The sequence below is a fragment of the Dryobates pubescens genome, chromosome 2 (genome assembly GCF_014839835.1).
Source record: "Dryobates pubescens isolate bDryPub1 chromosome 2, bDryPub1.pri, whole genome shotgun sequence".
NCBI lineage: Eukaryota > Metazoa > Chordata > Aves > Piciformes > Picidae > Dryobates > Dryobates pubescens.
Window position 1 is genome coordinate 26010746 of NC_071613.1, and position 140217 is coordinate 26150962.

The 140217-nt window shown below is 45.7% G+C and overlaps 5 protein-coding genes and 18 non-coding genes across 23 annotated transcripts in view; 7 read left to right on the plus strand and 16 right to left on the minus strand.

The window, feature by feature from the left end:
- Window positions 1-563: 563 nt before the first annotated feature.
- On the minus strand, window positions 564-6918 carry FTCD (formimidoyltransferase cyclodeaminase). The gene is made up of 14 exons (XM_009900447.2): window positions 6757-6918; window positions 5781-5964; window positions 5303-5431; window positions 5024-5112; window positions 4606-4785; window positions 4380-4517; window positions 3938-4069; window positions 3290-3351; window positions 2457-2586; window positions 2180-2341; window positions 1904-1947; window positions 1685-1823; window positions 1188-1283; window positions 564-992 (listed from the first exon to the last, which is right to left on the minus strand). The coding sequence occupies exons 1-14, from the start codon at window positions 6808-6810 to the stop codon at window positions 906-908; spliced, it is 1626 nt and encodes a 541-aa protein (XP_009898749.2). The 5' UTR covers window positions 6811-6918; the 3' UTR covers window positions 564-905.
- Window positions 6919-7290: 372 nt separating this feature from the next.
- Window positions 7291-7372, minus strand: TRNAS-CGA (transfer RNA serine (anticodon CGA)). The gene has a single exon. It is a non-coding gene; the product is annotated as a tRNA-Ser (tRNA).
- A 772-nt stretch (window positions 7373-8144) lies between these two features.
- Window positions 8145-8216, minus strand: TRNAP-AGG (transfer RNA proline (anticodon AGG)). The gene has a single exon. It is a non-coding gene; the product is annotated as a tRNA-Pro (tRNA).
- A 4831-nt stretch (window positions 8217-13047) lies between these two features.
- Window positions 13048-13119, minus strand: TRNAP-UGG (transfer RNA proline (anticodon UGG)). The gene has a single exon. It is a non-coding gene; the product is annotated as a tRNA-Pro (tRNA).
- Window positions 13120-13615: 496 nt separating this feature from the next.
- On the plus strand, window positions 13616-13687 carry TRNAP-AGG (transfer RNA proline (anticodon AGG)). The gene has a single exon. It is a non-coding gene; the product is annotated as a tRNA-Pro (tRNA).
- Window positions 13688-14329: 642 nt separating this feature from the next.
- On the minus strand, window positions 14330-14401 carry TRNAA-UGC (transfer RNA alanine (anticodon UGC)). The gene has a single exon. It is a non-coding gene; the product is annotated as a tRNA-Ala (tRNA).
- Window positions 14402-15123: 722 nt separating this feature from the next.
- Window positions 15124-15195, minus strand: TRNAP-CGG (transfer RNA proline (anticodon CGG)). The gene has a single exon. It is a non-coding gene; the product is annotated as a tRNA-Pro (tRNA).
- Window positions 15196-29420: 14225 nt separating this feature from the next.
- On the minus strand, window positions 29421-29502 carry TRNAS-GCU (transfer RNA serine (anticodon GCU)). Its single transcript has one exon. It is a non-coding gene; the product is annotated as a tRNA-Ser (tRNA).
- A 641-nt stretch (window positions 29503-30143) lies between these two features.
- Window positions 30144-30217, minus strand: TRNAT-AGU (transfer RNA threonine (anticodon AGU)). The gene has a single exon. It is a non-coding gene; the product is annotated as a tRNA-Thr (tRNA).
- Window positions 30218-32994: 2777 nt separating this feature from the next.
- Window positions 32995-33066, minus strand: TRNAP-AGG (transfer RNA proline (anticodon AGG)). Its single transcript has one exon. It is a non-coding gene; the product is annotated as a tRNA-Pro (tRNA).
- A 584-nt stretch (window positions 33067-33650) lies between these two features.
- Window positions 33651-33722, minus strand: TRNAA-UGC (transfer RNA alanine (anticodon UGC)). The gene has a single exon. It is a non-coding gene; the product is annotated as a tRNA-Ala (tRNA).
- A 260-nt stretch (window positions 33723-33982) lies between these two features.
- On the minus strand, window positions 33983-34054 carry TRNAP-AGG (transfer RNA proline (anticodon AGG)). Its single transcript has one exon. It is a non-coding gene; the product is annotated as a tRNA-Pro (tRNA).
- A 259-nt stretch (window positions 34055-34313) lies between these two features.
- On the plus strand, window positions 34314-34385 carry TRNAA-CGC (transfer RNA alanine (anticodon CGC)). The gene has a single exon. It is a non-coding gene; the product is annotated as a tRNA-Ala (tRNA).
- A 486-nt stretch (window positions 34386-34871) lies between these two features.
- Window positions 34872-34953, minus strand: TRNAS-UGA (transfer RNA serine (anticodon UGA)). Its single transcript has one exon. It is a non-coding gene; the product is annotated as a tRNA-Ser (tRNA).
- Window positions 34954-35376: 423 nt separating this feature from the next.
- TRNAA-UGC (transfer RNA alanine (anticodon UGC)) lies at window positions 35377-35448 on the plus strand. The gene has a single exon. It is a non-coding gene; the product is annotated as a tRNA-Ala (tRNA).
- Window positions 35449-36965: 1517 nt separating this feature from the next.
- Window positions 36966-37047, minus strand: TRNAS-GCU (transfer RNA serine (anticodon GCU)). Its single transcript has one exon. It is a non-coding gene; the product is annotated as a tRNA-Ser (tRNA).
- Window positions 37048-37142: 95 nt separating this feature from the next.
- TRNAM-CAU (transfer RNA methionine (anticodon CAU)) lies at window positions 37143-37215 on the plus strand. The gene has a single exon. It is a non-coding gene; the product is annotated as a tRNA-Met (tRNA).
- A 234-nt stretch (window positions 37216-37449) lies between these two features.
- Window positions 37450-37522, minus strand: TRNAM-CAU (transfer RNA methionine (anticodon CAU)). The gene has a single exon. It is a non-coding gene; the product is annotated as a tRNA-Met (tRNA).
- A 223-nt stretch (window positions 37523-37745) lies between these two features.
- Window positions 37746-37827, plus strand: TRNAS-GCU (transfer RNA serine (anticodon GCU)). The gene has a single exon. It is a non-coding gene; the product is annotated as a tRNA-Ser (tRNA).
- A 1566-nt stretch (window positions 37828-39393) lies between these two features.
- Window positions 39394-64202, minus strand: MCM3AP (minichromosome maintenance complex component 3 associated protein). Its single transcript, XM_054172473.1, has 28 exons — window positions 63385-64202; window positions 63075-63298; window positions 62317-62395; window positions 60144-60291; window positions 59087-59271; window positions 58049-58188; window positions 57320-57517; window positions 56840-57108; window positions 56030-56192; window positions 55315-55475; window positions 53904-54148; window positions 52815-53005; window positions 51833-51933; window positions 51064-51195; window positions 50410-50523; window positions 49764-49916; window positions 48142-48339; window positions 47766-47834; window positions 47029-47160; window positions 46463-46616; window positions 45748-46006; window positions 45016-45113; window positions 43276-43666; window positions 42874-43131; window positions 42066-42195; window positions 40956-41162; window positions 40149-40299; window positions 39394-39671 (listed from the first exon to the last, which is right to left on the minus strand). The coding sequence occupies exons 1-28, from the start codon at window positions 64181-64183 to the stop codon at window positions 39513-39515; spliced, it is 5508 nt and encodes a 1835-aa protein (XP_054028448.1). The 5' UTR covers window positions 64184-64202; the 3' UTR covers window positions 39394-39512.
- Window positions 64203-64277: 75 nt separating this feature from the next.
- On the plus strand, window positions 64278-66090 carry YBEY (ybeY metalloendoribonuclease). Its single transcript, XM_009900462.2, has 3 exons — window positions 64278-64631; window positions 65741-65809; window positions 65982-66090. The coding sequence occupies exons 1-3, from the start codon at window positions 64293-64295 to the stop codon at window positions 66066-66068; spliced, it is 495 nt and encodes a 164-aa protein (XP_009898764.2). The 5' UTR covers window positions 64278-64292; the 3' UTR covers window positions 66069-66090.
- A 70-nt stretch (window positions 66091-66160) lies between these two features.
- POFUT2 (protein O-fucosyltransferase 2) lies at window positions 66161-79698 on the plus strand. The gene is made up of 10 exons (XM_054172498.1): window positions 66161-66327; window positions 66884-67134; window positions 67767-67911; window positions 68238-68348; window positions 70889-70955; window positions 74060-74185; window positions 74749-74929; window positions 75742-75865; window positions 76126-76310; window positions 78553-79698. Exons 1-9 carry the CDS (start codon window positions 66161-66163, stop codon window positions 76277-76279), a joined length of 1326 nt encoding a protein of 441 aa, XP_054028473.1. The 3' UTR covers window positions 76280-76310; window positions 78553-79698.
- A 6314-nt stretch (window positions 79699-86012) lies between these two features.
- Window positions 86013-140217, minus strand: part of ADARB1 (adenosine deaminase RNA specific B1) — a 72333-nt gene continuing 18128 nt past the window's right edge. The window contains exons 2-11 of the mRNA XM_054172505.1: window positions 134137-134173; window positions 124054-124128; window positions 116257-117188; window positions 108035-108149; window positions 105215-105383; window positions 104428-104576; window positions 103664-103832; window positions 97078-97259; window positions 91147-91325; window positions 86013-90483 (exon numbers count right to left, since the gene is read on the minus strand). Coding sequence (XP_054028480.1) covers window positions 90307-90483; window positions 91147-91325; window positions 97078-97259; window positions 103664-103832; window positions 104428-104576; window positions 105215-105383; window positions 108035-108149; window positions 116257-117188; window positions 124054-124081 — 2100 coding nt within the window. The 5' untranslated portion in view covers window positions 124082-124128; window positions 134137-134173 and the 3' untranslated portion in view covers window positions 86013-90306. The remainder of the gene's footprint in view (window positions 90484-91146; window positions 91326-97077; window positions 97260-103663; window positions 103833-104427; window positions 104577-105214; window positions 105384-108034; window positions 108150-116256; window positions 117189-124053; window positions 124129-134136; window positions 134174-140217) is intronic.

Sequence of the window (140217 nt, forward strand, 5' to 3'; positions counted from 1 at the left end):
GCCTCTCAGTTCAAGAAATTCCACATAAACATCTGGTATAGGTGATCCTTCTTTGGCAGAGGGGTTGGACTAGATCTTTTGAGGTCCTTTCCAGTTCCTAATGTTCTGCAATCTTGAATCCTGGCTCAGTGCTCATAGCATGGGTGCAGTGTTGGGGGATAAGCTTTCACAGGATGGGTATCACCTTCCCTCAGGCACCGCTGTGGGACAGTGAGGCTCAGGGTCCAGGTGATGACACCCTGTGACACTGCTCAGGGTGCTGCTGTCATATATGGGTGGAGGAGGTAATATCTGCCTATCACACTCAGTCAGCAAGCAGGGCTGGTTGCCTTGAGGCTTAGGTCTTCCTTTCAGAAGGTCTGAGGAGCGGGCAGATCTCTTCCTGTCCCATCCCCATCATCCTGCTAATAGTCTTGATGCTGCCCCACATATGGGAGTACTCCCTTCCTGGGCCAGTGGACAATGCAGTGGGCTGGTTTCATCATGCACCATCAAAAAGAGACCTCACAGAAAGGCAGTGTACCAGGTCTTGCCCCATGTCTACAGAGAGGAAGGTGTCTAAAGTGATTTGCTGGACATGAAAACACACAGGGGTGTGCAGAGTCAGGAGGTGCCCATGCATGGTCATGTCCTCCAGGGCCATTCCCTCTCTTGGGAGCTCTGTGGCTCCAGACACTGCAATGCAGACACCACCTTCTGCCCCAGGGATGGACACTGGGGTCCAAGCCCTAGAGAGCAAAATTCACCCTTGGCCATGGAAAGGTCAGCAGGGGACATAATACTGGAGTCTGCCTGAGCAGGGCAGCTCTCCTGAGATGGGTACCAAAGGAGCTCAGGCAACAGACAAGCATAGTTCCCAGCTGTATTTGCTGCTGCAGAGCCTCAAGCCCATCCTCAAGCCCCTCTCAGGCCAGCCGCTTATCCAGCAGTGCCAACACAAGTGTCGAGCCTTGCTTCGCCTCCTCCAGCAGCCCAGAGATCTTCTGTGACATCTGCACAGAGAGGGAAAAGATGCATCATTCTCCACTTGGCAGGGCAGAAGAGTCACCTCCCATTCACCCCATGCCTCCAGAGGGTGGCAAAGGGAGGGTGTACCTGGGCATAAGGAGTCCCAGAGGCTTCATCTCCACCTCTGTCTCATCTCATCCTTACCACCAGGGCTGGGCACATGCACAGCCCCTGCTTACCGCAAGCTTGAACTTCTCATCTGTTATGTCTTTGAGGTTGATCATGACATTGAAATAAGCTCCAAACACAGCTGTTTCCAGCATTTTGGCTCCCACCTAGGAAAAGAAGCTTGCTCTTCTGCTGAACCAGAGCACTATATGGTCCTGCAGTAGGGCAAACCCCTATGCTTCAGGACTCCCACCCTATTTGACCCAGCAGCACACAACATTTTCCAGCCCAGTATTTTCAGGATGTGGCTCCAGTAGTGCAAACCATTCGTGGCCTTGCCACACAGATGGGAAAACTCAGGCATAATGCTGGTGGAAGTCAACTCTCTTAAAAGGGTTGCAAGCTGCCAATAATTTAGTGGACCAGCATCACTGGCCAGTCTGGGAATCACAGCTGAAGAGATGCATCCCAGAGGTCAGGACATAATCCAGCACCTTACAGGGAAAAACAGTAAGCCCAGCAGCCTCCAAAGACCCACTGAAGGCAATACATGAGCCCAGGGCTGTACCTGGATGTCAGATTTGCAGGCCAGGTTGCAGTGACGTGCCAGGTCCTTCAGAGCAGGCCAGAGCCCACTCACCTTCTCTGCCAGGGCACAGGGAACCTTCACTGCTGTCTTCAGCCCCTGTTGCATGGCAACTGTGCGTCTGGGAGGAGGAAGAACCTTGGCATGAATGCTGGGTGGTCTTGCTCCCCCAGTTTGTAAGTCTCCAACAACCCACCTCACCTCTCCCGCTCTTCAGGGGTGCCTTTTGGCAACTTCATAGCTTCCTGCAGGCAAAGAAAAGCAGATTTGTTGTTATTTACTCCAAGGGCCCAGGACAGACTTGATACCTCCCACACCCTTGCAAACCTCTTTTAGGTGATGTCACTTCCCTTGGCCCTGGCTTGGACCAAGATCACAACCCTGCTCCTAAGAATGCCAGGGCACAGCAATAGCTCCCTTCCCAGTTGGAAAGCTCCCCACTTCCCCACAGGATGTCTGTCACCTGTGGGACCTCACCATGTAACTGCTGAAGGCACGGGAGTCAGCATCCACCATTGCCACCAGCTCATCCATAGCCTGGTGGAACGGAGGGATCAGCTTCCTCATGATGGGGTCCAGCTCCTCAAACTGCCGCTTCCCATAGCTCATCAGTCCCACCATGCTGCCCAGTGCTGCTCCCTGCGAGAGTACCAGGGTATATTCTCCATCAGGGCAGAGCACCCACCACTACCACTGTGCTGGTTCCTCTTGGGGGCTCAGCACACCCTGAGGACACCCAGCATGGAGCACGTACCAGGGCAGCTGCAGCTGCAGACACAGAGCCTCCTCCCGGTGCTGCAGATCTGCCACCAACTGCTCGCACAAAGGCACCCAATGGCTTGGACACCAGCCCCTCATCCACCTCTCCTGCCTGCACCAGGTACCTGTGGCACAGCAGTCCTGGGCTTCTACACATGCCAAGCACAAGGAGCACCCTGTCCCTTTTCACCCAACATTGTACTCTACAACAGGTTTTCTTCCACATCTTAGCTCTGCAGGGGGCTAGTCCCAGAAAACCAGAGAGAGTGTCAAGGAGAAGACAAGGAGCCCAGTAGGGACAGACAGACATCCAGGGAGCACGTCCTGGTGGTATGGGGGTTTGTTCTGCACTAGAAAGGCTGAACTTGTGCAAACAGTATTTGATGGGATAGAAATAAGCCTGCAGCCACATCAAGGATGGGACAACAAAGACTTCGAGAGCGTGTTCTGATTTCATAGGTGGATTCCCTTTCTTCCCACACCATAGACATGCATTTTGCACCAGGCACTGCAGCACAGCATCTCTCCTTGGAGGGTAGTATGTGAGCTGGAGGCAGTGAAATTTGGGCTGGGTGTGAAGTGGATCATGTACACACTCAACTTTGGACACAAAGCCTGCTCCTGCTGCCTGTCTAAGTGACCCACAGTCCCCTCACCCCATTTTCACAACCATCAGCATTTTGAAGCAGGGACCACACCATGCCAGCACAACACCCAGCACAGATGTTCTGGGTGCAGATGCCACCTCTAAAACAAGCTGAGTGCAAGACATAAGCAGCAGGGCCCTCCTGTCTAGGCAGGGATGGGCACCGGGACTGGGGTCCTTACTCGATGATGCGCTCCTGGGGGTGAAATGGAGACAAGGAATCCAGGCCCAGCCGGCTGACCACCTGCAAGGAGCAGCACCGCTGCATCAGCTCTGTCACAATAAGCACTGCTGCATCCTCATTCTTTGCTCTTAATTAACCATGGGTGATTCAGTCCTAGGACAGAGTTGTCTGGGCCAACACCCAGGGAAAGGACAACCAACGTCACCAATTCATTCCATCCCAGACTCGGCAGTGGCATGGAACCACCTACAAATGACTAGAAAGTGCACTGATAAATAATTAGCTTGCTCTTATCTAGCGTGTTCCCCATAGGGTGGAAAAGTCCCTCCCTCCTGCAAGCTGAAAAGCAGAGCCTATCTCATTTCCAGCTTATGCTGGTCCTAGGGCCATAACAACACACACTGCCCTTGAGCTCTCAGGACATCTCCTTCCCCTCCTGGCCTCCATACTGGCAAGCTGGGCAGCTGTTGCCAGCATTCTGTCTCCACAGGATAAGTTTTCTGCTCCCTCAGCATCTCAGAGTCCTCAGAACAATAAATCAGCTTTGCTGTTGATTTCTGCTCAGTGCCACTTTGGCAGGCTGGGAAGGTGAGAGTTCTCTCTCCTGATCCCACCCTTGTTCTGGTACCAGGGAGTGCCATGTTACCAGCCTAATCTTCTGTTCCTCCTCCAGAATGAAAAGTTTTTCCTTCTTTATGTAAAATTCAGCCGCATCCAGTATGGCCTTCTTGGGGACAAGCCCCACCAGCTGGGATCCCACCACAGGGAGGTTCAGTGCCTGTGAAGAACATCAGAAACATGACCGTCCCCAGAGCCACCCGCCCTGCCATTGCTACTACCCCAGCCTGGTGCTTCACATCCTTTCCCAGGACCTGGGGAGCTCATGGAAAAGCTTTCAGTGGGAGGAGCTGGGAGCTAGCAGCAAGTTGCTGAGTTCTAGGGTTTTCGTGCCATCCAGCACTCTGACCTTGGCTGAGCTAAGTGTGAGATAAATTAGAGTATGACCTGGGGATCAGGATCAAAACTTGTAGAAGAGACACCCTCTGCATAGCTGAAACAAGCGTAGCATGCTGCCCCATGCCACCCACCTCTGCGTCTCGGCAAACTTCCTCATAGACGGCGTGAAGCGGAGTGGTCTCAAAGTCCAGCAGGTTTGTTGAAACTTGGGCTATATTCTCTTCCTCCAAATACCAGCCAATGCCCTGCACCTTCTTCAAGCGCCCAGGCTGTCAACAACCACCACAGTCAAGGCATGGCCCAGGAGATGACGGGGCAAGCAGGTCTCCTCCCAGTATGGCACTGGCATGGGGCTACCTGGTCAGCACCACGACCCTGTTCACGGAGGTTGAGGGCGATGCGATGAGCCAGCTCCTTGGTACACAGCAGGTTGATGTTGTACGCAATAAGGAAGGTCCGGGCACCTGTCACTGTGGCCCCCCACCGGGGGACAAATGTTGGAGGCCCAAAATCAGGAGCCCACTCTGGTTTTGCAAGCTAGTAAGGAGACAGAAGAGTGCTTGGGCTGGCACTACTGAGCAGCATGAGACACTGTCTCAGAGACACCATCTCTCTCTCCAGCTATCATCTGCCACAACCACTTCCAAGTTCAGCAGCACCCAAAGCCTTTCATCAGCTCCTCTTGCTGCGAAGGAACTATGTCAGCCCTTGGCATGCTCCCTGAAGCTGGGGAGGTGTAGTTCAGCTCTGCCCAGCCAGGTGCCGCCAGGCTCACCTTCTCAGGAAGTGCCTCATACTCCCCAGTGCGGATGGCAGGCAGAGCTTTCCTGCTTTCCTTCCGTGCTGCCTCTCCATACAGGTAAACTGCAAGACAGAGCCAGTGGTGAGCACCACTGGGCAGGGCCTGGTGGCACATCATCTAGCAGGGTCTGGTTTTGCCCACTGGGGAGCAAAACCCATTTGATTAAGCTTTTGCAAAAGGCAGGCACATTCTCCACAGTTGAAAGCATACAAAGTAGAATGGTACCGGCAGAGGGTCCTGACGCTCACTCACCAGGCACCCCTAGCTCTGCTGCCAAGCGCTGTCCGAAGACGTTGGCACAGGTGACACACTCCTCCATGCTGACATTCCTCACTGGCACAAAGGGGCAGACATCCAGAGCCCCCATGCGAGGGTGTTCACCTGGTGACAGGGAAGATATAAGATGGGGACTTGGGAAAGCAAGCTGACAAGGAGGGAGGACAGCCCTTTGCAAGCCTCTTACAGACTGGGTGCTGCCATCTTGAGCAAAGCTGAGTCAGAAGCAGTAATTTCTACCCCAGCTGATGGACAGGAGGGATTCAGCCTCTCTGGATGAGGAGGGTGAACAAGAGCTTTGCACAGTCCTACCACCATCCATCCCAGCAATGCTGTTTGGCTACCAGCAGCTGATTTTAGCTCCAACCATGCAAGTGGCACCCAAAGCTAACCACCCACCAGAGTCAAGGGATGTTCCACACCAGACCAGCTCCTGCACCACTCCCAAGCTCACCCGTGTGCCGGCTCATGTCAATCAGCTGTCCAGCCACTCGTGCCGCACTCAGTGCCCCTTCAATGACAGCTTCAGGGGACCCCACAAAGGTGTACACAGTGCGGTTGGTGGAGGCACCAGCATCCACATCCAGCAACACACAGCCTGGTGTCCGAGAGATGGCCTGCCCTACCGCATCAATCACCTACCAGGCAATGGAGAGGGGTGAGATCGCTCAGCCAGCCAGGCTCCCACCACAGCCCCAGCTTTGTAAGGTGGTGGACAACTTTCGTCATCTCTCCCACTTCCTGCTGGGTTTGGAGATGTTGCTGTGATCACTGGGGATGCAGTCCTGTGCCACAAAGGATGCAGAATCCAAAGGTGCAAGCATCCAACTCGTACTTCAGGGAGTTAGGGGCACCTCTGCCTCCCAGTGAGCCCCAAACCCACTGCAGAGTAAAGGAGATATGTCCAGCTGCTGCTGCACATCAGAGAGCACCACCACAAATTAATGTTTCTGAAGATACTGTTCCCTGCCAGTTTCAAGATACATTTGGCTCTGCAGAGCCTGTTCCCTGAGGGAAGCAGTGGTTTTACTTTGCTGAATTTTTCTGTCCCTGGCAGGGCCAAAGTTCACCCTGGGGCTGATGTCCAGCACAGATCTCATTAACTTGGATGGAATGTTTTGTCACAACTGCAAAAGATGTTTCTTTAAGGGGGTATGCCAGCCCACCCCAAGCTCATGCACTCCAGCATCCTGCAGGCAGTAGGGAAAAGGGGGTCTGAGACCCAGCTTCTCATAAAGATGCCAAAGGGAGCAGGGGCTGCCTTTGGGCATTTTTTGCATTATCCAGGCAGGGAAAGGTGCACAGCACTTCAAAGGAGACAAGGCAGAGTCTGGCAGTAGATGCTGCCTGCATAGCCTCTCCATCAGCAAAGCCCACCCATTTGCACCCTGGTATCACCCACCACCTAGCCCCTCCGCACACTCCCTCACCTCCTTGTTATTTCCCTCTGAGAAGTTGGGTACGCACTCCACCAGCTTGGCCATGGTCCCAGGATCGGCCTGCACCCCACGCTGCCACACTCGGCTCCTCACACCCTGTGCGTTTGCCTGTCTGTTCCTGTCCCAGCACCCAGTCTGTTGCCTCTTCCACGAACCAAGGTTTCTCATTAACTGCATTGATCTGTGGACGGGAGTCAGAAAGGGTCCTGGATAAACAATGTGGTACTGACCCTTCTACATCTGGAGCAGCTCCAGGCACAAGGGCACTGCCTATTTGCCAGGGCCAGCCTTCCACACTAATTGCCCACCAGGGCCCATTAATTTCTGGGAGAAGAAAAATATCTGCTATGCCCAGCACCACGCTGTGGCTACTGGATGGGACAGTCTGCTCCTGCCCAAAGCACAAGCAAGCGGACCACCAGCACTCTGCAATAGTAGCGACACAGCTGCTTCCAGATCCCCCCAGGATGGGCACACTCCAGGAAGCCTGGCATGGACACCTGGGCAGCAGCAGGTAAAATCTCTCGCTGTGAGCAGGATTCGAACCTGCGCAGGGAAACCCTATTGGATTTCGAGTCCAACGCCTTCACCCCTCGGCCATCACAGCCCCACACTCAGCAGCCCCCAGGTCCCTTTTGGACACACCGTTTTCCTGGGAAGCAGGGAAGTCTCAGGTAGTTGGCACATCTCCACACACACTCTCAGTCCCACTCTGCTCCTGAGGGACTGGCAGCAAGCTCTGTCCTCAGAAAGCAGCACTCAGTGTCCCTGTACAGCAGTGTCTCCTCCAGCAGCCCAGTGCCCAGGACAGGGTGGGGTGCTTGGGCAGCTGTGCACCCTGGTTCATTCATATAGGGACATAATTCCCAATCCCACACCTTGCAGTGCCCAAGCAGGGCAGGGAGAGGACTGTGGGCACTTCTTCATAGCCTTTGGATGCTGGGAATCAGCCCCAGACCAGCCATACCCATAGGAAGTCCCAGAGCTTTTCTACAGGATTTCAAGGGCTCTGGCAGCAGCACACCCAGCAGAAAGGGGCTCTGGGAAGATACAAGGACACAGAGATGCTGGGGGTTAAACTCAGTAGCTCTTACATGCAAAAGCAAGCACTTCCACTGAGATACATCCTCCTGAAAACACCTCTGACCTGGCTTTCTTGCCACTCCCAGAAAATCCTTGTTACTGCCTCAAGTCCTCTGAAGCTGCTGACTGAAAGGGTTCTTGGGTTTGTACGCACAAGGTGTCCTTGAGTGAACCTGGGCTGGTAAGAGGGTGTGAACAGGGAGATTGACTATGGACCAGAACGGGAACATTTTGCTGCATGCAGCTCCTGGGCAGAGCTACCCACTGAGGACTTGATGGCAGCATGCCCAAAAGGAGGGCTCGTCCGGGAGTTGAACCCGGGACCTCTCGCACCCTAAGCGAGGATCATACCCCTAGACCAACGAGCCATGGTGCACAGCTGTGTGGGCACCCCCATAGTCTGCTGGGCACTGCACTGCTGGGGGCACTGCTGCACAGCAGCCAGGGAGCACTGCGTGTTACTTCTAGGCAATGAGCACTGTCACCAGCTCTGGTAGAGCAGAATGTGCCTGAGGGTCTCTGATGGGATGCACCAGACACCTTCAGCACTATGCTGCTTCCCACAAAAAGCATGAGCTGGGACAGGAGACACAGAGCTGCACAGGCAGCTTGCAATGCCCCAGCCTCAGGCTGTGGTGGCCCTGGAGCAGGAGGGGCACAGGTTCCAGGGACATTTTCCAGGTTTTGTAGAAATGGAAGGAAACAACCTCGAGGGGAGCTGGCTAAGGAGCTGTGGACCATTTTGCCAAGTTGCCAAGCATTTCCCCATCAGCACCCTGTGCCATATCTCCAGGGACCCGGCAGAGGTGATGGCCTGAGAGAAAGACTTTGGTCTAGGGGTATGACTCATGCTTAGGTTGCTATATTGTCCCAGATCTGACTCCTTAACAAGCCCTTCTTTTGGGCACCCACAGAATAACAGAAATATTGAGGTTGGAAATGACCCTCAGGATAACCAAGTCCAACTGATAACTCTACTCTACAAAGTTCACCCTAAAACCATATGCCCAAGCACCACATCCAAACGACCTTTAAACACATCCAGGCTTGGTGACTGAACCACTTCCCTGGGCAGCCCATTCCAATGCCTGACCAGTCTTTCTGTAAGAAACCTCCTGCTAATGTCCAGTCTAACCCTACCCAGTTGTAGCTTGAGGCCATCCCTCTTGTTCTATCACTAATCACCTGTGAGAAGAAACCAACACCAGCCTCTCTATAACGTCCTTTCAGGTAGTTGCAGAGAGCAATGAGGTCTCCCCTCAGCCTCCTCTTCTCCAAACTAAACTGCCCCAGCTTCCTCAGTCATTCCTCACAAGACTTATTTTCCATGCCCCTCACGACTCATTGCCCTCCTCTGCACTCATTCCAGCATCTCCACATCTCTCCTGTATTGAGGTGCCCAAAACTGGACACAGTATTTGAGGTGTGGCCTCACCAGAGCGGAGTACAAGGGGACAATCACCTCCCTACTCCTGCTGGACACAGCATTTCTGATACAAGCTAGGATGCCATTGGCTTTCCTGGCCACCTAGGCACACTGCTTGCTCATATTCAGTTGCTTGTTGATTAGAACCCCCCAGATCCCTTTCTACCAGACAGCTTTCCAGCCACACTTCCCCAAGCCTGTAGCACTGCTTGGTGGTGTTGTGACCTAAGTGCAGGACCTGGCATTTGGCCTTGTTGAAGCTCATCCCATTAACATTGGCCCATCAATCCAATCTATCCAAGTCCCTCTGAAGAGCCTCCCTACCTTGTCACAAAACAACACTGCCACCTAACTTGGTGTCATCTGCAAACTTACTGATGGCACACTTCATGTCTTCATCAAGGTCATCAATAAAGATGTTAAACAGAAGTGGCCCCAACAATGAGCCCTGAGGAACACCACTTGTGACTGGCCACCAGCTGGATTTAACTCCAATGACCACCACTCTTTGCGCCCTTTCACCCAGCCAGTGCTTTATCCAGCAGAGCCTGTGCTCATCCAAGTCATGAGCAGACAGTTTGTCCACCAGAATTCTGTGGAAAACAGTGTCAAAGGCTTTTCAAAAGTCTAGGTAGACAATATTCACAGCCATTCCCTCATCCAACAGTCAGGACATCCTGTCATAAAAGGAGATCAGGTTGGTCAGGCAGGACCTGCCCTTCATTTAACCCATACTGACTGGGCTTGATCTTCTGGTTGTTCTCTATATGTCATGGGCTGGACGCCTTCCCTGCTGACTCATTTTTCGGCACACAGGGACAGCCTGCACCTGTGCCTTTAAGACTTCCCTCTTGAAGTATGTCCAGCCTTCCTGGACTCCTACATCCTTCAGGGTGGCCTCCCAAAGGACTCTTGTCAATGAGTCTCCTGAACAGGCCAAAGTTTGCCCTATGGAAGTTCAAGGTGGCAGTTTTACTAACCCCTCTCCTTGTTTCCCCAAGGATAGAGAACTCAATCATCTCATGATTGCTGAGCCCTAGACACTCTCCAACCTTTACTCCCCCTACAAGTTCTTCCCCATTCACAAGAAGCAGGCCAGAAGGGCACCTTCCCTGGTTGGATCCCTCCCCAGTTGTGTCAGGAAGTTATCCTCCACACACTCCAGGAACCTCCAAGACTGTTTTCTCCCTGCTGCATTGTATTCCCAGGAGACATCTGGGAAGTTGAAGTCTCCCACAAAAACAAGGGGAAGCAATTGTGAAACCTCCTCTCAACCGCTTATAAAAAAATTTAATCTACCTCTTCATCCTGGTGGTCTATAACAGATTCCCACCACATTATCACTCTTACTGGCCTTAGCCTTGATTCTTACCCATAAGGGCTCAACCCTACCATCACCTTCATTAATTTGCATGGTTTTATATGTTTCCCTAACTTCACCACCTCTTTTTCCTTGCCTATGCCTTCTGAAAAGTTGGTACCCATCTATTGCAGCACTCCAGTTGTGGGGGTCATCCCACCAGGTTTCTGTGATGGCTGCTACATGATAGTTTCCCTGCAGCACAATGGTCTCCAGCTCCTCCTGTTTCTCACCCATGCTGAATGCATTGGTGTATAAACATTTCAGAGAGGGAGTTGAGTACACAATTTTCAACCTTGAGGTGGGGTAGGCCTTCTGGTTATCTAAGATTCCAACACACTGCTCCACAAGCGTTGGGCTACAACACCCAGCGTTCTCAGTGGCAAGGCCAGCTTTGTCCCTGTCCCCCTTTAAAACTAGTTTAAAGCCTTGTCAATGAGTCCAGGCAACTCATGTGCAAGGATTCTTGTACTCTCATGGCACAGATGAACTCCATCTGTGGCCAGTAGACCCGGTGCCAAGAAAACTTCCCCATGGTCAAAAAAACCAAAGTTCTGTTGGCAGCAACAACCTCTAAGCCATGTGTTAATCACCTGGATTTTTTTTCTTTCCTCCAGTAGAGGGATTGAGTACACCACTTGTGCTCCTGAGCCCTCAAGTAATTTCCCCAGTGCCCTGCAGTCTATTTTATTTGCTTTTGTACTCCTATACACTGCCTCATCACTCCAAATCTGCATAACCAGCAGCGGGTGATAGTCTAATGGCTGCACCAGGTCAGGGAGTCTCTCAGAAATATCCCTAACCTGTTCCCCAGGCAGGCAGCAGACCTACCTGTGGGATGGAATTGGCCTGCAAATCAGGCCCTCAGTTCCCCTGGGAAGGGAATTCCTTACTACTACCACCACCTTTCTTTTTTTTTCTTGTTTGCATTAGTCCTAAATCATGTGCCTAGATGACAACCCTGGGTAGCTGCATGCATGAACATTCATCTCTGTCCTCATTTGTCTGGCCCTCTGTTTCAAGAGGCCCATACCAGTGTGCACAACTGGGAAGACTGGGGGGACTGAGAGGGGACTCACCTGCCTCTCCAGAGAGGGACCTGCCTCCATTCCTCACCATCCCTTAGGTTTCTTCCTTTTTCCACAATGCTATCTCCTTTTCATATCCCCTTATAGTCCTTAGCCCTGCAACTTCTTCCTTCAGCTCAGCCAGCAGGCTGAGCAGATTATTCACCTGTTCACATATAATACATGTGTTATCTCTGTAACCCTCCATTGCAAGTGCCAGGCTCCAGCACTCACCACAGCCAGGGGCCTGGACACCTACACATCTTCTCAGAACCTCTGTCTGGGTACACACAGTTCTACCAGCAACAGCCCTCAGCCTGGTTGTAACCATTGCTGGATTTCTATCACTAACTGACTTCACAGGCTGCTGGGATACACCCAGATGACTTACCTTGCTTGTTGAATGACCTTGGTCAGTGTACAGGGGTCACAGACCCCAACAAGCTGTGAACAGTCACGGCACCCCCTGGGACATCCATAATGGCTGTTTGATCACCCTTGCTGTGTGTCCCAGAGACTTCTTATCACCTGATCAACAATGGGTAGTACCGGTTCTGCCCACGTGGGTGGGTGGTGGGTGGTGCTGATCTCTGCAGCAGAAGACCATCTGGGGTGTTAATGCCTCGTTTAGATTTACCGGGAGGTGCTGGTTCCACCCACTCTAGCTCAGCAGCCAGCCCACAAACTGCCAGCCCCAAGCATAGTAAAGCTGTTTTTCCAGGCTTCAAAAAGTCCTAAAAAAAGCTTTTCAGTGGCTATTTTGGCTACAGATTCCCTACCCAGCACAGCCTTACTTGCACTGAAGCTGATCTCTGCAGCAAATCACCCATTACCCTGCTCCCACCCATCTGCTCCCTGCAGCACTGACATTCACCCCAAAAGAGACATTGATCTCAGTGGGGGAGGGAGATAAATTCCACTCAAACCTGCAGCACCAGAACAGGGGAGGGAAAGAACCATGGGCACTGGTCCACATCCTGCAGGCTCCAGGAATCAGTCCCAGGCAACAAGTCCCAGAGCTTCCCTAGGGCACTGTCAGAGAGGGGGTTCTGAGGATGCAAAAGCTCATGCTGGGTTTGAATCCCAGACCCTATTTTGTCCCAAAGGCCCTGCCCTGAAACACACTCTCTCTGAGCACACAGTCTTCTCTCTGCAGTGTCCAAGCACTGCCTCCACCTGCCTTCCCTTACCTGCAGCACACCTCACTGCCAGCTTTTGGGGTTCATCCTGCCTATGGGGATGTGCTTAAGCAGGACGGGGCAACAATGGCTCTGCACCAGGCTCCACTGTTTGCCCCGCACCCGTGGCTCCCATGCACTGCAGAAGAAGGTCCATAGCCAAAACCAGGGCTCGTCCGGGATTTGAACCCGGGACCTCTCGCACCCAAAGCGAGAATCATACCCCTAGACCAACGAGCCACTACAGTTCAAGACTCTGCAGCCATGACCTCTGAACCTCACACACTTTTGGGGAGTCAGGGAGGGGAGCAGGGAGATCTATCTTACTGTGGCCAGTCCATTGAGCCAGCAACTGGAGGTGCCATGGGATGCAGTGCCAAACATCTTCAAAGCTCACCATCTCTGGGGGTTTTCCCAAGACCGCAGATGTCACCTCACCAATGCCCTATCCCTACAGGGGCTTGGACTGGCAGTGGGTGCCCAAAAGGAGGGCTCATCCAGGACTCAGACCTGGGATCACTTAGCAACCTAAGCATGAATCATACCCCTAGACCAAAGAAGCAGAGCACACAGATGGGACCCATCCCCAGTCCTGTACCCCACAGCCCCATGGGGCTGGTGACAGTGCTCATTGCCTAGAAGTAACATGCAGTGCTCCCTGGCTGCTGTGCAGCAGTGCCCCCCAGCAGCACAGTGCCCGGCAGACTATGGGGGTGCCCACACAGGTGTGCACCGTGGCTCGTTGGTCTAGGGGTATGATTCTCGCTTAGGGTGCGAGAGGTCCCGGGTTCAACTCCCGGACGAGCCCTCCTTTTGGGCATGCTGCCATCAAGTCCTCAGTGGGTAGCTCTGCCCAGGAGCTGCATGCAGCAAAATGTTCCCGTTCTGGTCCATAGTCAATCTCCCTGTTCACACCCTCTTACCAGCCCAGGTTCACTCAAGGACACCCAGTGCCCCCCAGCAGTCCAGTGCCTGGCAGACAGTGAGGGTGCCCATGCACCTGTGCACCATGGCTCATTGGTCCAGGGAGTATGATTCTTGCTTAGGGTGTGAGAGGCCCCGTGTTCAACCCCTGGATGAGCCCTACTTTTGGGAACCCACTACCAGGCACAGCCCTTGCTGCTTGGCACAGGGGGCCCGGGCAGCCTCATTAGTTTGGCCATGTCCTCACTGCTGGGACATCCTCTTCAGTGTCAGGAGTAACGTGCTGTTCGTTGCCCCCTGGTCAAAAAGGCACAGCTCAGCCATGGCTAGGACTTGTCCCCTCCTAGATGTGGGAAAGGAGTCATCAGGGGAGTGGAACATGGCAGAGTGATGCCATATCCCCTCTGGGCAGTGCTACCTAGGGTTGTGGTGCAAGGTGAGGGCATGAGGGAATCTCCTTTGCAGGCATAAAAGTCGAATTTATCACCACTGCCCCGTGGAAAAGATGGGTTTAGGAGGCAAAAGCTGGAGATGCTGGGGATTGAACCCAGGGCCTCTTACATGCAAAGCAAGCGCTCTACCACTGAGCTACATCCCCCTGCCTGTGACAGCTGCACAGGTAAGGTACACTGCCTCTGTCGTCTCAGTGACAGGGTCTGAGCTTCTTAAAATTAGTGTCAGATGGAAGAGAACCACTATCACCACACTACAGGGTCAGGTTTGCAGACACATGGGGATGCCAGGCCTGACCCTTAAGGCTCCACCATATCTGCAGAGAACATCAGGGATGCTGTCCACAAAGAAGATGTTGTTGCAAAGAGAGGGCTCATCCAGGAGTTGAACCTTGGACCTCTCACATTGGAAACAAGAATTATAACCCCAGACCAAAGAGCTGGGGTGCTGCACTCCAATGAACCCCTAGCCCCTCTGCCCCCCACATTTTAGGGTTTAGGGGTGCAGCTGAGGCTGTAGTTTTCCCCCAGCAAACTCTCAGCTTAAGAGTGCGGGGAAGCAGCCCCTGGGCAGTCATGCTCACAGGCAGCCCAGGGCTCTTCCAGAGTTCTGGGGTGCTCCATCAGCCACACAGCCAGTACGGAGGTAGATCTTGGGCAGGCAAAAACAGGTGGAGATGCTGGACGGGTTGAATCCAGGACTTCTCTCATACAAAGCAAGTAACCCCTGCTGTACTACATTATATCCCCCTGGACTTTGCTACCAACCTCGTGAGGGACCCACTCATCCAGCATGGGGCATCAACCCCACTGCACCAGGCACCACAAAACCCCATGTGCCACCAGTGATGATGAATGCCCAAAATCAGGGCTCGTCCGGGAGTTGAACCCGGGACCTCTCGCACCCGAAGCGAGAATCATACCCCTAGACCAACGAGCCAGGACAGAGCAAAGCTGCCTTCCCTTGGCCTCTGTGCTCCACCCACCTGTGGTGCTGAGTGCAGGGTGATGACTCTTCAATGTTGCCATCTCCTATCGCCACCCCAACAATATCCCTCTCCTTCTCCCCACAGGTACCAGTGTTGCTTTAGGACAAGGGACAGAAGCTGCAAACGCCACATTACCAGACATTTCCCCTGGCTGTTCTTTTTTCCTCGCCTTCAGGAGCTTCCAACCATGGTAGTCGTCAGGGTGTTGGTACTCCGGGGCTCCGGGACTATGAGGATGGCTCTGGAGCAGGATGGGGAATTTTTTTCTGGACATAGTTCCTGAGGATTGGGCTGCCTATAGCTGTGATGAAGTGGGAAGCTGAGCTGCTGAGGGACCCCAGCTGGTGGCGACCTCCCTCCATGACAGACAGTCACAGTGGGTGCAGGGTAAAGACCTGATTTTCAGACAGTCCTCCCACAGTGAGACTCCAATGCTAATTATACTGCATTGCAGGCTGTGCTAGAGCAAAGGTTCCCTCCTTGGGGCACATCCAAACCCTGTGAGCTGACCCAGGGGAACATGGATGACTCAGCCATAGGCAGTGCAGACAAATCTCGCTCCTCTCCCCTGCCCTGCAAGGAGTGGGCAGGGGGAGCACTGAACTCATCCTTGTGATTTCCAGGTCACACAACCCCCGTGGTTGTCTGACTTCTTCAGCTCCATGCATTCAGTGCTAACAGCTGCCTTATGCAGCTGTTATGCAGCACCAGATGAGTCCTTTCCTCTCTGGGAAATATGCAGACATCTAATTCTCATCAAACGTGATTTGACAGCCTTGGAATATTTAACTGAGCAATTCTTGAGTGTCAAAGAAAACTCCACAAATATTTCATTCCCAAGACCTCGTAGACCGTTGGGATTTGAGCTCAGCTTTCATTGTGCTTATCTCTGTCTCACCCCAAGGGCTGCCCTCCCTGGGGCAAGAAACTCAGAGGACAAGGGGGTGTATAGAAGCCAGGAGCAGTGTCTGATGATGATTTTGTCTCAGGGCAGGATTGCAGACTTGCTAGGGTGCAATCCTTGTGAGCCCCACTCTCATAGGTAGGAGCAGGAGAACCAACCAGGACACCAGGGATTTTCAATTTGCATGTTTCTTCCCCCATGACTCACATATGTGGATAGCCTGTTATTGTCCTGCTTTATGGGATTTCCAGCCCTGGGGAAGAACCTGGGCTCTTGACAGAGCCATTGCCTGTCTGGCTCCCCAGGCTGGTGCAAGGCCCTTTCATGGCAGTGAGGTCACCCAAAGATTCAGTGTCAAACCCCTGCAGTTAGTCTGTAGGTGTCTAGGGTGGGATGTCCTCTCAGTGGTGTATTCCCCTCCTTCTTATTCCTTCTTGTGCCAGTAACCACTTTCTCTCTGCTTCCTAAAGCCATCTCTCCTGTTCACAAGGGCAGGTGTCCTCTCTGCTTTGATGGTGGGAAGTTGCATTGCAGAGCTTTGGTGGGCAAGGGAGGAGACTTTTGTTGACATGCCTGCAGGCTCCCAGCTCCAGGGGCTCTGTCTCTTTACCTGGCTGCACGTCCCCAAGCACTCTGGCCATGAGTGCTTGCCCCAGCAAGGAGGGACGAGGGATGCTGCCTGCTGAGGCCAGCTCACCCTCCTGGTGTTGTCCTCAGCTTGGCACCCAAATGCTGGGCTGGGACATACCTTTTGCAACCCAGCAAAGGCACAAGTGGTGAATATGTCTCTTCATCCTGTCCCACTTCCGTGAGTCACCCAGATGTTTGTCTTCTCACCTTTATGTGCAGAGGAGCCAGAGAGATGTGCTGGGATCTTGTTGGCCCAGCCATCATTCAGCCACCATCAGGATGTCCCTCCAACCCTGTCACTAGCCTCCTGTTCATTAGGGCTTCCACTCCTAATTGTCCCACTTGTTTGCTACTCACACAAGTGTTCCCTTTTCCATGACAACCCTCTATGCTTCTCTATTTTTTCCAACTTAAGCCATGACTTCATTCCTTCTCCCCAACTCCCCCATTCCCAGTGGGGCAAAGAACTCATCAGCATACAAAATGCTCACTGGTTGCTTCTATCAGCTTCTCCAAAAAGGCAAATGCAGACAAACCTGAACAAGACCATTTGCCACATGTGGTGGTGCAGGTTAGGGTTTTCCCATGGTTATAGGCACCCCAAAGAGGAGGTCGATGCCCCCATGGATGTTACCCTACAATGGGGAACTGTCACCCACCATGATTCATGCACTGTAATTTCTGCTGGTGCAGTTGACTTCACCAAAGCAAAGGACAGAAGAAAAGAAAATAAAGGTAAATGGAGATCCACAGGAAGCAATGAGTGCTGCAGAAGGAAGATGTTGAGTGACAACAAGGAGAAAGTTAATCCAAGAACATGAGCAGTTGAGGGAAAATAGGAGGCAAACAGCAGACATGAAAGTCCACATAAGCAGGCATGGACACAGGGCTGCTTTGGGGCTAAGCTCCAGGCTTTTCTGAGAAATGTTTCTGCCACTGCACTTAGAAGATGGAAGTAGGCAATGCTGGGACCAAATCCCAGAATCCAGCTATTTCCCTCCATGTGCATCCTTTCATCTACTAAGCATTATTTATCATCTTAGTCTTGGTATGTAGTTCCCTGTTTTGAACTAGGGCCTTTGGCTGCATTGTCTTTGCAGGAATCTATATTTTTAAGGCTTGATCAGCAGGTCTGTGAGGTCCTGCCTTGGGCAAGAGCTGGCTGGGGGAAATATATGGTGGAGTTAATTCAGGACAGCTTTTGAGCTGGGAGCCAAGATGGCATGACTCCCAGATGGGAGTCACAGCACCCATGGGAGACAGAGTCCCAGATCCAAGACAGGGAGACCTGCAGGGCACCGAAGTCCTCCCTTCCCCAGTTCTGTTTGCACTAAAGCACCACAATTAACAAGTCAAATCAAGGACTTGTGTGGGGTTTAATCTCCTTTGAGACACTGGATCTTCAGAATAATAGCCTGTAGAACGTCACTGGTGGAGTAATCCTGTAAAAAGCCACACAAAAACTGTCATTATTCTTTCCCCTGCTCCATTCAGGACTGTCCTAGACAGCAGACTGGTGGAAGACAGTTGCACAAGCCCCAGATGCCTACTGCTTTCTAATAAAGCTATTGCTGGAAATCCAGTGGTTTTCCCCATTGTAGTGTTCAGAATTTTACATCCCATCTTTGCAGACAATTTCTGGAGCTGGGATAAATACATCTGAGCAGTTCTTGGAAGAGGAATGAGAAACCACACCTGGTGCTTGGACTGCTGAGCAATTCCCAGATAAATTTTCTCCAGCATTCCTGTGAATATCTCTTGAGCAACCAGCTGAACTTGGTCATAGTCTTTTGAAAATTGACATGCTTTCAAGCTCAGCTTACTCACTCCTTATAAACTCTCATAAGCTTTACGCAAAATGTCAAACTACCAAAGAGAAGAAATATTTAAACAATACCCATGAAAGATTCTTATTCTCCCTTCCATTAGCTGAAGAGGTATTGCTTGATGATACATGGCATCTTGGAAAGAGGCTTTACTCAGTACCTGACATCTTTTTCCAGAGGCACCTGCATCTTTTCCCTCTAAAACAAGTGTTTTCCAATTCTCTGATGTGTTCAAATGAAGTCTTGGGCCCAGACTTTGTGAAGAGCTCAGTATGGAACTCACTGTGCTGTGATTGGGGCCAGGGATGGGGTTATTCTTGTCCTCAGACTTACCAGCTCACAAACATAGGACCTGCAGGTCTTCTGCTCAGCATCAGAGTATATTTCCCTGATGAACACTAGTTCAGCTTTTGCTCTTACCTCAGTATCTGCACCACGAAAGGAAATTATAGTTTGTTCTTTGCATTCTTATTATGACATTTCTGTATCTGTCCTGATAGCATTAACACCAGTTTGAGCAACCATCGTGCCTAGGATGCCTCTTTGTGCAACACCTCTAATCAGTCAGGTCTCAGCAAATTTGAGTTCCTGAATGTTTGTATGTCCAGAGGAAACCTGGGTGAGCCTGCACCACATTTCACATTACAGGCATCCCTTTCTCTAACAGGGCTGGGGATACTGCTGTGGAGATGGGCTGCTGGATAAAGTGCACCTACATCCAGGGTGGGATGGCATTCCCTGAGCCTTCATACTGAGCTAGCACAGGGACATGAGTATATTCAGCTCACATTTTTCATAGGGCTCACACAAGGAAATGCTACGTCTGCACTTATGTATGTCTATGTGTGCACGCAGCAGCTCAGAACGAAACATTTCTGCTGCTTCATGAAAACATTCAGCCAGATGCAGACACATCACATGCCTCACTGGTACCTGGGCTGTCTGCCTCTGTGTCAGTCCATACTTATTTGTGTAATGCTGTTGTAAAGAATAAGAATAAAAAGCCTAATGCTTGAGGTATGGTTTTGTGGTGGCGTATCTTAGGAATTTTCTACTCTTCATTGTCACCCATAAAACATTGGATAAGTTTGGAGTAGAATCACCATCCAAAGGAACATCTCACAAGAAGTCCACTTCTGCCTTTCTTCCCTGACCCCATCCATCCTCCTTAGCTCCTCCTGAGACATTGCTAAAAAATGCAGGGAAAATACCATTTTGGAATGCCAAACCTTTGTGTTCCCACCTCCTCAAGGGAGCAGGCAATAAGTCTACTCCTGTGGGAAGTCCTTCTTAAGCAGGTGTTTGCTGTAGGGCAGCAAGAGAGGTTTCTAGGTTGAGAAAATTTCCCTCAGGCTGGTCACAGCAAACCACACATTTACATCAGCCCAGTGTGGAGCTGAGCAGCAGAAACTCCCTTTTCAAACAAACAAACAAACAAAAAAAGAGAGCCCTTTTGCTCCAGTAACAAGCTGCCTCCAGAGCAAGTTACCCCTCCACACCAAAGGCAAAAGGAACACCAGAAGACTCAGGCTATGATGTAGAATAACTTTAATGAGAAGGAGAATAAACCAGTTCAGAGTATGCACAGAGCATTTCCAGCGCTTGGTAAAGGAACAGATAAACCCCACCCCGGGGCAAGCTGACTCCTACAGGGTGTTTCTCTGCCCCATCACCCCATGACTATCATCTTCCATCTACAGCCTGCTATAAGCATTTTCGCCCAGCCAGCAGCAAATGCTGTGTAGTACTGCAGGATGTGACACCTACATGGAAATATAAAGTAAGGCTTAGCTAGAGAAAGGTGTACAAAGGCACGATCTCAAGTGACAAGCTCACATGGCTCCCTTCCTCCCTTCCCCACAACTGGGAAATCCACGGGCATTTCCTAAGTCCTCTTCCCAAATCTTGGTCCTGTGCTTTGTTTGTCCTTCCTGACGTGGCTGCTTAGCTGGCATCCGCAGGAGGGGCTGACGGCCGGGGACAATCCTACAGTCCGCTGCCCAAACACAGCAGTCCCGCCTTCCCCAGCCCCCGAGAACTGCCAGAGGCCACGGGAACCCCACAGCACCGGAGGTAGCTCCCGATTGCCGCCGACGCTGTGGACCCCACCGTCGTATTTTGCGCGTAGGAGCTGAGGATGGGCCCGGGCAGGGTGACCACAACAGTAGGGGGCTGGATGACGGCAGTGGAGTCCCCACAGCGGCGGAAGCAGGGTTGGTTGCAGCTGGTGGCCAGCGGCCGGGGACCACAGGAGGAGGGCAGGCACAAGTCGTAGCAGGACATCGCTCAGCAAGGACGCAGACCTGAAAACGAGAACCAGAGTGTAAATGCAAGGCAGAGGCTGGTCCATCACTGCTGAGACCTCTCACAGTAAGAGGTGTGGGAAAGAGAGCTCTAGGGAGAGTTTGGATGGTTTAGAAACCTGAAAGAAAGACTTTCCAAATGGGCAGGAGCCAGATTCCCCATTCCCTCTCTCTGTAATCCACCCTGGAGAAAGGATGGAGTTTGGTTTGAATTACATGTCTGGGGAACCAGGAGGCACCAGCAGCTGAAAGCAGATCCATCCCAGCACATTGCCTGTCCCTGAGCTGACCTCAAAACTTTGGCAAGTAAAGTGCTTGCTGAGATACATCGAGTTGTAGCAAAACTCACTAAATCCGTACAAGACTGAGCTGGACCTGACATGAGCTAAGCTATCCCATCCTAAAATAGAAATGACCTCCGATGTCCTTCCACACACAAAGATACCCTGAGCACTGCAACCTGGGTATGTGCAGGCTGCACATGTGCAGGTTTTCTTCAGCAAGGAAAACCATGCAGGATGCATCAGGCTACATGGTTATGTATCCTACAAGCCCTGCATCCTAGAACCCCTTGCACTCTTCATTTTGGAGCAGAAAGAAACCCTTCCCCACAATCCTCCACAGGCAGGAGGGAAGCAGGTAAGAAACCTTGAACTCTGGTAGAGAACCAGGCACAAGGCATGGGTGAAAACAACAGCTCAGGAGGGAGGAAACAGAACCCAATTCAACTTACCCAGATAGAGGCAGAAGCGGCAGCAGGGAGCAGGTGGTGGAGTTGGGTGCTGCATGGGATTTTATAGGGGTGCCTCATCTCCCCAGGGGTGGGCACATACCTTCTGCCTGAACCTCCCCAATAACCAGCAGTTTTCTCCTGGAAATTTCCCCCGGCTGATTAAACAGTTCCCTCTTTCATCTCTCATGTTTTGCTTCCATTTCATACTGAGTAAGATTGAAATGATTCTGGCTAGAGGCATTAATTACCTTCTCAAAGTACATTTACCTAAGGCCAAAGTACAGCACCAGGCAGGAGAGTGTTTCAGCAGAATTTAGGGCAGGCACATCCCCCAGCACATCACTCCCACCTTCCTCCAAGCACAACCAATTCAGGTCCCCAGTGCACCTGAGGTGAGCTCAGGGATGCAGGCACAACACATCAAACCTACATTTATAGGCAGACCCTCTCAATGATGACAGGAAAACCAGGGGGCCATCTTGCCACTCCAAGTACTGAGGGACCACACACGGCAGAAAAATGCTATAGCTGCCCTAGCTGCCCATGTACCTACAGACATTTAAGGAAGAAATTCTTTACAGTAAGGGTGGTGAGACACTGGAACAAGTTGCCCAGGGAATGCCCCCTAGCTGGAAGTGTTCAGGGCCAGATTGATTAGAGTCTTGAGCAACATGGTCTAGCAGAAGATGTCTCTGCCCATGGCAGTGGGGTTGGAACTAGATGGTCTTTAAGGTCTCTTCAAACTCAAACCATTCTATGATTCCATGACTTACACATGGGGACTTGAGCTAGCCCAGGATGAGCAAACTGGTTTGGGACCCACTTAAGAGGATTTTGCCTGGTTTTGTTATTATTCCTCACATCTGGGGTAAGAATTCTGCTTGGAAGATACATCAGATTTTTAAAGCAAAGTAATGATGGGCTCTGGAGTCCACTCTTGAAGGTGATACACAACAAACCTGACTGGATTTGCAGAGTGAGGTGATTTCCAAGGTCAAGAGCATTTCCATGCTGCTCTTCACAGCCAGAGGTTCACAGCTAAGCTTCCTGGTGATAAAGTGGCATTCTCAAGACATTTTTAATTGCCTGCTGCAGTGTGATACCTGATTGCTCTGCCAAATGCCTGTCAGCTGCTAAACAGCCAGGGAGTCACAAAAGTCCCAAACTACACTTAAACATGAATCACTTGCATGCTGGCAAGAGGGAGTTGCTGGCATGGTCCCAAGCAGGGGAATGAGCCATCAGGCTCCAGGGGCAAGGAAAGACTGAAGAAGCCTTTTCATTTCATGCCAGTAGAGCCCAGATGAAGACACTAACATCACTGCCCTGGAATAAACCATGGTAGTATTGGGGCACATATACTATGTATGTATGGAGCTGGGAGTTGATAGAGACATCACTGATAGAGACATGCCTTATAGGGTTTGGGGGGGTCATTTTAGTTCCTAGAGTGACTTGGCCTTCCAGATCCATGGTTGGTAGCACTGAATTTTCCCTAGTGACTCCTTTCTGCCCTGTCTGTCACGGCAAAAAAGCCTTTCAGAGATGCTGATGTCAGGCCCAGATATTATCAGCACCATTATGGAAGGGGAAAGAGAGAATCAGCTTTTCCAAGGTGCAGCAGAGGACACATGCTTCAGACAGAAAGTGACCTTGCAGCCTGCTAAAGTAATGCAGGAGACTGCGAGGTCGTCACAACCTCCTACAAGGCAATTAGGTGAGCAAGAAAAGATGAAGCTTCATTTTAAGCTTTGAGTTGCTGCTTTTTGCTCCCTTTTGAATAACAAAACGATGCCACAGTTGCACCTTGGACACACAGCCCAATTAAATTATTCTTCTGCCAGTCAGATTTTCCTCTCTTTCACTAATCTTACATCACTTGGAGGGTTTTGTGCCTTTGTGCACTCCTGTGAGCCCAGAGAAAACAGCTCTTCCTGTGGGACTCCCTTCCAGGCTTCCAGACACAGGCTGGGGTCTGCTATTTGCAGTCTCACACTGTGTTTAGGTTTTGCAACCCGGCTCAAGTACTCGAGGTTCTGCTCACACTGGACCAGCCTGTCCCAGAAGAACATCCACAGATGCTTGGGGACATCCTTTCCTAAGAGGAAATATTTAACAGGGTGCTTAAACTTTAAACTAAAAACATTTTCCCATTGGATTTGTTAAAAACATTCCTTTAGATCTGCAATGAGAAAAAGACACCTAAAGAGCAGCTGTGGTCAGCATGACAACAAATTAATTCAGAAAACTGCTGTAGAACACTACACCCCTATATAACACTGCACCCCCATATAATACTGTACCACCCCTCTGTACACTGTGCTCCTATATAACCCTGCACCTCTATATGAGGGCATTCCCTTAAAACACTGCTCTACTGTATAAAACGTCATCCCTATATCATACCGAGCTCCTGTATAACACTGTACCCCGCTATAACTCTCCACATCTGTTGGAGGATGCAGTGGGAAGCTCTTCACCTTGCGGTTCTCTTCCCTTAGTACCATTTTGATTTCGACCAGACACCCCTCCAAGAAAGCCAACCTCCCTGATACTGTTGTGTGGAAAAGGGCAGAGGGAGCTGTGATATAGAGTGATATAGAGGGGTACAGTGTTATAGAGAGGTACAGTGCACTAAAGGAAAGTAGTGATGTATATGGGTGCAGCATTAGAGGGAGTAGCGCATTGTCAGGGGTGGTGGTGGTGGTGGTACCGCGTTATAGGGAGGAGGGGGTTATAGCTGTAACACAGCACTCCTTCCCCTCTCTATCACAGTACCTGTCCTCTCTACAATGCCACACGTTCTACCACCGTATAACGCGGCACCCCCACCCTACCCCCCATAAGGGGGCGTTGCCAGGAGCAACCGTGGACTATTTAAAGGCCCCCACGGAGCACCGGCAAGCCAGGGCGCAGGGGACACTGAGCTCCTGTGTAACATTGCAGCCCCATATAACACTACACTGCCATATAACTGAGCTCCTGTATAACATTACACCCCTATAATGCTGTACCCCTACATAATACCACGCTCCTCTATAATACTGTGCTCCCACATAGCACTGCTCACCAGTACAACACTGGGATCCTGTACAGCACCGCATCCCTATGTGACACTGTGATGCTACGTAACACTGCACTGCCATGTTACACTGCACCCCTCTATAAAGAGGGACAAATCATGGCACTAAAACTATGGATCTGACTTGGTGGTTTTCAAATAAAAAACATAACTCAGGTTTTGCTTGGTTTTAACTATAGAAAGTATTTCTGTGAGCACAGGATAAACAAACACATCTGTTTTGATAAAAATCTGGTGAGTTTTAGGTTACTTAACACTCTTAGAAATAGTATAGAGCTTTTATGGAGAATGCCAAATCTGATTTCTGAGTTTTCCAAACAACAACAACAAAAAAGTTCTGACTTAAAGGATGGATTTCCAAAACCAAAATACAATAAGAAAGAAGGGGGGGGGAGGAAAGAAAGAAGGGGGGGGGAGGAAAGAAAGAAGGGGGGGGAGGAAAGAAAGAAGGGGGGGGAGGAAAGAAAGAAGGGGGGGGAGGAAAGAAAGAAGGGGGGGGGAGGAAAGAAAGAAGGGGGGGGAGGAAAGAAAGAAGGGGGGGGAGGAAAGAAAGAAGGGGGGGGAGGAAAGAAAGAAGGGGGGGGAGGAAGGAAAGAAGGGGGGGGAGGAAAGAAAGAAGGGGGGGGAGGAAAGAAAGAAGGGGGGGGAGGAAAGAAAGAAGGGGGGGGAGGAAAGAAAGAAGGGGGGGAGGAAAGAAAGAAGGGGGGGAGGAAAGAAAGAAGGGGGGGGAGGAAAGAAAGAAGGGGGGGAGGAAAGAAAGAAGGGGGGGAGGAAAGAAAGAAGGGGGGGAGGAAAGAAAGAAGGGGGGGGAGGAAAGAAAGAAGGGGGGGGAGGAAAGAAAGAAGGGGGGGGAGGAAAGAAAGAAGGGGGGGAGGAAAGAAAGAAGGGGGGGAGGAAAGAAAGAAGGGGGGGAGGAAAGAAAGAAGGGGGGGAGGAAAGAAAGAAGGGGGGGAGGAAAGAAAGAAGGGGGGGGAGGAAAGAAAGAAGGGGGGGGAGGAAAGAAAGAAGGGGGGGAGGAAAGAAAGAAGGGGGGGAGGAAAGAAAGAAGGGGGGGGAGGAAAGAAAGAAGGGGGGGGAGGAAAGAAAGAAGGGGGGGGAGGAAAGAAAGAAGGGGGGGGAGGAAAGAAAGAAGGGGGGGGAGGAAAGAAAGAAGGGGGGGGAGGAAAGAAAGAAGGGGGGGAGGAAAGAAAGAAGGGGGGGGAGGAAAGAAAGAAGGGGGGGGAGGAAAGAAAGAAGGGGGGGGAGGAAAGAAAGAAGGGGGGGGAGGAAAGAAAGAAGGGGGGGGAGGAAAGAAAGAAGGGGGGGGAGGAAAGAAAGAAGGGGGGGGAGGAAAGAAAGAAGGGGGGGGAGGAAAGAAAGAAGGGGGGGGAGGAAAGATCCATGCTTACATGGAAAGCCTGTTGTGTGAAAGTAGCCATGTTGTTGACACATTCCATAAAGATAGGAACCTATCAATTATTATTTGCCTTGAAAGAAATACTTTCAGAAGAACTTTGCCATCAATTTGTCATATTTGATCAGTAAAAGGCTCTACAGAATCAGCAACCAGCTATCCGATCTTTTCTAACCTGCTCTGGCCTCACCTCTAATTATGTCACCTTGGAAAGGGTTGCTCTGTTGTCAGCATAATCTGAAATGCTGTTTCTAGTTAGTCACATTTCAATTAACAGTTTGCAACAAGTTTTGCATAATCCTAGCAACTGCTTATCCCTGGTTAAAAAAAAAAAAGAGGTTTTGTTAACTTTGTGAAACTTAAACGTCGTATAGCTACTTGGCTTCCATGTGTTCAGTCCTGAGCAGAAAGTAGCGACACTTGTAAATGTGGTAATGAATGCATCTTCACATTTTATAATGTGAATACATGATTAAGAGAAGATTCTATGCTGTACAGATGTATAGTAGGTAATATAGATGTATAGTAGGTAATCTAAGTCTATATAATATTTTAATTTGTGGAAATATTCCCCCACATAAAAAAAACCCCCAAACATCTGCTAGAAGTGTTTGAATCTCAAAGTATCCAAATGAAGTTAGGAGTAAATGAAGTACAAACCTGTTTGTCCTCAATGCCTGGATTGCTGTCATTGTGACAATGGACTTAATTTATCTCTCGTGAGTTGGCATCAGTTTCATCAGGATGGTTTCTCTGAATGGAAATTAGCTATGCTAAAACGCTAAGGTTTTAACGTTAATGTTAAAGCAGAAGAGCCTGGGAATGTGTTCAGTAGAATAGATTCTGCTTTCATAACATTTTCACTCCAAGGATATTGTGACATTTTACAAAAGAGCTGAGACCTACACACCAAATTCTATCTCTGTTTTACTAATAGTTGCAGCTGGGAGAAGAGACAAGCTGACACCCTTGGGACACCCTTCAGCACTGCTGGGCTATGTGTGCCCTGGCACACCCATGCCCCTGCCCTGGTGCACAGTGACGAGGCCTCCTGGAGGGGGGGATGCCAGCCTCAGTGACGCTATGGAGCAACAGCCCACCTGGGGACCCAGCAATTACAGGAGACATCTGAAGTGAAACTGGATTATCTGCAGCCCCAGGGTGGCGCACAGCATCTGGAGCCTGGCTCTCCCCAGCAGCACTGGCTGGGCTCTGAAGCCCTGAAGCACCCTGTCTGCCCTGGCAAGGACAGAGGCAGCCAAAGGTTCTCCATAGCTGTGGTGAGGAGCAGCCACCCAGGTCTGTCTGCATCAAGCTGCTGCCTCCTGGCACAGGGGTGTCCTGCTTGCCTGTCAGCCACCTGGGAGTCATCCTCAACGTGTCCTGCTTCTGGCAGATAGGCTGTGGCCCTGAGGCAAGCCCTGGGGGAGCAGGTGTTCCTTGGAGATGGGAAGCAGTGGGGCTGTGGCTGCTCCAAAATCTGCCTTTGTCTTTCAGGAGAAATTTTGGTGCGGGGCAAACTTTTACCCTCTGTCTGGTCTCAGAAACATCCAGTCCTTGAGCTGACAGAAATTAAAATGCCGTGAAACTGGAGTTGCAGAGTGCTGCTGAGGCTGATGAAGGCAGAGAAAGAGTTGGTTGTGAGCCATGTTTCTTCTCATGCCTTCATCTGCAGGAAGAACCAGGGCTGATGTTGCCACACATCCTGGATCCGTTGCAGAATTTAAGAAAATGGGTACAATGTTTTGGTTTGGCAAAATTTCCCCAGTTTGGTGGTTCCTCCAGAGAAAGTCATGTCTCAAGCAGAAAGTGCATATTCCCTGAAATGAGTAGAGGTTGGAAAGAGCAGTCTTTACCCTTCTCCTAAATACTAGCATCTCCAAGAACAACTCTTTCCACTATGGTTTTCCTTTCATTCATTAAACAAATCAGATTATTTTGTCTCCCTGCCATGTGCCTTTTGTTTCTTCTGCCCCCTACCCCAGGCAAAGGACTTCTTTCAGTACACAGATCCATTCACATTCAGCAACTTGCCTTCTCTAAATACCCCTTTGCATTTGTCTCAAGTCCCCATCTCAGCAGGTTCCCAAGTCACATCCTGCTGGATGGCCCCCAGGACATGCAGCACTGCCCAATGGGGTGCTTGAACCTACCACCCCTTCCCATTTCACCATCTGTAGCTGCAGGTCGGTGTTTCCCTGGGACTGTAATGCCTGTGCATTGAAATCCTTGCCTTTTCTACAGGAAATCTCCTGCATCCCTCCTGCAGGGCACCAGGCTGACCAGGCACAGACATCCTCCCTTTCCAAGGTGGCAGAGCTGGCCAAGCACCATGGCATCCTAGGGCAGCAGGATGGGACAAGGCTGGTGCTTTCCTGCAGCTTGATCACTGTTTCTGGCTCAGGAAAGGCTGGCAGAAGGAGGCAGCTCCCAACCTGTCCCCAAGGGTGCCTCCCCAAAGCATGGTTCCATTCCTTCCATGGCCTCAGGGAAAGTCAAAAAGCCAGTGCAGTCTTGCAGTGTGGGCAGCTAAGCCAGCCTCCAAGCCACAGCAATGCTTGACCACATTCTCATCTGTGGAGGAGGCACCTGCAAGGCTGGCACAACATGTTTCCCCAGCTGTGTCAAAGCACAGACATGCTCTAAGAAATGCAAGGCTTCCCTCCCTGCAAGACTACCAGAATTTCAGCAGTTAAAAACCTCCCAGCAGGGAGGGGGTTCTACCTCTTTCCTCTTCATCTTGCAGATCACCCTCTTCCTTGCCAGGAACCTCCACTGTGAGCACTGCTGCAGGCAGAAGCTGCCAACATGCAGTAGCTGTGACATCTGGATCATGGTGATGGCTCAGTGAGACACAGCTTTGTCCAGCAATGGCTTTTGGCTCCCATGGGCACAAGGGGGATGCCCAGGACTTGTGTGTGAGATGCAGAAAAGAATAAATTAGCTTATAAAGAACAGAAAAAACAGAGCTCAGGATCAGAGTGTGCCCACACTCCTACCTGACATTCCCTGTCCAGGCTTTGGTGCTTTGCCTTCTGGAGAAGACATAGCTGGCTGGCAGGAGGGTAGCAGGCAGGTGATCTTGGGGAATGGAGGGAAACAATACCCTGCTCCTGCCTGTAAGCAGGACATTAAGCACCAACAGGCAATGCTGATTCTCAAGCAAGCAGCAGCAGGTTCAGCAAGCAGGAGCAGAAATCCAGAGGCAGACTTGTATTTAGCACGGCAGAGCAAAATAGGGAGACAGGAGACCATGTCACAGACTGCACCAAAAGCATCTTGCAGGAGAAGAGTCCCTGGAGACTCGACGAGGGTGGGATTCGAACCCACGCGTGCAGAGCACAATGGATTAGCAGTCCATCGCCTTCACCACTCGGCCACCTCGTCCCTTGCTTCACTTTGTTTTGGGGGAATTTTTTCTCATTTTTTCACCAAAGGCTACAAGACTGCAGTTGGTTCTTCAGAACGCCTTCTGGAGAGCCAGATCAGGCAGGCAAGCAGACTCCTCACTGCCTGGCTGTGGCAGCCAGTTACCCACCTGCCTGTGGCAGGGCAGCAAGCATTTGCAATTGATTTACTGCAATCCACATTCCTTTCTGTCTCTGTGACCAAATGATGGCAAAAGGCAAGGTGGCATTTATTTTTGCCATAAAAATGTGTGCCTCAGGCTTTGGTACTTGTTGCAAGTCTCCATCATGCCCACACTGCCACTTAACTTGTGTCCAGAAGGCTTTCCTGCGTGATTCAGCATCAGTCATGCAAAAAAAAAAACCCAGGAAGATGAGGAAGATAGTAGGGGGCTCTAGCCACCATTGGATGCACCTCTTTATTTTTCTGGGGTCTGGAGTCAGTTTGGGTCATCTACCCACTGTGAGCTCCCAGAGGAGGAGAAGAAGGAAACCCTTTCCCACAGAGTGAGGTCACCTGGGACAGAGGTGGGGGGGAGGGGCTCCACTGCTCGGGGCAGGGCAGAGACCCCCAGCAGTGCCCCTGGCTTGGGGCAGGGAGTTAAAACAGCCCCCAGGCCCAGGCACCACTGGGAGTCGAACCCAGGATCTCCTGTTTACTAGACAGGTGCTTTAACCAGCTGAGCCATGGTGCCCACCTGCTCCATAATCATGGGATGCCCCCCCAACACAGCTGACCCTCTGTCTGTCCCCTTCCTCCACTCCTGTGTGTCAGGCTTGGGGTACCCCAACACCCAAACTCTTCTTTATCTGCTGCTGGCAGCACTCCCAGTACTGACTCAGTCTCTCACTACAAGGAGCTCAACACATCCCCTATCAGTACCAGATGGGTTTTGAGGTCCTGGACCCTATACAGGGTTTGCTGCCCCCTTCACCTGGCAGAAACCTGCCAACTTCCCCCAGCCCCTGCACTGCCCCAAGGCGACTGCCTCAGCTCTCTCTGGCTTCTTACCCATCATCTTGGGGGTCCTCAGGGTTTCAGCCACCTGCCCAACTCACATGTCAGCATCTGAGGCCAACCCACACAATGCCAGTGCAGACACCACCATACTCTCCATCTTTTTTAAGTGCATGAGACACAATGAGAGGAAGAATTGCTGAGTCCCAGTGTGTAGCAGGGACTGGCAACACCTGTGCTGCAATTGCCCTCTGCAGTGACAGCCTGTGACACCTGTGTTGGAGCTGCACCACGTAGTGGCAGCTGGTGACACCTGTGCTGCAGCTACCCTGTGTAATGGGAGCTGGCAACACCTGTGCTCACCCAGATCCAGCACTGGGAAAGGGACCTGTGAAGGGGACCAAGTCCTGCTCAGCCATTGCCACCTATTAAGAAGGATGAAATGTCAAGGATGAAACACAGTCCTGTATCACCCTCCGGCCATGCCAGCAGCCAAAGGGAGTCCCTACACTGGGGATATCCCTGACCCTCAGCACCAGAAGCTCCTGGGTGAAGGGAACTCTGTACTCTCCCTCACACTTGTGCTGGCAGCATAGTCAGGCCTGGGGCAGGGTCCATGTAGGGCCATGGGGGACAGGATCTTTGCTGGGTTCCAGCTGTGAACCCTGGTTTATTGGTCTAGGGGTATGATTCTCAGTTAGGGGCCCCGGGTTCAACTCCTCCTTTTTGACATCCATTGCTCTGCTCTGTTTTTCTGAAGAGGCAAAGGGACATGGAGAGACTGGGAGTAACCCCATGTGGTGGTTTTAGGCTGTGCCTTTAAAATTAGTTACAGATTTTGAGCAGAAAAGTAGAAAAATATAAATAAATCACTATTGGGTGTAAAAAGGAAAACAAAAGATTACTCTAAACAAATTAATTGGAGAGATATTTGCTATAAAACCACCTATACCAAAACAATTCTTTCTCTTTTATGATCTCTTCTCTGCTTGCTTTTCAGCTGACCTTGCCTTGGCTGCGTTGTTTAGTTAAGTCTAACCCATTACTTTCTCTCTGCTCTTTTCTCTCTTGGGACAGGGGGTGGGGGGACAGTGGAACAGCTTCCCTGGTCTCTTTGACCAGGGGATTTTTGTGTTGTTTGCTAATTGCAAATATCTGTATGATATTGTAAATACTGTATGTTTTGGACACATTCATTGCATTCCATTGTAGAGTGTAGTTTTGCTCGTAAATACAGCTTTCATTTGCTTCTAACTGAGTTGGTCTGGTAAAGTTAATGCTGGGGGGAAACTTCAACCCACCACATCCCAGGGCCTCTTACATGCAAAGCAAGTGTTCTGCTGAGCTACATCACTTCTGCATGGGCAGGGCTGGGGTCTGGGGCAAATCCCTCCACCTCTAACTCACTGCATACTGCTCACCTTGTTCTGCCTCCACGACCCTGATCTCAAAAACAGACCCTCCTGGCTCACACAGCCAACAGTACCCACTCTGCTCTGCAGTGTCCATCACTGCTTCCACCTGCCTTTTCCCACCTCTTCCTCCTTCTGCCTTCCTGCCCATGCACACACGAGCACCTCACTGGGAGTTCATCCTGCCTGTGGGGATGTGCCCTGTGCCAGGCACCACTGTCCTCCCTGTGCCCTGGTTATGCCACCATGGTCCTATGCACCACTGAGGAAAGTGGCCAAAATCAGGGCCCACCCAGGATTTGATCCTGGGTCTGCTCACACCCAAAGCGAAAGTCATGCCCCGAGACCAACAAGCTCATATAAGCAGTCCTTGAGTACCCACAGCCTTTGAACCTCACACACTTTTGGGGGTTCAGGGGGGCATCTAAGGTTGTGTGCATCCTTTTGGCACATTCTGGGAGTGCAGAGGTCCCCTTTGCTTTGGGTCCATGGAGTCAGCAGTTGGAGGTGTCCACTGGGTGTAATGCCCATCATCTCCATCCCTCGCCATCTCTGGAGCTCTTCCCCCTCAAAACCATCTCTGGCCCTTGCAGAGGCTGAAACGGCTGGTTCTTTTCAGCACCACCCTCTGTTTGCCCTTCTTCCTCCACAGGAAGTCCTCCAAAGCCAATGCTCCCCTGTAACCTGGCTTTCTTGTTGCTCCCTGACACAACTTCCTTCCCCAGCCACCTGGAGCTGCTGACCACAGAGTTTGTAAATTTGGAGGCCCTGGGAGTCTCCCGGGTGTCCCAGGCTGTCAAAAGGGCCAGGACAGGGGGAACAGCTGTGGTGCAAACATATGTGTTTGTGGATGCAGCCCCAGGCAGAGCTGCCCAGCCAGGACTTGGGGGCAGAAAGACCCATCCCTCACCACCACAACAGCCCTTTCCCACCCAGGTGAGGATGGGCCCTGGCCACGGCTGGGCATGGGAGCAGGGGCAGCACTTCATTCCCAGCACTGGTGGGACTGTCCTCAGAGAAGGGACATGGCTGAGATGTTGAAGGTACCTGTGTCCACTGTGCTGTGCCTCATGGTGGGTGCCGCCCTACATGCCCAAAAGGAGGGCTCGTCCGGGAGTTGAACCCGGGACCTCTCGCACCCTAAGCGAGAATCATACCCCTAGACCAACGAGCCACAGCACACAGGTGCATGGGAACCCCCACTCGGTGCCAGGCGTTGCACTGCTGAGAGGGCACCAGATGCTGGGTTTTGACAAGCCCTGCTGCCAGTTCATGGGGTGCAAAGCAGAGCTGAGGGTGTGGGCAGGGATGCATCATCCACCCCAGCTGTGCTCTGATCTAGGCTGGCTTGCTGATCTAGGGGTATGGTCCTTATGGTGCAAGGGGTTATGGATTCAACTGCCAGATAAGCCTTCATTTTCGTGCACCCACTGAAAGACCTAGACCTGCATGCACAAAGTATGGACAAGGTGACACTGTCCACCACAAGGGACTCAGGCAGCCTCCTCAGCTCTCCCAGAAATATTAATGCCATGGGAAATGGAGACAAAGTTCCCCTTCTGACTCCCAGCAATTCCATAGTGCCCAGGCAAGGAAAGAAAAGGACTGAATGTGCTTTCTTACAACAAGTGAGTGCCTGGGAGCAGCCCCAGGGGAGCTGTGCCCACAGACATTTGCAGGGCTTTTTGGGGGTAATGTGAGGGGACTCTGCCAGTCACACAGCTGTCAGGGAGGCAGGTCTAGAGAGGCAAAACAACATGGAGATGCTGGGGATTGAACCCAGGGCCTCTTACATGCAAAGCAAGCGCTCTACCACTGAGCTACATCCCCTCTGGTTAAGTACAGCTGGCAGTCTGGGCAAATTTCTTCACCCTGCACTGCCCCGAGGGCCCAAACACAGGATCATAAGGGACTGCACCCCACAGTGCTTCTTCTAAGTGGCTCCATCCTCACCCTGGGGACATCTCCAACCCAAACACTCCACCCATCCCCAATGAGCCAGGTACCAGTGCCTTCCCACCACCCTGGCCCTGGTCACACTATGGATGAGGTCACAGATGTTAAATGAAGAGGGCAGGTGCCCAAAAGCAGGGCTCGTCCGGGAGTTGAACCCGGGACCTCTCGCACCCTAAGCGAGAATCATACCCCTAGACCAACGAGCCAGACTGCTATCAAGAGCCAGGGATCTCCTCCTTGCTCTTCAGCACTCAAGAAAAGTGGCTGGTGTGGGACAGGACCTGAGGAAGCTATTTTTTGCTTCAATGGATATTCATAGCTGAGAGGACCTCCTTCCTTTGCCCTGGCTGTGGGGCTGGTTCCCAGACATGGCCACAGGCTGTAACTGCCCCACTCCAAAAGCAATGGGGCCAAGAGGCCAAGGGCAGGCAGCAGGACCCCAGGTGCGAGAGCATACATACAGAGGGGGATGTAGCTCAGTGGGAGAGCGCTTGCTTCGCATGTAAGAGGTCCTGGGTTCAATCCCCAGCATCTCCAGTTTTTGCTTCCCAAACCCATCTCCTCCACAGAGCAGTAGTGATAAACTCCACTCCTACGTCTGGAAAGCATCCACAAAGGACATCTCCATGCCTTCACCAGGGCCCTAGATAAAGCTGCACAGTAGGGATTTGGTGGCAGCAGGACTTTGCTCGGCTGTCTTCCACTGCCACAACAGCCCTTTCCCCACCCAGCAGGGGATAGGCCCTACCTGTGGGTCTCTATCTTTATCCACAAAGCCAGTGTGGAATCTGGGGCTGTGCCTGGTGGTGGGTGACCAAAAGGAGGGCTCTTATATTCAGAAGTAAAAATCCCAGCGGCCAACAAGCTGGCTCTCCTTCAGAAGGTCCCACAGGCCCCCTTGTGCCCAGAGCAGCAGAAGCACAGCTGAACACTGCTGAGACTGGACTCCAGCCATTGATTTGCAGCAGGCCTGACCTGCCCTGGCCTCCAGGCCACACCCAGCTGCAGGGGTAAAACACCTCTCGCTGTGAGCAGGATTCGAACCTGCGCAGGGAAACCCTATTGGATTTCAAGTCCAACGCCTTCACCCCTCGGCCATCACAGCTCCTAGCATACACCCTCAGGGCAGCTACACAGTAGCATTTGCCCTGGGGTCTGGCTCTGGGGAGAAATTTCCCCACGGGGCCATCCTGCTGCCCCTTGCTAGCCCCAGCACCAACACATCCAAGGGTTGGGAAAAAGTCCTGCTTATAGTTGTGCACCTAGTCATACCTCTAAGTCAATCAGCCAGGGTGCTGCAACCCCTTTCACCCCCAACCTCTGCATGGCACAGTTTTGCAGGTTGGCGAGGATGGCTGATGCTGCCTTTTGGCCCTGGCACAGCCTGGAGCAGGGGAGTCCATCTCACTGGGCCTAGGATGTGGGACTGGCATTTGGAGGTGGCCACAGCACATACTTGCCCTGGCCCCAGTGGTCATTAGAGCAGCTGAACCACAGGGGCTAGCAATGACGTTTACAGTCAAGCAAAGGGGATGTAGCTCAGCGGTAGAGCGCTTGCTTTGCATGTAAGAGGCCCTGGGTTCAATCCCCAGCATCTCCACCCCCTTTTGCCTCTCCAGACCCACTCCCTACCAGCTGCAGTGCTGGCAGAGCACCCCAGGTCCCCCTGAAAAGCCCTGGGGCTGTCTGTGGACCTGGCTGGTGCAGGACTAGGAGAGATAGCAATGGTGCATAGTGGGCACAGTGGGTACCTGCACCTCATGCCAAGACCTCTGAGAGGGAGCTGCCTTACTCAGGGTTCTGTGCAGCCCAAAGCTGTGGACTTTTGGAACAAGGGAATAAAAGCCGACAGCTCTGTACTCTCCACACAAAAAGGGCAGACTTTGCCCTCTAGCAGCTGGACTCAGCATCTCTCACACTTGAAGGGAGAAGTGTACCCCAAGCCAGTGTTGGGCTTCCCTTAGGATTCAGTGTGGGTCCCAGCTGGCCCACAGCCCACTGGTAAAAGTATCTGCAGATAAGCAACTGACAGCCCATGTCTGTGTCTCCCAAACCTTTTCTGGGGGGCTCTGCCTCAGAGAGAGGAATTTCATCTCTGGCCCCAGGGAAAGTGATCCATGGCTCCCTACCTTGCCTCATGCTCTGCAGGGATGCCAGGATGCTTCCTGTGGAGGAGGTGAGGTGCAAAGCTTGATGTACTGCAGATCCCAGCCTGTCCTGTCGCTAGTACCAGCTCAGCTCCCTTAGTGGTGAGTAAAATCTCTCACTGTGAGCAGGATTCAAACCTGCACAGTGGAAATCTATTGGGAGTCAAGTGCAATACCATCATCCCTTGGTCATCACCAAGGGATGTCACCTGCTCCCCTCCCTGGGTATGCCCTGGTCCCCCTGATGTCCTTGGAAGCAGAGAAGTCTCTGGGGATGGTGTTCCCTAAGGTTACTAGGGCTGAGGTATGTGGCTAAGGTATGTTCTGGTGAATATGGGGTCCTGGAAGAGAGCATCCTGGAGACACTGAGCTCTTATACCTTGCAAGGCTGGCAGGAGAGACCTCACAGCATCTCAGTGACTTTTCCAGGTTGCCTGGGCCTCTTTGATGGCTGTGATTAGCTGCAGATGAGGACTAATTCCCCTGCCGGGAGGAGTGCAGAGAGTCGAGTCCTTTGTTTGGGTCCCTCTCTGGTCATCTCTCTTGGAGGTGCTGTACACCCCAATATCAAACGGGGCCCAGTGCAGTGTGGGGCTGGGCCACTGTCCTCTCCCTCTCTGGGCTCCCACCATGTGCATTTGCATTGCCTTTTGCTCTTTCTTTCCTGCACATGAAAAGAACAGGCACCGTCACCAGCACCTCTGACAGAAATTTCTCCTACCCAGGCTCGTAGGTTTCTTTTCCCCAGCTTCTCTTCCCCTCTATGGCAGGGGCACTAGTGAACTCTTCCTCTTGGCAGGATGCAGTTGCCATGGAGGATCATTGCTATTCCATCCCCTTCGGGGCTCAGACACCGGTGGGAGTCCAGCCCAAGATCCCTGTGCGCCAGACAGGCGTTTGAGCCAGCCCCGGCCGCCGGGCTGCGCCAGCCCGTACTGTCCCCAGCTCCTCGGCGCTGCAGCAAAAGCTCCGACGAGGGTGGGATTCGAACCCACGCGTGCAGAGCACAATGGATTAGCAGTCCATCGCCTTCACCACTCGGCCACCTCGTCTTGCTGCTGGTGTACTGCAGCCCCGCCCCTCGCAGCGCGGTTGGCCCCGCCTCCGCACGTCCGCCGTGGGCCCGCTGGGCGGCTGTCACAGCGTTGCCCTCTTAGCGCAGCAGGCAGCGCGTCAGTCTCATAATCTGAAGGTCCTGAGTTCGAGCCTCAGAGAGGGCAAAGTTTTGCCGCCCTGCCTGGCGTGGGGGGTGCCTGGCCACCATCTGGCGGCGCCGTCGCACCACCCTTTTTGCAGGGCTGCCGCAGGGAGCAGCGGCCACCGGGGCATGGGGCTGCGCTCACCGCAGAGCCTTCTCACGCTGCCGTGGGGATTGTGCGGGGCAGTAAAATGGAAGCCTAAGCCTCACTCACAGCCCAGTGGGACGGCAAAAAAAAGCAAACTAAAAGAAGCCCTGCCCTCTCTGAGGCTCGAACTCAGGACCTTCAGATTATGAGACTGACGCGCTGCCTACTGCGCTAAGAGGGCTGCGATGGCCGTAGCCTCTGTGGCGCCTTCAGCGAGCGCGCGAGCGGGCGGAGCCCCGGAGAAGAGGCAGCTCCGCGGAGCGGCAGCGGTGGCACACCGACAGGCCAGCAGCAGGCGCCAAGGTCTGCCCTGGGGGGCAGCGGCGATCCACGTCTCACCGGCGCCGGAAGTGGGTCCCCAACGGGTGTCAGCGAAGGGCGGGGCCTCAGGCGGTGGAGAACAGGACGAGGTGGCCGAGTGGTGAAGGCGATGGACTGCTAATCCATTGTGCTCTGCACGCGTGGGTTCGAATCCCACCCTCGTCGGAGCTTTTGCTGCAGCGCCGAGGGGCTGGGGGCAATAGGGGCTGGGGACAGTACGGGCTGGCGCAGCCCCGCGGCCGGGGCTGGCTCAAACGCCTGTCTGGCACACAGGGATCTTGGGCTGGACTCCCAGCAGTGTCTGAGCCACCGAGATCTCAGCGTGCCCCAGAGCTAGATGGAGTGCAAGGTAGTGAAACCAGCCTCCCGCACCTGCCCCGAGTGGGAGCCACACAAGCCACGACCCAGCAGGAGCCTGACAAAGGTGGAGTTGAGAATAGATAATGGTGGAAGGAAGCAGGCAGCACACTTTGAGAGGATGCTGTAGCAGAAGCTCTTATCATAGGAAGAAGGCAACTGCAGACCAGGCCACTAAAAATTTATTAGGTAGAAAACACACTTACACAATACTGTGTGAACCACCTCCCACAACACTTCTGGATTTTTACAGATGAATTCTAGGTAAACCAAGAACAGCAGGAGGAGGTAGCACAGCAGCTTCACTTTGCATGCACAGGAAATTAACACAATTCAGCCCCCCCGAAATACAGGGAGTAAGAATAGCTCCACAGCATTTATTTTCAGTTTCATTTCATACCAAGTTGAAATAAAGCTAGAATAGTAACAGTAGTTTAAGAGAAACAACAAAAATGCTATTAAAAACAAACAAAAAACCCACCTAGAAACTCAGAACTACCCTAAAATTCCTTTTGTGGAAGGTAGGCAAGGGGTTTGGACTGAGAATTTCAAATGAAATTAGGACTAGGATTGGTCTCTGGCAGGCAAGAGAACCAGTGTTTACTGGCAAAGCTACATTATTTCTCCAGACAGAAGTTTTATCTCAAAGAGCAGATACTGTAATTACAAAAATAATTACTTGTGTAACTACCTCTGTAATGAAGTGTATCTTCTCAGTAATTACCGAGGACAAATATTAAACTCAGTTCACAGGTTTTCCACTTCCAAAGCCACAGCTTTCTAAATACAGAGAATGCAGGTACTTTGCTTTTCCAAAGAAAAGGAAAGCTATTTGTCCATAGCTGTTCACTGAAGACTGAAGGAAGTGTCCTGGTTTCCAGCACATTTAACCTGTACAATAAGCAACTCATCTGGTTTAAATGCCATGAGCATTCTATACAATAAAACTGTGCCAGCAGCACAAACTTCTTTTGGATTTGCAGTCAGCACCATTAAATACAAAACAGAGCCAAGTGTTGCACCAGCTTGAGAAAAACAATATTGACATTCCTGGGCAGCAAACCATCAACTTCAAACCACAGCACTGCTGCCAGGTAGCTTCTGCATGAGGTAAGCAAGTGTAGTGCTGGGATACCCTCTCAGGGACTGTGTTTATGAAAAGCAATTGCTCTGCCATTTCCAGGGGCCCCTGCTACCTTGTAGTTCTCCCCTGCTGAAGTTTACCCACAATGAGCTGGTAGAAAGAAAAATCACTATTAAGTATCAGAAAAGCATCTGACCCCTCTGCATGCCTGGGGAAGCAGAAGAGAGCCCCAGACCAGCCCAACCTAAGCAGCAGTAAGCCAATGACATGCCACATGAGAAAGGCCCGTATCTACTGTGTTCTTCTCCTGTCAGAATAGCTGCTTTTTCTGGAATGTGCCCCACGAGCTCAGGAGTCCAATCACTCATATCTGGATTGGTCAAACCTTAGTCTGCACGTGTAGCTCTGCTCAAATATCCACCATGTCCACCAGAGCAGATAGGTGGAGCTCAGAGGCAACTTCACCCTCCTGGTTTGCTTTGAGTAGCTGTTGCAAGTGTTTCAGTTTGTCTGACAGGGAAGGGCTTAGCTCTTCCACCAAAAGCTTGCATCCCTCTTGACTCTCAGCCTGGGCAGAAGGAAGAGATGAAACTGAGAAAGCAGTATTACCCAGTACCATCACAGATCTTACCAGCTCAATGGCTGTTCCCCCACTTTTACAAACCACAGAGGTCAGCACCCCCCCACTCCTGTGGAGATAAGGCAAAATCAGCACATCCTTCTATTTCTGTCCCTAGACTTCCTTTCACCGGGGAAGCTGGCCCACAACAGCAGTTCCCCAAGTTGAAATGCAGCACCACAAAAGGATGCTGTTATGACTGCAGGAAGTATTAATACCTATGAAGAATTCTTATCCCATAGATGCAGAAAGCATTCCCCTCCCTGGGAAAGTGATTTCCAAGGCATAGTTTTTCCAATCTTTATTTCTCAAGTCTGTCTAACACTACACCAAGGTCATTCATGTTGCTGAATCTGCAACTACAGGAGGTTTGGCAACTGTACTCTTCAGAGCCACAGTTAATTCTCTGTACCCACAATTTCTTACCCCCTGAGCAGATGACACAGGATTCTTCATCAATGGACAGCTGACATTTGGAGTGGAGATCAGAGCCTGAGGGAGGTAGAGAGGAAGACCTACAAAATCACCAAGGGGCTCAATGTCATCAGCTAGACATCGGTGCAACTGTTCTTCAAACCTGGACAAGAAAGATCAAGAGCACCAGTCAGACTGCACCCTGGCTTTTTTCTTGTAACCAGTGAGTTAGCAGAGAATTTTGGGTTCACAAGTGACTGTAAAAAGGACCTGACGTTCAGTCATTCCCAACAGTCTGGCAGAACTCTATCGCTATGATGAGAATCCATCCCAGAAGGCTGTGATGCAGAAAAGAGCCACACAGACCTAAGACACCCAGCTGATGGGGAAAGCAGAAGAGACAAGAAACACTTGGGCCAACTGCAAAAGCTTTAGCTCTTCAACTTCATGATCTGGATTGCTACAAGCACCAAACTGACATCCTAAAGTGGACTTGATAGACATTTGTGATACTCAGGACAGAAGACTATTGCACACACAGTACTGCTTTACTTTTGGTGGCTTGATTGTCTATAGACAGTTCCCAACTGTTCCTCAAAGCTCCAAGTATTTCTACCATCCTTGATTAGTCCTGTGATGCAAGTAGGAGCTAGCAGGCATCTGCACCACACTACACTGATGTGTTTGATGAAATCAGAGAGAGAGTCTAAGATGTTTCCTACCACTGCTTGGCTCCAACTTCCCACTACATATGGGTTAGAAATTGTTTATGACCCTGAGCCAGTGCTGCAAGGAGAGGATGTTGCTCTGGGAGCCTACCTCCTGCTTTCTATTTTCTCCAGTTTTAACTGTGCCAACAGACGCTCTGGGAGAAGCTCCTGGGCTGAGGCTGTCTCTGTGAATTCATCTGCACTGGGAATGCTCTTTTCTTGTCCCAATGGCATGCTCATGTCAGAAACATGTTCACCTGACATCATGGAGACTCTAGGCAGTTTCTTCAAAGAGCTGGGAGGTTTTACCCTTGACCTGAGATGGGGAAAGCAAAAAAAAAAAACCACAACCCAAAGCACAAACGGTTATGAACATGTTGACTCCTCCCTGGTGGCTTGAAGTTTGAAAACAGCAGCAAGTCAGAAATGAGGAACTGGAAACATAATTCCCTTGTACCAGGGTCCAACATACCATAGCCTGTACATGGGTTTTCAAAGTAAATAATCTGACATCAGAGAAGCAACTAAGTTTCCAAGAGGGAAGAGAGACAGGCTTCACTCTGAACAGGGCTAAGGAAGTGAGTTAGACTCTTAAGATCTCCAATACTTGAACATCACACAGCTCTAAGGCACTGTGCCCACTCAACTGCTAGCATTTTCTTCTATCAGTGGAACTTCCCTGATGTTTTCCCACAAGCTGGAGACAGAGCCTCTTCTTTGAGCTCAAAACACTGCAAAATTATCATGTAATTACCAAAGAGCAAATCTGAAAATTATCTACCATGCAATTAATCTGTCAGGTACCCACCTGAGGGTGAATATAAGGGAGGCAGCACTATTAAATAAAGGGCAAGTTCAGAGTTTATCCCCGTGCTCTTCCTCAGCCTCATGTGGGTTCTCTTCTGTGCTTTGTATACCCAGAGTACAAGTCTACCTCCAAGGCCCCAGCAGTATTTTCTGTGGCAAAAGTGTCTCCTTTTCAAGCACCCTTCAAGCAATCAACTTTAAGAGCTGAGCAGTCCTGCAGGAATGCAACCTACTACCTGTTATCAGCACACCCTTGCCCATTACTTCCAAAGAGATATACATAAGCGTGGGCTGGGAGGACACTAGACGCTGCTTTCCAGCATTACGACGGCACTGTACGCTGACCGCAGAGGCCACTAGCAATATTCTGGAGTTCACCAGGCAACTCTGGCAGTGCCAGCAGCCACCTCACCTCTCGTGGCCGTGCCGGATCTCCTCCTGCGTGCGCAGTCTGGCTTGTTCCCAGGAAAAAGGGAGAATGAAGTTCTTCAAATGCTCCTTGAAGTAGTACACACGAATCTGACCATCTTCACTTACTGCTTCTGTGAACAAACCCAACATTTAACATACAACAGATTTTTTTATTACTTCAGAAGAAAAGCTCAATATTGAAAAGCCAATCTGAAGACAAATCACATGTTCACACTCAAGTACCTCTAGGGTGTAAAAAGGAGTCTTCGAGCTGATCTACTGCTCAACAGAACACCAGGTTACTGGGAAAGACTAAAACACCACTTTGATTTTTAAAATCTAGTGCATCCAAGGTCAGTGTTTAGAGGGTTAAGAAGTCATTTTATTAAAAGCCAAACAAGGCACTAAAAAAACCCAACCAAACACACTTGAAAGTAAACACAATCCAAGACAAACTTCATTAATCCATGGAAGTGCTCACTAACAGTGACAGCCTGCCATCTCATCTAACCTGAGCTTACATGACTTCTGAGGGACCAACTCTTGACCTTTAGCTGAATGTAAACCCACTCCTACTGGAAGAGGAGGGCTGAAAGACTCTGATCACACCGAGAAAAAAATGTTCATCACAACCTCAAGTTAACACTAAACAGACTCCAAAGAGAGATGCATAGTAAGTGCAGCAAGACCACAGCTCACTCCCTCTCTACTATCTATCACTTGGTGCCACATGTAAAGGCACCACTGTTAAATTATTAAGTATGGTTATGCAAGAAGTCTCATCCATGTTGTAGGAGAACATACAACACCTGGAGCAACAGACAGTTTGGGTGGTTTCCAGTCTCTCAGTTTATGATCAATGCAGACTGCCAAGATATCGTCCCAAGGGATCTCATCCACAGAAGGTCCGCTGTCACCAGAGTCCCCAGATGTCCTGTTTTTCCACCTCTGGTAAGTCTTGCTCAGCAGATTCTCCACTTGAGACTGGATGAGTGGTTGAGTGTGGGATGAACTAGCAATCTGAGTTGCATACTGAAAAATCATGTGGCAAACAGGAAGCCAAGGAGCTATGGAAAAATAACAACAATGTAAATTGCAAAGACTTGTGATAGAGCCAAACTGCCCACCTGACAGGCTGGCAGTTCAGTATGGCACAGACATTTCAGAGAATGGTGTGACATCAAGAAGATACTGCAACATGAAGTACATACCACCTAATGGAGGTAGATCCAGGTACGGGATCTGGAAGGACAGCACAGCCTTCTTCAGCCAGGCCAGGTGATCAGGCATGTTCCACTGCAGGTGAGGCAGCTGTTTGTTACCCCCAGGCTCTGAAAACTCAGTAACAGGCCAAGACAAATCACAAAGGTGCTCTGAGGATGCGACATCTGAAAGAAACTGCAGCACGCTGTTGTAGAGCTCAATGATGACTCCAGGCTCCTGAGATGGCAGCCCAGCTAGACGCCTCTCCTTCCAGTCATGGTAGAAGCGCTTGCAAAATTCACTGTCAATCCCATCCTCAACATACTCCTGGAGGGTCTGACTGCAAAGCTCAAGGGAGTCAGGGCACTGGGAAATCAGCCAGCCCACAGCAGCAGAGATCTAGGACACAAAACATGGATGGTTGGAACCTGCTCTGCAGTGATCAGGTCACAAAGGATTCAATCCTGCAACCTTATGTTTGACATAAGAGTGCTCAAGCTACAATGCAGCAAAACACAGGTGAATCAGCTATCATCATCCTCGTATTTGCAACATGGAGTGATTCTCCAACTAGGTGGGCATAAACTAAGTTCACATACAGTAGGCTCAGAAACAGATGTGAAGAGGCTGCTCACACCAGATGCCATCACACAGTGGAACACCCTGTTGCAGGACACTGGGGATGCCAAAGACTTATCCGAGTCAAGCTAGACAGATTCACAGAACTAGCCCGGGGTGACTATACCCAGAGAAGTTATGTCTGACCCTGGCAGTCCTTGAACTGCAGAGATGCAAGATGTGAGGAGTTTTAAGGGAGCATCACTCTGGGCTTTACTTGTTTTCACCATCCTTCTTAAGCACCTTCTTCAGATACCTTGAGAAGGGAATACACAGCTGGAGCTACTTTTGGTTTGAGTCTACTTAGTTGCTCTTGGCCATTATCCTCTTCCATCTCTCCAAATCACCCTGCTGGGACTCTCAAAAACTACTTTAGACTTATAGTTTCCCACTATGGAGTTTGATTAATCTCCAGGCTACTATTGTCAAGCACACAGAAAACTGAAGGCCAAGTGGAGAAGCTGGTGTTTGGAGGCCCCCAGGGGGAGATCTGTATAATCCTTCTTCACATATGTGAGGATATAGGCATTCCCAAGTCCCATCCACCAAGATGGAACAATACTGAGTGATCTCACAACAGCCGGAAGGGCTACAAAGGATCCTTTGCATTTTAGGACTGGGAGCTTAAGGGTACAAAACCCACGAAGGCTACACCACTAGCACTCATCTGTTAGGCAGTAACTGTACCCCCCCTGCTAGTCAATCAATGCAGGCAGGACAGACAAGCATGGATTTGGGTAACCCACATATTTTGGTCTCAGTGCAGTTTTCAGTATTGCACAGCTGGAACTCTCTTTTATGCAGCAAATGCCAGTGATCTCTAGTGAGTTAAGACAGAAGTCACAAATAAGGGAAGAACAGGAGAAATCTCATTTGTGAATAATTCTGGCTGATGCTGGAATTACTGTTAACAAGCAAAGCCCCACTCAAGTGTGTGAAAAAAAATGGCAAGAGAGCTTTTTGAACAGAAGTCGTGTAACAGGAACTTCAGCAGCAAAAATATCCCATTACACAAGACTTGGCTGCAATTTAAGATGTTGAGAAGGTAACAATTCCTTATGAGGTATTAGTAATTGAGAGGTTAATGGTAAATCAGTCAAGAATCTCTTCACATGAGTTGCCATTCTTACCCTTCTGGTGCCTTCTAAGTCATTGGTAGAACCTGGGAGCTCAACAATGATGTAGTCTGAAATAAGCTGGGCTGAAATCAAGTCCTGCAGCATCAAACCTTAAAAACAGGAAAACCCACCATATACACAGAGAAAGAACAAATGGGTATCTCTTGCTCTGGTCAAATAGAATACATAGAATAAACCAGGTTGGAAGAGACCTTCAAGATCATCGCGTCCAACCCATCAACCAATCCAACACCGCCCAAACAACTAACCCACGGCACCAAGCACCCCATCAAGTCTCCTCCTAAAAACCTCCAGTGATGGCGACTCCACCACCTCCCCAGGCAGCCCGTTCCAGTGGGCAATCACTCTTTCTGTATAGAACTTTTTTCTAACATCCAGCCTGAACCTCCCCTGGTGCAGCCTGAGACTGTGTCCTCTTGTTCTGGTACTGCTCTGCATACATTCACTGTATCACTGTTTTCCTCCATCCTTCCTCATAGACTCTCAGGATCAAATGCTATATGCAAAGAAAAACTGGAACCAAAAGACAGTTCACTTCTTTCCATATTGCTTATTTCTCTTGAGGTCTCTGGATTTCTAGCAGAGTTTTGAAAAGTATTGTGTGCCAGTCTCTCCATTTACTGGAAGCTGTGTTTGAGACTGCACTAGCCCCCAAACAGTTCTACTTTGGGCAGCCCTAAACATTCAGATGTTTCTTTCCAAGATACAGAACTAATTACATACCTTCTTCCACTTCTTTCTCTGTGGCCCCATCTTCCTGACAAGGGACTAGAACCACCAGGGGAACTACTGGTTGAAAAGGTTTCACTTGAAGCAACAGTTTCAGCTGCAGCAAAGCTGAAAGCCAATAAACATCATCTTCTGCCACATCTTCACTCCTAACTCGAGGGGGCAGGAGAAGAATGAGACCGCTGGTTCCAAGCAAGTCTCTTTGGGTCTCAGCTGTATCAAGCTCAGAGTCAGACAATGCACCATGTGCCACCTATACAAGTTACAAAGATGACAACAGTAATGTAGGTAAACAAAGCTGTTTTCATACTGACACATGCAGTTTACTATCATTAGCAGTCGGCACTGACATTTGTTACCAGCTCCACAAATCCTAAGAGGATGAATTGCAAGATAGACAAATGTTAGCTGCATCTACTGGATGAGTCTAAGCACAAAAGTACTCTTCAGCACCTGATCTGGCACCAGGAATTGGAGATGACTGAGGTTCTAACTGTTCCATTGTATTTAGGCAGGTATTTACTCAGCTGACTGCAAACAGGGGGGAATCCTTATTTTTTCACACCTTTTCAATAATCCCATCTCTCCCAGTATCACCTCCCTCCATCTGGCAGGACATGGTGTGAAATGTCTCCACACAACATGCACTGGAAAAGAGCACACCCTGCTTTTATGGTCTGTTTAGTATCATGAAATTGTTTTAACCTACCTTTACACACACACTGACTTGAACACTTCTGCTCCCTTGCATGCCAGCAGAATGATGTAACGTCAGTGTTTGAATTCTGCCTTCTTTTTGTGAAGCACTTTTCTTCCAGCTTTTGTCTCCCATAAATTTGGCTTTCAACCAATCTATCAGTACCCTAGAACAAAAAAGTGGGCTTTTGGGGCTCTTGTTTTCCAAAACAAAATGACATTTTTATGGTTTTAGCACCAACACCTCAAAGACATCACAATCTATCATAACCCCAAACTCCATACATTCAAATAGTTAAATGTCCTGAAATTATTCATACTGTTACACATATGGCAAGTTTTCTGGTTTTGGCATGAACAAAATTAACTCCATGAACAATGTCAGAAGAAGATACAGACCACTACAGTAATTCACAGCTATATTCTTTAGAGTGCTGTGGAGAAAAAAAGATAAACTAGCAACTTGACATGGTGTGGTCCAAAGAAAACCCCCCAAAACCACCAAGGACTGTATACTACTGCTCTCCTCCCATTTGACTGCATGTCTGAGAAAGGGACTCAATCAACTCTTTTACTTACCTGCTGGGATCACTCTCTGCATATTCCTCATCTGGCAAAACCAATAGCACCTTCCAAAACACCTGCTCTTGTTGAACTGGAATATGTTCAGTGATCAATGAGACAAGATCCAGAGGGGTCCATGATAAATCACTTAAAGAGACAGAAGTTGTTAAAAAGACCTGCTCTGGTGTTTATTCCCACCTGGGCAATGTTTTTCTTGCTTTGATCAAGTTATAATACAGCCAATAGCTACTGTCCAATTCAAACCATCCAAAATCAGAGGCACCACAGACCAGATGCTTTTAAGAATTGCAGCTGCTAGATCTGTTACATGAGTCTTACTTTGGGGATTGTGGTACCATATGTGCATTGCTTCACTTCCACACTGCTTTCCACAAACACACTGGTCACTGAAGTGCATGGTGAGCCACGAGAAAGCAAACCTCCTGCTGCACTTGATGCTACAAGCCAAGCTGGTAACAGCTCATTTACTTCTCTCCCTCAGTACGCCATCCCAACCCAAACACACAAAAAAAACCCTTTAATATCAACCAGATCACAGCAATAGGATCAGATGGTCTAACACTTTCATGATTTTATCTTCCCATTTTGCTGATCTGGAAAATACTTCCAGAAGCAAGCTGCAAGTGGACATTCAACCATGATTTCCCCTTCCTCACCAATGTTTTTGAGATGTCTAGCATTTCTGCTATAATTTGCTTAGAAAGAAAACAAAGGACCAAATGTTAACATACCTTAACAACTGCTGGAAGTAGTGCTGAACTTTTATTTCATGCACAGTCTTGTTTCTCAGCCGATTCAATCTGGAAACAAGAGACCCTTGAGTGTAATTTTTGGTATACATCAGGTAACATAACCAAATGTAAAAAACACTCACTGAGAGCCAAGTAGCACTGCAGATACCTTATTAGAGAGTTGTCATTAATAGAAGAAAAGTTTCTTTAGGTTTGCAGTCTCTGTCATGGCATTTGTGCAGAAAAGGTCGTTTTGGGGTATTTGAGAACAAAGTTTTGCAAAACGATTAACGTTTACAATGATGATTCAGAGAGGGCCACAGAATTACCTTCCAAAAATCAGACTGTCAGCTGCTGTCACTGGAAACATCCTTACCTTGTGCAAGAAATCCCCAGCCTTCCTCCATGTCCCAGATTCACAATTCTCTTGCACAAGTTCTCCATGGTTATAGGCCACTCAGCACTGGGGGACAGTGCTTCCAGTTGATTTTTGGGATCTGCACAACAGGGAGCAGCTGGGAACGCCCTCATCTGACGTTTCAACTTCGTTCGCGCTGCCACTGCCTCCCTCCACCTTTAGAAGGGAACAGAAACATAGGTCACATTAGTAACATTTTTAGTCTCTAAAGAGTTTTTCTCATCTTTGCTCTCCAGATGACATAGGGCTCTCAAAGACACCACGAGTCAGTGTCTGCCCAAGGGCGAGCAGGAGGTGATGTGTGTATGGGTGGTGCAGCAGGCTCAGGCTGTATTTCACAGAATCACTGAATGCATTAGGGTGGAAGGGACCCTCAAAGGTCTCTTGCCTAACCCACCTGCAGAAAGCAGGAACGTCAACAAGATCAGGCTGCTCATGGCCTCATCAAGCTTGACCTTGAATATCTCCAGGGATGGGGCCTCCACCACCTCTGTAACCTGTTCCAATATTTCACTACCTGTATTGCAAGGAACTTCCTCCTGATATCCAACCTAAATCCACCCTGCTCTAGTTTCATACCATTGTGCACCTATCACTACAAGCCCTTCTAAATAGCCCTTCCCCAGGTCCCCTTTAGATATTGAAATGCAGCTATAAAGTGGGGCAGCACAGTGTAGGGAGAAAAGATTCTCCAGCTTGGAGCCACTCAACATCTCACATCCAGAAAAACAAGTGTCCAGCAGAAAAAAGACAAGGAGAAATAACAATTTTCTAGGCAGAATGAAGGTGAAATCTACCAAGCTCACTACCTGACTCTGATGAGGTATGCTTCTCTACCCACATACAGCTGAGTAACTTATTAGAGGCTGGTAATAAGAGTGTAAGGCTACCCATGCAGTGGAGATGAAATACATAGAATACATACATAGAATAAACCAGGTTGGAAGAGACCTTCAAGATCATTGTGTCCAACCCATCAACCAATCCAACACCACCTAAACAACTAACCCATGGCACTACGCACCCCATTAAGTCTCCTCCTGAAAACCTCCAATGACGGCGACTCCACCACCTCCCTGGGCAGCCCATTCCAATGGGCAATCACTCTCTCTGTATAGAACTTCTTCCTAACATCCAACCTAAACCTCCCCTGGCACAGCCTGAGACTGTGTCCTCTTGTCCTGGTACTGGCTGCCTGGGAGAAGAGACCAACATCTGCCTGTCTACAACCTCCCTTCAGGTAGTTGTAGAGAGCAATAAGGTCACCCCTGAGTCTCCTCTTCTCCAGGCTAAGCAACCCCAGCTCCCTCAGCCTCTCCTCGTAGGGCTTGTGTTCCAAACCCCTCACCAACTTTGTTGCTCTTCTCTGGACTCGTTCCAGCAAGTCAGCATCTTTCCTAAACTAAGGGGCCCAGAACTGGACACAGTACTCGAGGTGCGGCCTAACCAGTGCAGTGTACAGGAACAGAATGACCTCCCTGCTCCTGCTGGCCACACTGTTCCTGAAGCAGGCCAGTAAAAAGAATTCTGCATGTCAATGCTCCCAAGAAAAGCAATTGTGTCACAAGATGGCAACTCACCGCTGCAAGTACTTGCAGAAACACTGGAGCTCCTGAAGGGTTTCCTTAGCAATCTGGAAAATCTCATCTTCCAGAAAAAGTTCCATGACACGACCACAGACTTCTTCTGAGCATCGTGCAATACGAGCCTGCCGGTCCCTTTCTAAGGCACATCTGGTTCAAAATTAAACAAACCAAGATCTCTAGTGAGATGGAGACTGCAGCAAATTCCTACCATTAGCTGAAGCGCACACAGGGCAGACCATCACACTTAGCAAAGGAGAGGGATTTTCCACACTTCTGTGGCTCTTCTAAATAAGACCTGTAATCAGTCAAAAGTCATTCAGGCTTTACACTGAGCTTGGCTTCCAAAGAAAGGTCTACAGGAGAGTCCACAGCTGAACTGTAAGGGAGCCAGAAAGCAACAGGGCAGGCCTGTCCAAGACAAAGCCTCTATACCCTGCACCCTGGAGGACCACTACTGCCTGACAGTGCAGCTGCAAACTGTCAGCCTGTTGTACAATCAGGCAAACTTACTCTCTCTTTAAAGTAACATACTGAAGAACCTTGGAAAAGGCCAAGCAGGAAGTCTACCACTCCCTGACAAATTCTTACCCTAAGGGAAAGCCTCATACAGCAAAGTACAGCATACACTCTGTGTACTTACTTCAACTCATTGGCTGAAGCTTCTTGAATACTCTCCTTGATTACTTCTTCCATTAATTCCATACCCACCAATTGGCTCAGCTGCTTTATTAAGCGTTCTCTCTCCTGCTTTTGCCTGGAAGGACAGAGAAAAGATTTACAAAAGTGGCAAGATTTACACAAGATACACACTGGGACACCACCTCCTTAGTTACACAGAAGTACTACAGAGTGTCAGTTTATTTGCCTAAACTGAGCTTCCACTAGCTGGTTTCATTCCCTAAAGATAAGCAGCTTCGCAAAGAGTCAGGTTTCCTTCAAAAATACAGATAACAGGGGTTATTTCACTCTTATTTCAATAAACTATAGATAAGTAGCCCACCCACAGCAGGGCTGGGATGCATTTCCCTCTCAGGAAGCTCTGAGAGAATAAAAGTTCCCAAAATTCCCACCCACAATTTTCACAGTGGCTCAGTAAGGACATCAAAATACTAACTAGCAGATCACCCGAGAATGTGGAAGGGACAGCCTACCTGCATGACCCCAGAGCAGTTCAAGCTGCATGCTGTAGGCATGGCAGAAAAGCCTGCACACATGTGGCAAGGACTAAACTCTGGTTTGGTTCCCCGAGGGTGTATACAGCCGACGCTGCCCATCAGCAAAAGCAGTGACTCACCTCTCTTCCTCCACCCTGCGCTTCTCCTCTCTGACACGCTCCCGTTCTGCATTAAGCATGCTTCCAGCCACTTCCCTGAGTATCTCCCCAGTCACTTCAGTCACGAGTTCTTCCACAGTGGCCTCCGAGGTGCTGCACAGAATCAGCAATTCTCTTGTTAAAGCCAGAAAGTTTTCATTCAAAGCCTCCTATCTGTGCTTTTCTCAAGCATATCCTTGCCACAGCGGAAGCCAGAAAAACCTTCTTTCTGTAACTATTTAAATGCTTACAATGACATCGTGTATTTGGACTCTGGTCAGTCTGGGTCAATTCTTCTCAGCATCCACCCCTAGGCTACCCACAGCAGTTCCCAGTGGGAAACAAGACCTTGACCCTGTGTTGTTCAGCAATAACCAAAACACAGGTGCATTAACACTGTTTTGGTCAGAGTGCCAAGACTCTGTCAACCGCCTTGTAGAGGAAGTGCTATTTGAAGCCGGGAATCAGCCAGATCTGAACTTACTCTTCTTGTACCCCTTTAGGTACCTTCCCTTCCACATCACACACTGTAGTGGTGTGTGTCATGCAAGGCAAGGTTTGCAGAGGTTTGCTCTCCATTAAGCTAGCTGGGGAGTAACAGAGAAGTGGCAGACACCTGAGAAAAGGTCTGCTTTTCCTTCAGCTGTATGACTATCTCCACTACAGACCTCGCCTTGCTTAGTTTTACAACGTTCACACATGGCACTGATACGACAGACTCCAGGAGTAACAGCAATTAAACACTGCTTACCAGATGGCAGCAGTCACATAAGCCACTCCTGCTCTGCCGACTTGTCTGCACTCTCCTTCAAGGACATCACGCACAAGGCCGTCCACCACTTCAGCAATGTCCTACAACACAGCAGAGGAAGAAGCTGAAGCAGAGTGTGATTGTTGGAAGCAAAGAAGAAAGCTCAATGCTCAATGAAGCTGAACACAGGGGGACCAGAGTGGACATAGAAATGGGGTGAAGATCCAGTGGTTTGTGTTTCCATGGCACCAAGGAGGAGTGCAAAGTGAAGTGGAAGCTACATGTCTAACTCTTCTACTTTTCACAGAAGTTTAGCAGTCCTGCAACAATGGTCCTGCTCAGGATGGCCAGGGCACACATGTGACTTGGGAGCGAGACTTTGCAGCCTGGTTGAACTGGCTGCAGCATCATCTGTATTTCTACTTACAGACTAAGTTAACTTATCAAACAGTCTGAAATCTTAGTCAATCTAAAAGGATAATAACAGTCCAGAACCAAAAGCTGCTTTCTGTGTAAAATATGGGCATGTCAAGTTAGGAAATAATAGCTAAGAAAAGTGAATTTTCCTATTTTCTTACATGAGTGTTTTTCTCATCCTAGCTGATTTAATGGCAAATGACCTGGTCTAATCTTCACTGAAATACAGCCACATTTAGGTAGAACATGGCAGCTGTACTTTACAAAGCAATGAGACACTCCCAGATGGGTTCAGCATCAGCACATACCTTAAAAACATTAAAAGTCATATATCCACAAGAAGAAACTGGGCCATGCCTTATTTGAAATACAGGCCACTAAGAAATACCTCCCTCGGTACTATTGACTAAAGTGAAGTTTACCTTCAAAGATAATCACTTTCTGCTATCACTTTCTGACTTTCCAGATTCTGGAAAACTAAAACCACCCAGGAACTCCATTACAGCTTTCATTGTATCTTAAAGATCTTTGCCAAATACTTCACAATGGGTTCAAATTTCCTTACCGTGTCTGTGTACTGAGGATGAGGCTCTGAAGAGAGAGGCTCAGGCTGTCTGGCAGGTTGGGAGACTGCCTGCACAGGAGGCAGCGCTGGCACAAGCTGGCGAGGTAACAGTGAGGGCAGAAGATGAGCTGGGGGCTGGACTCTTACTGCTGCAGCATCTAAATCCACACCTTTACTTTCTGCACTTCCTTCTTGAGAGAGAGGGGAAACAGAACAATTAAGAGAAGCAGGTTAGTCACAAATAAAAGCAAAACTCTTCTAACAGAAGCTCACTGCCTGAAAATTAAAGACATAAATCTGTACTAACATGAATGTTATATACATACTCAGAATCAGCCCTGGCTTACCCCCCACGGCTAAACCCCACACCAGACCTCAAGCAGGCCAAAACCTTCCCCCCACACGCTCAGCCTCAGTAGGCCAAACTGTGCCCCCGCCACTGAAACAAGCCTACTAGGCCTCAATGCCCCCTGCCACAAGCTGGGCACACTAGGCCCCAGCCACACTGCAAGGCCAACAAAACCACACACCCCCACAAACCAGAGACAGCCACTGCTCAGAAAAGGGAGGCAAGGGAAAAAGGAAGAAGTGGCTGTGCAGGCTGCTTATATGGGAGATGCAGGAATTATGGGATAGAGTAACAAGATTATGATATCCTGTGCCTCCCCCTGGACTGTCTAGCCCCTAGAGGACTTTTTATCTCTATGGTAGGACACTCAGTCCTCTAACCCACAACAAAAAAGAATGTGATTACATACACAGCAGGAACAATGAGTTGCAATACAAGAATCTGCAAAGGCAAGGTGGCTGTCTGAAGCAGCCAAACCACTAGGTACTTCACAGACACTGGCAAAATTACACTCATTTCTACTAGTGCTTTTCCTCTATCAGAACATCTATTTTATTAATCAGGTTGCTTCTTAAAGATACATATTTGATTTATGACATGTTTTCATGACATCCAAATTTCCATGTAACTTCAACCCTTGTGACCCAAGAACAGTTTTTGCTTTGTAAAACAAAACTAGTCACAGAGCTGACCCAGCAGTATACTCCTCAGCAATATCTAAAATGCACAGTTGCTCTTACCTGTTGCTTCCATGCTGGATTTTTGGCTACTACTAGTATGCTCCACAGAGGTGCTTCCACCGGTGTACTTGTTCTGTCCATTGAAGCTGGACACAGGCACGTGGTGCGGCACAGAGGGCAAGGGCCCCCCATTTACAACTTCCCCAACCGAGACTGTTAGCTTCTGGCTGACATACAGAGATTTGTGTGGCTTGGGCAATACATCTGGCTCCAGAAAAGCTGAGCGATTCAGCTCCACATAAACACTGGGGAAAAACAAAAACCAGGAGAACATCCTCAAAGCTCCAGTAACCTGCAGGTTCAGGTGGGACAGCTTAGCAGGGCAAAGCAAGACAGGCCCTGCGCACTTGGGGTTGCTCCCAGTAGTCTGGGCTTTTTATCTCTGGCTGAAATCTGAGCAGGTAAGGGAAAGCATTGTCCTCACAGCTGTGCTCCCACAACAGAGCACAAGCAACATTTCTGGGAACCTTCATGAACTATTCTGCCACCTCATAATTTTAACCTTTGTCCTCTGTGTGTAGATCCACGCACATTCTACCTAGCCTACATCCCACATGGCAGATGCCAGAGTGGTCTGCAGACATCATTTTACAAGCTGCAATCGTCTTCCAATCTTGGCATCTGCAGCCTGGCTAATTTATTATTTCAAAACAATATTGAGAGCAAACAGAACTGCCACGCTCAAGTTTCTGCCTTCTCCAGTCTCTTGAGATTGTACATACTTCCACAGCAGACACTGATCCACAAACCGTTGGCCTCCAACATCCTCTGAAAATTGGTTTGCATGCTTGGCTTCATCTGGCCTTACATGAAACGCCGTAACACTAGTTTCCTGTGAAGCAGGACTGTATCCTCACTACCTGCGAAGTTCCAACTTACTACAATCCAACTGCAAAGCAAGAACCTAAACCTGTATTTTCTTCCCTACCAAGTTATCCACACCTCTCTGTAAGGAGGAAGTCCCCAGAGCCCGATGCAGAGTAAGCTCAACATGCAGACTCTCTTTTGAGGGAAGCATGCACCTCGTTTTTCACCACCTTCCAGAAGGCTGAAGGAATTTTGATTCTCAAAATCCTTTGCCATCTTATCAAACCAAGTGAAAAAAAATGTACCAGTGCAAAAATGCTGTTGTGGGAAGTCACAGTAGTAACAGGGATACAAAACCCATTTCTTGAGAGAAAGATGCAAAACTGATGAAATTCTCATAACTACAGTAATAAGAATAGAATTATTAAAATTGGCACCCATCACTATGCTAGCACTTTGCTTACAGAACCCAACCCCTACCTTTAGCCTGTTCTTTTTCTAGTTGCAAACTGCAGAATCAGCCCACCCACATGTATGCTTCACCTAACACCAGTCTGGCACCAGCAGGCAGGTATGGCACGGACACCTTTTCCTTCTCACTTACCCATCAGATACACTCAGGCCATAGTAACTTATAAAATCACTTGCTTCCTCACTGTCTTTGAACAGCAGCATGCGGACCAGGTGATCCAAGGGAAACACTGTACACCTCTGGGTGCTCACAGTGTAAGCAATATTCAGAGATTTGAGAGCATCTTTACGAATCTGGGGGAAGAAGAAAGAACAAGCCACGTAACTACTACGTTGAAGACCCCAAAATACACTATAAAGCGTACTATGAACATGAAAACTGTCTTTGAAAGAAATTAATACTCGTCATCAAACATCCACACAAACACCTCTTCAGATTTAACTCTTCTTTAAATTCAATGCCCTTGCTTTTTAGGTTCTGCTTCTCTTCGATGCCACTCATTTTGAGCATAACTTTTTGTGATTCTTGTCCAGAAGACAAAAAACTTGCAAGGGCTTCTAGAACTGTAGGTTAGCATTTCCTTTGCAAACGTCTCAGGCCTGCTTCTCTGCTTGCCAATTATTTTCAGGGGAAATTACATGCATTGTAAAAAAGACCCGAGAAGAACATAATTTTTCTTCTATGTCACAGCAGAAGATTCGTCACAAATTTTATAATGCTTCTGAAGAAATAACTACCAAGTTTTCTGCTAAGATTTCCTCCCAAAAGTTCCAGAGTGTTTTATTTATTAAGTTATTTTTTAAATGAAGAAAAAAAAAAACAAAGGTCCATCTGCCTTTTTTCTTACCTGGTTGAAATAGCAATGTAAGAGACAGGCATTCAAATAGGAAGCTGCCTGCACCAACTTGAAAAACCTCACAAAGTTGTTGCTGTTCAATGCAGCAAAAGCTTGAACTGCAAATCTAACTTCAGGAGAGTTTCTAACCTCTGGATGAAACTGCTGTACTTCTCTGTGGAGACAAAAGACAGAGAGGTAAAACCTTTTGCTTCAGTAGTAACCATCTATTACCGAAAAAGTGAATAGCAATCTGTAACAAAACTGAATTAAAATTAAGAGCTTTACACCAGACATGCAGCTCCTGGACAAAACAGAGCTGTGAACTGAACTCGCAGCATTATTTACTGATCCAAAATCTTCTCCTAATGCTTGTGTACTCAACTTGTTATTATTTATTTAGGTACATTGCTCCAGGATCCAAGGAGAAAGGGTAGTAAAGAGATTGACCAGAAAAGCCCCAAATGCTTGGTCCTACTGCAGACAAGAGAAGAAAAAAAAACAAACCAACTAATTCCTTGATTGAGACGTGAAGATTTAACTTTCATTTGGTTGGGTTTTTTGACTACCTGCAGAAGCTCCAGTGGATTACTAAAGGATTAAAGAAAAAAAAAAGCAGCTTCTTTCCTTAAAAATACAATTTTTTAATAAGACCTACTGCAAAATTCAACTAAAGCATTACTAGAGTACACTGGCAACTAAATTTTGCAGCTAAGTTCTTCACTTCCATTACAATTTGTGTGGACTTAATCCTATTTACAGTTCTTCCTAGAGGCACAGAGAGAAAGAAAAAAAATAAAAATAAAAATGAAGTGTTCCCACCTGAGAATATCACCCTTGTTGAGATTCAGCAAGACATTATAACCTCTGAACTCTGCTTCACTCTTGCAGTAAACCCCTTTGTTAGCCAGGTCCTGATACATCTCCTTCAAGCTCTGCAGGCATTTAGTCATGTTTTCGTTGTTGATTTTGGCATCAAAGGAGGACATGGGCTCTTCACACAAGTGGTGGGCACAATGGATATGAAAGCGAGTGCACTTCTCTATCAGAGACACCATCAGTGGGTTACAGAGATGCTGCTGGGTAATATCCTAACCAGAATGATAAAGAAAGCAAAGCATGGATTTTTAAACTGCAGTTGAAGAGCATAATCATCTGTCATACCTTTAGAAAACTCATTTCAACTCTGTTTTAGGTCACTTTGCATTTCAAAATGTTTGAATAACTTTTTGCTTCACTTCTGACAATATTACATGATCTTTTTCTTTTTACCACCAAACATCTCCATCTGCCAGTCCTTACCTTTCTTATGCCACGAGTTCTGTTCCAGACAAAGTCATACCATTCCCGGTAGTTTCCTTCACCTTGATCCATGATGTTTGTCACTAAATAGTCCATGGTCATGCTTAACACCTCAGAGGGTCTCAGTTCATGTGGTAAAGGTTCCTCCTGATCTGCTGAAGACCTGCTATATTCCTTGATTGCTGCTGCATGATCTACCTGCAAGATGTGGAGAAAAGAACCTAAGTCCAGGAAGTATGCTCAACTTCCCAGAAGTACACAGTATTTCATCCCATCCATCCCTTGTTAAAAAGGGGAAGACTATTACAGGAGCTTCTCCACTGCTCACACTAACAGCCCAGATCCATTTTGCTACAATAGCAAATGTATCTTACTTTATTTCATTACAAGATTCTAAGTGTTGAGTTATCTCAAACTCCTGGGCTTCAAGACAATTTACACTGATGCCTTATAGTTTTAGAACTATAGTTCCAAAAGCCTGTGTGGTGTTTGAGAAGAATTAACTCCAGCTCAGCCCAAACCAATACAGCCTGTCTGTAGCTAAATAAACAATTTAGAGTGCAAAAGCAATTCCAAAGCCTTCTTGATTTACAAGGAATTGCAAGACATTAATGACTTTTTTCCACCAGAATTAACCCCTTAATCAGCTAAACAACACTGACAGCTTTATCATAAGCAGCAAGCAAAAAGATCTTCTGGAAACAACCCCTGCATCCAGAGGGCTTGTACCTTGTCAGATCCTAGAAGCAATTCGAAGACACTGAGCTGATTCCTTGTCTCCCTCATGTACCGTTCCTTTTCAGGACACATGTCAGGGCAAGTGCCAACAACAGTTTTTGCTTTGTCAAGATCAGTTCTTTTTATTCGAGCTAAAAGAAAAAAAAAGGAGTAAGAAATTGAACAAACACTTGGTATCTTGCTTTTGTTTTCATGACAAGCCACTGCACTGATTAGTCAATACAGCCTTAGGCACACCAGATGTGTCAACTGATGTCTATACATTGGTCAGTGGATTAACAGTTCACAAAAAAAGCTGGTGGAAAGGGGTCTCCAGAGATTCCTCATCCCACCTCTCTATTCACAGCAAGGCTGCATCCCGCCTTGCTATGCTCAGAAATACACAAGGATGGGGTTCCCCCACTCTCAGGCCTGTCCCAGGGTTGCACTATGCTGATGAAGTTCCTCCTATTGTCTCAAGTACTGAGCATTCTGCTAAAAAGACTGAAGCCTCTAGAAGATACCCAATGTTCTGTGTCCTAACTAAGCTCTGGCGATTTCACAATTGCATGTCAAACAGATGAGAAATCTATTTGTTGATATTAAAAGTAAGATCTTAAATTACAAGTAGAGACAAGTTTTGAAACAGCAGGAGCAGGATGGAAGGGTTTACAACCCAGCACTGTAAAACAGAGACAGGTCTTGAAACAATTCCTAGCTGAGTAGCAGTTCAGATTTAGAGAAGTATGATTACGCTTCAGGCAGCTTTCTTCAAAAGCCTGCAGCAATACATGACCTCTTTCACAGGACACAAACAGTCTGCTATTCCCTCTCCGCAAAAAATACATATATGTAGTAAATAAATCAGGTTTGTGTATGTTCTATAACAAATTAATATATATGTGCAACATAAAGAGTATTTTACAGACTGCTTTGTGTCAAACCCTTAATTTTAAGCCATTTCCTTAATACCACAACAGCTTTGCAACAGACACCAAACATTTCTTCCCAGCAAACAAGCAGATGTTACACATCAGCCTGTGTCATTACCTTGCCGCATGATTTTGTCCCTTTGGTCCAAAAGACGGTATCTTTCTTCAGATGTCTCAGCTACTAATCCTACCAGGTTGCCAAGAGATGACAAGGCCTCTAAGCTCTGGCCTTCAGCACCAGAATCAAACAGATCTGTTTCAAACTGCAGCGCCTTCCGAAGACCAGACTTCTTTGATGGAGAACTGAAAAATTAAAGATTTATCATCAGTAATACACTAACATGTGCCCAGCCTTTATCAGTTCACTGTTCTGTAGGAGAGCTGTTAAGATGATTATTTTGTTCACAAGCAGTGTGTCAAATAAACAAAGCTTGCATTGATGTACCAAGGCTGTGACAAGCTAATGTTAGCTCTGGGGGTTACCCTGGTTAAATCAGTGCCAAGCATTCTTGATTGCAATCTCGACTGCAATGAATGCCTCAACCTTTTGTACAATAAAAATGGCATCACTGAGTGAGAGTGAAGAACCAGGTGGCTGCTGCAGCATTGCTGCATCACTATGGCAGAGCAGCCTGCATTTTAAACCTAGCCTACTGTTTGGTGTGAAATAGATGCTGTCTACAATAGAGACTATTAAAATGTTTTCTAGGACCCAGATACAAATATACTTTTGAGACCAAGGAACGTTCATTCCTTCACAACATATTACTGATTTTATGACCACAGATGTCAAACTAGGCACATCAGTAATGTGTCACAATTAGTACTGCTCACTTCAGAAACTCATTTAGTCGCGACCACAGAACTGTGTCTTTGCTACTTAGTCCTAGTTTGGCTGTGCATGGTTTCATTCAATTCCCTTATGCCTCACTATGGCAGACGTTAGTCAGGTCGTCACAAACTATCCAAAAGAAACACGCAGACCAAAATGACTCTAATAAGTACTAAGAAGTATCTTTCTGTTGAAGTATGAGATCTATGAGCCTGCAATTCAGACAAACCAGAAGGATGGAGGAATCACACTCCTTGACAAGAAAATGCCTATTTGGCACATGCTGATCGTCCTTTTTCCCCATGCACCCTGCTTGATGGGGTTCCCAGAGGAGCAGACGTACCTTTTACCAGACATGACACTGCTGGCAGAGGACCTTACTAAAGGTTTTCGAAGAGGGGAATGCTGATAGTTTTGCTCTTCAGCGCTTTGCCTTCCCTCTTCTTCACCTGCTTTCTTCTTCTCTGATGGAAAGTCCCTTTTTGCTGGACCTGAAATGACATACCAACATGAAGCCAGGTACTTGCCAAACAGTTTAACCAACAATTCTTTCTTAGGAGTGAGGGGGGTGAAGATGAGTAGCTTGTTTATAACAAAACACTATTAGAAAACAAATCTGAGAGTCGTGGTTTGTACATCTATGAAAAACTTCCAGGACAACTTGCACTAGAAGCTGTACTGAGTAAGTCTACCAATTACTAGTCAGCTTCACTGTTCCATAAAGAATAGTTTTGCATAAAATATCATTTATCAGTAACTGTAATTCATCAGATTGTTAGTAAATGCAGTGTCTGACCATCAACCAAATTTAAGTTCTCTCAGGTTTGGCGTATAATGCACTCTACGGGATACGCCTTTCGTCACTTTCACTATTTTGCTTCCCCAAGCTTAGACTGAGGCTGGCATGCCACCCACACCTTGCAGAACGGGAGAATTTCTTCTCTTATGGACAAATTTTCAATTTTCTTAAATTCTCTCAGATATTTTAGAACCACAGAATACATCCAGTTGGAAGAGACCTCAAAGATCATCCAGTCCAACCCTTGACCCAGCATTGAAGAGTCAACACTAAACCATGTTCCTAAGCACCAGGTCCGCACGCCACTTGAACACCTCCAGGGACAGTGACTCTACCACTGCCCTGGGCAGACCATGCCAATGTTTGATAACCCTTTCTGCAAGCTGTAGAAACAGGAATGGCACAGCCTGAAACATTTCCTCTAGTCCTGCTGCTGCCATTCCTGTTTCTATAGCTTTAACACCAAAATGAAATGACAAGGTTGAAGAGGCACCCCTACAGCTGCTGCTTTGAGATGTTAATTCTCAGGAAGACAATTCTGCTGCTGTCTGTTTTCCGGAAGGCAAGTTTGTGGTTGGCCAAAGCCACGGTGAACCATTCATTTGCTGATCACTGAAGTGTATCCCCAGGCTCAGATCTCAAAGGTACACACGTATCACTCAAAGCTAAAGATAGGAAAGCACTTGACAATTCAAATATTCACCTGGAAGTGAACTGCCAACATTCACATCTCTTGCCATAATCCCAAGCAGGGTCTAGATTACTGGTTTCCCACTTCTACACTCAGTTCTGTGGAAATTTTTCCCTTTGTGTTCAAGCGCTTTGTAACTGTTGATATGCAGAACAGCCACCTCAGCAACACTGACACTCAGTCCAGGTTACTTCTCAACTCAGTTCTCACACCTTGCTGAAAGCTGGAAACCCACATTCCATAGTCCATGCTCTGAAGCAGGCAGTGAGAAATTGGAAAGTGGGTCTTCTTACATTCCCAAAAAATGTCAACACTTCCAGATAGTAGCATAAAGTTAACAGCACCTTAATCCTCCTGTACATCTGCATAAACTGTTCATAAATTCTTTTGTAAAGCTACACTGTCATTTCATGTGTCTCTCACCTCTTTCACATGGCTGAAACAGCATTTTGACTCAGATCAAGCAAAATGTTTTGGACAACAGGAAATTAAGAAACAAACAGTACAATTTCCTACTGTGAATTGCAGTCACTCACTTAAAACTTCTTCAACACCGGAGGACAGTACCCTGGATGCTGGAAGTTCGAGCAACTTACAAAAGCAACTGGGTAAGCTCCCAAGAAAAAATTCTGCAAGGACTAAGATACCTGCTCTGTCACACAGGGGTCCTGAGCCACGAGATTTCTCAGGCTGAGAAATGATTCTGTAAGCAATTACATGCTTTGTCCTGTTCCTTTTCCCATCCCCTTCCTATTTACTCTTTGCCACAGACCGAGCTAGTTGGGATGTCACGTCAAATGCAGAGCAACTACTTTTACGTCTCTATGAAGAATAACCTTCAATGCTCCCAGAAGGTCTGTGCACAAAACAGTCTGACTAGCAAAAACATCAGACTTTTGAAGCTGCAATATTCCTAGTAGGGAGGTGCTCTTTGTATGGATCTCTGCCCATCAAGAAACAAGAACAGAGCAGATGCCATGCCAGTTAGGTATTACCTAGTAGCCAGCTCCAGAAACACAGACTTACTTGTTTTCTTCTTCTGCCAAAACGTTACTATGTCTTTGTGCAACTCTTTTGCTTTTTTTCTGGCAAGAGCAGCAGAGGCCTGAAGGAAAAGAAAAGCAGAATATGAAAATCTATTAGCATCACAACACGAAACCATGTAGTGCCCTTTTTGCCACTGAAACACTTACCAATTTCCATAAATTTCTGATCTACACAAACAGCAGGACTCTGCAACTGTCCACAAAAATTGCTGCTGTTCATGACAGCCAGCTTAAAGCACTCAAGAAAGAAAACATACTTTTGCATAAAGCAGAACAAGAACAGTCTCTGAAGCAGCTCCTCAGCACACCTCACAGCACTGACATAAATAACAGCAATATCTCCAGTCAGCAGGTCACTCTGCAGAGATCCCATGAACTTGCCTGACCCTCAGTGCTGCCAAGCCTCAACACAAAGGCAGCAGTTATTTAACTCATGTTTGGGTGATGCACTGAACAGAAACACATTTGGTGTTTGAGATGGATGCTAAAAGAACAGCTAAATTCAGGCTGAGCTAAGGCAGTTACCACGTTTTACGTGCAGCTCAGTACACTTCCATCCCTGTCTGTAGCACAGTGCCTATAGCACAAAGCTTCCCCCCAGGTGAAAACCACACGACGTTACAAAGTAAGGCTGAATTTCTTGACAGAGCCAGACCCATTCCGACCACTCAGATTTAAGCCTGGTCTTGTGCTGAACGATTTAAGCCTGGTCTTGTGCTGAACATTCACGACACTCACATGATCAAAAAAGTGGAGAATAGCCGTTTTTTTACTGCGCCTAGTCATTATCCGTCGGACTTTTACGAACTGGCCAAAGTGTTTTTCCAGCACTGTCCTGTCGTTGAGATAATCAGGGACGTTCTTGCACTGAATGGCTGTCAGCTCACCAGGGGGCAAGTTCCCTAGACTCTCCGTGCTCTCGCTGCCTCGAGTCCGGCGTGTAGGGGTGGCAGAGGAAGCATCTGTGAAGAGAGGGAGACAGCCGCTTGACAACGCAAGGTTACACCCGGCCGGTGGAGCGTCCCCGGGCACCCCCGCTTCAGCCTACCTTCTCGGGGAGAGTCCCGAGCCTCGACTGGCGGCGACTCCTCAGCAACTCCCCGCTCGGGCTCGGCGGTGTCCCCGCGGTCACGATGCCCGCGGCCCTGGCTACGCAACATCTCTTCCACCACCCGGCCGAAGAGTGCTCCGCCGCGGGGCCGGCCCAGCAGCACCGCTCGCTTCTCCGGCGGCGCCACCGCTGCCCGCCCGCCGGCCGCCGCTCTCCGCGGCGACTGCTCCCGCTCCTCCTTCCGCTTAAGGCCCTTGGACGCCGGCTCCACCGGCTCCTCGAAGAGTGGCCGCAGACCCTTCTCTTCCGGCCGGCCCAGAGCGGCAGCGGGACGCGAGAAGGAGAAGGGTCCCCCCGCCGCTGTCTCCGGGCCCGTCTCAGGAGCGAAACCGAAGGGCGGCGAGAACGTGAAGGTGGAGGAAGCGGCCGGGCCCTTATCTGCGTCGCTGCCCGTCAGCGGCTTGAAGGCAGTGGCGCTGTCGGGTGCCTTGAAGCGGAACTCGGGCGCCGCGAAGGCTCCGCTGCCCGGCGCCTCGCCTGACACTGGGAAGCTGCTCAGGTTGGTGGGTGGCTTGAAGCTGAACGCTGCGTTACCCACCGAGGCCCCACCGCTGCCCGCTGCCGTGAAGGCCGGTGCCTGGCCTAGCCCGTAGGGCTGCCCGAAGGCGGCGGTGGCGGGCCCGGGGGCGAAGGACAGGCTGGCAGCAGCATTGCCCTGCCCGAAGACGGCAGCTTGCCCAAAGCGCAGCGGTGGCGCGAAACCAGACGGGGCACGGAAAGGGCCCCCAGCATTCATGGCGGCCACCACCGCCTCTCAGCGGGTGGGGGCCGGGTCTCGGCGGTGGGCGCGCAGGCGCAGCTGGGGAGGAATGAGTGGGCGGGATCCCGCCGCCGCCGCCATCGGCATGAGCGTGGTGCTCCGGAACGCCCAGCGGGCCGTGTCGGTGCGTCGGGCCCCGCTCCGCCGGGCCGTGTGTGCCTTGCGGGCTGCACTAGGCGCTGCCCGCTTCGACGTGGGCCTGGTCTGTGCCGGCAATGGGCTGATGCGGCGTCTCAACAGCGCCTATCGGCAGTGCCCGGAACCCACCGACGTCCTCTCCTTCCCTTTCCACCGGGTGGCGGCGGGGGAGCTGCCACAGCCGCGCTGCCGCGACGAGTACAACCTGGGGGACATCTTTCTGGGGGTGGAGTACATCCACCAGCAGTGCTGCGACACCGGCGAGGATTTCGACAGCGTCCTGGCGGTGAGCCCCGTCGTGGGCAGCGGATCCCTGCCCTGCAGGGATGCACAGCCGGGAGATGCCTCCCAGAAACGGAGGAGCGGCTGCCGCTTTGCTGGCCTTGCCGGGCTAAACAAGGAGGCTGTGTTCTTACAGCTTACTTCGAGAGATTATAATACTTATTTCAGTGGATGAGTTGGGACAGTGCCTGGTGGGAAGTAGATCCATGTGAACCTCATGAGGTTCAACAAAGCCAAGTGCATGGTCCTGTACATGGATCAGGGCAACCTTCAGCATCGTTACAGGTAGAGGAACTTGGGAGGTACTTGTGGATGAAAAGATTGACATGTGCTTTCATAGTCCAGATGCTGTCCTGAGCTACATACCTAGCAATGTGGCCAGCAGGTCGAGGCAAGGGATTCTACCTCTCTTTACAGGGTGAGACCCTACTTGAGGTGCTGTGTTCAGATCTGGAGTCCTGAGCACAGCAAAGACATGGACCTCTTGGAATGTGTCCAGAAGAGGCCACAAAAATGATCAGGGGTCTGGAACACCTCTGCTGTGAGGACAGGCTGAGGGAGTTGGGGTTGGTCAGTCTGGAGAAGCTAGGGTTCTGGAGTACCTTACTATGGCTTTTCAGGATTTCAAGGTGTTCTGTAAGATGAGGATAGACTTTTTATCGGGGCCAGTTGTGACAAGGGATAATGGCTTTAAACTAAAATAGTTTTAGACTGATACAAAGAAATAATTTTTTATGATGAGTCGTGAAATGTTGGTACAGGTCATCTGAAGAGGTGGTTTAAGGCCCATCCCTGGAAAAGTTCAAGGTCAGGTTGGATGGGACTCTGAGCAACCTGATCTAGTTGCAGATGCCCCTAATTGTTGCAGGGGGTCAGACTAGATGACAGTTAAAGGTCCCTTTCAATCCAAAGCACTCTATGAGTCAATTATCCTGTCCGTTTTGCATGTAGAGTACTGACTTTTCCTTGCTGGTTCTTGCAGAACGGGAAAAGATCCGATGCAAGCTTGGACCCTGATTCGTGTTGTGGCACTGGTGCTGTCTCTGCCAGTGAGCTGCTGGTTTTGGGGTTACCTTCGTAATTCATATCGTGTGTCCTTTCCTCTTTGCACAGGTGACGGCTGCCCACGGCTTGTGCCATTTGCTTGGCTACCAGCACAACACGAAACTCGAGTGGCAGCAGGTACGGCGGTGTGCGGTGTTCGGCCGGGTGGATGGAGCTCCCCTCCTCGCCCCTCCGGTGGTGGGAAATCTGAGGGCCCGGCACATCAGGCGGGCAACTCGGTGGGGCTGGGGCAAGCATTGATGCCGGCGGCGGCGCTGACAGCGGCTTCTCCCGCGCTCTCCTCCCGCAGATGTACCAAAAAGAGGCGGAAATCCTGGAAGAGCTGAACCGACTCACCGGTGCCAGCCTCCGGCCCTTGACCGCGGGCCTCTTCTGAGGAAGCTGCGCCGGGGACCCCGCGGCCGCCGCTCCCCGCCCCGAGGGGCCGGGCCGCCGCTGGGGCCGCCCCGGACGTGGCGCGGCGCGGGAATGGCGGCGCCAGGTCCCGGTCGTTGTCTCCTGTCGCTGCTGCTGTTGCTGGCTTTGGCTACGTTCGGCCTCCCGCCACCCATCGCGGCTCAGCCGCCGCCCGCTGCTCTTCGCGCCGGCCATGCTGCCTCCTCGCTGCCCGCTCCGGCCGCCGCGCCGCGCCTCAGGTGAGGAGCGGCTCCCCCGCCCAGCCACCAGGGGGCCCGGCTGGGCCGTGCCTGGGCAGCAGCCCCAGTGCCCAGCGAGGGCCCGCTCGCTGCGGCCGCTCGTTTCTGGTGGACACACGTTTTGCAGAGGTTGGCATGGCCTCTTTTCTCTGTCCCTCCTGAACGCGTCCTCCCGCCTTCATATTCTGCTCACAGCAATCAGCCCCAGTAACGTGCCCGAGTTGTTTCACCGTTCTCACCACACCGCATTATCCTCAGTACAAACGTGGAGGGTTCACTTCTTAAGACACCTGCATCCCACCCTGCTGCAAGAAAGGCTCTTGGTATGTGGCAGCTTGATGATGGCCTGTGAGAATACCGTGGCACACCCAGCCCCTGCAGCATGCAGTACTCTGCTCTTCTCTGCTTTGTCCCCTTCCATCATCTTAAGTACCACAAACGCATGAGACAGAAGGTTTCTGTCCCAATAGAGCTGTGTCACGTGATTGTGGGGTAAAAAAAAAAAAGTCGACATTTTAAACTGCCCAAAGTGATTATATTACTTTGTTCTCTTCAGATACCTTCTGTATGATGTGAATCCCCCTGAAGGCTTCAACCTCCGCAGAGATGTCTACATTCGCATTGCTTCCCTTCTAAAGACCTTGCTGAAAAGTGAGAACTGGGTGCTAGTTCTGCCTCCCTGGGGACGTCTTTATCACTGGCAGAGCCCTGACATCCTTCAAGTCCGGATCCCCTGGTCCGAGTTCTTCGATCTCCCAAGCCTTAACAGGAACATCCCTGTCATTGAGTATGAGCAATTTCTTGCAGGTACAGTATGGCGTCATGAACTCTACAGGTGACCAATTAGGTGGTTTCTTGCCAGGTTTATTCTTACATGTGCCTTTGGTTTTAAATGTGAAACTGAAAAAATGAAAGGTGGAGAGAGGAGCTAATCACCAAATGCCACAATCTTCAGCAGCGATACAGATTCTTCAGCAAAGGAATAAAGGCCACCAAATGCCACACTGCAAAGAGCTCTGAAGGGATCACTGCCCCCTGCCTTTCAGGAAAAAGCACTTAGAAACTCAGAAATTCAGGGAAAGAATGGCTTATACTTGTCATTTTCTTAGAGATATTCTTCACAGAGCAGCTGCCTACTGCACTGAAAACCCTTATGCTTTGTGGAGTATGTTGGCTTTAAGTTTATATTTGCACCATGATTCAGTTCCATTTGGCACATTAAATCACAGATAGCCATGTGGCAGTAGCAGGTTGTCACATCCCCTGACCTTTTTAGTTTTTCTGTCTCACACAGGGTTTCCTTTTTTGATAAGGAAAGAGAGAGAGAGTAGTGTAATATTAGCATTTCTAGCAGATTTTTGACTGCAAGTAATGATAGTTCATACCGTTATTGTGTGGCTTTTCATGTTCACAAATGCTTTACTTTGCCTTCTGCTTAGAGTCAGGTGGGCCCTTTATTGAGCAGATTTATGTCCTACAAGGCTACGCAGAAGGATGGAAAGAAGGAGCATGGGAAGAAAAAATAGATGAAAGGCCATGCATTGATCAGCTTATGTACTCCAAAGACAAACAGGACTACTACAGGTAACATCTAGCTGTCCTTGCAGTCATATTTTTAGTTGTATTTAGTATATATTGCTCTAACAGAATAGATGTGTGTGGTGGTTGTAGTTTTGTTTATGCATTTCTGGACACTTGGGGTTCACTTTATTATTTATGGTGAGATTTTAAAAACAAATTGTTACATCACGACTAGAAGATCTGATTTTAGAAAGTTGTTGGTTATAAAAGAGTACAAAAGAGCTGGCTCATTTATTTACATCATATGCAATCTTCATTTCTGTTATTGTATCTGTGTAGCATTAATTTAAATACAAGCCTGTGAGCCAATCCTTTGTGTTCCCTTTCAGGGGATGGTTCTGGGGTTACGACGAAACTAGGGGCCTGAATCTCTCTTGTCTGTCTGTCCAAGGATCTGCCTCTATTGTGGCTCCCATCCTTTTGAAGAACACTTCAGCACAGTGAGTTCGCTACTTATTGTTGTATTGTAGGCTCACAAACCCATTGCCAGGTGGGAAGCGCAGGGGGAACTCATAGGCTGAGTTGTTGTCACTCATTAAAATCATTACAAAAGGAATGTACACTGTAAGAAACACCTAACTCTAAGTTAGGTTAGAGCTGCAGTGCTAAAAATCTAAGAGGAAATAGCCTTGAGCTCCTCCATATTCTTTGAGGTAGCTAAATGTTCTCGTCACCTTGTGTTTAGCTTTCCTTCATTTACCCTTTGATGCTGAGTCAAGAGGAAAGAACAGAGTGAAATCAGTGTTTCCCAAGCCCATGTTTTTGAACATGACGTGCAGTGGCTGGTCTCCTGCAACATATATCCTCAATAGCATGAGCTGGGTTTAGAGAAGGCAAGCAGCATGTTTCATCTTTCTGCTCTGAGATGGCACTAGGACTCTTACATGAGAGATGGAGTATGCTTAGGTTATGCCAGTAGCCAAGTATTTCTGGTCAGCTGTGACCCTGTAACAAAAAAGCAGAGGCTGCTGGGGTACAGAGAAGAACAGGGTGAGGAGATAGTCACCATGTGTGAATACTTTGGGGAATAAATCTGTAGGAGAAGCATGACCCCGGTAAGCTGACGTGCGGTTTCACCACGAGAGTGGTTTTAGAAAACTGACAGCACGTTTGCTGTGTTGAAATTCTAAGCAAGGAGTTGCATACCAGCATTAGTGGTGCAGCTGCTTCATCCTTGAGCTCCTTGGCAGGTAATAGTGCCTTGTGTTGATCATCTGTTGGTTCATTTTCTCTGCCTGTTCCATTGCTGGACATTTCTGTGGATGCTTTGGTTTGAGAGGCATCCTTGGATGAGTTCCCCTGTAAGAAGTAGTTTTGGTATGTGAATCTTCCCAGCTCCTCCACCCAGCACAGGGCTACAAAAACTTATGTTAGGTGTTTCTGTCTCTTAAGTGCTTATTAAGCCTCTAATTTCCTTTTCCTGTGTTTTGGAAAGAGGATTTGTCCTTAAATTAAAGGCCTTCACATTCTTTTTTTGACCTTTGTTATTGTTGTATTCTTTTTAACTCTGTGGAGTTGAAGAGCCTTTGTGGTTTTCTTCACTTGAACGCTACTTCTGCATAGTCCCCTTTTTGAAACTGATTGAAAATGCAGTAGCTTTTCTTGGCTGTTGGTGATCCAGCAGGATGTTGAAGGTGAGTACGTTTATGGCCACTGTCACAGAGTAGAACTTCCACTGTGAGATTTGATCTGTGCTTTGCTCCTGTGCAAGACAGTGTCAGGTACTACTTCCTGCCCATCTGGTTAAGGAACTGCCTTTGACAGCCTCTAAAACTGTAGTTCCTTAGTCACATCCAGTGACTTGGCCAAGCTGCCTGGGAATAGTTGAAATCTCCAGTGGCTGTGGTGATTTGTGCACCATGGCCTCTCTGATCTCCCAAGATGCCATTCTGGCCAGACAATCTGTTGTATGGTCCCAGTACTGTGTTACAACTCTTCAGATGTAGTCACTTACAGGAGTCTTCCTGCTAGACAGATACTATCCATCTGGTAAACCTCCAGGCTTTCTGTTAAATGCTTCAACACCATCACAGTCTAGTCTGTTTTCCAGATAATTTGTAGCTTTATGTGCAAGTGTCCACTGAGTATCAGCAGTGATAATCTAAAGTTGTTAGTTATTTGCTTCCTCTCATTTTAGTAGAAGGTCCAGATAATGATTTTGTCCTCTTTCGCCAGAAGCATTTCTCTGTGTGCGCTCTCGTGTTCATTGTGCTCAGAGCACAAACTAACCCTGCACCCCCTGTGCTCTTGGATGTTCAAAACCCTAAAAACCCAAGTTCTTAAAACTTGGATAGTGCAGTTGTGTTTCCAGTACACAATTCCCAAAAAATCACTTCTGCTTCCTAACACTTGGATAGTGCAGGTATGCTTCCAGTACACCATCCTGACCTGTGTGTTTATGAAAAGAACAGACTCTGTTCATGTTAGTAAACCACTTTCATTTTAAAATCCATACTTTGTTGCTGACATGCATTTTTATACTGTCCAAGTGTTCTTTGGGCTGTTACTTTACCACAGGACATTTTTACTCCACACGTCCTCTTGTTTCGCTTTTGTGAGCATTTCTTGTGCTTCCTCCAAGAGGCTCTTGTGTACTCCAAGACAGCATCCTCTCATAGGTTGCTTCTCCAATTTGGCTCACTCTCTCTGTTGGCAATCTCATTTCTCCAGCAGCAACTACTCTGAACACTGTGTGAGGAATTGTTAATGCTTGTTTATGTTTAACTGTCAGAATTAAGAGTACCATTATTAATGAAGAGAGATGGAACTCAGAGTGGCATAGTTCCCTCCTCTCCCCAACAGCCTATGGGTGACAGCTAGCTGTATACAGAACAGATTAGCAGCCTGTCCCTCTCTTTCCCCGTGCTCCCTTTGCAAACAGATCATAGTATGTGCTTTGTCCTGGCAACTGTGTAAAGAAACATCATGATGTAAATTCTATTCCTAAGGGAACTGCACTCAGTTTTACAATTTTTAATAGGTCAGTGATGTTAGACAGAGCTGAAAACCTTCTTCATGACCACTACGGAGGGAAAGATTATTGGAATGTGAGTATTTTCCAGTTAGCTTCTCTAGCCTTTCTCCTTGATACTGATAAAAATTCAGTAACTGATACATGTTTCATACTTGCCTCAGATTTCTTTTCCTGACAATAACTTGCGTTTTGTGTTTCAGTAGTGTATGCTAAAGATGGGCTTCAGGCTGCTAAGGATTAATACAATGCAGGAATTAGTCCTGATGTCCATAAAGACTCAATGCTGCAAGGCATGGTGCTTAGAAGGACCTTCCCTATGCAACTCATCTGCCATCAGAAGGGACCTGCCTTTGTGCAGTTTGCTGCCCTAGTCAGCCTCAAGATCAGTCTTTTCCAAAGTACTCCCAAAAGTGCTCAGTGTTGCCTTACCCATCTCCCCACTGGCTTCAAGGGTAAAATTCTCATGGGTTGCAACACTGAACACTTTGGGAGACCCCACACAAAGGGTGAAATAATTCTATGGTGAAATAATTCCTAGGGGAAAAGCTTTAAGACAGAGTTAAAGGTTCAACCCCAGGAAAACAGAGCATGATACGGAGTGCTTCATAAAAAATTTGAAGATAATGTGACTCAATATTACAAGACAAGTTACATACACCTCAATCTTGGAAAGCATTTGGCTATTTACTTGGTATATGGCATATTTTTCAGAAGTGGACCAAAGAGTAGTTTGCTAACTATGAATTTTTCATTGATAATGGCTTTCCAAACAGAGGAATGCAACCCATTTATCATTTCTGACTCTGACTCGTAGTCCTGTAAAAGCAGACATGAAATCCATATGGATCCATAACACACATTTCTTAACAGTGGCACTGTAAACATTGTCTCAACAATTTAAACTTGTCTCAAAAATTTTTAAAACTTTCTGGAAAATATTCTCCTCTCTCTTTCAGCTTTTGCTACCTGCTTGATTTTTGGTGGTGGTGGTGTTTTTTTCCTTAATTACTCTCTGGATAACACCTGGATAACAAATGGCTAACAAATACCCTCTTGTCTCAAGTTTTAAAACTGTAACAATCTTTGATGTCCAATGAGATTGGAATTCCACAGTGAGCTGCATTACTGTCATTTTTATCTAGACTTTTCTACCACTGCAAGCTGAAAGGTATTGTCTGGGGATTCTTAATGGTGGAATGACTACAGAGCAGGAAGGACTCCTGAAATGGTTTAGGAGCAGCTGTTGCATCCCTTGAAGGGCATCAGTGTAGCATGCAGACCACTTGGGTGCTTTACCATCCATAGGGGAGCAGGAACACTTCTTAAAGGACAAATCTAGAAAAGTCAGCAATTTTTCATTTGGTTGCATCACTTGGGGGGAACAATCTCAAAGACTTAGAGGATCTGTACCATTAACTTAGTTCATGTACACAAAAATAAGCATTACCAATATTGATTTTGTTTGTTTTCCCAAATGTAGACTCACAGAAAAATTTAGGTGGGGAGGTGTCTTGGCAGTCCTGCCTCAAGGTTTGCCTTTCAGAACCTGAACTGGTGGTTCGAGGCTGTGCCCAGCTGAAGGTGGAATACCTCTGCAGCTGGAGATTTACCTACCTCACTGGGACTTGTCCCAGGGCTGGTTTTGCTGGGTACCCAAACAGAAGTTGCCTTCCTCTAGCTTAGGCCCAGGGCCGCTTGTCCTTTTCCATGCACCTCTAAGAAGCATCTCTCCCTTCTCTGTTTCCTTGCAGACAAAAAGGGAGAAGCAGCAAAACCTAGAAACCTGGAGGTAGTTGAAAGGGTGACAATATCACATGTGCAGATTTGAAACGTACACTTTAAAAATGCAGATAACCAAGTACAGAGAGCATCCAGTTTGTAAAATCTGCCAGTGGAGGTTCACATATTCCCCTGCTTTCTCTTTGACATGTGCTGTGCAGAGTGTGCATCCAGAGCAGCTCCTGTCAGAAGGGTGCTTTGTGCCCAGGAAGAAGTTGTCACAGCATAACGCCTGGGTGCCTAACATGACCTGGCAGTCACACAATCCATCAGGATGAAGTTTAGGGGTGTTTGACACAAGCATAGAATTGTTTCTTGTCATTCCCAGCACTGCACTGCCATAGGTTGTGTACACAACATTTGCTGCCCCTTGGGCATACTATGTTCATCACATCTTGGGTGAGGTGCCCAGTGACTGGGCTCAGCAGGATTGTGTTGCGTTGGCTATTATGAAAAGGAAGGAAAAGGTCTCTGACCTGCAGCATTCTGCGGCAGATAGAGTGGGCATCCTCCCTTGATAGAAACATTTTGCAGGAGGATTTTGCTTAGAAAGCCAGTGCTGGTCTCTTCAAAGATGCCAAAAGAGCAGGCTTTGTACTTCCATTGACTATTTAGAGGGGAATGGATGTTCAAGTACCAGCATTATGGATCTTAGAGAAAACTAAATTGTTCTGTGTCTTACTGAATGATACAAGGGAGGAACCAGTTCAGCCACAGTGAGCTTGGCATATGAAAAAGTAGCTGCTCTAAGATAAAAAAAAGACTGTCACATTCTGGTTCTTGCCTGTCTGCTAGAGCATGGCAAAGAGACAATGTGGCTGTCTTGGAGTACCAGTAATGCTCTCCCTGGCATCTCCATTGTATAGCAAACTGCTTCCACTGTGAGCTCCACTGTGCTGAGGGAAGAGAGAGTGTTGGAAATCAGAGAAATGGTTTTGTGACATATGCATCACAAAGAGGTTATCTACAGGTGAAGGGGTTGACTCCTTTTTTTGGCACTTCTCCACTGAATCTGATTGGAGTGTCTGTGGCTGGACACATGATTTCTTTAAAGCAGGCTTTACTTTTTTTGCAAGCTAAGGTCTTTGCCCAGCTTTTGTTTCCAAAGATGAGATATATTGCTAGAGTGTTTAATTTTGGTGTATTATGTGCTCTGTTGTGTGCACAGCTACTCTGTGCACCTATGTATTGCAGGGCCAGGTGGGTATGCCAGTTAAAAATGCTGGAATGATTAGGATTAAGCACTTAAAGCTCAGATGAAAGGTTAGAAACTATTGCTTGCAGTGCTGCGTTGATGCATCAGAGCTTCCTGGAAGCTGTGTGTATGTCAAACTGTCTCTGTTCAGTCAATTTTCACTCTCCCTTTTTCTGAGTCAGCATCTGCTCTTATTCCCACAGACCCGTCGGAGCATGGTGTTTGCTAAACACCTCCGCGTAGTGGGAGACGAGTTTAGAAGCAAGTATCTGCAATCCACTGATGAGGCAGACAGGACTCACTACAAGGAGGACTGGACACAGATGAAGGTAGAATTGTTAACAGTCTGTTTCCTGTAACAAAAGTACACAAATAATAATAATAATTACTCCTGGCTGTACACTGCAGGGAATATTGGAAGTTACATGTGAAAGAGCTCTCCCTGCTCAGATCCATGTGGATGGACATGTTCCTACTGTACCCTCTTAACCCAGTGTGACTTCAGTTAATGGAGTCTGCTGAGATATGGCTGACTGGTTCTGGGTGCCAGATTTCTGTTAGCCTTGTTTCACTGAAGGAAACTTGGGTTTATTCTAGTATTCAGCATCATCTGTGTGTGCAAAGTTCAGCTGCAGCTGCCACCTGTGGAGTTCATCAAAACCAGCATATTTCCCTTACAAATATTTCATAGTTTCTCTTGTATGGTGCAGGCCACCCAAGATCAAAATGTTGCAATAAGTTTTCCAAAATACTACCAATCCCTACCTTAAAATTACTTTCTGCAGCTAGTGTAATTCAGTGCCATATCCACAGGCCATGCATTCAGGCTTTTTCAGTATGAGTGAGTAGTGCTGCTCTCAAGATTTAAACTTCATTGATCTTTCTCTCTTAGGTTAAGATGGGCACAGCTCTAGGTGGTCCATACCTTGGGGTTCATCTCAGAAGGAAAGACTTCATTTGGGGTCATAGAGAAGATGTACCTTCCCTGCAAGGAGCAGTAAAGAAAATCCGCAGCCTCTTGGAGATGAATAAACTTGAAAAGGTTTTTGTAGCCACTGATGCTGTTGAGGAGGGTAGGCAGATTTATCAGTCCTAAATGGATGACACTTTTGGCAATGAGTGCAGCAGTTGCCACTTTGCTTTCATAAGTGACTCCAAGTTCATCTGTCTGCATCCTTGAATGGAGAAGTGAAATGGATTGGGCAGCTGTTTCCTTCCAGCTTAATTAGGTGATATCAAACAGTTCCTTTGGTGTTTTCCAAGGGAGGTTTGATTGTCTCTACAATGGGAAATTGGGAATTGCATTTGCCTTTTCATTCTCTGCCTCCTCTTTCTTCCACCCTACTTCAATCATTTCAGAGACCTTTGGTGGGAAGCATGCCCTGAATTTTCCCACCCAGCCTTCCCCTTAGCTGCCCCCAGTACCAGACTGGGGTGGACCAGACCTGGCTGTGTGTGGCCAAGGATTAGAAACCCCCAAAGGTGGGGTTCCTTCCCTCCAGGGCTGCACTTCCCTCCTACTAGTATCTGGGATTATGTTTCAAGGTCTGACATGAGAATAACCTGCAGGGAGTGGCAACTGTGGTAACTAATGGAAGTTTGCTGTCAAGAAAGGCCTCTTGGCACACCTACCCTGTAGGATTAGACACCAAGGGTAGTGGTAGCATCTGTTCCACCCCTTGCAGGCTTCCCCACTCCTTTGACAACCGCATCCTTCCACACCACATCTTCCTTCTGGTACTGATACTTGGCAAGCATTTTGTAAACTGTGTAGGGAGGTTTTGGTTTCACTTGCTTTATAACTGTTCACCCTTAAACATGCTTCATAGCAGCATCAGGTTGCTCTTTATAACAAAAATTTGCCTCTTTCCTTTTTTTTTTTCAGAGATTGAATTACTCAAGGAACTGCTGCCTGAAATGGTGAGGTTTGAACCCTCTTGGGAGGAGCTAGAACTCTACAAAGATGGGGGTTTGGCTGTGATTGACCAGTGGATCTGTGCACATGCAAGGTAGCAAATTTGACTTTTCCTTTGAGCAGCTAAAGTCCTACTGTCACAAAACTGAATATTGTTTTGAACCCAGATATCACTGTTTATAAATCCTCTATGAAATGATATGGCTGAGACACATATAAAAGTTGATCCTTTCATTATCATGTCATTTCAGTGAACACTGAAATGCATTGGACCAAAATCAGTGACTTGTATTTTAAAACCTCACCTTCTTCACAGACTTGTTTGTTTGTTTTGTTGTTCCCCCCAACCCCCAGGTATTTTATAGGCACCTCAGTTTCAACATTTTCCTTCAGGATCCATGAGGAAAGGGAGATCCTGGGATTTGACCCCAAAACAACTTACAACCGATTTTGTGGTGAAAAAGAGAAAAACTGTGAGCAACCAACTCACTGGAAAATTGTGTACTAAACTATAGAGAAATCCAAGGACTTCAATACTGGTGAGCTCAAAAAAAAACCCCCACAAAATGAAAAACTGGGGAAATAGCTGCCTTTGACCAAACTACAATTCAGTCCTTTACCCTCTTCTCAGTGTTTACCTGACATTTGGGGTTTGAAGCAATATTCATCAACTTAGGCATTGAGCAAGAAAAAAGAAGTCAGCCTGGGATCCAGTGCTCAGAATTAAAGGGCAAGAATTAGAGGGCAATACCAGACACTGCAAATGAGACTTGAAAGGCCAAACTTTGTCCTGAAACTGTGTGGCACAACTCTTGTTGGCTTGAGACATACCTGCCAGCAGAACTATGTTCCTTCTAACCGAGCTGCTCCTGAGGGAAATCATGACATCACTAAGGTTGGAAAAGACCTCTAAGATCATCAAGTCCAACTGTCAACCCAACACTACCCTGACCACTAAATCATATATGCAAGTGCCATGTCTACATCATTTGTGAACCTCTCCAGGGACAGTGACTCTACCAGTTCCCTGGGCAGCCTGTTCCAATGCCTGACACTCTTTCAGTAAAGATATTTTTCCTAATAGCCAATCTAAACCTCCCCTGGTGGAACTTGAGGCCGTTTTCTCTTGTCCCATCACTTGATGCTAGGGAGAAGAGACTGACCCCCACCTTGCTACAACCTCCTTTCAGGAGAGCAATGAGGTCTCCCCTCAGCCTTCTCTTCTCCAGGTTAAATAACCCCAGGTTCCACAGCTGCTCCTTGTAAGACCTGTTCTCCATATCCTTCACCAGCTTTGTTGCCCTTCTCTGGATCTTCTCCAGCATCTCAGTGTCTTTCTTGTTGTGGGGACCCTTGAACTGAACACAGTACCCGACGTGTGGCCTCATCTATACTCAGCAGAGGGGGACAGTCATTTTCCTGGTCCTGCTGGCCACACTATTCTTGATACAGGCCAGGATGCTGCTGGCTCATGTTCACCAGCACCCCAAGATTCTTTTCTGCCAGGCAGCTTTCCAGCCATTCTGCCCCAAGCCTGTAGCATTGCACGGGGTGGTTGTGACCCAAGTGCTGGGCCTGGCCCTTGGCCTTGTTAAACCTCATATAACTGAGATCAGCCCATCAATCCAGCCTGTCCAGAGCTCTCCTACCCTCAAGCAGCTCAACACTTCTGCTAGTTCCAAAAGGTCCAAGGTGTCCTGGATCTATAGGGGCAGCCATAGGTAGTCCATTCCATCCCTGCTGATTGCATGACTTGAATAAACCAAATAATCCCTTCACACCAATCAGTACTGTTTCTCTGTGCTCCTTCAAATCTTTTCCCCCTGCCCAGTAAGCCACTCAAGCAGTAATACATTGGACACACCTGGTCCTTCCATAAGGGAAACTCAGGGTCCCCCAAATCCTGAGGCTTCCTATTCACTCAACAAAATTCTGTTTCATCCCTGGTGTTGTATGCTCCACAGTGCAAGGGTTGCCTCCTTGAGGGCCTGTGGTCCCTTCAGTTTTTAACAAGTCACACCATCATGTCTTCTACAGTTTCTTCCTCTTCTTCACTGTCATCTGAATGTCCCCAAATAACTCCATCCCAATCAGAGTAAGCAATCAGTTTATCTACTTGGAGAACACTGGGATTGGGGGGGGGTAATGTTTCACTCCTGCTGGCATAACCTCAATTGCTTTTTCCAATAACTGTCCGAGCCTGCTCCTGTTCCTGTTCCAATTCCCTTTTCAGATACTCAGTCACTGGGGACTGCACAAGGTTGTCTTTTCCCAGCCACCTTGTATGATTGTAATATTCTTGCACAGATACCAAACAGGCAGATAAGATGGCACAGATTAGGCCCTTATTCTTTCTGGTTTTAAAATTTCCCTGCTATTCCTCTGTCCTCTACACAATTGCATCAGGATCTTGTCACCATACCTGGGGGAGAAGGGGCGTGCCCTTCCCTCTGTAACAGTAACTCCTCAAGTGACATCTTGCTGACAATGCCAAAGACAACTGTCACAGAACAAAACCACCAACCACTAGAGATGAAGCAAAAAAAAACAAGTGTCCATATAGTTCTTAAATGAGTTAAGGTGCCACCAGAGTTAGCCCACACTTAGCTATGGAACAACAGCAAAACCAGGTATAGACAGCAGTACTGCAAGGGAGACCTAAAAGCTTTATGGTTTCAGTGGGGGGAGGAAGGTGGAGGATCCATAGTATGCTTTCATTCACCAGTTAAAGTGAGGGCACTAATCTCCAGGGAGTATTCATGGTGGATGTCCTTGCCACAGGGAGAACCTCATGGCACAGACCTGCTGCTCCAGGGAGGACTCAAAGTGGCCCCCAGCAGGACTCCATTTCGTATATGCCCAAGCTGGATTGAGGCTCGTGGTCATACATGGTAACTCAGTTGAAACCTTTCTGGACTGAGGCTCCTCAGTAACTGAGGGGGGTCTTGCTTGTTGCCAGGACTCACTCACCCGTAAGTTGTTAGTGTTATCAGGACAAGCATACCTGCCACACAGACTTTCTTTGGAGTTCTGAGGAAGGGAAGGAGCAATTCAGACTGTCGTAAATGTAACACAGCTGTGGTCTGTACTGCATTTCTATACTTTTGGTTCAGTGTTTGCCTTTCTTATAGCGAAAAAATACACCTTGGTTTGTAACCTGCACTACATGAGCTGCAGATTATGCATAAACTCTGCCATTCCTTGGGGAAACCTTCTCTTTTCAAATAGTAATTCATGAACATTCACATTGTCTGATGCAATCAGAGCTTGATAAGAGATGGTATTTCTACCTGAACACCACTGCTTCTAATAGCAGTCAGCGGGTCTGTGCTGAGAGAAGCACAGAAATGGGGCTTGTAGGGTGGTAAAAGAAAGGGTTTGTTTCTTCTTGTGCTGTACCTTCACAAAGGAAATATTTTTTCCCCCTTATTGTCCTCCCAAAGGCCTGTTCAGCTGGACTGATGCCAAGGTCAGCACACTTTTGGGATCACCCAGTCAGTCAGTTCAGCAACAGTGGTGCTTTGCTAGGGAGCATGCCAAGAGACCTTCCAAGTTTCCACAGAAGTTAAATGGGTCATCCCATTTGTCTAAGGGAGCAAACTGAGGACAATCATAGATAGTGTTTGTGAGCCTTGGCAGTCAGGAACCATGGAGGTGAGGTTGGCTGTGCTCTGATGGAGGTGGCTGGCTCCTGGAAAAGGGCTCCACACTGCACCACCAGCCAGAGGGAAAGAGCAGCTCCTGTTTGAGGAGGGTTCTGTGTGAATACTACTCCTGGCTGTTGCAGGAGTATTTAGAATTTGCTGCTGGGAAGCATTCTGCTCCCCTGTGCTGTGGGGCTTTTGCCCTGTGGGTTTGCATGGCTCTGTTAGGCAGGAGAAACCCTTTTCCAAAGTGCACCAGGAGACAAATTTCAAAGAGGGAAAATGCAGTCAGTTTTACCACATTACCTCACTGCTAGCAGACCTTTCACTTGCTCTTTTTTCTTGGCTGGTGTAGAAGTACCTACAATCCTCTGTGAAGTTGTGAAGGCAGTAGAAGCAGAAGCTCTCCTGTTCTTACCACTTGTTTATCTCCATGCAGCAGTTGAGCCTCTCTGGTAAGAAAGTAGGAAGTCCAACATTTCAAAGCAGTGCCTTTTCCCACCAAGTCAAATGTTCCTATTCAGCCTGTGCACCATGGAAAGCTATGGTGGCATTTTACATGTAATGTATACCTCATTAAAAAAAATACAAAGCTTTGTAGCATTTTCTGTGATTGATGTGTCCATTCTTCTTACTTCTTTCTGCCCATTTCTCTTGGCTTCCCAGCATTGAACTCCAGTGTAGGAGAAACTTGCACAAAACCTGCATGCCCTGACAAGGGTTTATCATTTCTCCTCTGAGGTGCTGCATTAGAACATGCAGCCACTCTTACTTTTCTTGGTACTGGGAGACCAAGTGCACCTGGTACATCTCAAGGTCAGGAGAGACCCAGACAAACAGGAGAGAGTCCAGAGGAAGCAGGAGTCCATGGCATGAGGGGAGGAAGACTGTTGTCTTTCAGTATGTGAAAGAGGCCACAGGGAAGGCATAGCCAGGCCTTTATGAGAGGCACAGCAACAGCACAGGAAGCTGCAGGCACAGCCAGCCACAAGAAGCTGTTTGGGTGTAAGGCACAACCTCACACGCCAGGAGCTGAGCAGCCCTGGGACAGGACCCCCAGAGGAATGGCAGAGCTACCAGCAGTGCTGTCTCAGCCTTTCTGAAAAAGTCAAAGGCAGCAGAGGACAAGTTCACGTGCAAGTAGATCAGAGAGATCTACTGGCTCAAGTAGAAAATGGGGATTAGAAAGAGATGAGAGCAGGATGACAATTCCCAAGGTCAAGGGTTTCCAGCAACATCCCCTCTCCTGAATCCCTGTCATCACAATAAAAAGCTGGAAAGGTGACAGCAGTGGATGAAAGGGTGGGGTTTTCTTCTTAAGTCTCTAAGATCTTGAGACAAGACTACCCTTGGTTTTGGCACTAACAATAAAAGTGTTTAGAAACAGGCACAGTCCCCTTCCACTAGCACTCTGCACCATAACATCTATCACACTAATTCTGTATTTGCTGCTGTTCAACTACTGTTTGCTGCTTTCTCTGTTGCAGAGCAATTAATTGAACAGCAGACATCCTTATCCCATTGCACAGGAGAGCTTAGAAGATTTATCTGCCTGGCAGTAATGCTGTTACATTCTATTTTTAGAGTAGATGGACTTGCAGGATTAGTTCTCTCTCATTGTACAGTGGAATAAGACATGTTCCTCAAACTTGTCATATGCTCAAATAAGAAAAGCAAAAGTTCTGTGAGATGCAAGAATATCCACTGCAGTGGGTTTTCTCTCCACCTTCAAGGATAAACATCACGTGTTTTGTGTCTGCTCCCACTCCTTTCCACAGAGGAAGATTTAAAGAGGGAGCAAAACCCAAAGCACAGCTGCAATCATGTCTCTTGCACAGCTATTGTAGGGGGCTGTTCTGTAGGGGGTTTTATTTGGCATGTCCTTTTTTTTGTCATTGAGCTCCCTGGCTGCCAGGATAGCCTTTCTGTCACAAGGTGGAGACAGCACTCCAGATCCACCCTGGACCTGAGCAGCTGTAACCTGCAACCAGAGGGTTGGGCAGCGAGGCAGGTTATTTTCCCTCCTTTGATGAACAATGTCCTTTGAGAAAAGAAAGAATCATAGAATAATTTTGGTTGGAGACCAAAATTAATTGGTCTTAAAGAATCCCATAGAAATCATAGCATCATTAAGGTTGGAAAAGACCTCTAAGATCATCAAGTCCAACTGTCAACCCAACACTACCCTGACCACTAAACCATATCCCCATATGATTCTTTAACAAGAAACGATACATAAACCCAAGTAATATAAACCATGACATGCTCACTTGATGCCAGAGTGCCAAAACACCTGCTTTACCCATGCCAGCACCCCCCTTCCGTAAGGGGCATAGTGTTGTATGGTATGGAACCACCCCAGGGGCTGGTTCAGCTGGCTGGCCTGGGTGTGGCACCACCCATCTTCTTCTGAAGAAAATTAGCCCTATCCTAGCCAAACCCAATACAGCATAAAGACCAGAATGTTCAGGAACTTACCTTTTTCCTTTGTTCAGTATTGAACCTGTCAGCTAGCAAAGGTTTCTGCTCATTTTAGTACAACTTAAAAGGCAGGGTCTGTCCTTGGAGAGGAGGTGGCCACAAGTGTATGCTTATGGATAGATAAATCATGTTCATACAGCAGATGTCTGAACCCCATCAGGGCATGTATTGCTTTGAGGATGGCTCCAGCCATATTCTTGGCCTGAGTTCTCTGATCCTTTCTTAAGCTCCTATTTCTTCATCCTGTTAGGCCCTCCTTTTTGCCCCAGTGGGTCAGGCTGCAATCTCCCCACAGGCCTCTTGTCCTACAGCCCAAAGAGGCAAGGAGACAAAGCACAACACCATGAAGTCACCTCATTTGTAGCACAAGAAAAGCATGACACAGAAGGCTTGTACCTCCTCAGCAAGGCATCAGCACTGTTTCTCCCCCATGCCTCTCTCCTCCCCAGGGTGGTGGGACGGGGGGACATGATGGAGTCCACAATCTACCTCCACAGCCCAGGGTGCTGTGTGGGACAGGGTGACCCTAGTGATCATTGCATCTTCTCTTGGAGGGTGGTGCCTGAGGAAGCAGGGGCAAGCCCTTCCTCAGACATCAGGTAGATCCCGAGCAAAGCATGGGTGGAGGGACTGGGAGCTCTCACACTCATGCAGGCCCTGTTTGGAAGCCCATGGGGCCTGCAGAGCTTAGGCCTCTATGGCCTGGGTCAGCTGCTGAGCACCGCAGGATCAGGAAATGCAGGCCTCAGAAATGCTCCCACCTCCCTGGGAATGGCTTCTCCACCTGCCCTCCCTGCCTCCTGCCACCATCATCCTGCTTTCATTGCACAAAGAAACTCTGGAAGAGATTGCTGCCCTCCCCTAAATACCTACCACCAAGTGTGGTGCACCGGGCCCCTGAACCAAGATGATCCAGCAGGCGATAATGACACCTGGCTGGACAAAGTCCAGTGTCACCAGGCTGCAGAGAAACATGGTCTTAGTCAGGAGCTGCTCTTTGGTCTGGCACCTCTGCTGGCTGAACAGCGCTGGTGGAGGGGACAGGCAGATACTGGGAGGAAGAACCACCCTTTGTTCACTGGCCCCATCAGCTGGGGCCAGTGAGCAACCCTGCTGTTACACAGCAGTTCGGATGCCAGATCCAACCAGCTCACCCCTGCTCACAGCAGTGGACAAAAGTGCTCAAAACTCAAGTCCTTCATCCACAAAGCTATTGCTTTTCTTGGTGAAATACAAGCCACATCTTGGAGTAAACTACCAGAAGCAGAGTGAGTGTGTTGTGCTGTGCCTCTGCCAGCCCCATTGCTTCCCTCCAAGCAGTTCCCACTATCCAGCACCATCCAGTTTGTGGTTGTGGTGGGGACCATGGCACACAAGTGGCATCACTGCCCCTCTCAGAAACTATTTTCACACTGATGGAGTTTTCTTTTGCATGTGCCTGGTCTTTGCTTTCCCTCCTTTTCTTAAGGAAGGTCACAGTTTACAAGGAGTCTTTCCAAAAAGGGTGCATCATCCTTGCAACAATCTGACACCTTGCTTTCTCCGAACCAGGAGCTGAGCTGGTGAGTCAAAGGAACTGCAAGTACCATGTGCATCAGCCTCACGAGCTGGTTGTGGAGCTGAACTGATAAGGATCGGTCTCTTTTGGACAAATTTTCTCCGTGCAGGGTCAGATGAAGAGTTGGCTCTGTCATCAAAACTCACACCGGTTCATGTATGGAAAGGTGTGCAGGGAGAGAACCATCTCAGTGCCCCATGAGCTCTGCATCTGCAGGTTAGGGTGCAAACAGAGAGGTCCCTGCCCCAGCCACCACTGCAGCCCCTAAATTGAGATATTTGTGTGGCTGGTCAACTGAATGGATGCCAGATCTTCCCTTCCTTTACTGAGCTATGTCTTCCAGGGCTCTGCAGATTGTTTCTGGATGCTTGTTGCAGAGCCATCTCCTGAGCAGGATGCAAGAGCAGCACATCATGGACCAGGCTTTCCTGCTTTCCCAGGACAGGTGCTGATGGAGAGCTTCAGGCAGTTGGGCTTTTGCTGTCTGCAGCACTGGGTAGCTGGGTTCCCACCCTCTTTGTTGCCCTCCCCTCTCCCACATGGAGGCCAACAGCGACGCTTTGCATCACACATCACACTAGACACAGGCAGCAGGTCTGTGTCCCAAGGGCAGGGAGGGCAGCTGTCACCAGCCATTTCCAGCGGGGTGCTCTGGCTTCCTCTGCAAGATGGTGCCCTTCAATCTCAAGTGTGAAATCCCTCCCTCCCCCTCTCTTTGCAAAAGCTGCCATTTCAGAGATCAAGTTGGCAGCTTCAGAAACACACCCTCAGTCTACCTCCTCACCAGCTAACCAGAACCACCATTTTAAGGACATGCACAGCATTTTGTGACGTTTCACTTATTTTTTTGCTGCTGCTAGCGATATCAATATACAGAAACAATGATGAAACTTAGCAATGATATAGCTCTTTATATTTTCAAATCTCTGTACAAACATTAATTAAAGCAAGGTAGTATGCAAAACAGTCATTGCTTAGAATAATTGACTGATGGGTTGTGCTTCAGCGGTGACACCAGGATAGGAACAAGTGTGCTGTAAGGAAAGAGACAAACCAGAGGTAAAATGAGGTCTCATCCTCAAAGCTGGGATTGTGAATGAAGAAGGTAACTGTTGAGGACACTATCTGAGAGTGTTCTTTAATATCCTTACACCAGGTAGGTAGAGCTAATGTATTCACACTATCACACAGGAAGATTGGGGAAGAATAAATGCTTAATGCAAATAATATGCAGCAATATATAAGTATAAATATATATTCACACACACATTTATCTTAAATTTGTCAAAGACGTCTCGGCCGAACGACAACAAAAATGATATTGGTATGATAATGATGAAGATAGTAAAAATGTAAAATACACTGCCATGACCTTGACTTGAATCTTTCTCTCCAGGGAACAGCAGCCCTCGGTACTGACAGCAAACACAGATCTTAATACCTCTTGTCCGGAATGACTTAAGAAAACAAAACAAAGCTGACCATAAAACTCATTCCTGCACATGCAGATGCTGTTGGCACAATTATCTGCCCATTTATTAACAGGCCAGAGTTTTTTGTGAAAGGTTCTGAAAAACACCATACACTGACATGATTCATGGAGAAACTCAGATTCTATCTGCTCTCCACCAGCTCTGACAGGTTTAGGATTTCAGCCATAGCTCATTTTTTGCAGCAGGCCCTGTTGGTTTGCACTGTTCCTACCGCTGCCAGTTCAACAGAAACAATGAGAGAAGTTTTATCATAAGCACCATAACAGCTTAGGCATGTGATGCTGGTGAATAGACTTAAGAGCCTTAGTTTTATCCACCTGTGTGTTTTAGAGACACACATCACCTGCCAAGTGATGAAACTCAACACTTCCTGCATCTGCAAATGCACAACCTGCCTGCCACAGACACCCATGCAACCTTCTTCCTTGGGATTCAACTCAAGATTATTGCAAATTCTCCATGCCAGTTGTTTCCATAAAGGAACAGCAGCAAGCTCAGTCTACCCTAAAAGCCTCAGACACAGCTGGGGCCTGCCTGTGCTGGAATATCTCTTGAAGGGGTGGTGGCTGGGAAGCACCTGTTGCTGAGCAGACAATTCCTTTGGCTCACGGCCCCACTCCTCCACACCAGTATCCTGCCCCAAGGCTTCTCAAGCAGAGCAGGAGGGAGCAGAAATCCCATCCCATGCCACCATTTCTGCTCTATAAATTATAGCAAGCACCTATCTCAATTTCTCTCTCCTCATCCTCCTGCTTCAGTTGGATGCTGACTCAGCAATGGCTGTAGCGTATCACACTGAGCCCCTGGCAGGACAGGACACCCAGCCGAGGCCGCTGCACTGGGGTGCAGCAGGGACCACCGCTGCACCAGCCCCCTCCTGGCCCCATGTCCAGTATCCCTTTCAAAAATCCTTGTTAGCTCTACAAAACCCCAGGATAAATGTCAGCTTCTCTCCAAACAGGAGTGTGCTAAGTGAATACATAATCTTTTAAAGAAATCACTTGGGGTTAGAAAACAAAATGAAAACATGGCAATTCTGAGACAGGGTAATTATATGCTTTACATTTCTGTGGGTTCTTATGTTTTCAATAACACTAGACACTTCTGTTCTGACTGCATACCTGAACTGCAGCTCTTCTTCTTTTCCAGTAATCTTTGGGATAATTTTCACAGTGGACATTTTACAATGGTAAGAAAAGAATTCAAAGTGAAGCTTCCTCACAAGCATGAGCCTCCCAAGCATTAAAGCCTAGTTTAAGGAATGGCAATAAGCCTTCACTATTTAGTAAACCATTGATACTGAAAAAAAAAAATAATCTCAATTATGTAGTGACTGCAACCAGACAATTCTTAGATTTGATCCTCAGTTACTGTTTGGTTGGTTTTTTTTTTAAGAAGACAGCTTGGTTTCAAAAGGCAGCACTACTCTTCCATAAGAGGCACACTCTGCTGCATGCTACCAGGCACTCTGAACCAACAGCTTTATTTCATGGATGTTTTCACTGAGAGAGCAAGGTGAAATTTATTTTCTTCCCTTGGGTCAATGGCACTCTTAGACATCACAGAACCGGACTGATGAAGTGCAGCACCAGCTCTAAGATCCTTAGACTTTCAGCTGCAAGTTATTTTCTATTTATAGGATGTACACAGTAATAGCACACAAAAATCTTCTACTCCTGAGTTTCCTATGCATAACCAGCCATGAAAAGATTTCTCTAAGATTAGGAGAAGATTAAAATCGCAACTGTACAGAAACCCTGCTGCTGTGCATTCCTAGGCACGCAGAGTCACGACTACCATCACTAGCTACACGAGGGTGAGAGGGGGCTGCAAGCGCAGAGCTATGTGGACATCCACAGCGTTGGGGGAGGACAGGTGCTAACGAGCTCCTACACACAATACGCTTCACACACAAGCAGTAAGAAATAATCTATAGTTATTACCAGGTCCTGAGTACAGCCATAACCAATATTTCAAGTGTTAACCTTTAAGCCCAAATTTTCTTAACATGACCCTGCAGAACATATATATTTCACACACCTATATTTATAATTATTTTGCTAACCTACAAACTTTATTATAGCTAGACTGTCAGCTGCAGAAACACACTTTAAATTAGATTTCAAGTATTCATCAACATTAAAGTTGTTACTCTAAGTCCTTTGAAGATCCTGAGACAAACACTTGTATTCCATCAAAAATAAGAAAAAAAAAAAATCAAAAGAACTGAAGCAGCTCCCAGAGCAGCATTGCAAGTCTCTGTGCAGGCCAGCTCCCATCCACTCAGCCCAGGCTTTTCAGACAAGATTGCTCAGCCTCACAGCTCCCAATGGCATGGTCATCCACAACACTCAGCAGCTGCTGCAAGCTGAGCTGCCTTATCTTTTGCGGTCGCTCAAAACTGCATACATCGCTACCAGCTCCTGCTCAGCGATGGTGAGCTGCGAGGAACGCGGGAGCACCAGCAATCACAACGCTGCCTCCCAACTTTTTTCTATGTATTAACTGCACAAAAAAGAGCAAGCAAGTGAAGGAAGCCAAGCAGTATTTTATTGACTCCTAGACGACAGATATGGATTGCATACAACCCTGGAAAACTTCTTGCTTTTAAAAACCCCAGAATTATAAACAAGAGAACTCATTCCTCATAAATAACCTGACACCTTTCCTTCATCAAAAGGTTTTGGCATGGAACACATTTCCTTTACAGTTTAATTTTTCATCGTTCATCTGAACAGTTTAAAAAACTATGTCTCTAATAATACTTAAATATATTGCTCATATTTGTGACTTCATAAAAAAAATAGTTTGAGCTAACACTTTCCTAGTCATCAAAAAAAAAATAATCCAGAGAGAGACTAACTTTTGAATGAGCACTTCGGAAAGAAGAGTAAAAATAATTTGCTGAAAATTATCAAAAGTCTTTGTTTATCAATAGACTGAGCCCCTTAAAAATGTGTATTTCACCTAAGAGCAGTAACCCTCTCAAGAAAACACACAGTGCACCCACCTTTCCCTCAGTCCTGCAAACTCACATCCTGCACCTACTCAACTACAGCCACAACAGAATCTCTACATGAATGAGACAAGGTTGATCTCAAAGACAGATGCCCCTGTGCTTGCAACACCTGACCACATACAATTGAAGCTCTTTACAGATAAGTCAGTCTAAACCTCAGTTGGATGATGACCACAAAAGCCTTGTCAGGTTGGCAGAGGCCATGACAGTACTTTTGGTTTTAATGAGTAGCAGACAGGATGTCTTTATGTCACCGAAGAAGCTGAATTAACACAGCTTGCAACATTTGTTTCTCTGGCATCTGGAAAAGGCAGTTACCTCTGCAAGCATCAGGTTTTGCCAAGGGGATCACTAGGCCACAGATTTGCTCAGCTTCTCATAGCAGTGCTGACTATCACCCATATCACTATCATTGTTTGCACCTCAAGGCATTGCTTCCAAAACATGAACCCAGGGGCTTCAAACTAACACATATGTGATTTTCAGTCTTGATCATTCTCTAAAGTTGAAAGTTGGTTCCTATTTGAGCAATAACAAAGCAATACATCTCCTTGGCATTCATGATTGACCAAAAGTGGTTTTACATCCACATCTCCAGCACCCCAAGTATTTTCTAATGCCCCAGAGGTGTTGGGGCTGAGGTATGGCAACTCCACATACAGCTTCATGATACAGAGGCTTTGGCCATGAAGCTGGCTGAAGGGACCCATGCTCTGCTCCACTCCATTGCCTCTGCAGATGCACGAGTACAACTCCCAACTGGATCTCTGACCCAATGTGGGTCTAAAAGCAATCCTTGACTCAATTTCAAAGCATGGACCAGCCTGCTGGTCTGATGTCCTGTGTAGCACAGGCAAGAGGTGGAGGAGTGGAGGGACAGGAACCAGCAGCTGGAGCATTGGTGCACCAATTTGGTTTGACAGGCTAACTTCAATGTCACAAAATATCATTATTTGCAAAGGGAACACAGAGAATCTCTGAGATGCTCTTCAGAAAGCACAGGTGACCCCTGGATGGGCATGAGCCATGGAATGGGTTTGGACACACTCCATGTGAGCAGAGAAGCTATACCAGACATGGCCTCATCTGCTCCTAAACATCACATACTAAAAAGCATTTTTAAAAATGCCTTCTATACACCAGTTAATCAAACTGATCTCTCAATATTTCCCTTCAATCTTACATTTTTATATGAAGCAGAAGTGTCTGCACCTTTAGGAAAAACATCATCTAAGTAATCATCAAAGCAAACAAAAGCAGCATGTTTGAGAGCAACTTACCTAATTAGCTCCATGAAGACGATCACACATGTAAAGACAAAGGAATCGCAGAAACACAACTTGGGTGAAAGCAGATATAACTCACACAAAAGATTTTTTAACAACTTTTTGTCCATACAAGGGGAAAGCAATTAATATCCAGCAAGTGACTGGTTTTGGCAATTCAGTCTTAGTGCCATTAAAATGAGCAATTATTTCTTTTTTCAGTTGTCATAGTACTGTTACAGTTGCGATTGTATTCCGATGAGTTCGTGGGATATACAAATCATGAACTTTTAAACAGGTTTCTGCACGTATAGACTAAACTTCTTAACCCAAAAGTAATTATTTTGCTGTTTCCAGTTTACAATGATAAAAAAAAAAAAAATGAAGACTTCACAATGTGTGTAAATGGGAGGTAAATGTATTTTTAAAAACAGAATAGAAAGCTGCATGTTAAAAACTGGGTCACAGACTAATAAATACATACATCAAAGACATGAAATTTTCAGCAGCTGGTTTTAAAGAGCAAGGAAGTGGGGAAAAACTAGCTGTCCAGACTCCATTCTGGCTCTGTGGTCTTCTATATGCTAGAAATATCTGCAGTTCAAAAACAAGTTAACAGAGTAGAATCAGTTTTGTCAGCTATTTTTTTGTTTAAAAAATTATGCTACCTCATAGAAGTGTGGTGTAAAACCTAGAGAAACTTCAATTTCTTCATGCACTTGATGACACTGAATTATTTTAACCCAGAAAAAATGAGTCGTTGTACACTGTAAGGACAGCCTTAATGCAAATTTTCTAAAGTAAAAGTATTTCTAGAAATACACCATAAATTAATTTCCCGTAACAAAACACACAATTATGTGTCAAATCATCATTGATTTTCAATACTCGGGGAAAACAGAAACAGGAACTGAAAAAAAAAAAGGAAAAAGAAAAAGAAAACAAAGGAAAAGAACCAACTCCAAAGAGTAAAAAGATGTTTTGATGGCTGTGGAGTTGCCAGAAAGCAATGCTGGACACCAGGAATTTCCAGAACAACCCAACCCCCTTTCCAAAGTGATGTGGAGTCTGTGAATTAGACCGTGAGAGAAAATTGATCCTGTTCAATGGGCTTCTCCACCCAGGCTCCCAGTCCTGCCTTCAGGAATGCTTTAAACAAGCACTCTTTGGCAGTTTGATACTCAGTGGCCCCTTGCTTGGTTTCGTGGTACAGGTTAGGCTTGAGAATCTTTGAGCGCAAGCTGGAGGAAAGCTGTGTGGCATAAAGGGTGAGAAAAGGAGAGAGATAAGAAACTAAGTCAAACAGTTTGAGACTGACAAAATTATTAAAAGAACTATTACTAAAACAAGTCAATAAACTTCTGAACCAAATGTTCAGAACAAGGTAGACAAGTTCATAGTACTGCTCCCTCCAGCCACCATTATTCCATACCCAGCTTCACTGCACCCAACACCAACATTTGCGTCTCGCAAAGTGAGCTCTTCGGCAGCACTGCACCACAGCAGAGGCACTCCCAGGACTTCTCATGCCAGCAAGCCTGCCTGCTGCAGTGCCTGGATCTGCTTCCTTTGATGGGTGAAACCTAGACACTGACAGTTTTTTCTTTCTGAGAACTATGCAAAGCCTCAGCAATTTTGATTGCATTTTAACTGGGATTCTATTTCTAACTAAAATACAGGGAAGATGCAAGCTCAAAGGAGATAGCACCTTTTGTCTACTTAGCTATAAACCAAGGGCTATTAGATCCTTGCATGTTTTGGACCACACATCTTCAAATGAAAGAATAAGCTACACAACTGCATTGTTCTTTTCCATTACTACGTGAAGCAGTAGGTAACACCAAGCTCAGTTTAAAACAGGCATTTCATTAAGAATTAAGAAGAAGTGGAAAATGTGCCACTCTGGCAGGCTCACCTTGGCATGAATGCGCATCCAGCGGCTGTAGAAAGCATGCTTGCAGAGGCGAGATGCACGACCCATTTCATCTTTGCCCGTTGTAGCATTAATAACTTCAAGACCAGTGTCTCCTACTGTCCAGTTCACACTGAAGTTTGGTGCTTTTCCTGGCTGACGGGCTTCTGCATTGCTAATACCTGAAAGAAAAGCAATGTTTAATGACAATAGTAAACAGTAACTCTGGCATTCTATTTTTACTGGTGAGTAAGCAATAAAGCAGAGTTACTGAAATCACATCATTAAGCAGTCTTGCAAGGGTCTTCTTTTATTCTGAGGACATTCTCTTGCAGATTTTTCACTGACTCACAGAGATACCACAATGCATATCTCATTCTCATCCTGGCTAAAGTGCTCTTTCTTTCTGTCCTTCCAAAGCAGGGCAAGTGTATGTGTGGTCTCTTGTGAGACCACCGTTCTCAGTGGAGAGGATCACTGGGAGGTCTGTAGCAAAGGCCCATGGGGACAGGAACAAGAGTACCCTTCCACATACACCTCAAGAGAATCTGGTCTTGCTTACAGTGCAAGCCAATGAACTGATTACCAACTTGCAGGTAATTCTGAAGCAGAAAGCAAGTTGCTCTACTTCTGCACAAGAAACCAGTTCTCAGAGCCCAAACAGCAGCAGGATGGGCCAAGCGTAGGAGAGGAGATACCACCAGCTTTTAACAGCTGTAACTCTCTAATCAACGTCCTTTCACTCTGCTGCTGTAAAAATTATGTTGTGAGGAGAAAGTTCTTCACAGAGAGAGTTGTTAGCTGTTGGAATGGGCTGCCCAGGGAGGCGGTGGAGTCACCATCCCTGGAGGTGTTCAAAAGGGGCTTTGACATGGCACTTGGTGCCATGGTTTAGTAGTCATGAGGTCTTGGGTGGCAGGTTGGATTTGATGATTTTTGAGGTCTCTTCCAACCTTATTGATTCTATGAAAAATTTAGGTGCATAGGGCTTATCTCATTTCAAAATGGATGTGAAACTATGAATTCTGGTCACGTTTCAAAAAAACCTTCCACCTTTGGGCTGCAGTCTTATTTGGAGAGATCACACTTACTTAGAAGGCCTACAATGTGCTTTGTCACCTTCCCTCATAAAAACAAAGTTAGGTTTTAGCAGTGGAATAAGATGGCAGGATACCTTGCAAACCAAGGCATGAAGGCACACACATTTCAGTGTCTGTTGAGTATGTTACATTAAAAGCTACCAATCTATTTCCTCCTTCTTACAGGCACCAGGGCACAGCATGACTAGTGGCACTGATGCTGTGGGCATCCAAGTTAGGCAAAGTAAGCCCCATCTTTAGCATCCTCTGCCAAAAGACAAAACTGGCAAACTGGCAGGCATTTGAATCTTTCAGCATAAATTCATCTGTTTCAGCTACCCCCCCACTTTACATGTCTACAGCTGCTTACAATGCCCAGAAATGGCAAACTGCAGGATTCAAGAGAGGACTTAGATCATTCTGGTCAGATGTTAAAATTAAAGTCATAAAAGATAATATTGGAAGGGACTTCAGGGATTATCTAGTCCAACCTTTCTTGGAGAAAGCACAGTCTAGACAAGCTGGCCCAGTACCCTGCTTGTGCAACACCTATCAAGTACAGCTTGGTCTCTGCTAATGTAGAAACAAAGCCACCAGTAGTGTAACAGCAGTGTGAAATGAGGCTGACTGCCTACCCAGCCTGCCTTGGATTTATACCCCGAAGACACCCCAGCGCTGCAGAGATGCAGCGGGTTGTATATCATGACTGTAGTACCATGCTTGAAGGCGACAGCCATCGCTGCCATCCATGTGCAACCAACCCCTCTCCTGCACATACAGCAGGACAATGCTTGGCGCTCGCAAGCAGCAGCCAGGGTCACGAGCTTGGGTTGCACACTACAGGAAAGATGAGGAGCACATCGGTTTTGATCCTGCAGACATCACAGGGGTGGCAGAACTCTACCTTTAAGGCATCTCAGTTGTGTCACCAGAGAGAACAAGGGAATATAGAGCAATTGTTTCTTTCTAATAAGACACTGGTTTTACTTTAACACAGCTCTCACTGACAGCCTGTTTCAAATCTACTCCAAAGTTCTGCTAGGTCCTACCCTTTATAAAATCTAGAAAATTTGTATAAACTGAACATGCAGCAAGATGCATTTCTTGCTGATATTTGAAGCATAATCTAAGAAACAGTTAAGCCAACCTCAGCCACCTAGCTCACTTGGCCCTGGTCTCACAGCACCTCTGGGCCCAGACATTGAGAGTGTGCAAGACATACATGGTCTAAACAACATAGTGTAATTCAGTTTGCTTACTATAATCAATTCCTTAATAAATAAGTAAACAAACATTGTGAAATATCAGCCACATTGAACTTCCTGAACGTGTTTTGTTTTTATGCTTAGTTATGTCAACCTGGTCACTATGACTGATAACCAGTAATTAAGTGAATAAATAAACAATAAAAAATAATCTTACCATTCCCTATTTTCTTAAAATACAAGCAGAAAAAAAATCAGAATTGGAACTAAGAAGTTTCCTGAAGAACTCTTTTCTGATTTCTTTTAGGAGAGAGGCATCCAGGAGCTGAAATACAGCAGGATGCCATGGATCTACACCCACTGATCTGTAAACTGGTGAGCAGGGATATGGAATATACAAGCTGACCAACTGGAAGGGTAGACAGCAATCCCTGCTGAGCAAGTACTGTCAAGAGTCTCATGCAAGTGATACTTGAGGAAGACCCAGCAAGAAAAGAACTTTATGATGAGAGTCAAAAAACCCTCATCAAATCTTCTGCATTCCAAGTCTTCAAAGGCATATAAAGTCAGGCTGCTTTTGTGAAGCTTAGATGAAACAGATCCATGCTGGACAAACTTCTTAATCAAAAAACTGGTTTTACCAAAACTGCTGAGGCAAGAGAGCTGAGAAATGACAAGCAGGTCGTTCATATTTTTTTCTTCAAGATATCCATACTATTAGCTTTGCTTTCATTTTATATATGACTGAAGAAGTACAAGGATCATATACAGTTCATCAAGTAATGAAAACCACCATTTGCTCCTTGAGCCTGCTCATGCCCTCTCAGCCACATAAGCAAATCAAATAAAGATGAGGAAGCTGAACATCCAGTATGCACTGCATTTCCATAGTGATTACACAAGCCCATTCCTTAGGTTATTTTGATGAATTAAATACATCTTAAAAGCCCAGAATGTCAAACAGACTTAAATAACAACATCCTGCTCTGCTGCTTAATTATCTGCACAAACCCTGGAGAGATGGCAAAGGAGTCCCTGAAGGTGGATCAGGGGCAGCAAGGACAGGGAATAAAGGTCACCTCAAAAGGAAAATGTCTCTAACACTTTAGATGGACCTTATCTTCCCCCTCAAAATCCAGACATAAACAGCACAATAAGCTGGAACAAGTAATGGCAGAGATAGCTAGGAAAGAAGTATTTCATTCTCCTTTGAGAACTCACAGAACCAAGCTATTTAGAGAACACTGTTCAGAACTTACTGTTGAATATTATTATAATGGGGTATAATAAGCAAAAGCAAAGGTCACAGCTCTTTGTGCCAGTGTTTATACAAATAATAAGGTTTGACAGTTCTTTGGAGACAGAGATCAAAAATCTTCATTAAAAAGGAGATGAGATAGAGAGCTGAAAAATAGTGATGTGAAGAGGAGGATAAGGTACCAAGGAAACGGGGGCCAGGGGAGGGGAAAGATCACCAAAGGACCTGCTGAAGGACTGGTTTTTATTAAAAAAATTTTAAAAAGCAAAAAAACCAAATGTAGGCAGCTGTCAGAGGAGTGCTGAGGCATGAAGATTTATAATAATCACTCTTCCTATGGTGGCTAAAACCGAAAAACCAAATGTTTTGAAAAACCGTGGGTGAGCTCCTAGGCCAGAGGCCCTCTCCACAGGCAATGGGCCAGAGGAGCCATCCCAAATTGAGGTGCCAGGAACAATAGCTCTAGCACGCGTATATGACGTAAGGAAACACCGCTTATAGCACACAGACAATATTCAGCCACGTTCAATGAAGCTAAAGATGAGGCAAGCAGGAACAACTGTCATGGTACACAACCTCTCATCATAAACCACTCTAGTTCTCCAGGATTAAAAGTGGCCAATGTGACTCAAATTTTTAAGTTCAGAGGTGTGCCAGGGAACCACCAGTCAACAACAACAACATACACACCAAGGCAGCTCCAGGAACTTCCATATCACACTGCTGGGCACAGATGTGTGTGGAAGAATAGAATAGAATAGAATAGAATAGAATAGAATAGAATAGACCAGAATAGAATAGACCAGAATAGAATAGACCTTTGAGATATTGAGTCCAACCTATCAAAACAGCCTCAATAACTGAAGACTGGATTTTCAAGAAGCCCAGGGAGGAGAAGGCCTGTCTGATATCTATCTTAAAAACAGACTTAAGGGACCCCTGTATGAAGATGGTCTTGGGAAAAGACAACACAGATGGGAGACACTCAAGCTCTATGCAGACCTGGAAAGTGTGCATGAGGCGGGAAAATGGAGATGAATACCCCACCCCCCATCCAAACCTGCTGTCTTGAAGAACTGATAAAAATTCCCAGAAATCAGCCAGAAGCAGTCCATACATCAGCTACTATGCCCATACAGCTGTATATTAACTATATTTAGTACTGTGGGTGTTGTAACTGTTACTTACTTGCTAATATGAGGACAAATACGTTATTTAACATTTTAATACACCCTAGTTCAGGGAATCCTTACTAACTGTCTTTCTTATCTAGACAAACACTCTTTAATCACTATGCTCTTTTCCCCAATTCCTCCACAAATCTGTTTCACAAAAATCACATCAAACTTCAAACATGCTTTAAAATATCACTGTTTGGGGGTTTTTTCCCTGGAAAATAAACAGACATATGCCAAAAGTCAAGCTCTACAAAACAAAAAAAGCAATGCACACAGCAAGAGAGAGGATAAGAGATTTCAGTTTAAAAGCTGTAACTAGCAGTTTTAGAATTCAAGGCACTTCAGAATTTTCCTTGGAAAGTGAGAGCTCAATTAGAAGTTATGACCTCTTAATTTAAATACTGCCATTCCTCTTAGCCCCACTAGAGCCTAGGATCAGTGCAAAGCCAAAGAACAGTACTGAAATGTTCAGCAGCAGCAGCTGCAAAGGACAACCACTAACTACACCAGCTGGTACTTGCCATATTGCTGGCTGTCAGATATATTTAATACTCTAATATAAATACTTCCAAAGAATATGCCACCAGGCTCTGAATGCAGCATTTGTGCATTAACCTACAATGTGGAAATTAAAATATTATGATCACTAGGTCATGCAAACAAGTTGGGTGACATGCTAATGAAAGCTGATGCTGCATCCAACAGAGATTGATAAAAAGTAAATGCAACCAATGGCAGCTGAGATGTTCTCTCCATCCATTTTTAGTTGGTTATTGATCTAGAAATTGGGAACCAAAGGTGTCAGTCTTGGCATACTGATTAATGACGTGGCTGTTCAACAAACATCTGCAATGGCAAGAGAAGTGACAGTGAGAGCTACCACACTATTTCCAGGATGGGAAGAGGTGTCACTATGCTGGGGCCTTCCACTTGCCTCACATAATGCTACTGCATGCTCCAGACAGCAGTTATGGGAAAGTGTATCCAAAGGTTCATACTCCATTTCTTTTCACCTTTTAAATCATGAAAGGTCCTTGCTATGCTTGATATTTCTGACCAAGCACCTTTATCAGGTTTAGACCATAACTTCTCTGTTGCAAGCGGAAAGCAGTTTACTCACAGTACATAATTTGAAAGGCTTTGAGAACTGCAAAATCACATTGCTAGTGGAACAGACTTAGTTACCGGCACGGCCTTCTCCATTAGATACTTGCCACTAAGTAAAGGTCTGTTGAGTGTATAAAGAGATGGTAGATCTTCTATCTCTGCTATCCTCTGGTATACGGCTCTGGATAGATGATCCCCATGATATAAACTCCCCAAGATGATGCTAGAGAAGTAAATTGGCTCCACAAAGAGGCTAAGTAAGGCTCCTTGAATACCCAATACGTTCCACCTAAGAGGGAGGGAAAAACAAAACAAAAGAAACACAAAAAACACTTTCTTTTTAATGGAACAAGTAACATCTGCCAGATATAGTAGCAACCAATCACAATGGAGCAAACTTTCAAATCTTCCCCTTAACCAGCACATGACTATGTTAGCATAGCTGTGACACCTGCCAGAATTTTAGCAATCAGTAAGATGCTCTATAGCAACTGGTCTACTGTCAGCATCCACTTCAGCAGCAGACTCCATCATTTAGCTTCCTCACTAACATGGCTGCTGATGCATTTTCCAGCACCCTAATGCCAGAGACAGACAGGATCATGCAAGTGAAGAAAGCCAAACCATGAGATCCTCAGTCAGAAACAGCAGATGATGCCTCCAAAAGACACCTAGCAGTGGGCAAACCATCCTCCCCAGAATACAAGAAGGACTGTCCTGCAAGACTTCAGCACCTCATCACCATAAAGGAAAGCTGGTCCTCGACACCCTTGCCAAACTGTGCACATCCTGCTGCCAGAAATGACATATGAAGTCGCTTGCAATATTCATGGGCAGGGAGAAAACTGAAAATATGCAGAGTGCATGCACTCTTTGCTCACTTTAGCTGTTTCATAGACTCCAACCATAAATCACCACAGGGATATAGCACACAGAGCAGAAAAATACTTTCTTGTAGCTGGGTTGATTTCATCAAGTTTGGGCCCTCAATCTGTTTGCAACAGCTATACAAAGTACTTTAAAAATCCTTAAAGTCTCCTGCGGGGTCTGTTCACTGTCCTTGTCCTTGAAGAGTACTTGCAAACAGCTTGGTACTATTAAAATAGGATATCTGAGTACAACGGCAACACCCAGACACAAGCAGCAGAAAAGTTTCTTTTGGTGCTTGAATAAAACAGATGAGAACAATGGAAGCTCTTGTGCGCATATAGAATGGTTGTCCTTATTTAAAGGCTCATCCTCAAGTGGGATGCAAGGCTTCCCTAGGAAGACAGCAAACCTGGACATTGCTAACAATGTTTCTTGCAGCTTATGCTGGGATGTCAGGGCTACACATCACCATCAGTTCAAACCAGAAACCATATAAACTTCTTCACTACTGCAAAAACAGAACTACACGTGTTAGCTACAAGACTTGCAAAATGTTTCAAAATAAGAGAGAAACAGAAATTGTAATCTGAGGAAACAGTTTCTTGGCATATCTTCACTGAGGATGAAAACAGAGGCAAAGTGCATTATCTTACTCACCTGTCATTAAAAAGACTGTCCCTAATGAATAAGTAAAAATACTGTGCTAATGAAAAGGTATATTTTACATTGAATAAAGGCATAGTCTGTGTAACATGGAAAATGCAATCAGAAACCAAACATTAAAGAGATCAAGTGCAAATTATTGCTTCCCAAGATGTCATTCTAAGGATCTTACCATGACTAGAATTTTGTAAGCACAAAGGTGTTTCAAAGGCCAAATGAATCATGATAGCATTTTCTTATTATTTCCAGTATTCTCTACATCAAGCACACAGAAGCATATGGCCTGCTACAGACATATTATGCAAGAAACATCTGGAAAGAATTCAAGACTAAGCATTGAAAGTTGTGGTCTTTCAAGTTGTATCTGAAACTTGCAGACATGCAAACTAAGCTCTCTTCAGTGAGGCACATTTTACTCCTTGTAAATGGTACTTGAGTGACAGATGGACATTTCTAAAAGGCCAAAGCACTCCTCTGGCAAGCCCTAGCTCCCTAAATAGAACCTTTGCCAAACGATTTTCCTTCCTTCAGCCTTCAATATTTCCAGAGCTTGTGTTTTGCTGCTTCCTCCCACACTTGGTGACCTTCTCTGGCACAGAAAGCTGAAGTTAGTTTCACTTAACTTCTTTTGATTAAGAGTGTGAACACCTGAACAAGATCCTGCAAGGTGAACTGCATGAACTAGTTTTACAAGAGCTACTCTATGATTGCCTACGTGCCGGCTATTCTACTGGGGTGTGCTGCATCATGTTTACCACTGTGGTACCTGAGCACTGGATTTGGAGCAGCTGGCTCACTACAGAAAACATTCATACAATGAAAGCCTCAAGCTCTTAATATTGATTATGCAGGGTTGGACAGTGTTAAGATTTATAAAACTGGCTTTAAATTTCAATTGTTATAATAAAAGAACATATGCTTATTTATAGAAACATATACTTGTATCAGAAACTGGCAGTAACACAGAGACAAACATGAAACCCAGATGAGGTTCTGCAGATTGCAAGCATCAAGAGGAAGGATTGCACAGGGACTTTCTCATTCCTTTTTTATACTGTACTTTGCCCAACAGTAATTTCTCACTTCCATCAGCATGCACACTAAAAGCCAACTTGATAGATATAAACTGAGATGAAGCCTCAAAAGGCCACAGGCACTGCCCCCTGAAATAATGAAACTGCCTTGTTCTCCCAGTTTACCTATAAACATAAATTGCCAGAACGCATGCCAACAAATGTAGTCAATCTAGTACCAAAGTTCACTGAAACCATAAATTCTTTTGAAGTTACTGGGCCAAACTCTATATATTTCACTACAAACAGTGAGGTGCAGAGCAGAAAAATACCAAAAAATTTATTACAGAAAACTTCAGTGTTGTCTTTCTAGTGAAACAATTAAGCAGAGGATTTTTTTCCCTTCAAATTTAAAATAGTATCAGAAAAGGGTTAAGTAACTGAAGTGACTAAAAGCAAGCTCACAAACTCAAACGTTCTAAGACTTCGATGTAGTTTATAAAACCTTTCCACAGTGCAGTAGAGTCGACACAGACCCTGGCTGCAACATAGTACTCATTTAGGAGCATTTGATGGCACAAGAAAGAGGTAATGGAAGACATCTCTCCTGCATCAGCCAGGGGCAAAAAAAGCAGAGCTCCCATGTAAAATGGCCTGATCTTAGGTTCAGTCTTACCAGGCAGGTCAGACCCATGCAGTACTTTTCCTCACCATTAAAGCACCAAAGTGGCATCGTATTTGCAACAGAGAAAAGCATTATACTCATTAAAGAATGAGTATAAGCAGAATACAGGAGTGCTACATCACATCAATGACAACACTGAAATGCCTAAAGTAAGGTACATAGGTGAGAGATTTGCCAAAGGGGAAGAACATCTCAGCACGCAGGGAGACTCCCTCCAACGTAAAACTTCTCTCCGGAAAAAACTGAGATGTTGGTCTTAGCTGAGCATAAACCCAACACCTCTTATGACAGTGCTTTACATATTCTGACTGTTCTGGTTTTCAGGTGCTACAGAGAATTTTCTTTCACAACATTTAAAAAACTTCCAAGTATATCTGACATTTAAGATATGGGCTTTTATATTGGTATAAAGCATGAGCCACAAGATTCAGGTCCAGACTGACAGCATTCACATACGGGCTCTAGATCTCATTACAGTTAATGGTGATTTACTCGGCAGCAGAGTATAATCACAGTTGTTGAGTGAACTCCAGCCCTGAGTTGGCCATCTGATGCCAGGGAAGCTGGAGTGCCTGGTGCAGATGGATACCTGTGGCCCAACATCAGCTGCAGCATGCAATACTCTTTCAGCTAGCTCTGCAGTTCTGCAAGGTGATACACAGCACAAAGGGAAGGCATCAGAAAGTTCAATCCCAACTCTTTCAGCCTGTCCTTGTAGGAGAGGTGCTCCAGCCCTCTGATCATCTTCATGGCCCTCCTCTGGACTCATTCCAGCAAGTCCATACCCTTCCTGTGTTGAGGCAGAATCTCCTCTCTTGAACTGCTGGCCTTGCTTCTTTTGATGCAGTCCAAGATGCCATTGACTTTATGGGCTGCAAGTACATATTGCTGGTTCACATCCAGCTTCTCATCCACCAGTACCCCTGAGTCCTTTTCCACAGTGCTCCTCTCAATCTCACTATCCCACCCTGTATTGTACCAGGACCAGTATCAATAGGAGGCAAACCTGCACTAAGTAACCCACAGTAAGTGCAAGAAGTTTATGACCTTTGATGGTAGCACTCCTCACAAACATCATTTTATTTATTCTGAGGTCAGACCTGCAATTACAAACAAGGGAATCTATTTTCCCTTGTAGCTCTATCTAGGCAGGCAACCACACAGCTCCAATGTATCTTGGCTCTACTTAATTCCAACAGCCTCTCTACCAATGAAATGGTGTGGGGGCAAAAAAAAAGTTGCTCTTCTGAGTAAGGCATTAGCCACAGCTGGTATGTTTCATGAGAAGCTAAGTAGTTATTTGAAGCCAAAAACTTAGGATGCATGCTGGTGGGCAAACATATCAAAAAGAGGATGACAAAAATAGACATAATTAAGTACCATAAAAGGTTAGGATACATTTAAAACAAATGCACACGTATTAATGTCTCAAAACAGTTACACAGAATCACAGAAACCACCCTAACACCATCCTGGAGGGCCACCAGGCACGAACACACCAGGATGATCTTTGTCCTAATGCTTCTGAGCCCAGTGGTATCATACTCATGGCCCTGCAATTTTTTGTGGAAGTTCCTACCAAGCTCAAGTGGGTGCTAAACAGCACACAGCAACAAAAGTGCTCAGAGGTTTGAAATAATAGCTTGGATTATATACATAACCAACACAGCTGAGGCTGTTCAAATACAAGTTTTCCTGCTTGTTGCAATCCTTGCAACTCAAATTTATCCACGCTTTTTCCAGGCTGGGACTGTGAACCTTTGCAAACCCTCAGTGGAAATTGTCAGGGTTCAGGCATACTGGAGAACTGGCTGCTAGACACCTCGGAGCAATGCATTCTTTCAAATGTAAGTGGGCAGAACACGGTCTTAAGTGTCAGGGAAATGTGGGGGAGAAAAAAAGGGGGAAAAGAAGAAAAATAATAGTATGAAATTTGGGCCTCCTTACCCGTCATACAGTCTTTGTTCTGTGTCAAGGGGTTCTATTTGCTTCCTTCACTGGCACAAATAAAATTATTCCCATTAGCCCCAAGAAGAGGTGACAGCTAGCTACGCAAGCGAGAGATGGATTCTGTTCTGCATCATACAAAATCAACAAAAATAGTCATATGTGCTCTAGCTCAGCAACTGTCTTCATTTTTTAAATTTGCACTAACAGCAATGATGATGTGATAAAAGTCAAATGAATGTAGCACGGTTACCATGTCAGGTGGTTGAGGGAAGGCCTGGAATGAAGGTGGAGAATTTATTTGATGCAATTTATTGAAAATATAAAAGAAACTGAAATGTCATTTTTGCAGTGGTTTCAACAAACCACTGTCCTAGTTTCCAAAAGGCCCCATCTATTCATGTTAGGGGGATTTAAACTTCCACTTGAGACAGGACTGGAGGGACAAAGAAATTACATAACCTTCCTCCTGTATTTCTGATTTGACATGTGCAATTCACAAGAACAAATTTTTAATCAGGCTGTGACTTGACAAAACAGCAGAGTTATGTTAATTTAAAAAATGACTAAAATATCATTAGCTGCAAAATTTGGGATTTGTCATCTTTTTTGTAAGAACACAGAGGCTACAAACAGACTCATTTCAAAAAACTGTGTTGCAGCTCTCCCATGCCTCTGAATACTTATTAAAGGATACTGCTCCTAAATTATCTGGGGGGGTAATCATTTGTGCATTTATGATTTTGGAAAAGACTGTCAAATAGGATGATGAGAATGGAATTGGATAAAGTATAAATAAAAGCACCAGTACTGAAAGCAAAATACAGTACAAATATTTAAACTAGAGTAACAATCAAAAGTACCCAGCCATTACAGGTTTTTTTTAATGGGAACATTTTGTTCCCTGTACTAAGTAATACAAATCTAAATCTGCCTGTGGAAAATGTAGGTATCCTTGATATCACAGCCTCATAGACTGCTTTGGGTTAGAAGGAACCTTTAAAACATCATCCAGTCCAACTTCCCTGCCACAGGCAGAGATGTCTTCCACTAGACAAGGTTGTTCAAAGCCCCATTCAACCTCCTGCCGAACATTTCCAATGATGGGATAAGGATGTGTGCCATCTGAGGATGTTACCCAAGTATAACTAATGCAATATACTTATTACACTGTTCTGCTAATGCTATATAGCTTTAGGGAAATAATAATAAAATAAAAAAAAAAATAATCCCTCTACTATTTCTCAGTGATAAAAATACAAAACAAAGCTGTCATGACTTGGAATGATAGACAATGATTTCACCTTGCCTCTGAAGCCAGCAGAAGGTCTGACACCAATTGCAGGTGAAGAATCAGAGCTTTGTCACTGGAGTTGCAGCCACCCGCATGCTACATCTAAGCAATGAAATAAGCCAGTCAATAACCTGCATGTTCACTGCAGGTATCATGCAATCCTCCTTTCTCGTTCAGCAATAAGAAGCAATAGCAAAGAAACCAACCACTTGCTATCTCACCTCGCTATCTTGTCACTGCAGGACATGGTAAGTAGCCTTTCTCCTTGCAGTACACCATCCCACGTCTGGATAGTTGTAGTGGAGCGCACGGGGATGGTCCCTTCCCCAGATTCTATTTTTGTCCGTAGCTGTCCTCTGGCTTTGCGGTTCGGATGCCTGTCACCTTGATCTAAATGACAAAAATCACTTAGAACCAGCTGAGAAACATTCTCAAAGTGTCTTACAGACAGCATTACAATAAGAGGAGTTGATTAAAGGCATTTGCCTGCGTAACAATTTCTATTGCTCCTTGCAAGTCAGCTACAGCATCAGACATCCCTCACAAATGCTGGCTTCTGAAACACACTTGCAATTAAACCAAGCCTTCCACAGAGGAGCAGTACACAGCAGGTAGCTCTTCAATTCTGTTCTGTGCGTCACAGCGTTAGGATGAAGTTAATGGACAAATCAGGAAAGGGGCAGGCAGACAACTACCGTTAAGAGATGGAAACAGTGAAACAGTTTGGTTAGTTCTGTACAAATACTTGCTGACTCACTGGCTTATCTTGGCTAGCATTCAGCCTCTTCAAGACCACATGGTGGATCAGTTTATACTTAACTTCTACCACAGAGGAAGAACAGCTCAGATTTTTTGTGAAGAGATCTTTGTCTAACACACATCTACACTAAAAGGAAAGAAGACACCTAATTTTTAACTGTGCCACTTGTACATGCTCAAAGAATGCTTCAAACTCCCTTGCTTGAGTTACAACCTGCTGCCATACCCTCTTGCGCTGCTTCATGGGGTGAGAAAATCCTAGCATCGCCGCAAGGAGAAGTGCTGATATAGAGATGGAACTGCACATTCTCCTTCAGCTTAAACCCGCCTCGTTCCGATTTGATAAAAATGGATTTTTGCTGATCTTCTTTATTGCTGAAACAGAAAATAAACTTAGGGTCAAAACTGACATTAGCATGTAAATAACCATAAGCTGGGCACTCTTAATAGGCATTAAAAACAAACACAGGAGGTCTGGAAATTTTATAGCACAAACCTAACAGTTATTACAATTAACAAAACCGAGACAAGGCCACTGACATACGTCAAGAGCTTTTGGACACTTAGCAGCGAATAGAATAGAATAGAATAGAATAGAATAGAATAGAATAGAAATAGACCAGACCAGACCAGGTTGGAAAAGACCTTCGAGATCACCGCGTCCAACCTATCATCCAACACCACCTAATCAACTAAACCATGCAACCAAGCACCCTATCAAGTCTCCTCCTAAAGACCTCCAATGATGGTGACTCCACCACCTCTTGAAATTATGCTGATTTACATGCTTACAGTTTACAAAATTATTGCAAATTAATCTTTCTGTCCTCCCCTCTCAAGACTGTGACACACACCTGAATACATCTTTTATTAAAGTCAGCCTGAGTTCTGAAGTAAACATCCTAATGTAACAGGGCAAGTATTTCACATCAAAACAATTAAGACTGCTGTTTTAGACAGACACCTTTTCAGCTCTATGTGATCAGCTCATCTTCCTTTTCCTTCTAGCTTACCTTAGGTAAAGCTCAAGTTGTGTATACAGAAATTTAAGCAGGCACCGACGAGATATAATTTCTGCATGGCAGTCATTTAATGCAAGACCACGGTCACTCATGTATTCACCATTGATGCATTTTGTTCCTGTAGAAACACTTATTACCAGGGCATCTTTCACATCTGTACCTGCAAAACAGAAATTCCAGGAAGAAGATGCAATTAAAATCACAAATAATCTAGCAAGTAGCTTTACAGAACACAAAAAAGGCTCCTTTTCATTTGTTTCTTTTCTTTTTTCCTTTTTTAAAAGTTTTTTCTTCTGATTATTTAAAGCAAAAGGTTCAGTCAGCCACACCCTGCTTGTCCCAGCATGGTTTATGGTTCTTGTTAGTTCTCCATGCTAGAGTTCAGACAAGCCAGAAATTGAAAACCTTCAGGGAAAAACTGCTGCTTCAGGAAGACTTATAAAAGCCTGACTTTGAAAGGTAGTGCTTTCATCTTTAGCCCCAGGCAGCCTGCATGTACCTTCTGGCCACCTATGCAGATATTCACAGCAGCTTTAAATATTTGAAAGGCACTGATTTATTAAAGCAGCAACACATTATGGAAGAGTATTAAGCCAACAACAGGAAAAATAGGACTAAGAAATTAAGAAGTTTAAATGCTTAAATCACTGTAAAGCTTATCATCAGTATTATGGTTCTGTAAGTGTGTTTCTTTATATTAAATCATTCCATCCAATAGAATTTGAAATGTTTTTGGGGTTTTCTATACAAAGAACTGTCTTTATCACAAAAAAACCCCAAACCTCCAAAGGTCAGCTGCATGAAGAATTCACAAAGACAGGTTAAAATGTTACATCCCTCTAGCAAAGACCCATCAAAAAAATCCCCACCAAGCCACAGTAATTCCTCTGAAGCTCTCAAGGCCTCATGAGCAGAGGCAAACAGCAGCCAAGCCCTGCTAAATACTTTCTGCTGTCTTCCTCCACAAAATAGTTCCTGTGCTATGGAAAAGCAGGAAACCCACTTTCAATGCACTCCAAGCACCTAGTGTTGAGGATACTCCCATAGCCACCTGGCTGCATAATGGCAGTGCCCATATAAGGGCAAGGTAGTCGGTAATTGGGTAGAGAGGTAATTGAAACATGGACTGTGTGAGCTCTTACTCTTGATAAAATAGAGGGCCTTAAAACATGAACCTGAGCCCAGCTGCCTCCTTATGCCCACAGGGCTGGAGAAATCCGTGGAGGAGAAGCAGGAAGCCACTTCACTCTACAACACAAGGCTGCACAATGGAGTCATCTAATTTCAGGGGTTCCCTCACAGGTCCCCATGAAATGACCTTTTTTAATTCTGTGTAAAGCTATTTCTTCAGTTAAGCAACCTGTATTTACATGTTAGTTAAGTCTTAGTTCTTTGATTACATGGCTATTCTGGGAACTGTGGACACAGGACTCTAATTACAATTAAAAGTTGTTAGGTATCACAAAATACATTAAACTACAGCATGTTCCTCACAGTGCTTTGCATTTGAGGTTAAAGTGGTGTGTTAATAATCATCAATGTTTTGGTTGTCACTGAGCAGCACTTGAGGAGCATCAATGCTCTCTCTCCAAAGCTCCCGAAGGCCAGTGTGCTGAGGGTAGACAAGAAACTGGAAGGGGACACAGCCATGCCAGCTGAGAGATAGTGACCAAGAGATATCCGAAACCACAAGGGTTGCGCTCAGCAATAAGAGCTCAGGGGGAAGAAGAGAAGATCTTCAAGGTTACAGCTCTTGGCTACCCAGGAGTCTTCTCAACCTCCTTCCATTGTTTCCCCAAGCCCCAGGAGAAAGCAGCAAGCAAAAGGCTGGGTGGGTGTTTGACTGCTGGCCAGAGTCAGCCCATCACTAATGTCTTCTGACAGACTTTGGGCTGCATTGTCTCCTTGTCACATCCCTCTTATCACACTGCCTGTCCCTAGAGCACGCAGCTAGCATCTGCCCTAACCAGCATCCTCAGACCTCTTTCTTCTTTGGAGGAGGCTCCTACAAACATCCCCACGGGAGGAAAGGGCTGGTGCTGCTAAAATCAACAAGGGGAGGCTGTGCATTTATCACTGATCTCCATCCGATTCATACGGCTAAGTGGAGATAGCTCATGAGAGCCCCAAAATTGATATCCCATTAGGGGTAAGACCAAAAGAATTTTAGCATGAGGAAAACTAAGCAGCAGTGTGGTTGTAGATCAGCTCAGGGTAGAATTTCACTGTTTTGGGTGAGCTGGCAGAGCACAGATTTCATGCCCGCAACCAGAAAACCACGACATTACTGCTGCTTGTACAAGCACACAAATGGCAGCTGCCAGAACATAAGCTACTTCCTTCAGATATTTTTACTAAAATGATTGAGACACGAAGCACTAAGAATAAAACATAGCAAGAATAACTCTAACAAAGTGTAAAACCTTAGAAGCTTAGAAAGCAAGCATAACTTCTTACATAATATGCCAAAACCAAGAATGCCATCTGTGTGACTGATGTGGTGAAATTATTTTAGATTTACTTTCAAAAAGTTGCATGGTTAATTTTAAAAGGGACATGTATTTTGTAGACCATGAGTTATCTCAGATGTTTCCATCAGATAGAAGACAGGAACTCTCTGGAAATAGAAATATTTGCAGGTCTCACTTTCCTGCCATTATTTTTAGCCAAGATCTAATTGACATATTTAGTGCACCTTGAAGATTAAACAGCAAAATTATATTTCAGTACTGGTTGACTGAAAAAAGTTTCCTCAAATGCAAAGAGCCCATATTTAAGCTCTTGTATTAAAATGGTACTTTTTTTTTTCACCTGTTGTCATGACAACTCCAGCAAGGACTTTTCTTCTTGCATGTGGAGATGTGAAATTCTCCGTCAAGTCACTGAATTTGTCTACAACCAAGCGTGCAACAGAATCCGCTAAAACCTGTAGAATCAGACAGAAATGCACATTAGAAAATCAAACAATTTAAAAATTACAGAAGCGTTAGATTATAAAGATTTGCACTTTCAAGTTATTTGACACAAATTAAACTAGTTTTTGTTGTTCACTTTAAAAGTGAACATCAGCAGTATGTCAAGGAGGTGGTTAGATCCAGTGTCCCCAGGCATTCTGAGCATTTGCAGCCCTGAGCAGAGCTCTGTGTTTCACATCTACAAAACCAGGGTCAGACAGCCCTAAGCCAAGCACCAATGCTCATGATCATTATGAACATCTGAGGCTTAGGAGAACAACTGGATAGACAAACAAGTCTACATTTTCATGCGCAAACCTCAAAACACATCATTTCATATCCTCCACACCGGACCCGACAAAAAGATTGAAGTATAAAACACAGGCTCCTCAAAACAACATCACTATCTAGCCTTTACACAAAAACCAAACAAATCTGTTTTCAACATTGCTTAAACACTTTCTTTTTTGTTCTTTTTACAAGACATATACAAATTTAGGAGAAGAAAATGTCGATTTATAACCCCAAATAAACTATCTCAAAATTAGGATTTATCTCTGCCTTCAGAAAAACCTGAACAATGACAGCCTCAGCCTTGTCGTCTTGCCAGTGGGGTTAGCAAGCAATACAGTCATGATGTAAATGGAGATACTTCCAATATTAAACAAAACTTCAAAATACCAGCCCTGCTCTTGCTGGACAATGGTTCCATTCAACACTGCAGCTAATCTTACCTGCCATTTATAAGGCAGCTGAAACTGTAACAGCTGGAAGAGATGAATCACAGAACCATAGAATTTCAGGGGCTGGAAGGGACCTTGAAAGATCATCTACTCCAGCCCCCCTGCCAGAGCTGGAACACCTAGACCAGATCACACAGGAGTGCATCCAGGTGAGTTTTAAATATCTCCAGAGAGGGCGACTCCACAACCTCCCTGGGCAGCCTGTTCCAGTGCTCTGTCACCTTCACAGTGAAAAAATATTCCTCATATTTATGTGAAACTTCCTATGCCTCATCTTCCACCCACTGCCCCTTGTCCTGTCACTGGGCACCACCGAGAAGAGCCTGGCTCCATCTTCTCAGGACTCACCCTTTACCTATTTATTAACATTGATAAGGTCACCTCTCAGTCTCCTCTTCTCCAAGCTATAGAGCCCTCAGCTCCCTCAGTCTCTCCTCATACAGAAGATGTTCCACTCCCTTAATCATCCTCATGGCTCTACGCTGGACTCTTTCAAGTAGCTCACTGTCTTTCTTGAACTGAGGGGCCCAGAACTGGAACAAATATTCTAGATGCGGCCTCGCCAGTGCAGAGTAGAGGGGGAGGAGAACATCCCAGATAAGTCAAGATAAAATCTCCACATGAAAAGAACTGCAAATCACAGCAACCCATGCAACAGCATGGCTAGTACAGCTGGCTGTTCCCAAGGGAGTGGCTCAGAAAGGCAAGATAAAAGCTAGATGCCATGATGAGCAGTCAGCAGGCTGGCAGGAGAGACAGGGCAGACAGACCCCACTCATCTTCCACCAGCACTTGCAGCAAGAGAAGAGCAGACAGGGAGCAAGCTCAGCCCCTATCTCAGAGCATCAGGTGTAAAGAACTTGATCCAGCTGTCCATATGTTGGTATCCAGCAGTATTTGAGATATTCTAGGGTAACCACTTGGCCAACAGGTTAACCCACCAGAAGGACACAGGTCCTGTTTCATACCTGCCAGCACCATGTAGATCATCTCAGATACCCAAGAGCATCCAAAATGATGCTAAACACATAAATGAGCAACTACACCAAGCCCAAAAGGACACTTGTGGCTGAGAGTCATCCTTTTACAAACTGGCTTTGGGCTGTTAAGTAACGAAACATCACCATGCTTATCCTTTCAGGGGACCCAGGGCAAATCAACAAGACTGACAGGCAGCAGCTTCAGGACACCCACTTGAAATAGTACAAACTCTTGAACAAAACGAGTTCTAAAACCAGACTATGAGAGTTAAAAGAAAAAGAAAGAGGGTTTGAAGACTCTCAGCCTAATTCACCATTTTCTTCATACTGACAGCCTAGAAATAATGTGGAGGAGCTCTCAATGTTAACTTCCTTCTGGAAAAACTTTAGCAGACAAAGAAGCAATAATTAAAGTTCATGTGTGATGATTTCAGAACTCAACAGCTTTTTTTTCCCAGAATCTGGCTGGAGACAGCAACCAGCAGTCAGTGGTGACTGAGGTCACATTTGCACCAAGTGTTGGTCCATGTTTTGCAGCTGCACAACTTGCAGAATCAGAAGACTCTCAACACTGCAAATAAAAATTTTCTTGATGCATCTGAATGGACTGCAACCCAGAAACTTTTATCAACAGATGGAGACATTTTTCAGGACACAATTTTGCTGAGGCTACAAACGTGTCTGATTTTCAAACAAGGTCTTTTTGCTCCCGGACCCAGAACTGTTACAATCTGTGCTCTGACAGCAGCATGACCATACAGCATAACATCTGCATTTAATTGTGCCTGTACTTACCTAAATGCAGAAAGCTGAACTTTAAGATAATATGCACACACACAAAAAAACCACCCCACAACCACAAACAAACAAAAGAGCAACAGTTCCATTAGCACCTTGGGTTTAGAAACGAAAAATTAATACACAAAAGGCTTAAATTATTAACCTCCCTGAAACTGTGTGGGTAGATCATTGCAGAGCCCCATTCCAGTGTTTTATCCATAGCCCCACTGCATAATTATGTTTTCCATTTGCAAGCTGGAGACCTTATTGTGGCCTTCCAGTACTTAAAGGGGGCCTATAAGAAAGATGGGGGCAATCTTTTTAGAACGGCCTGTTGCAAAAGGACATGGGGTGATGGTTTTAAACAAAAAGAGAGGAAATTCAGATTAGGTACAGGGAAGACATTTTTTACAATGAGAGAGGTGAAGCACAGGCACAGGTTGCCCAGAGAGGTGGTAGAAGCCCCATCCCTGGAAACATTCAAATTCTGCTCAGAGCCCTGTCTGACCTACCTGATGTAGTTGATAAAGGTCCCTTCCAACCCAAAGCACTCTATGATTCTAAGTTTTATGCTCTCATTTCTGTAATATGTACCTTGTACCTTACAACATAATTTGTTGGATGGGACAACACAGCTGGCAGCTGACAAGATACCAGGTAATGTAAAATTGTGCTGAATGACATTATGCTGGAATAAATCGGTGAAACAAGCTTTTCCAAGTAGGGATAGGTCTGATCCACACAAAAAATACATGCTGCAGAGAGGCTTCAAAGCCTGCCAGAAAGGCTTGCCAGGTAATAAACAGTATGGGTCACCCCTTCTCCAAAACAAAGTATGATGACTGGTAACTGAAGGAATCTTCTCCAACGCTAAGCTCCACCAAAGCACAAAGCTCTGCACATACCAGAAATGGTAATTTCAAAATGCTGAACTAAAACCAACCAGCTGCCAAGGGTGAACACAGAGGGATGCTCCTGCCAAAATCGTCGAGCATGGATAATTCACCACACAGATCCTCAACCTGCTTGGTCAAACAGAGGCTAATCTACAGAGACATGCCATCACCATTCCCTGGGAGATCCAGGGCTGGCTTGGGGAGCAAAGGAAATGAAGCTGCCAGATATTTCTGGGAAGAAACCCATGGCCAACTTACCTGCTGGCCAAAGACTATTTGAACAGCAGTTGGGTAGGATGCTTGCATACAAGCTGGACACATTAGCTTTTCCACAAACCATTATTTTGTGATAAGCAAAGCAGAGCAAACTGGTGTTGGTATACACGTGAGAATATGGCGAGTCCCTCTGGGAAGATTAAAAGCTGGCAGAGAAGGATGAGATGGAGCTGCATCTGCATCTCAAACAGTGTGGAACTAAGCTGCTGGCAAGGAAACCTAAAAACGCTTGAATGAACATGAAACCAGACACTGGGGAGAGCTGATAAGAAGGACTAAGCAGAACTCAAGCGAGACAAATGACCGCTGGAGATGCAAACAACATGCGAGAAACTGTAAGGAGGGAGAGGGAGGCAGAAATCACTGCCAGAAAACAAGCAGATATAATAATGATTTTTTAATTCCATTAAATACCAAATTGCATGACAACAGGTGGGTGGTGAGAAATAAACACTATTAAATGTCTACAGATTTAGTTACTAAGATTTTGGTCTGTTTTCAAAATACTTGCTTGATACATTAGAAGAATTATCCTTTTCTCCAAGGTGGTCTATTTTACATTCTGACAGTTAAGAGGTACTAAGAGCATGAAACAGATGGGAATAAGAGAGGCTATGAACAGACCACTACAGTGCCCGGAACAAGGGCAGCAAAGTTGGTGAGAGGTTGGAACACAAGCCCTATGAGGACAGACTGAGGGAGCTGGGCTTGCTTAGCCTGGAGAGGAGAAGACTCAGGAGTGACCTTATTGCTCTCTACAACTACCTGAAGGGAGATTGTAAACAGGCGGAAGTTGGTCTCTTCTCCCAGGCAACCAGCACCAGAACAAGAGGACACAGTCTCAAGCTGCGCCAGGGGAGGTTTGAGCTGGAAGTTAGGAGGAAGTTCTACACAGAGAGAGTGAATGCCCATTGGAATGTGCTGCCCGGGGAGGTGGTGGAGTCACCATCATTGGAGGTGTTCAGGATAAGACTTGATAGAGTGCTTGGTTGCATGGTTAAGTTGATTAGGTGGTGTTGGATGATAGGTTGGATGCGATGATCTTGAAGGTCTCTTCCAACCTGGTTTATTCTATTCTATTCTATTTCTTTAAGGCTTACTGGCCTAAAATGATGTCCTTGCTGTCCCCATATCAAAACCAAGGACTTGAAGCTGTTTCCCCAACAAGCCCAGGCCACTGATTGGCCTGGGTAGGGATCTTTCACTTCTTCTGATTTTATTTCCTTTTGTACAAATAAATATTAATTGGAACAGAAATTGAGGTCATGTCTCACCTTCCCAGTGACTGCCCTAACATCTGACACACAGATTCTCTACCCTCACTCCTGCATTATATCATTATTCAAAGTTGGGAAATTCTAAAAAAGAAAGAACTAAAATAGCTGACAGTTTGCTCACTGAGGCATGAGCTCAAAGTTATTTTGGGCGCATTGTTCCTTTCTCTGATGAAGTTACAGTGAATCCACTTCATCTCTACTTGTACAGATGAATTTTTGTTAATATCCATCCTGCAGCAATGCTGTAGCAGAACCCTTCTGACCATCCACATTTTAAAATACTCTGAAGCTGAAGAAATTCAGGTATGTATGGATCTGAGGAAGACCCTGGGAAGCCACACAGACCACCCCAGATGAATGCTGCTGATGACCTGCATAGTGGAATCAAAGGCAGTGGAAGCAGGGGAACTGCATGGGCTAACAGCACCCAGATCTCACTGTGGATCTGACCAAGGACCCCCCAACATTTGTGCTCTCCTTGGATGTCCAGTGATCATTGTCACACACACATGTTCTCCCTCAGATTTCTTTCTTATCACTTTCAGTTTTATGTACTTCCACAAGATGATAAACAATGGCAATGCCCACAGTAAAATCAAGATCAACCAGGATCATTACCTATCCCCTGACTGTGACAAGAGAAGGTGGACATGAATCCACACTAATTGAACAGAGTAACTATTTCCTAGTGCTTCAAAATTTCATGTACTTAAAGAAATTCCTGTCTGGCTGTAGAGTCTCCCACTCCACAAGCAGATGCATTTTTTGCATTTCTTCCAATACCACAGCAATTATTCCAATGTATACTTAATTCCCAGAAATACAGTCAGTATTATGTTTTCCCTAGATTTGAATGTTACATTATCATTCTCCTGTCCATTGCAATAAACTGCCTACAGCTTTTCAGTACCTCTCCAGAAGCAGCTCTCCCAGAAATCAGATCATTTGCATTATTAATTTGTATATAATTTTTATATTTGAATACTTCTAGCTTCCCCAGGCTTAACCAGGACTGACACAGCCCTCCTAGTAAAAGCAGCCATTGCAGTACTCTTCATAGATGGTTTAGGTTGAAAGGGCCCTCAAAGATACCCAGTTCCAACCCCGTGCCATGGGCAGAGACACCTTCCACTAGACCAGCTCAACATTTTGTTTCAATGTCTGTCCACAGTGATACACAGGATAAATTGGATTTGCAATACAATTAGGTGAATGTAATCCCTCCAGTGGATTTTTTTTAAATCAATTTCAGCTGCAGCTACACTGCCTATTTGTGTAGCTCACGTTGCTTTCTCTCAACTTTCAGTAATCTAAGTAACTCTGTATTTAACCTCCAGTATTTGTAATTCTAATCCTCTCATTTCCATTTCTTTCCATCAGCTATCTTTTAAAGTAAATAGCATGAGGACATCTGAGAAATTTGATTATAAACCTTATATGGAGGTTTTCCTAATATAGGCCATCAGTGGCCTATAAAGGACCCCCACACCAGCAGGTTGCTACCATCAGATGGAAGCCATTTCTTACAGCACTGCCCAGTACTCCATCAAAGTCCCTTAAAGAGGCTGTGTAAGCTGTCATTTACCAGGCTGCTGGGTAGAGAAACCACTTTATCCTCTTAGAATGACACCTCTTCCATGTCACACTTTTTGTTCTTTCCTACTTCTTCATTCCACTTCCAGCTTTCACCATTTCACCATTCAAGAACTAACAAAGCACAAATTGCTGGCAGTGAAATAATTTGGTGTTTGGGGCCAAATTTGCTTCTTAAAGCACAGCAGAGAATGCAGTCTGTATTACTGAATCTACTAAAGAAACCATAACTACCTGAAATAGCATGATCCTAGGTTTGAAAATGAAGGAACTATTCATCAGTAATGCAGTATTTGTGGAACATTAAAAAATAAACTACACTGGAATTTCTAAACAATTTATATTGTCCCTGTCTTTTGGGAAAACAACATTCTTATAACAATATCATCTACTTATCAACCTACTTACCTACTCTTCAATTTCACAGTATCAAATCAGACCAGTATCTTAATATTTTAATGAAATCTAAGCCAATCTAAACTAAGAAAGTCATAGAAATCCTCATAATAAGGAGATAGAAAGTAGCAAACAAGTCAAAGGGAAGTATTTGAATTTAGACAGGCATATAGTATCATTAAAAAGATCCAAAAGACATAGCAAAAAGAGGAGAGTCAAACAGTATTTACTGCACTTTGCCTGGGGAGAAACATACACAAGGAAATAAGGGAGAATTTTTCTTCATTAAGTTTTTTTAATTACCTCATTCTAGCTACTTCAAATTTCTAGTCTGTATCTGGTATAGAATCACAGAAACTTTAAGGTTGGAAAAGATCTCTTAGATCATCAAGACAACTGTCAGCCCAACACAACCATAACCACTAAACCATGTCCCAAAATGCCACGTCTACACGTTTTTTTGGACACTGCCAGGGACAATATGTTGGATACTTTCCCCAGTTCATTATTTGACTTAAAGTATTTCTCACCCGGATTTAGGTGCCTAAGTAACTTAGATGTACATATTAACTAATGTGATCAGAGCACAATTCTTTATATGACAGTTACTTGACCATACATCTTGGACACATACACTGCAAGCATGTCGTTTATTTAGATCCTGTAAATACACGGCAACTGCATCAGCCTCATACTCTGTCCTTGGCTTCTGTTATGCAGTTCTGTTACTGCCAACAACTTCAGTTTGTGCAAGAGAACAGTTTTCTTCTCTGCTAAAAACTGGTGTATCAAATAACTTTACTTAAAGCAGTAATGTTGACTTGACCTCCACTTCACAAGACAAGATTCAACCGTTTTCTCAGCACAAATCATAATCTAAGCAGGCAGTGCACTGGGCTTAGTGCTCTTTGATCAAGGCTGAAAGCCATCAGCAACAAAGCCTCCTTTCTGTCCAGTAGAATACAAAGAGTTCATACAATTGTCAGAAGCCGTAAGTGGATAAGTCACTTAAAACATGTATACATACAAGCACACACACATCTACAGAAGCAGAATAAACAGCAGAGATGCTGTTTGACAACTTGGTTACTCTTGGTCATTGCCCAAAGACATCAACAAAACCCAAAAGGCTTCTCACCTGTGGCAAGTGTAACTGGAGCCCCTCGCTGGGAATGGGCTGTCGAGATGGGGTCTGGTCCAGCTGCATGTTAAACAAGGACGCCAGGGCTGACTGAGCAGCCCGAGCTTTTGCCAGCTTTTTATTCCTTCCTGAGCCTTCAAAAGTCTGACCATCCACTGCCACAGCCATGACAAAGTTTTTGGCGTGGCTCTCCCCACTCTCCGAGAGAAACTCATACTTCAGCCCTGGCCGCAGCTCATTGAGGATCATGACGGGATTCTTCCCGCTGGCACAGGGGTAGGCTGATGGCATGGGGAGAGGCGACTGCGAAAGGCTGCTGGCTACAGCCGCCGACGGCAAACTGTAGTCCCCACCAGAGCTATAGGACCCATCCCCATTGGACCCTAGGTAAAAGGAAGCATCAGAAGGGACTGGTGTCTCGAACCCATTGAAAAGGGTGTCAGGGAAGTCTGCTTGGTCGGAGGTGAAATCCGTGTTGACTGAGAGAGTCCTCCCCATTGCAAGGTGGGCTTCTGAGGCGTTTGGAAACTGGACAAAAGACCTCAGAGCCTTCTCAGCAGCATGAAGCTTGGCTTTCTTTTTTGTTGGGCCAGACCCCTCAAATACCTGCCCATTGACTTCAACTGCCATCACGAACATAGGGGCATGTACTGGCCCCGTCTGGGAGAGGAGTTTGTACTGTAAACCAGGTTTAATCTCATTGAGTTGCATCAGGGCATTCTTTGGCAGAACGGGGCCAGGCATTTTCTTCCTCTTCTTCGGGCGAAATTTGGAGTGGCCATTGTTGCCCTCCTCCAAAGGACGCTTTCTGCTGCTGCTGCCACCACCATTGGAGAGTTGTGCTCCCTCCCCAGCACCTTGCCCACCGCCGTCCTTGGGAGGAACGTTGTCCATGTTGCGGTTTTCTTTAACATCAGTGCTGCTTGAACCTGCGGTGCCCAGAAAGAGTAACTTACAATGCCTTCGTTGCAGGATCTTGTAAATGTAAAATTTATAGATTCCTTTATCTCTCTTTGTAACTGGTTAAGTGATGTGTGCTCACAGGTTAAATGCTTTGCAATACGATCAGAGATAATAATGCAATACAACCTCTTGATAATTCAAGAACAAACATATTCAAGAATGATTTTCAAACTATGCATGTGATAAAAATCATACAGCAATAGAACACTGCAGTGGTTTTGTTTTGTTTTTCACTTAAATCGCATTGGAACAAACTTTTACTCATAATTTATGATTGGCCTGGAAAATGGTTTAAATGAGAAACACCAGTGATAGCAGCATGTACCAATAAAAACCAATTACAATCAATAAAACAAAAATGGATGCTTAAGACCAGTACTAGGAGGTAGATATTTAATTCTTCTTTATTCTTATTTCATTCAAGTTACTTTTTTCCCCCTCAGTAACTTTAGTTGATCAAATTGAGTAATGACATAAATAAAACCAGAGCCATGAAAATTTAGTCAGTTCTTTGTAGACAACTGGACTGAAGAGCTGCTGAATGCCTGCCTTCCTCTTCAGCTACTCCATATTCTCTGAAGTCCATTCTTTTCCTGGACTTTCACTTCACCTCACCCCAATTTGATCAAGAACTACAGATGCCCACTGTGCCAACACTACTACAAGACTATTTCATGCATTTCCAGACAGCTTTCTATTAAGCAACTTTGTATCTGTCATTTATAAACTATTCTGTAATTCCTTGCAAAGTAAGAAAACTGCTGTCAGAGTTACAAACCCCAAAATCATGACAAAGATCCTCTAAGACTATGGAGAATCAAGAAGCATGACAAAAGCTGCACAATCACAATGATGGCATTTAATGGGGGGAAAAGGTACTGTAATAATAATTATTTCTACAGTAGTCAGTTGGAGCACAGATATGTCAGAGGTATATTTAAAGAATTACATTTCCTATAACTGCAAAGACCTCATTTTCACTCTGATGATTTTTATTACTTATCTTTTATATTGGCATCTGTGCACAAAAATTACTAGATCAAGTATTTCTAACACTTCTGTTTGAAAAGTTCAAAATATCTATACTACATCTACACTGGTACTAGGTGAAAACCATTAATTGAAATGGGAGTAAATCATGGTGGAAGCTCTCTTTCACAGTGACAAATTTCAGCGACACTTCACATCTTCCCTAAGAACCCTCTGCCATGCACACATCACTTTTCCCAGGTTACAAAGCTGATGGAATGGTTACTAAATTTTCATTTATAACATCCTCCAGCAAAAGCTCGATAGGTTACTCCTTTCGGTGCTCGAAGAGAGAAAAAGAAGAAGAAAAACAAGATCAAAAGAAAAAGCTGAAGTAGGAACACATTTTGTTAAATCACAGTAGCACAAGGAAGGATTGTACAGTACTAAACATTAAATTCCAGTCAATTCAATTTGCTCAAGGATGAAACATTAAGTATTTTGAAGTATTTTATTGCTAGAAATCTGCTAAATTTAATGAAGTTTCTCTTGCAACATTCAGCCACAATTTTATATTGCTTGCAGAATGTGTTCTACAGGGCCACAACTGTCCATCCACAGTGTTCACACACATGTATTAATAAAAAAAATATAATATACACACACACTCATATAAGGTGAAGGAATCTAAAGATAATGGAATGAATTTTTAAATCTTTCCCTGCAGTGAGTTTCTTACCTGAAGCTGTAATCTCAAAAAATGACATCTCATCTAAACACTATTTCTGGAACTTTGTTCTTGCTAGAGGCAACAGGTATTTGTGATCAATCAACACAATTCCCAGGCGAAACAGAAATCATTTAGTTAATGGCAATTATGGACTCCATTTTCAACTTTCTTTTTATATGAAGACTACTACATACAATTAGTCTTGAAATCACAAAAGAAAAATACAAATTGAATAGACTCTGGCTGAATATTTAAAAACAAAATGGAACTTTGTATGTTGGTACAGCAGCTGGAGGAGCTCGTCAATCCATCTCATGCCATAGGTAGGGGAAGCAACATCCTGACGAGGGGTTGTGGGGGCTTGTAGGAAGCAAGAAATTTGCATGCTTACCTTGTCTCAATAAGAAAGAAGGGAAGAAAACTACTCCTTGCCTGAGTGCTACTAGGCTTGTTAGCTTTGAAGGACCTACACAGTGGAAAAAACTAGGAAAGAAGGCAAGCAGCAGCCCAGAGACCATGGAAGTAAGTTTCTACATCACAGAGGTGATCCAAAGCCCTGCATGTGATGGAAAGACAAAGATTTTGCTTGTAAACCAGAAGGACCCAGGTCTGTTTCAACCCACAGCCACCAGACTGCAAGAGTGAGCCTGAGAGTGAAGATGCGTGTTTGGTCCTCTTTAGCCTGCACAGCAGTGCTGAGGTTCTCTAATTACCTTAAGGCTAGAGAAGAGCGGACAGACTAGTCAAAAAATAAGATTAACTATCACCACCTGTTAACAGTCAGAGACCTTACCACTCTTAATCTTATCCTATTCGGATATAGAATAACTCCTCCAACCCAGCCTCTTCCCACTGTTCAGAAACTGCTCTCCCTTTCCTAGGCATCTCACCTACTTAATGAAGAACAGCCTTTCTCGCTCATCCTCATCATGCCCTGGTTCCCACCTGTGACTGGCCAACCAGCAGACCCCAAGAAAGGGTCAAACCACAGCAAGGACACTTTGATTCTTCCCCAGGGCAGCTTCTCAGTTTGCAGAGAGCCATAGGTCTGGACCATCCCATAGAGTCTGGCAAGGAGACACTGACTGGGTTTTTCTTACCACAATTTTTTCTAACTGCTTTGCAAGACCCTGTAAACCCTCAGTATCATCCACAATGTCCTGGACAACACGTTCCACAACATGATCACATTGCATGGAAAGAGCTCTGATTGCTTGCTTTGAACCTCCACCTGCTAGTCTCAATGCATCAATGGGTTTTTTTATATTTGATACTTTTTTAATAATTTGAGAATTAATATTAAACACCCAATGCTGCCAGTTTCTCCAGGAGGATGCTGTGGGAGACACTGTCAAAAGCTTTAGTAAAGTCCAGGTAAACAACATTCACAGCCTGTGAGTGCACTCAAGATGATCTGACAAGCCCTCAGTTCCCCAGGTCCTCTTTCTGGCCCCTCTTGCAGATGGGTATCACATCCTAGGACTGCTAATACATGATGGGAAGTGGCTTGGTAAGCACTTCATCCAGCTCTGTCACTACCCGTGCAGGGAATCTCCTCTAGGCCCACAGACTTGTATGCATCTAAGTGGTGTAGTAGGTCACTGACCATTTCCTCTTGGGTTATTGGATTATTTGGGCTTCATACTGTTCCTCATCCCTGTCTTCCAACTCAGGGGGCCCCATCACAACTGCTGCATATCCAACACTTTAAAATAGCTTTCATATCATAGAATGGCTTAGGTTGGAAGCAAACTTAGAGGTCATCTATTCCAACCTCCCCACCACGGGCAGGGATGCCTCTCAACTAGACTTGGCTACTCAAGGCCTCATCCATCCTGGCCTTGAACACCCTTAGGGAGGAAGCATCCACGACCTCCCTGAGCAGCCTATTCCAGAATCCCACCACCCTTGTACTGAAGAACATCTTCCTAAAATCCAGTCTGAACCTGCTCTCCCTCAGCTTAAAACCAGTGTCCCCTGTCTTATTGCTAGACATCATTATGAAAAGTCCCTCTCCAGCCTTCCTGTAGGACCCATTCAGGAGTCAGAAGGCAGCTATAAGTCCCCCCAGAGTCTTCTCCTCACTGAACAACCCCAGCTCCCTCAGCCTGTCCTCACAGCATTGTTCCAGCCCTTGGATCATCTTTGTGGCACTCCTCTGGACTCACTCTGGACACAGCTGTGTGTCCTTATGACGGGGGCACCAGAACTGGATGCAGTATAAGCATAAACCACCTGATAATGGGATCCTGTTTTCTCAAATATTGACACTATCCACGATTTAACAATACGACATTTTTTGTAACACTAGCTTATTTTCTAGTCACTAAAAATAGTTGGAAGCCTTGACTAGATTTCACTGACATCTGTAGAAGCTGCTTTGGTAAAAATCACAGCTGACAATATCACATACCAACAGTTTCAGTGGAAGAAAAATCCTGCCTCTGTAATCTCATTTGATAATCTTACAAATAGTACTCAAAGAAAGAAAGAAATATAGGAAAATTTCAATCCAGTAAAGAAAAATCTTCTAAGTGTGCTGGTTTATTTTGGGGTTTATTCCCTGTAATTAAAACCTGTCTGTAACTGAAGATGCTTTATCCACTGGGAAACTTCAATTACTTGCTCACTGAGAGATAATACTCTCCCTGCTCTGTCTGATCTGGAGCACACTTTATTAAATTTAGATGACTCCTAGCTGAACCAAAAGATGTTTCTAGCTACCCTTTATACTGCTGCTCTCATTCAGTGGCCTGGGGAATTTCTAAGTAAGTCATTTTTTCACAAAAAAAGGAAAAGAAAACAGGCAGAAAAAAAAAACCATGATCTCTTCTGAGCATCTTTTTAAGAAAAGGGCAAAAATTATGCAAGACAAAGGTCAGGGCAAGCACATGCTTGAATTCCAAGTATTTGCAAAACGTCCCACTTCTCCTTTGCCCACAACACAATTGATAAGTACAGGCTCCTAGCAAATTATTTATTCCTATTGCAGCGATGCCTTTGCAGGGCTCTCTGACTTGATGCTGAGACAACAGGCAGATGTGCTTCCAGCACATCTTCCCGGGGCATTCAGAGTTCTGCACACATACCCTCCATGCAAAGCAACAAATCCCCAAATAAAACATTTGGGGGGAATACATAAAAAAAATCTTTCCCCAAATCTTGTAAAATATTCTCTATGTTCAATGCATAAAGGAGGAGGACTTAAAATCTATAGTCTGAAAGACTGTATTTTCTTAGGGATGTCCTTGTCACCTCATCAGCATTTTACATTTTATCCAAACCAATACATTCTTAATTCTGGCTTCTGCAAAGCCATTCTAACTATGGAACTGCAAGCTACAAACACTGCGTAAGTCGACCTTTGTTCCCCTTAAGACTTCCACAGAAGGCAGTTACATGAAATAAGCATTTACTAGACAACTTAGCAATTGTACCTTGCAATCTTAAGAGATACAAAAATACAGAAAGGAAAGATTTTCTTCTTTAAATCCTTGCACAAATCAAGGTGAAGAACTTAAGAATTTGAACTGCGATTTCTCCGTTCCAAATTTATGATTTAACATTTCAAATTCAGGATGTTTGTGTGGGCATACAGGCACAGCAAGGTCTTATTGTACCTTCTATTAACTAGGTTCATCCAAGTAGACATTATCATCTGTAGTTTCCTTTCAAAACATGATACAAATGGCATCTCAAAACGTACTTCTGAGAAACAACTGCAGTTATGCAAAAGCATTCCTCAAACCTGTAACAACTCCATGGAACCAGCTTCCTGACGAAACAAGAAGTTCAGTGAACGGTTTCCTACACTGATGCATTACACACAAAGTCCCAGAAGCAGATAAAAATTGAGTATTTTGCTTAAAGACACTTACAGAAAGCTCCCGCAAAGAGATGGTATTTTCTCCAGCTCAGGAAGACACCTTTTATTCAGGCTCAGAAAAAGTCCTTATTGAGGTAAAGGGATGTTTTATCCAAAAAATAATCTTGTGTGAATTATCCAATTACAGCTCCTATTTTATTGAAACCCCCCTTAGGGAGACTAATTTCAGAAACAGCTAAAGCATCCATTGGAAGCAATTGCTTTTATACTAAGAAAAAGAAACTGTTAGCAAAGTATTGCAGTTGAGTTCACCGTTTCAGTTGAAGAATAAAAGATATATTCTAGTCCAGACAATTTTAAGAGTTGGGGCAGGGGTGTTTGGTGGTTGTTTTTTTTAAACACAATGATCTAACTTCTTTATCTCCTGATAAAAATGTTCTGTAACTCTGAGCTACAACTCTGCTGCTTCAAAGCCTCCTACACTCCTGGGCTTTGTCAGCTTTGCCAGAGATGTGCCATTTAGCCATTGCCATTTAGGTGAAAAATAAGTGCATTTGTTACAACATTATATACAATCATTTACCATCAGAAACAGCACAGCAGCTACAGAACGTTTCTCCCACTCAAAAAAAAAAGGTTAAAGGGCCAAAAATAGTAAAAATATTTTTATGATGTTTTAATGCAGTTTTCTCCACAGGTTACCAGATCTTAACTTTGACACAGTCAGCAACCTCACAGCACTTCACCAGTGTATGCATCAACATACTCACGGCATTTTATAATTTGTCGTGCTTAGACACACTTCAATTCAGTAGCTCAGGGTTGGAACAATCAGCATCTAATGAGAATAATTAGCCATGCAAGACCTGCAAGGAGCTCTTCTAGCTTATCCGTTTGATTTTCCTTCCTCCATTTCTAGTTTCCTTCATTTAGTTTACACTCTTCAGCTCCATCTCCTTTGTCTGACTGGTCCCTAACCCTCATCATCTCCAATGCAGGTATTCTCACTCTCTTCTTCATTGACAGCTCAAAACAGGAAAATATTTTGTTTGATTAGTCATTTGCTGGAAGAAAAATATGTGACACGAGGTAGGATTATACTAGCATACAATTATGTGGATTTAAAACACTCTTAATGGAAAAACTTTGATTCACTCTTTTATATCATATTTTTAAACACACAAAAAAAAGCTATTAATTTGTGCTTCTGAAGTTTCTTCACAGTCTTCCCTGTGCTTGTGAGGAAAAAAAGTCACCTTCAGAAATTATTACATAGTTTACAAGTGTGTAAATAAACACATCTTACTCATGTTTTCTTCATCATCTACATCCATTGTGAAAAATTTTTGCTGGTTTCTTGGCTGACGGAGACTGCTTCTGTCTGGAAAACAGAGAGTGAGACGGTTAAGCTTTAGGGTACCAACATACAAAGTAAAGCATTAAATCACCCTTACAAGCAGCAGCCTGGGCACTGGCTTTGCTTTGGGTTGTCCACAAGTTTTGCTCAATGTTCACACAGTGTTTGCCCAAAGTGCCTATTCCTGTAGCTGAGGGGCACACTGCAGAACTGCAAAGTCAACAGGGTCTGCAAGGAATTGGGATGTTGTACGATGACCGCAGTTTTCTGATGACTACAATAGTTTTTATCTGAAAGTAAACTACTTGATCTCACTACCGTTTGGTTGGTATTGGGGGTTTTTAGCTCCAAAGTAAGGTCAAATTCACCCTGCAATTTGCCACACAGACCATTCAAGCAGTTAAAACATAAAAGATGCAGTTTTTTCACCCAGCACCAAACTGATGAATATTTGCTTTGTTTGGTTAAGTCCTCACCCAAGAACCCTCCTGTAAGTGAGATAACTGAAAGGTGTAGCCCCATATCAGGGAAAGGACAGAGTGGGTAATGTAGCCCTCACTCCTGCATGTGGATTCCCTTAATAACAAAACATTCAGAGGATATTATGTACAGGTTATCCAGCTGTGGAGAAACAGATTTTATCAACCACAGGGACTTCCACTTCAAGAGCCACAGAATATAAGTGAATATAAGTATCTGACATGCAAAATATGTAAACTATCTAGCAAATGGTTGGAAAGAAGGCAACATTCTCACTCAAATCAAAAGCATTAATTTAAGGGTCATGGGTTTTGTAGGTTCATTTTGTTTTTTCCTGACAAATCAAGCACTTAATATCTATTGCTTTCCAGGTAATTGCTCCAATCTCATAATGCCACAAAACAGCAAGCACTGAACCCCAAAACCAAGCACAGTTACACTTTCAACAAAAGATCCACTGTTACAGTGAAGAAAAAGCAGTGGAGAATCAACAGGCTTTGCACTCTTACACTGGAAAGGCTCAGACTATGGAAAATTTTCTTGTACCTGCCAATCTGTTGAATACTGAGAGAACTGCCAGTCTTTTCCCTGTAGGTCATTGTGTTGTTATGCTAGTGTTTCACACTGAACAAGAAATTGCAAATGTGTGTATTATTTAAGCTTTGCAAGTACATATTTTATTGCCTTTCTTGCAGTACTTTCTGTCCCTAGACCCACTGACACTGGAGGCTGGCACAGTGATGCTTGAGTGGCAAGTACACAAGTGCCAGCAATAACCCATGAGCAACAGAAATACTTACTAGGAAGAAGGAATAAGCAAGAGAACTGAGAAGGCAAAACAGATATTTTCCACAGAATGTCAAAAGAAACACCCACATTTTGGAGACAACTGCTTTCATGCAGGATGTGTATGGCCGGGGGAGTAGCAGGAGGAAAAGAGGACAGGACACCCAGGCAACTTGCTTTGTTTTATGCTGGAGAGAGACACAAGTGAAAAGCCAGAGACACCAAGCTGTTGAAATTTCCCTAGTCCCAGCTGGGGAGCAACAGACTTTGGAAAGATGACATCACCTCAGAAACTCTGAGACATTATCCTACAGATTACTTTGAACATGAGCAAGACACATTCAGGAGGACCTCTGCCATCAGCTGGGCTCCCTGCAACACAACAGCTGAAGGCAGGCTACAGTCATATGACCAGGATCATGCACATGAGTTCTGGAAACACCTGGCTCATTGATTTTGAACAGTGCCAGCTTGGGCATCTCTCTCCTGGTCACTGTCCTCACTAAAGCAGATGGATGGAGTGAGGGGAGAGGATCACGCAAAGCACATAAGCCTTTTTCCCTTAAAGAGATTAGAAATCTGAGCAGAACTTTTGCTAAACAGGCTGTATTTATTTGCTCTGTAAAAGCTGCTTAATTTTGCTTTCCTATTACCACAGGGAAAGCCTGATTCCAATGCTAATTTACTCTGTACTATCAATAAGGCTGTAACTCTCGGCATACTAATATTACCATCAATCAGACTATGTATACTATGCAGTTATGCATACCAGTTAGGAGTAAACATTTCTCTACAGTAGCAGAAGCAGCAAGACTCATTGTGTGCAGATACACAGCTCAGATACCAGGGTCAATATACATTCAAACTCCAGCTATGCTGGAAAACTACAAAAATTGTGTCTATGAAAGGTGAAATCTGCTTGTGGGCTATAAAAAAAAGCAGTGTTTATGCACAGTCATGAAAGCATCATTATTTTATTTTACAGTCACAATGCATATTCCATGACAACCAAGCATGGACCAATAAGCCATTTTGAAATCAGAATCAAACTCCAACTTCTGCAAAGTGTTATCTGCATGTTGCATGCAGTGCTGGATTCAGGAGAGGGATGCTTGCTTGTTTCCAAACTGCCCCTGCCAGTACTATATATTGTGTGTGTGTACATACTGTGTCATGTAAGCTCTACCTACTTACTAACTGTATGTGGGGGTTTAAAACATAAAACCGCAAGTGTGGAGACTTGACACACTTTCCCTTGAATTGATCAGCAAAGACAAAAAATGTGACAAATAATAATCTAACCACTAATTGAAGCCAAACATATATATTGTTTAAACAGCAAACATTTCAAATGTGTTTAAAATAAAATCACAGTATCACAATATAACTAAGGTTGGAAGAGACCCCAAGGATCATCGAGTCCAACCTGTCTCCACAGACCTCACGACTAGACTGTGGCACCAAGTGCCACGTCCAGTCTCCTCTTGAACACCTCCAAAAAATGTTGAGATGCTCCTACAATTACTGCAGTTCAAAAGATGGTATGTTTGTCAAGCTTGTAAGTATCAGCTCAGGGTATGTTTTCCTTGAAAATAAATTAGAGAAAGGTTGTTGCTGGTAGGTTGTTGAAAATTTGATTTTCCTTTTGAGTAAAGATTCTTCTCAGAATTATTTATTTCAAAGTGCATGAAACAGTAAAATAAAATATTCCCAAGATAATAAAATGCTTTGAAGGCTTTAGGCAGTTGAGATATTCCTTGACCACAGGTAGCTCCACATCAATTTTAAAACATCTGCATCACCACGACATACACATAACTGAATAAAGATCAAAATTGTGAGCAAGTGGCTGGGAAATTCTTATCAGTGATCAGAGTCAAGTGCAATTATCACTGTGACAGGCCAGGCAGATTTTGGAAGAGCTGATGCAAGTATCAGGTCCAAGCTTGAATCAGAAGGAAAAAAGGAAGAGGTTAGCTCTTGTTTTGATTTATTGCCCTCAGGAGCATGATGCCCAGCAGGGCTCATCCCTCAAAGCCTAGATGAAGTGTTACTACTGTCCTAACAAACCTGGTTTTCACAACTCACATTTACTGCTGCCTGAAGATATGTATTGGGAGAGCTGGAAAACAAGCCAAGCCTGCAGCACATGCCAGGCAGCTGGTACAGCAGCTGCCTTGGTCTGTGATGTTACTCAGATGTATCTTAATAAATTCTTAAGCTTTAAGCAAAACTTTTACATGGCTATTGACTTTAAACTGGTGTTCTGCTAGGTAGGCTCAGTCTGGCTTAATTTTTCTATCAGTTTTAACCTTGGTGACCACTTTAGAAGAACTGCACAGAGACTTTTTTCTCCTCTCAGGGGATTAAAAAAAACACAAAACAAAACCAAAAAACCAACAATCAACAAATAACCCATGTTCTTACTTAAGTATTGGAGCTGTATCCTCACATTTACATTACACAGCATCAGCACAACTTCAACAAGAGGAAATTAGCTGACTGTAATCAACAGGGCATGCAAATAATTGTCACCTTATTTAGCACATCAAACTGCAGTTACTCCTGCAGCACCACTGTGTGTTCAAGGACAAAAGACTTAGGACAATTGCCATTTGAATTACCAGGGGTTGATCAGAGAGAGCTACTGAGCCAAGACAGAAACAAAAAACGTTGTACAGGTGTCTCAAGCTGCAGCACCAGGGATGAACCCTCCTGAGGAGCTGGATTATCACTCTGGGCTCAGCACCACATCTGCAGCTGAACACCCTGTTCCCCCAGCCTGAAGCCGAGGAAAAGCAACCTCTTATTTGATAAAAGCATAGGTAAATAGGAACTCCAGCTGTTTAAATATTTGTATAAATTAACCTAGATTGTTGGTGGCATTACTGAAGTTTACAAAAGAGAACATTTTTTTCCCATTTAAGTAACTGTACTAAACAGATAATTAGGCATAATTAAGATAAACAGCCAGGAAGGACAGTTGACAGAAGAACTGCCAGGCACATAAGGGATGCAATGCTACAGTAATAAATAATGCAGCCAAATGACATGATGTTGTCCATCCACATCCTCCATTAACAAAGCGTTCGTGCCCTTTTAAGGTTTAAGGATTAGACATATAATGAATGACCACATTTTTTTCTCAATTACTTTGTTATATAAAAATACACTTGATAAAAGTCAGCAGTGCTCACCACTTTCCTTCAGCATCTCAAAAACACACATTCCCACTTGTGGTGGGCATACAAAGTCCTAGGCACATCATCCTCCCTGGCAGGGAAGAACTAGGAAAAAAACCTACTAATCTATGTGCAACATATTGGTATACTGACAGATACAAATTCTTGGTTCACTGACTCCACAAGCATCCACAAGCTCCTCCCTTTGTCTGGCAAACAACTACTCAGCTGATGAGGGCTGATCCTACCTGACCTTACTCTAAAACTGTCCTATCAAGGATAGGATTTGACTTTTATGCCTAAAGCAAGGAGTAAAGTACACCTAAAGTCTCTCTTAAAGCACCTCAAGTGGGAAGCTGTGTGTTTTTCTTTACAACTTCCCAAGCACATCACTAGAGCAAGAGGACTGTGGGCATTTTATAAAAGAAACACATCTCTGATTTACATTACAAATGGCTTCTAAACAGTTCCTTAAAACTCAGAAATACTCTGAAGAGAATGAATTAGATATACATATTAATGAAGTCCAAATAATACTGAATGAACTTCTCACCATTTTTTGTATACATTGTTAATTAGGAGACTAATCTTCTAAACTTCCTCCTGCTGTCATTCATGAATTTTTAATATTTTTTCATATGGCTTCCAAAGGTGCAGGATTAGGTAATGAAAAAGATTTTTAAAAGCTCTTCCATACAGAATACTTTCAGAATTTGGGGATAGACTTTTTTTCAGAAAAAAGACCCTGAACACAAATTGATCACTACAGAAATGAGCTTTTTCTCTTGCCAAGCATACTTGATTACTTCTGAAATCATTAGTAATTCATTTATCATTTCACATAGATGAAGGAAATGTGGTTTCTGACTTCTCTGACCTTCAAAACTTTTATTTGGGTAGCTTTTGTAATGCAGCAAAAACTGCAATAATAAACTCATTCACTAATTCTACGTAATATATTTAGCAACGGACATTCAGAAACCAAACTGAAGTCCAACTATTGGCTAGATACACTCACCAAAACCAAGTAATTCTGCACAGCAGCATACCCTGAAATATCAGACAGAAATAGCAGTAGTGCAAAAATCCTTCCTTTTCTACATCAAACAGGAAAAGGAGATCTAAATGTATGCTAATCAAAGTAGAGCCATGAAAAAATACAGGATATTCACACTTTTAACCCTCTCCTGGTTTTGATGGCTCTATTCCCCACAAGGTACTTTCAAAGACAGGAAGAACACCAGAAGCACTTCAAAACATACAAGCCAACACAACAATATTTGCTTTTATTCTTCAAAGAAGCTACTTGAAAGATTTTAAACTAAATGTTTCTTCTAGCAAGTACACACTGCACAAGTACAAAAAGAACATAACTTGTGTTTCTTTTGGTTTAATATTCTGTACATTCCCTATGCACAAAAGTTGAGAAGGGCCCTTTCAACAGCTATCTTTGTACAACCTCATCATTGAGGGAAAACTACACATACTTTGAAAGGAAAATTTAGCAGTTATCTAATGTTTGCTGTTAACAGAGAATGGCATATATGCAAAAAACCCCATAACCTGACAGACAAAACAAAACTCTTGTTAGAAAAAGGTCAGAAAGCTGCAGCTTTAGAAAAGGTCCACATTTAGTAAAAAGTACTCTCCTTCCAAACTTTGAAAGCCAAGTCAAATAAAATGTTGGGAGATACTGAAGGATCCTGGTCAAAATACTGAATTTACTGTATAAATCCAAACTGAAAACACCTGAGTTGCACTTAGCAAGGAAGGTTCCAGCCTCACCTGAAAACTTCATTTACAGCTCTCCTCACACCGCTTTGGTTTGACCACAGAGCAATTAAAACACTACCTTTACGCTCCGATCGTTTCCTCCTCCTCCTCCGTTTGCAGCGCCGCCAGACCACGTTGAGGAGGGTCTCCATGCCGAGCGCTGCGGCTAGGAGAGATGCCATGCACACCCCTACAGTCCACCACTCCCAGCCTGCTGCACCCCCTGGTCCCCTCCTAACGAGGGAGCGATGCAGCGCCCAAAGGACTGCCACTCCTGCCTTGCCTTGTGCTCTTTACACCTAGCTGAGGCTCATTCCTCCAACCCAGGGCGCCTTAATGCACTGCGTGAAGAACAGATATGAATGAACGAATGCTGCAGCTGCTCCCTACCCACCGCAAGAGGCGCATGTGACGATTAACCCTTCTGTAAGTGAAAGGGGCAAGGAAGGACAGTTTTCTTAGAAGGGCAGTACCGAAGACAACCTTACTATTGGGTGTGGAAATGCAAATTTATTTATATTTTGTTATTTGAAAAGGAAGGCAGCTCTCTGGTGTGGCCTCAGCTTCATATGTCTCAGAAACAAGAAGATACATATGCAGGAAACGTGTATACATCCTAGTGCATGAAACCAAGATGCCTTTAGCACCTTTCATAATTGTTTCTCATATTGTTAGGTATGCAATTCATACATCGGCTAGAAATGCACAAAATGTATTTGTGAACAACAGCAATGCACAAATGTGCATATTTCAAAAAGCAAGGCTTCAGTCACACGCTTTGCACACCAGGATTTGTATGCAGCTCTGACCTAGAGACTTCCCAATGTCAATGTAAAATGTAGCATTTTTGTAGACTTCTTGTAATGTTATACTACCCAGTTTCTCTAACTTCAGCAATCAACCACACACGTGTTCATCCTGCAGGTCCCATGGATCAGCAGCACAGACTGGGGGTGCAGCTACTCTTTAATGCTTCCTGCAGATTAAACACATCTTCCAGCAGGTAATGTTTGCAGAAGCAAGCTCCCCATGTTTCTTCAGTGTTACTAGAGTGAGGAGACTTCCCAGACAAGCCACTTCTACCTGCTCTCAGACATTTATTTCTCAGTATACCAGGCCTTGGGTTTTTTGGAAGACAGCACACTAGCAAAAATAGATCAACTCTGGACTAGCATAGACCATAATATTTTAACAACTAGCCAGACTGGCATTCTTTGAAAAACACTGCTGCTGGCATCTGAGATTAGTAGTACTTCACCTAACCAAAACCAACATATTCAGGCTCAGCACTGAGATTTGGTTTACCTGCTAACAAAGAGCCCTACCTCTCTATCTTCTGCTTCTTCTGCTGGCACTTGTTTTCCAGATCCCAGGTACCAGCTTTTTCATCTCCATGAATGGAGATGAATGGAATGCTTCTGAAATTAACTTGACTGAAATTATTTCTGCAAGAAGCCTAAATGCTAATGGCTACAAAAGAGGAGAGGAACTGAAGTTCTACTTCAGCATCCTCTGCTTCACTGAGGATGAAGAAATCTCAAAAGGACCATTTGTGTTTGGTTTACACAATTTCAAAAGAAGAACCCACCATGGTGAAACAAGCCATCAATGTATGGTTATATTCTGGTGTTCACCAGAAGTCCAGGAGGAAATCAGTCATTTCATCATTTAAGACCAACTCCACAAATTAGTCTTCCCTCAGCATATAAGGTGTGATCTTCCTTTTACTCTGCAGTGCTACATCCCAATGGGTCTATGTGGTCACAGCAAGACTAAGGTGGACATCAATGAAACCTCAGTGAAACCCACACCTGCAGTGTCAGCATGAACACTACCTGTGCATTTCCAGGAACTTTCCTGTCTACTTCAAAACTGAAGTTGGCCTTCTGCACCTCACTAATAATTTCAGGCCAAGTTTGACTTTTCAAGCCACATCAAGCAGTGCATGATGAAGAAAGGACAAGGAGGATGATCAGAGGGCTGGAGCACCTCTCCTATGAGGACAGATTGAAAGAGCTGGGGCTGTTCAGTCTGGAGAAGAGAAGGCCCCAAGGTGACCTAATTGTGGCCTTCCAGTATCTGAAGGCCACAAGAAGGCTGGGGAGGGACTTCTGAGGATAGCAGGTAGTGATAGGACTAGGGGGAATGGAATGAAGCTGGAGGTGAGGAGATTCAGGCTGGATGTGAGGAGGAAGTTCTTCACCATGAGAATAGTGAAGCACTTCTCTCCTTCCCCAAGAGCTCTTCACAAAATTCACAGGAGTAATCTATTATCTTTAGATGTCCATCAGACTCATTTCAAATTATGTAAGTGGGAAAGTTGCTGAGGAAAGGTGAAAGAGAACAAAAAGAGTTTGCTCACAGAACACAGAAGAAACTCACTACTTTTTTCCTTTTTTTAATATATTACATGACAGTTCACCAAAACCATTTGTGACTGTACCAGAAACATCCTCCCAAGTCTCATTTACTTCCAGATTTAGCCACTATTGTTAGCTTACTTCATACACTCTTTGAAGAAATAGTTGTACATTGTATTTTGTAAGCGCTTTTAGTAATTTTGCCTTTTTTCCCTCCAACATGCAGTTCATGTATTTTTCAAGCACAAGGATGGTAATACAGACCAACAGCAGTTTCCCTATGTACTGCAGCAACAACGAATAAAAATCAGCAGCAACTGCTAGATTTGTACAGGCTAATTAGAGCCTGAGCATTTGCTCGGCACGACAAATCTCAAAACACAAAGCTGCTGGCTGCACACCAGGAACCCCAGGAACTCTGACACCACATGCCTCAGCTTGCAGTTCAAGTCCTTAGGTCATTAAATCCACTCCAACAGCACCATCTACTGTTACACTACATAAATAATTGATTTCACATCTATTGCTCCCTTGACCAAGCAAGTCTCGAGCCCAGCTCCAAATCAGAAATAACTTCAGATGTTTGCAGATTTATTCTATAGTGGAACATATATTTATTTTGAAGTTCTGTATCCTCTGTCTGTGTCCTTTTTACTGGCTTACTTTGAGAATGGAATGTCTAATTTTTAACAGACACTGTTTCTCAAGGACTCAAACACCCATGACTGTCAGAAACATATTTAAGATGTGCTTCCAAGGAAAATCTGATAACCATTCTAAGAAGAAAACTGAGCAGCCTAGATCTCCATGCAAGTAACATCCATATTTTTATCATCCTGATTTAAAAGATCATAGATGCAGCTACCCCGTGGTGCTAAGGAAAATAATAGCTATTTGGAAGAAAAATCTTAAATAGTTTTAAAGGAGGCTTTAAAAGTCTCAAAGGCCTTTAAGTTACTTTGTAACTTAAAAGCAAATTTTATAACTTATTTTTTATAACTTATACGTTATTTTATAACTTAAAAGCAAATAAAAATAATTATTAAAAGGTCACAAATTTGAGGTATTTCTTCCTTTCCCACCATGGCTGTTCAGCTTAGCTCAAACACTTGGCAAACTGTAAAGTCCTACATGCCAACTTTGCAATATTATTTTACTGATATGGATTGGATGGAAGTTTGCAGTCACAGAACGGTAACATTCTTTGTAACATTGGCTTGATACAGAGGTAGATATTTCTTAACAATATTTCCTCTATTTTGAAACTGTACTGATCCAATCTATTTGAAGGGTCTCAGTGTAGAAACATAAATAAAAGCAACATATACAATAAAGTTTTAAACAACTCTTTGAATACTTTAAGATGAATTCTGTTCTCCGAGTTACAAGCTGAATTCATCAATCAAAACCCAAAGAACCTTGCTACACATTTGCAAACATGATGTGCTTACCTTTTAAAGTGTTAGAGAGACATGCTGATTCTGCAATCTGGGAAAAAAGAAAAAGAAAAAAAGGAAACACAGTTAGTATTTCTTTCACAAATTTAAGTTCATTACCAAATGGCAACTCAGGCCATTAAAAGGGACACATTCCTGATTCTGCAAGAATAAACAGTACGCAATGCATATATGCAGTCACAGAGACAATCCCCTTGCAACCCCAGCAAAGGGAGGGGGTGAAACAATTCTGGACATTCCTGGCTTGGTGGAGGGGATTTAAAAAAAAAAAAAAAGACAAGACTCAAGATGCTTAGTGCCTGAGACAGGAAGAAATCCCAGAGGTACAAGCAGCTACTTAGCAGAACCCAGTCTGCAATCTCTGCACCTTCTAGCAGAAAGGGTTGGTAAAAAAGGGGTCAAAAATGGCTTAAAAGTAAAATCAACTTCTGTGTTACCACAGCCAACTTAACTTACAATCAAATCTACAGTTGTTGATTTTATTTCACATAAACACCTCACACTACAATCCCCTTTTCAAACAGCAGTTTCATAACACTGGCATCAGCTTGCATTCTCCTGAAGTGTCTGCAAAACTGGACAATCTCTCAACTACCAGCAGTGGGTTTGGAAAGAAATGGTAGATGTAGGGTAAGAAGGATACAGGATAACATGAAGGACTTTTCTCTTGTTTTCATGGATACACATAAACTGCACAGCTCTTCAACCAGGAGCAGATGGCTTTATTTTTACAGACAGACCCCTAGTTATAAGAAAATATTTAAGTGACTTTATCAGTGCAGAAATACACTATTCTAAAATGGTTCAGGGAATCACAGAAGTTTTTCTCAAAGCAGCAGAACACTTCTGTCAAGCAGCTACATTCTGGAAAAACATACATGCATTCAGAGTGGGGACATCACAAAGGCTTGGAGTGATAGTATGAGAGGGAACAGCTTTAAGCTTGAGGAGGGCAGATTTAGACTGGATATTAGGAAGAAATTCTTAACAGTGAGGGTGGTGAGACCCTGGAACAAGTTGTCCAGGCAGGTCATGAATGCCCTCTCCCTGGTGGTGTTCAAGGATGTTTTCTTGAGTGACCTGAACTAGTGCAAGATGTCCCTGCCCATAGGAGGCGGGGCGGAACTACATGATCTTCCATCTTAAACCATTCCATGAATCTGTGAATCACCTGTACCTGTAAAACATTTTAGTATCTGCACCTTGAAAAGACAAAAATTCTCTGCTGTTACACTGCCCACAAGAGGGTGCTGGCACCTTACAAAAACCTACACAATTTAAATCATACAGCATGCACAGTACAGCTATGGACAATACAAACTGATGGATGAATATATTGTAAATTAAACTCTTTTGGTCAAGTTAGACAAGAAAGGATCTGACATAATATTTAAAGTTTATATCCTAGAATATTGCATTAATTAAATTTTGGTGGTTTTAATAGACATTTCTCTTTTCCAACGCTTTATAGTGGCATTTTTCAATAATCCAGAAAAAAAAGCCAGTAGCATCTTGGTCCTAGCATGAAGTAGTAGAAATGCCTATAAAAATTCAGCTCAGTGTCAGTCAGCTTCCCATTCTGCAATGGCCCATACTCAAGCCCACTAAATGGGGATACTTACATATCCTTTGTTATTTTCCCAACCTAGGAGCCTCATATCCACAATAAACTCTTCCAAACCCTTAGAATATGAGCTATAAACTGTGTGACATGAAATTCCAGTATTTGTGGCAACATCCACCACATAAAGGTATTTGGGTAATTCTCTTTCTCCACGAGCATGGCTTTAAAAAGTTACTTTCATTCCTGACAACACATTAGTGGTATAACCCTTAGTTGTTTTAGATACTGTGTTTCTCATACACTATTTTACCCCAGATAATAAGTACCAGAGTCTCAAAGAAACGAAACAAACACTTAGGACTTATTATAAGTTTACCACTAAGTGCCAAAAATCCTCATATATTGACAGTTGCAGACAGGTCAACAGACTAAGATCAGCCCACAGGCACAGTGCATGAAGAACACTTTTGCAGTGCTACTTAAAAATTTATCTACAGTGAAAATCCAAACATTTACTTTCTAACTCTTAGGCTTCTAGCTGGCAAACCACAACAGTCCAAGTCTGTGCTGACAGAGGTGAGTGGCAGCTGGCAGGCCAAGTAGGCAGGATGGGTGCTGCAGGCTTGCCTGAACACTGCTGAGCACTTTTGCTCAGCCCTAAGACACTACATTCATCTGCTCAACACCACAAAGAAAATGTTTATTTTATTTTTTTTGTTTAAAAACCCCACTTATATCTTAATTTCAGTCAAACTGGGCACACTGTGCTGTCTGCAGTAGGTTTTTGCAGAAGGTAGACACCTGCTCAGGGCTCCAAGGACATTCACTCAGCAGAGGACTACTCTGCCCTGGGATTTTTGTAGCTCCAGCACTACATCAGCAGAAGAAAAGGCCCCTGTGAGCCAGCCTCCAGCCCAAAGCCCTGCTCTGACACAACCCCCCTACGCCAGCAGACACAGAGTGAGGAAGCCAGCTTTGCTGATGAAAGACCGTAAGTGGAAGGGAAAAATCAGACTCGCAACACCTCAAGCCAGCAGAAACAACAAATGGGAAAGGAAATACCACTATGTTATAAAAAAACAGGAACAAACCTTTCATCTACATTGTACATGTCCTATATGGCTCTGCCTGGTGGCAGATAGATACTTCAGGGCTTGCTCAAGTCATAACATGCTTCTCCATCACTTTTTGCAAGCACACTGGTGTTTGCCTGCCAGAAGGGGCTCTACTCTAGGAACTCTGCACCTTCCTGCAGCATCTTCACATCATCACTCCCCCCACACACAAAAAAAAAAACAATAAAATAACCAGTACATCAATTCTTAGTCTTGTATGAATGTCAGGCAACCCAATTCCCAGGAGGAGCCTAGGAACTACCAAACTGCCAGCCTCACCTTGGTTCCTGGGAAGATCACAGTATCACAGTGTAACTAAGGTTGGAAGAGACCCCAAGGATCACTGAGTCCAACTTGTCTCCACAGACCTCATAACTAGACCACGGCACCAAGTGCCACGTCCAATCTCCTCTTGAACACCTCCCGGGACAGTGACTCCACCACCTCCCTGGGCAGCACATTCCAATGACGAATGACTCGCTCAGTGAAGAACTTTCTCCTCACTTCGAGTCTAAACCTCCCCTGGCGCAGCTTGACACTGTGTCCCCTTGTTCTGGTGCTGGTTGCCTGGGAGAAGAGACCAACCCCTTCCTGGCTACAACCACCGTTCAGGTAGTTGTAGAGGGCAATGAGGTCACCCCTGAGCCTCCTCTTCTCCAGGCTAAACAATCCCAGCTCCCTCAGCCTCTCCTCCTAGGGCTTGTGCTCAAGGCTTCTCACCAGCCTCATTGCCCTTCTTTGGACACGTTCAAGTGTCTCGATGTCCTTCTTAAACTGAGGGGCCCAGAACTGGACACAGTACTCAAGGTGCGGCCTAACCAATGCAGAGTACAGGGGCACAATGACCTCCCTGCTCCTGCTGGCCACACTATTCCTAATGCAGGCCAGGATGCCATTGGCCCTCTTGGCCACCTGGGCACACTGCTGGCTCATGTTTAGGCGGCTGTCAATCAGTACCCTCAGGTGATGGAACAGATGATGGAACAGATCCTCCTAGGAGCTCTGATAAGGCACATGGAAGACAGGGAAGTGACCTGAAGAAGTAATCTGCCAGCTCTTTTGGAAAGTTTCTTATGAGAAAGGCATTGGGAAGTGCATTAATTTAAAATGTTGAGGTCTTCATTGGTCAGCAGTCATAAGACATTTGAGAAAGGGGGAAAATTTCAGGGCTTTCCTTAAGCAATGAAGATCTCCTTCCTTGAAGGAAATAAAGGCCTCCTTGGCTGAGCAGGTTCTGCAACTCCAACTCTACAGCCCAAACAACACCCTGCCCCAGCCCACAGATCATCAGCTCCTCCTAGATTCATCTGCCCCCAGCACAGAGGAGCAGAGGCACACAGCCAGGCCAGGGCTCACATTACAAACTCAGAGAACAGGGCACCCCATCTGCGCTACTCCACAGGAAGCTGCAGCCCCATCTCCCAAGTGTGACACCAGTGCAGAAGTCAAGGAGAGCAGGGAGCCATGCACTTGAGAACACACACAAATGTGTCTGTATTCCCCTGCAGCAATTTACATTGATTTTCCAATATATTCTAAATTTGCAAGATGGTAGAAGCATTGATTTAGTTCTGAACAATTTTGAGGAATAAAGGATGGCAAGTCACAGAGACCTCCAAAATGCTCATCCAGCAAGGGACAGGAATTCCCACCTTGAGATACAAACCTGCAAAAAGAATCTCCCAAACACAAGGCAGCTATCTGGAGGTACTTACCACCAGCCATGTGGACAGGACAAAACATATTACTTCCAATATTTACTTATTTACTTTCCTATTTATATTACTCTTGCAATGTTGAAAAACACACGTCAGCTAAGATGTCTCAACTGCATGCATCCACATGACAAAAAAACACAAGCTACATTAAATGCAGCATCCTCTGTACTTCAAATTATACTGCTGGCTCAGGAAATAGTGCTGATTAGAGATGGAAAGCCAGCTGCATTGGTCAGCTAATTTTTGCTCCGTTTACATCCTGACACAGATTGCACCAAGACATTTCACAGAGAGGTCAAACAAGAACCTCAAAAGATGGTGTGTATTTCACACAGGCACAGTTTTTTTCTAATTGATTTACACCCTCTCCAGTCACCAGAGGAGCTAGTTGCTTCATTAATTAAAATAGACTTGCTTCAGCCTCTCAAATCTAGATTAAGGTGAGCAGCTGGAAAAAACCTTTACTGCAGCCTGAACTATCCACCCATTCCTCTGCTTGGACAAAAGCGAGTGCCAGCGCATTCCAGCTGCAAAGCAGATGCAGCTGATTGGGATTTTTTGGTGTATGCATTCAATTTCTAGAATTTGTCCCTCCAAGTATTTCTCTGTGTCATCACTCTCACCGTCAACAAGGAAACTTTCCTGCTTCCAGCTGCCACCACCAGTTTCCAAAGGGAAGGCTGCCTCTCCTTTGAATCGCATTCAGGTTCGAAAAGACCCTTGGGATCACCAAGTCCAACCGATAACCCTACTCTACAAGGTTCACCCCTAAACCATATCCCCAGGCAGTACATCCAAAAGACCTTTAAACACATCCAGGGCTGGTGACTCAACCACCTCTGAGATCAGCTGTGAGCAGCTACCAAGACACTGGTCTCACTCTTCTCCTGTTCTCTGAGGGAACATGGGGAAGAGATGCCTTCATGGCAGATTTTGCTCCTTATGTCAGAAAACTATAGTGCTAGCCTGCAACAGAAGACATTACACATCCCTGCATACATGAAGGGGATGAATCTCTGCTGCTAACAACCTCAGCTCAACAACACAACTATAGAACTGGGTTTTCCTGAAACAGTTTTTTCCCATTTAAACATGAAGAAACAATGTGAAGCCTACGGTGGTACAGTCCTTAACTTATCAGACCGAATTAATTAAGTCCTTGTATCTCTTTCAAATTGCTCATTTAAAATTCTAAAATAAATTAGGAATGACTAGTAACCAATTATTATAATGAAAAAATAGTTTAGGAAGAAAGGATATCCGTGCTGCTGCTGGCAAAAGCAGTAAGTGCATTTTATACACAATACAAAGCTGTCAAATGCACCTCCTTCCCTTGGCACGGAACAAACTCTTTTTTTGATCTTACATATAGAAAGTATCTGTTTGTATGGCACTGGAACAAAGTTCACTGACACTTCAAAAGCTATGAAAATTCAGCATCTACTTAGCAACAGGAATCAGGCCAGTATGCATAGGGGGAAAAACGCTGCTCCATGAAGTAATGCCCAAGCTACTACTGCTCTGGCTGCAGGTATCAACTCACATTACATTTATCATTTATTCTGGAACACTCAAGCATCCTTCCACCAAAGAAATGGTTTCACATATTTACATAATATCAGCAAGGAACTCTGTATTTCTGAGTTTGTATTTTACAATCTCCTACCTTTGAAAAATT

What these genes read in the sequence shown, in the direction of transcription:
- POFUT2 (XM_054172498.1), top strand. Translation starts at nt 66,161, where the DNA reads ATGGCGGCGCCAGGTCCCGGTCGTTGTCTCCTGTCGCTGCTGCTGTTG. An exon ending in GTATGAGCAATTTCTTGCAG is followed by an intron (nt 67,135 to 67,766) that starts GTACAGTATGGC and finishes CCTTCTGCTTAG; the next exon opens with AGTCAGGTGGGCCCTTTATT. An exon ending in TGGATCTGTGCACATGCAAG is followed by an intron (nt 75,866 to 76,125) that starts GTAGCAAATTTG and finishes CCCAACCCCCAG; the next exon opens with GTATTTTATAGGCACCTCAG.
- FTCD (XM_009900447.2), bottom strand. Translation starts at nt 6,810, where the DNA reads ATGGCCAAGCTGGTGGAGTGCGTACCCAACTTCTCAGAGGGAAATAAC. An exon ending in AGGGTCGTGGTGCTGACCAG is followed by an intron (nt 4,518 to 4,605) that starts GTAGCCCCATGC and finishes GGTTGTTGACAG; the next exon opens with CCTGGGCGCTTGAAGAAGGT. An exon ending in ACCCCTGAAGAGCGGGAGAG is followed by an intron (nt 1,824 to 1,903) that starts GTGAGGTGGGTT and finishes TCCTCCTCCCAG; the next exon opens with ACGCACAGTTGCCATGCAAC.
- YBEY (XM_009900462.2), top strand. Translation starts at nt 64,293, where the DNA reads ATGAGCGTGGTGCTCCGGAACGCCCAGCGGGCCGTGTCGGTGCGTCGG. An exon ending in ATTTCGACAGCGTCCTGGCG is followed by an intron (nt 64,632 to 65,740) that starts GTGAGCCCCGTC and finishes CTCTTTGCACAG; the next exon opens with GTGACGGCTGCCCACGGCTT. An exon ending in CGAAACTCGAGTGGCAGCAG is followed by an intron (nt 65,810 to 65,981) that starts GTACGGCGGTGT and finishes CTCCTCCCGCAG; the next exon opens with ATGTACCAAAAAGAGGCGGA.
- MCM3AP (XM_054172473.1), bottom strand. Translation starts at nt 64,183, where the DNA reads ATGAATGCTGGGGGCCCTTTCCGTGCCCCGTCTGGTTTCGCGCCACCG. An exon ending in TGCTTCTAGGATCTGACAAG is followed by an intron (nt 57,518 to 58,048) that starts GTACAAGCCCTC and finishes CACATCTTGCAG; the next exon opens with GTAGATCATGCAGCAGCAAT. An exon ending in AACAAGGGTGATATTCTCAG is followed by an intron (nt 56,193 to 56,839) that starts GTGGGAACACTT and finishes TTGTCTCCACAG; the next exon opens with AGAAGTACAGCAGTTTCATC.